The 119889-nt window shown below is 36.4% G+C and overlaps 1 protein-coding gene and 1 non-coding gene across 2 annotated transcripts; both read right to left on the bottom strand.

Moving 5' to 3' along the window:
- Window positions 1-15518: 15518 nt before the first annotated feature.
- On the bottom strand, window positions 15519-101033 carry TEX15 (testis expressed 15, meiosis and synapsis associated). The gene is made up of 11 exons (XM_045987441.1): window positions 100921-101033; window positions 89195-89270; window positions 72905-73055; window positions 61947-62112; window positions 46311-46548; window positions 41762-41908; window positions 39827-39989; window positions 24935-32298; window positions 22788-22846; window positions 18950-20193; window positions 15519-16019 (listed from the first exon to the last, which is right to left on the bottom strand). Exons 3-11 carry the CDS (start codon window positions 73041-73043, stop codon window positions 15982-15984), a joined length of 9558 nt encoding a protein of 3185 aa, XP_045843397.1. The 5' UTR covers window positions 73044-73055; window positions 89195-89270; window positions 100921-101033; the 3' UTR covers window positions 15519-15981.
- A 4943-nt stretch (window positions 101034-105976) lies between these two features.
- TRNAQ-CUG lies at window positions 105977-106049 on the bottom strand. The gene has a single exon. It is a non-coding gene; the product is annotated as a tRNA-Gln (tRNA).
- Window positions 106050-119889: the final 13840 nt, after the last annotated feature.

The raw sequence follows: 119889 nt of genomic DNA, 5'->3' as shown, positions 1-119889 counted from the left end.
TCCAATAGGACAGCACGCCTATGCCTTTGGGCAATAGATGCAGAAAGTTTTCGAAGGTGGGATTTGAACTGACTTTTGAAACTTCTTCCCAGGCAAAATCTTGAAGTTGACTGAAAAAGAGGAGAAGTTGCAAGGAGGTTTTTTGGTGCTGCTTTTGTTTGTTTGTTTGTTTTGGTAGAGAACATATGTGTGAAATATTATGGTCTGGAAAGCTACTTCTATCAACAGAAGTAGGTCATGTGGTGGGAAATGAGGTTGGAAGACATCTTGATAGCAAGTGACTTGTAAATAGTACCAAACCAAGTGAAGGACAAAACAGGGGCAACAGTAGAGGGAGAGGAAGAAGCAGGCTGCCCGCTGAGCAGAGAGCCTGATGTGGGGCTGGATCCCAGGATGCAGGGCTTGATCCCAGGTTGTGGGGCTCAATCCCAGGTTTTGGGGCTGGATCCCAGGACCCTGGGATCATGACCTGAGCCAAAGGCAAATGCTTAACTATCTGAACTACCCAGGTGCCCTTGGTCAAAGAATTTTAAAACCACTGACTTCAGCAGATCTTTTGCCTTGAAATTACATGTTAGATTTTGTTCTTACACAACTGACTAGGTTCTTTTAAAATATATAAATGTTGATAATTAAATGGCTTTGTGCCATTAAATAATATGAAATAGGAATCATTTTAATTTTGTAATGTATTCAGAAAGTTATATGCTGCATTTAAAATTATACATTGTATTGTTCTAAAAAAGATTCTTCTATACCACCATACTTCTCAAAAAAATAAATAAATACCTTTACTTCTAGTTTAAAAACTTTCTGATAATTGGAAGGTGAAGTTAGTACTATTGAAATTGACAAAGGGAATTCTGTGTCAGAATCTCCATTAGTAATGATGAAATTAAAACGACAGAGTCGGGGGCACCTGGGTGGTTCAGTTCGTTAAGCACCAGACTCTTGATCTCAGCTTAAGTCTTGATCCCACGGTTGTGAGTTCTAGCCCTCTGTTGGGCTGCACACTGGGTATGGAGCTAAGAAAGAAAGAAAGAAGAGAATGGGAGAAAGAGAAAGAAAGAAGAGAGAGAGAGAGAAAGTCAAATTGGAAATGCTTTATTTGAATTTAAAACTACAAATCACTACAAATAAGCTATTAATAAAAAGATCATAGTTCTTATTTATTTTTTTTTAAAGATTTTATTTATTTATTTGACAGAGAGAAATCACAACAAGGCAGAGAGGCAGGCAGAGAGAGAGAGAGAGAGGGAAGCAGGCTCCCTGCTGAGCAGAGAGCCGGATGCGGGACTCGATCCCAGGACCCTGAGATCATGACCTGAGCCGAAGGCAGCGGCTTAACCCACTGAGCCACCCAGGTGCCCCAAGATCATAGTTCTTATCATTTTGATTTTGACACCATAGTTTTCATTCCAGGCAACACTGGTTCAGTAGAGATTGCTAGTAATCTAGCTAATATTCACTATACAATTCTGTTTGGAGTAAAAAACAAAAATGCCCTGCTTAAAAAATTACGTAAGAGTGGTCAGGTGGTATAATTCTGGCAAAAGAGATGTAAATAGAAGTAGCTAAGGGTCTGAACCAGAAAGGTTGTTAAAGGAGTAAACTTAAAATCCTCTTGCCTGGAACTCATTGCAGGAGATGGAACAGCCGTTTTGAAGCCACTAGAAAAAAGCAAGAGTCTGAAGACCACATGTTAAGGATAGCTAAGAAGAAAGAGAAAAAGAACTTGGGTTCCTTATGGCAATGCAAAACCAGAATAGCAGCTCTGGACCACCTACCTGCAGGCTTATTATGAAAGGAAAAGCCCCTCTTTGAGATTCATTTGGGGGTTTTGTTACATCTACACACAAACCTGACTGATAGATTCAGATACTATTCATTGTTTGCTTTGACTAAATGATAGGTGGAAAATAAACCGATTTTTTTTTTTTACAATTAGTGAGGTTGAGCAATTTTTCATATTTTTTGACATTTATATCATGTATGTGAATTGAGTGCTCATTATTTCTTGGGTTTTTCACTTCCTCAGTACCGATTTATAGGCTGCCTGAGATACCCGTTTCAAATATTTAACACAGTGTGTAACTTGGATACAAAAGTGTTTAATTTTATTTTTAAGAAAGAAATGTTTTATTTTTAAGACTTTATTTTATTTTATTTTAAAGATTTATTTATTTAGTTGAGAGAGAGAGTGAGAGAGACAGAGAGAGGAGAGAGAGGGAGCACATCGGGGAGAGGGAGAGAGTCTTGGGGCTCAATCCCACAACCCTGAGATCATGACCTGAGTGGAAATCAAGAGTCAGATATTAAGTTGACTGCACCACCCAGGTGCCCCTTTTATTTATTTATTTTAATTTAAAAAAATGTAATCTCTCCACCCAACATGGGCCTTGACCTTACAACCCTGAGACCCAGAGTCACATGCTCCAATGACTGAGCCATCCAGGTGGTCTCATTATAACCATTTTTAAGCATACAGTTCCATGGCACTAAGTACATTCACAATGTTAAGCAACTCTCCGCACTATCATCTTCAGAACTTTTTTACCACCCCAAGCAGAAACTCTGTAACAGTTAAACAATACTCTCATTCCTCCTAATATACCTATACCTTTAAAAAAAAATATTTAGTTAGTTATTTCAGGAAGAGTGTGTGTGTGCACATGGAGGAGGGGCAGAGGGAGAGAGAGAGGGGGGAAGCCGACTCCTCCTGAAAGTGGAGTCTGCCAGGAGGCTCTATCTCATGACCCTGAGATTAGGACCTGAGCTGACACCAAGAGTCTTCCGCTTAACAGACTGAGACACCGAGGTGCCCCTACATATACCTTTATGTATTATTTATCATAAGTCTCAGGAGAGCCCTTCCGCTGACAGCTTAGGAACATTTGGTGCTTATTCTAATACTTTTGAGTTATCTGGATTCTTCATTTAACTTTAATTTCCACTGATTCTAAGATACTGTGTTTTATTATTTTTTTAAAGATTTATTTATTTATTTGAGAGAGACAGGGACCCCGACATAGGACTCAATCCCAGGACCCCGTGATCATGACCTGAGCTGAAGGCAAATGCCGAGTGAACTGAGACACCCAGGTGCGCTCCCTCCCCATTTTTTTTCATAGTGTAACATCTCTGAAATTGAGTCCCATATTAATATCAGTAACATCTTAGATTCAGTCAAATCCCTTTCAGAATGAGGGTTTGTAGCCAAAGTGCTGTGTTCAAGTCATTTTAGTCTGGTCTCTCCCTACTCTTTATTTCAGTGTAGTTACTGTATTCATTTAACAATTAATTTTGTTTCTGTTTACATACAGTTTAAATTACTTCCATCCTTATTGATTTAACTTTCTTTTTGATATGTAGAACATTATATAAGCTTCTGAAAGTAACATTTATCAAAAAATGTTTATCCAAAAATTTATCCAAAAATATCCAAAATGAAGGACAGAAAAATGTCCTTCTTTCTCTTATCCCTTTCACCCTGTTCTCTATGTAATAACCAGCTTCATTGTTTTCTGCTTTTTCCGGTATTCTTTTATGCAAAAATATGCATGTATATTTCCCTTTCTTATGCAAAAGGAAATATATTACATATACTCTCTTGTACTCTGCTTTTTTCCATGTAATATTTCATAGAAGACATTCCTTTTTGGTTCATATAGATTGTCCTTATTCTGTTTACAACTGCATAGTTCTCTATTGGTGTATGTAACATAGTTTGTTCAAACTATGCCTAAATGTTTGGGCGTTTAGGTAATTGCCAAGATTTTGCAATTACAAATAATATATTTACATTTTGTATTATTGAGGATTTATCATCTAGATAAGTTCTTGAAAGTAGGGTTACTGGGCCAGAGAGTAAATGCATATGTAGGTCTCATAAATATTGACAACTTCTGCTCTGTAGACATTGTGCAACTTAACACTCCCACAAACAGTGTAGGAGAGTGCCTATTTCCCCACAACTTCTCCAACAGAGTACATGGTCAATCTTTTAAAATTGGGCCAGTATGATAGGTGAGAAATGGTATCTCGATGTATTTTTAATTTGCATGTCCTTGTTTCATTTTTCTCCCAAACTAGGTTACTATGACTGTCATAATTATGAATAATTCCCTGGTCTGGAGCAGGGATGTATCTTCTGCTGTTTCAAGGGCTCTCCACGCAGTATCTGAACAAAATCGGGGTTTGGTTAACAGCAAAGAAATACATTTCTAACTAGGGATGACTGTTGAGTAGGCAAAGAACAGTCTGTTCGCTTATGCAAAGTTCACTTATGCATGTTTTCTCACATAAGCCTTCAAGGAAACTAAGATGCAAAAATCTAGTAAGTAATTAAGAAACATGCTAGTACATATATTAGCTTGGATGCTGACAGAAAATGTAGGGAATAAATGTCAAGAATTGGATGGGTTAAGGGTGCTGGGGTGGCTCAGTCAGTTAAGTGTCTGCCTTCGGCTCCCATCATGATCCCAGGATCCTGGGATGGAGCCCCACGTCCTCTCCTCTCTGCTCATGCTCTCTCTTGCTATCTGTCTTTCTCAAATAAATTAGTAAATAAAATCTTTAAAAAGAGAGAGAGAGAGAGAATTGGGTGGGTTATTATTTGCTTTAAAAATAATAAATTTAAAAATTAGTATTGAGGGGGGCTCGGTTGGCTCAGTCGGTTAAGTGTCTTCCTTTGGCTCAGGTCATGATCTCAGGGTCCTGGGATCGAGTGCCACATCGGGATCCCTGCTCCGTGGAGAGCTTGCTTCTCCATCTCCCTCTGCCTGCTGCTCCCCTTGCTTGTGTTCTCTCATACTCTGTCAAATAAATTAATAAAATCTTTAAAAAAAATGTTGAGGTAAACTGTGAGTCAAGATCTGAAAGCTATGAAAAATTGGAAATTGGAGGCTGGAGGGGCCTCAAGTAATCAAAAACCAGGAGTACTTGGTACAAATAACCAAACACGGCCTCAAGTGGAGACAGTGTTGTGAAGGACCCTGCACTTCACTTGAGGGATCTGTGCTAACGCCACGTGGTGTCGGAATTGAAGTGAATTGCAACACACTCATTTAGTGTCATGAAATTAATGACAGAACAGTGCAACACATGAAGTTTTTATCTTAATACATCTTTTGACAGGTGAACTTATGACATTTACAGTCTTGGTTACAACTATATTTAGCTTATTGTCATCTTAACACTTTAAAAAAGTTAAAGTTGCCATAGTCACATAATTTTTTAAGTTCATGGATATAATTTATATCTTTTGATAGTTTGTTATGGAAATTAACTCCTCACTTTCTTTTGGTTCTCAGATGCACAGGTATACTTAATCCTCTTATTTCATGGTGTATTGTCAAGAAGTCTGTGCAAAATCCTTGGTTCCCTCTTTCATCCTGGATACAGAACCTCATTTCTCTCCCTTAAGGAGTATCCTTTAATGTATTTCATATATATCCTTAAATTATCCGTGTAAAATACACAGTATTATGTCTCAAATGCATATAAATATATTTGTATTGTGCTATGCATTTATTTCCAACTTCACTAAGTGGTGGCCATTATGGTATTAAGTATTTAGCTTTTTTTTTTTTTAAAAGATTTTGTTTGTCAGGGAGAGAGAGCACATGCAGGGGGACCAGCAACTGGAGGGAGAAGAAGGCTTACTCCTGAGCAAGGAACCCGATGCGGGACTCGATCCCAGGACCCTGGATCCTGACCTGAGCCAAAGGCAGATGCTTAACTGACTGAGCCACCCAAGTGTCCTTAGCTTCTAACTTTAATGTATACTAGTATTCCATTGTATGAATTCACAATAGTTTATCTATTTGCCTAATGACATTACCTACCTTTTTGACTTTTCTTTTAAAATTCTGAGGAGTACGCAACACCCAAAGAACAAACAATCCAATCAAGAAATGGGCAGAGGACATGAACAGACATTTCTGCAAAGAAGACATCCAGATGGCCAACAGACACATGAAAAAGTGCTCCACATCACTCGGCATCAGGGAAATACAAATCAAAACCACAATGAGATATCACCTCACACCAGTCAGAATGGCTAAAATTAACAAGTCAGGAAATGACAGATGCTGGAGAGGATGTGGAGAAAGGGGAACCCTCCTCCACTGTTGGTGGGAATGCAAGCTGGTGCAACCACTCTGGAAAACAGCATGGAGGTTCCTCAAAATGTTGAAAATAGAACTACCCTATGACCCAGCAATTGCACTACTGGGTATTTACCCTAAAGATACAAACATAGTGATCCGAAGGGGCACGTGTACCTGAATGTTTATAGCAGCAATGTCTACAATAGCCAGACTATGGAAAGAACCTAGATGTCCATCAACAGATGAATGGATAAAGAAGATGTGGTATATATACACAATGGAATACCATGCAGCCATCAAAAGAAATGAAATCTTGCCATTTGCGACGACGTGGATGGAACTAGAGCGTATCATGCTTAGTGAAATAAGTCAATCGCAGAAAGACAACTATCATATGATCTCCCTGATATGAGGACATGGAGAAGCAACATGGGGGGGTAGGGGGATAGGAGAAGAATAAATGAAACAAGATGGGATTGGGAGGGAGACAAACCATAAATGACTCTTAATCTCACAAAACAAACTGGGGGTTGCTGGGGGGAGGTGGGATTGGGAGAGGGGGAGCGGGCTATGGACATTGGGGAGGGGAGGCGAACCATAAGAGACTATGGACTCTGAAAAACAACCTGAGGGTTTTGAAGGGTCAGGGGTGGGAGGTTGGGGCAACCTGAGGGTTTTGAAGGGTCAGGGGTGGGAGGTTGGGGGAACAGGTGGTGGGTAATGGGGAGGGCACGTTTTGCATGGAGCACTGGGTGTTGTGCAAAAAGAATGAATACTGTTACGCTGAAAAAATAAATAAAATGGAAAAAAAAAGAATAAAATTCTGAGGAGTATGAAGTGGTATTTCATTATTTTGCATTTCCCCTCTACTGGTTAGTTTGAACATCTCATCGTACATTTGTTGGCATTTGGGCATCCTCTTCTGTGATTTGCCTATTCAAATAACAGGAGGCTCAGTATTCTTGTTTTGTTTAATTTCCAGGAGTATGTTCTATATGTTGATCTCTAGTTCTGTGTCAAGTAACTTTTCTCCGTCTTTTGAGAAATCCATTTTATTGTCAAATCCATTTTATTTTCCTTTTTGTGATTTTGGGTCTTAAATGATTTCCTACTCTTGGTCTACATTTTAGTTTATTTACTCTTCGAATAGGTTTGTTCACTATGAAAAACAGGGGTCCAGATGAAGAGGTAATAATAAGGAAATACCAAACTCAAACTGAGGGACATTGTACAAGTTAATTTATAAGTTTCAAATGTGTCGAGGTATAAAAATCAAGACTAATGAGACATTCTAAAGAGACCTAGCCATGAAATACAACATGTGGTTCTAACCTGGATCATTTTGCTATAAGGCCCACTCCTGGGACAAATGGTGAAGAGTACATGGGGGTCTAAGGATTAGCTGGTAGTAGGTATTGGTTTAATTTCCTGATTTTGATTATACTATTATGTAGGAGAATTTCCTTCTTTGTAGGAAACACACACTGAAGTATTCAGGAGTGGTGAGGTATCAACTCACAAACTGACCCTTAAATAGTTCAAGAGTAAACGTTTTTCCAACTTTTCTGTAAGTTTGTGACTGTTTAAAAAACTTTTGTTGTTTTTCATCAGAATCAAGTAGAGGTAAAACCAGTATCCCTTATCTGAAAACAAGGTCAATCTCCATCAGTTGGAGCCCATTTTCCAATTTTTTAAATGGGAAAAATGATAATGCACATGCTAACCCCAAATTTCTAGTTTCCTAAAATTAACAAAAACATGATAAATTATCCATGTACAAATAACAGGCTATCATGTTTGAATGTAAAATGCTTAAAACATAGATCTGACCACCAAACAATATGGTTTTTATAAACAGTAGCTTTGTATATTAGTTGTCTTCTTGTCTATCTGCAATTTTCTTCAATGTGCTCTCATCTGGGATGGTAACACACACCAGGAAAACTAAGGGCTACATATGAAAGATAAATGTGGAAAAAAGCCTTTAGGATAAACATGCAATCATTGAGAAAGTTTCACACTGAGAATTAGCTGTGCTATCGAGATACTTACCCTATTTTTGACACCTGGGTCACTTCTAAAAATTTGTCTAAATGGTCTATGCATTTGGAATGTCACAAGGCTTTCTATATATCATGTTGTTAAACATTACATCGAGTTTGTGGGGGGACATATTTTTTCCAATATTAATCTGGCTGAAAAAAACATATATTTATAAAATGTGAATCTTGGGTGTTAAAAGCCAAATAACAGAGTTGCGGAAATGACAATTAAAATTCAAAGATATATCATCTCATGTTCAATAGGATGACTACTACAAAAAAAAAAAAAAACCCAAAATAAAAACAAAAACAGTGGGGCACCTGGGTGACTCAGTCGGTTAAGCATCAGACTCTTGATTTTGGCTCAGGTCATGATCTCAGGGCCGTGAGATGGCGCGCCACTGGGCTCTGGGCTCAGCGGGGAGTCTGCTTGGGATTCTCTCCCTCTGCCCCCCACCCACCACACTCATCCTCTGTCTTAGGAAAAAAATCTTTAAAAAAATACAGCAATAGCAAGTGTTGGTGAAGATGTGGAAAAATTGAAATCCTCTTGCACTGTTGGTGGGAATGTAAAATAGTGGAGCCACTATGGAAAACATTATGGTAGTTCCTTGAAAAATTAAAAATCACAATGTGAGCATGGAGGTTGCCCAAAAAGTTGAAAATAGAGCTACCCTATGACCCAGCAATTGCACTACTGGGTATTTACCCTAAAGAAACAAACATAGTGATCCAAAGGGGCACATGCACCCAAATGTTTATAGTAGCAATGTCCACAATAGCCAAACTATAGAAAGAACCTAGATGTCCATCAACAGATGAATGGATAAAGATGTGGTGTATACACACACACACACACACACACACTGGAATACTATGCAGCCATCAAAAGAAATGAAATCTTGCCATTTGCAACGACTTGGATGGAACTAGAGGGTATTATGCTTAGCGAAATAAGTCAATCAGAGAAAGACAACTATCATATGATCTCCCTGATATGAGGAAGTGGAGATGCAACATGGGGGGTTTGGGAGGTAGGAAAAGAATAAATGAAACAAGATGGGATCGGGAGGGAGACAAACCATAAGAGACTCTTAATCTCACAAAACAAACTAAGGTTTGCTGGGGTGAGGGGGGTCGGGACATTGGGGAAGGTATGTGCTATGGTGAGTGCTGAGAAGTGTGTAAACCTGGTGATTCACAGACCTGTACCCCTGGGGCTAATAATACATTATATGTTTTTAAAAAATAAAATTAAAAAATTTCAGGAAAAAAAATCACAATGTGATTCAGCAGTAACACTTCTGGGTATACATCCAAAATAATGAAAAACAGTCTTGAAGAGTTATTTGTGGATCAATATCTATAGCAGTATTATTCATAATAGCCAAAAAGTGGAAGCAACACAAATGTTCATGGAATGAATGAATAAACAAATGAGGTATATACATATAGTGGAATACTATGCAGCCTTAAATATGAAATTGTGACACATGCTACAACATGAATGGACCATGAGGCCATTATGCTAAGTGAAATAAGTCAATCAAAAAAGACAGCTATTATAGGAATCTATTTATGAGATATCCAGAGGAGTCAAAATCAGAGGCAATAGAGTGGTGGTTGCCAGGGACTGGACAGAGGGAAAGGGGAGTTGTTTAATGGGTTTGGAGTTTCAGCTTTGTGCAATGTAGAAGTTCTGGAGATGGGTGGCACTTTCTTCAAAATTAATTCTGTCCCCACTTTTTCTCTTCAAATACTATGCTGAAGCTTATTCTGCTCCACATTCTTTATGAAGAGGCAGACTAACTTCCTTCCCTCTCTTATTATCTCAAGACCATTTACTTCTGTGGTAACTTCCTGGGCCTATACCCACCTTAACTTTCTCACAGATCAACTATATAAAATAAAAGTAATGTTTCAAATATGTCATCTATTGAAAATGCACATACAGCCTGCTGAACCAGCTGTGTTACTTTTGTTATCTTCCACTGATTTTTTAGGGCAAAATATTGAGACAGACTAAAAATGAAATTTTTCTCCCTGCTTTTTGGGTTCTTGATCTAGGAACCTACAATAATGAAAAAAGTTTCTCCTATAACGTCTTGTAAGCTCCCATCAAATGGCAAAGTAAGAACAATTTGTTAGTGAATATTTTATCCTGCCCCTTTTAGATGTCAGAGTAAAAACAAAAACAAACAAACAAAAGTCCAAAAAAGATTTGAGAGTGGGAATGATAATAGTTTATTTTCAAAAAGGCAAAATGAAAATGAATTCCACTCAGTAAAAATATACTCTAAGTTACAAAGAGCAAATGTTTGTAAGCATTAAGCATCTTCTATTGCTCAGCCCAGCAGTGGACATTTGGAATTGAAGCGTCAATGAGGTATTTCTGGCTTGAAAGCAGCTTACAATCTTTGTTAAGAGCAAGCAAGATATCTCACAAAGTGAGATAAATAATGTGAGAGATGCTCCCACTTGGTGTTAATAGGTTTTAAAAGAAGACTATATAATTCACCCCACTGGAATCTAGGAATACTTGTAAGAGTAATGCAACTCTAAGTTGAGTCATGAACAGTGAGTTATACGTGTTGAAAAGTTGAGAGGTCTTTAGCTAGAGGAGACACATGTGATCACAACCTAAAACATTCCACTGACATTATGTGTGTGGGTGTATGCATTATGGAGAAGTAAAATGAATATATATCACTCCCCATCTCCCATGGAATAATTTAAGTTGATGAAGAGAAACAATAGACTTTATATCCTAGGCAAGGCCTCAGTGTAGCATAGTAATTTGGCATTATCCCTTGGCCGAACACTTGGTTTAACACAGGAGTGAAAGGAAGTACCAGCACATCCCATAGAACATATCCCTGGTTGAAGGATTCCTGGTAGGATTCTTTTTTTTAAATTGTGAAATATACATAACAAAATTTACCACCCTATTTTTCAAGTTTACAGTTCAGTAGTTTAATACTTCATTAATATTCAGACATGGTTTCAAAACACTTGGTTGGGAATCTGTGGATTAGGAATCATTAACTACCTGATTTAGTAGAACTCCCAACATGAAAAATACATTTACTTCTCAATACAACTAAAATAATCCTAGCCAAAGGACTGGAATTATTGGTATGTACAGAGCAACTAACTTTTAATCAAACGTGCAAAACTATTAAATTATTTTTTTTTGCATATTCTATAATTCAAATTTTAAAAGATTATATATTAGGTACATAAATTGATGTCTGGAATTTAAAAAGCAAATGGCATGTCAAAGAAGAGAAACTTAAGACAAATCTTATATTCTTTTCAAACTAACAATACTGGAAACTATTAACTAATGTTCACAAAGATGACTTGAGGAATAAAAATCTTATATGGCCTTCTGAATGAATGCATTATAAAATAAGCAAAGAATGCTTCCCTTTATGGGGCTGATATAAAGATTAGTTTATGCACATGCAGAGAATAGCATACTTTTAGCACAAGTCAGATGTTCAATAATTGCTGCCTGAATGTAAGTGTAATCTTCAACCAAACAAGCTCAATTGACTGGACTAGCTTTCTTAAAACAAAGATGTTCACATTTAAAAAAAAATTGAATCTCTCAACAATCTAAGTTAGTCTTACCTAATAAAGGAAAATAGATTTAAAAAATGAAAGTAGTTATAAATCTCATGATATATGCAGTTTCCTGTGACAAATTAGAATGCAGTGTATTATGAGATTAAGGGTTCTGTAGACTATTTCAAAGGAGGTTTCCTGTAAACACCAGAGGGATTCTTAAATGGTTACAAGATTCAGAAATAAGAAGGTATTAATAAAGCAGGCAGCAGAACTTACTGCTCAAGAAACGAGGATTTTGGTCTTAGAAAATTTTCCTGTCTTAATCTCTGAGTTCTTTTAATCTTTATATTGCATTACTAAGCAACCTCTTACTTTCTCGGTTTCTTTTTATTAACTAGGAATCTGGAGTCACTGCTCTTACAACTGTACTCATCAGAATTTGAAAAATGTCTTATAAAAATAATTTAATTTTCTTCCTCCACAGTCTATTTTTCAAACTGTATAGACAACTGGAAGTTTATCATGGCACTCAAGCACTATCAAAATTGTACAAACTGAAGTCAAACTATGCCTGTAAAAAAACCCTTTAATAGTTTTAAAATATCACATATGCCTGGACATTTTTTCCTCATAAAATTATATCCATCAAAAAAAGTATGGAAACTTACTCTATTAAAACCTCAAATCATTATACAAAAAAGTTTTGGGGAAAGAAATTAGCCTGAAATGACCTCAGTTAAAAGAAATTTTGGATATATACAGAAATTTTAAAAAGCATATACCTCAAACAACTTATAAGGATGATATGCCTTGAAAAATTTTGTCATAGAATTAAAAAAGCCTCAACTGATGACAGATATTGATATCAAAGATGCATGACGGGATACAATCAATCATTCTACAAAATGAGTTAAAAATTTTTTTTTGAAAAAATTTTTTTTTTTTTAGGGCTCCTGGGTGGCTCAGTCAGTTAAGCATCTACCTTTGGCTCAGGTCATGATCCAGGGTCCTGAGATGGATATGCCAGGCTCCCTGCTCAGTGGGGAGTCTGCTTGTCCCTCCACCTCTCCCCCTCCCCCTGCTCATGCTCTCTCTCGTGCTGTCTCAAATAAATAAAATCTTAAAAAAAAATTTATTTACAGAGAGCATGCAAGCAGTGGGCAGTGGGGAGAAAGGCAGAGGGGGAGAGAGAATCCCAACCAGACCCTACGCTGAGAGCAGGGCCCAATGTGGGGCTCCATCTCATGACCCAGAGATCATGACCTGAGCCAAAACCAAGAGTCTGATGCTTAACCAACTGAGCCACCCAGACATCCCATTAAAAAAACAATTTTATAAGTCAGAGAAAGACAATTATCATATGATCTCTCTGATAGGAGGAATTTGAGAGGCAGGGCAGGGGGGTTGTAGGGAGTAGAGAGAGAAAAAAAAATGAAACAAGATGGGATCGGGAGGGAGACAAACCGTAAGAGACTCTGAATCTCAGGAAACAAACTGAGGGTTGCTGGGGGGTTGGGGGGGTAGGGATAGGGTGGCTGGGTTATGGACATTGGGGAGGGTTATGTGCTATGGTGAGTGCTGTCAATTGTGTAAGACTGATGATTCACAGACCTGTACCCCTGAAGCAAATAATACATATGTTAATAAAAAACAATTTTAAATATTTTTATATCACATACAGATGTATCTCCAAAAATTTATATATTTAAGTTCACTAAAAAATGGTTTTAGGAATCTCCTCATTGTGAAAATGAGGGGTATAACCTTGTATGTGGCTAGATCCAGAACTTAAGTTGCACAGGTACTTCTTAAATATATATATATATATATATATAAATGGAAGGCAGAGTGATATAATTAAAACATAGGAATACAGAAGTTAATTTGATTACCTCCCTGATCCTCTCAGATTCTGTATCATTCTGTCATTCTCTGTTCTAGTACTTTAGTTTTCCATATTACTTGCATGATGTGAAAGGAATTACTTACATATATATTACTTATCCTCTCGAATGACATGAGAACTGCATGAATGGTGGGACTCTGGCTTGTCCTGTGGAACTCCAGGAAGTAGGAAAGTTTGTAGAGTGGGGGGAAAGGAAGGAAGGAGGGATGGTGAAGGCAAAACCAAGCTGCAGTGGAAGGAGGGCTCCAACAGTTTATTTAGTTGTCTAATTAAGTCAGTTCTTTGTGGTTTGTTTTTCATGTAGTGGGTATGTGTAAACCAAGGATCAATCATATATTTGCTCATTAGTCAAGAAACACAAAAGGGAAAAAAAAAACAACACTGAAACTCGACGGAATTCAGTTTATTCAGGTAACTCTTTAATTCCAAAACAATAATATTCACAAATAACCAGGTTTAAAAAAAAAAAAAGTTTGCCCAAATTTTAATTTGTTCTATTTTTACTTTTGGAACCAAAACACATATTTGGAGGGGCAGGAAGAAAATGCCCTAGTTTTTCATGTGCTATTTCGTAGTGCAGATTTTAAAATGTAACTGAGTATTTAGATAAGGTGTTTTTTCCTTTTTTAAAAAGAAATCAAAACTCATGAAATAAAAGTATCACAAGATAATATTAACAGAACCTGAATGTTGTTTAAAGAAAACATTTTTTTAACATTTAACTTCTGGTTTATCTAATAGAGGCATTTTAATAATAAATTGACCAAATGACTGAGATAGTCATTTTTTGAGTAATAGTATTACTGTTTTAATATCTGTTCAGGAGTTCAGATTTTACAGACTAGTTTCAAATAAAACTATAAGGACAAAGTCCCCACTCCATCTTCCTCCCTTGTCCATGTTATTTTAATATTGCTTAAATTTCTATAATCTTCAAATTCCTTAGTTCTTTCTTAGAGTTCTCTGCTTGACTTTCCTCTTTTAAAGATCTGTTAGAGAAGAACCTTAAGTACTCTGAATTCCATTGTATTTGGTTGTGAGTAAATAGTCTTATCCTGGGGGCTCTTAGTGTTTTTCTAAATTGAAAAATTAGTTTCTACATAAATTTGGCTGAATTATACTCTTTTTGGAGGCCTATGTTAGGTAACATAAAAAGTCTGCTAACATTTCAGAAAGCTTGAGAAAACACTAAGGCTCTGCTATTTGGTTTGAGCCAAAGCAAATTTCTTGTCACATCTTTTGGCCTGCTAGTACTTGAGAAAGGTCCATCCAGTTGTATGGGATCTTTCCAGCTGTAATTTTACAGGGTTGGGTGTTGGTGGGCAGAGAGGGTGCTAAAGACCAGAGTTACACACTGTAACTCCTGTTGTTCTATGATGATTATTTCTGAGACACTTTTTGCTTTTGTGGAATGTTGGAAAAGGAAAAAAAAATCACATCATTAAAAAATTTCTATTTGTGCTGCATTATTTAAATTACTAAAATATGATTAAACTAATGGCATAAGCTAAAGAAATTATTCTTTATTATTTGCTACAAAAACAATTTTAAGAAAAGTTTGAATTATGAAATACAATACAAAAGAAATAATCTTGTGGAAGAGGGTCCTAGGAAAAGCTGCTAAATGTACTTTAATTTCAATACAATGACATTAAACTACTTCAAACATAAAAATTTTAAAAATCTCTACTCTAAGATAAACACTGAAAATATACAAACCAAACTCCCTATTAAAATGTATTTTGCAAGTAAAAATTAGGAAATACTGAAATTAAAGGAATTTGTCACATTAGGCAAAGAATTATATAAAATATCAAGAATTATAAAATTATTGGTCTCATTGACCAATCCAAGTAAAAAAAAAATCCTTTAAGTCAAATGGCACAATGCTACTATAAACAATATATCAAAAATATCAGAGAGAAAAATCTTAAAGATTTTACTACTATTGCTTAAGTTTACTCATATTAAATGGTACATTTACTCTCCTTATTCCATTAGGATAATCTGAAAAGAATTTTTATATAACTGTAACATTTGTGATGGAAACATTTCAAAATATAAATTTCAAAATATTGTTAATATTTCTGATGGATATTGAAAATAGCCTACTACCATTCACTAAAATATTGCATGGAAATAATTTTGGTATTTCAGATGTCAGAAATTGATTTCCAATTGCATTGTATGATACACTGTTGCATTTAAACATTTTATAAAGAGCTATATGGTTTATATTTCCTACCACATTTACATATATTTAAAAAATGTAAAAATAAAAAGTAAGTAAAAAAAATACTTGGAAAAACTTGTTAAAATTCCCTTTATTCCAGTAGACAGAAGACTTTTTTCAATGTCCTGGCTGAAAAGGTTCTTGTTGCCACGGAACTGAAAGAAAAAAACCACAAATTTTTGAGATAAGTTAATGATGCTGACTAAGCATAATACATAATAGTATAATGGAAGACCTGAGTTAAGTTAGAACTAAAAATATTAGAATTCAAACTGTACATCTGCCCTTTAATAGCCATGGGTTCTTAAAAGTTATTTAAGGATCTCCAAGGAGTACGTGCCTTATCTGTAAGAGAACAATAATCTCTACATGCCTCTCAGGTATTCTGGGAGAGTTAAATGGAGTAAAGGAGGTAATAATGTGCCCCTCACACAGGGCTCACCTAGCCCCTCTCTTAGTTCCATTTATGGCACTGAACACAAGCATCAAGAGCAAAACATCAAAAATGGGCCATAGGGATTTTCATATGTTTAGAAAGATATAGCTCCTGAAAAGCATGAGAGGTGATCTCTATAGATTATTTGTACTCATAAAAACTAAATGAAGTGCTTATTGCCTCATAACACTTTTAGTGCTACTTTTGAATAATACAGTAAGTAATTATTTCTTTTCCTTTTATTTTCACTTGACTAATATAACCAAGGTTAACAATTAAAATCAAGAATTCTTGATTCTCAAGAATCAAATCAAGCCAGATTTGATTCGAGATATCTTTTTGAGCATCACCAACAGCTTAATTATTAAGAATACAAAAATCTCAAACTCTGAGAACCTTTATGAAACAATTACATTCAAGATTTCCTATTTCAGAAATGAAAATTTCTAGTTTAATTCATAGGCTTGCCACATCTACTATGTTTGGTGTGTTTATTATTACAGCAACAGCAGTGTGCCAAATTAATCACAAAGGAAAATCACTTCCCCACTTCCACTATTTCTTTCTCCTTTCCTTTACTGTTTTTCTTTTGTTTTAGGTGAACCATTTCCAGTCCTGTTTAAACTCAGGGTCAGGATGGGAAGGGAAAAATGCAGAGATAATTACAATACCAGATAATACTCATATAACTTATCATGTGAGAAAGGCACACAAAAAGTTCTATGGAAGTACGAGAGGAATTGTACGAGAGAACAGTAACTTCAATGTGGCTTGAATACAAAGGTGGAAGTGGTGGGAGATGAGGCTACATAAACTGTAAAGGACCCTGTGTTTCAAGCTAAAGTATTTGAATCTTATCCTATAGGTCATAAAGTGTCAAGTGGCAACTCCAACATAGAGGTCCTGTGATCAGATTTTTTTTTTTAAAGAGATTAAGGATTTATTTTTTTTTAAGATTTTATTTATTTGACAGACAGTGATCACAAGTAGGCAGAGAGGCAGGCAGAGAGAGAGGAGGAAGCAGGCTCCCTGCTGAGCAGAGAGCCTGATGTGGGGCTTGATCCCAGGACCCTGAGATCATGACCCGAGCCAAAGGCAGAGGCTTTAACCCACTGAGACACCCAGACGCCCCTGTGATCAGATTTTTAAATTAGAGACAGAGCTATGCTAACAAGCTGCTTCTTATCCAATTCAGACCAAAGAATGAATAAATGAACTCAGTTTTTTTCTACTTACTAATTTATGAGAATCTAGAGTTGGGAAAAAACTTTTTATTATTTTTAAAAGTTTATTTACTTTTATTAATCTCAACACCCAATGTGGGGCTTGAACTTAGAACCCTGAGATCAAGAGTCACGTGCTCTTCTAAATGAGCCAACCAACCACATGTTCCAGGAAACAACTTTTTAATTTGAAAGAATTTCCCTTGCATTCCTCTAAGACCTTAAAAGATAGTTAAACTCACTTACAGTACATATTACCTATCATGGTAGAATACTGGAGTCTTAATGGATAACTGTAGTTTTTGTCAGATTAATAGTTGTTTTTAAATTTTGCTTTATATTGGTAAATATACATTTCAATTTAATTTAAAAAATCTATGTTCTAATCATATTTTACAAATAAAGTTGCATTTAAGAGAAAAAAATTTTAGCTTCTAGTGGCAAATTACCAAGCTGTTCTACTCACTTATGTTCAGATAGTATATTAGAATACCAAGAGAAAGTTTGCTTTATCTGATTGAAGTTTCTTTTTCCAACTTGGTTTTTTACTCTTTTTCTTCACTTATCAAAATAATGTTATTTTCATAGTAGGAAATCTAGAAAATATTAAGAACTCCCTCTACAATCCCCCAATTTTATTACCTGGAGGCAGACAAGTTAAAATGTTGCTGTATTTCATTTCAGTATTTCTAGGCATTCCTTTACTTACACAGGTAAATTTATATGACATAGTTTTAAAAATTATCATTAAGTGGCACCTGGGTGGCTCTGCCTTTGGCTCAGGTCATGATCCCAGGATCCTGGGATCAAGTCCTACATTGGACTCCCTGCTCAGTGGGGAGCCTGCTTCTCCCTCTCCCTGCTGTTCCACCTGCTTGCACTCTCTCCCTGTCAAATAAATAAATTTTAAAAATCTTTTAAAAAACCCACAAACTGGGGTGCCTGGATGGCTCAGTGGGTTAAGCCTCTGCCTTCGGCTCAGGTCATGATCCCAGGGTCCTGGGATCGAGCCCCACATCAGGCTCTCAGGGAGCCTGCTTCCTCCTCTCTCTCTGCCTGCCTCTCTGCCTACTTGTGGTCTCTGTCAAATAAATAAAATCTTTAAAAAAAAAACCCACAAAAAAATTTAAACCATGTAATTGTTGCATTGTATTTCGCGGTATGAATTAACTATAATTTACTTAACTAGTTCCCAAAGTTGGTTTTGCTGAAGGACGTACTAGTGATATTATCAATTCTTTTTGTTTCAGTCTCTGACAACCAGATTCCCAAGTGACAACATAATTCACAGATTTGAACAATTCTATGAGCCTGCACAAAAAAATGACTACTATAGATGACCTGCTGTAAATTTCATTTACATAAATGTACAAAGAGAGAAAAGTAAAAACTCAATAAAGCGAGCACTAAAACTTATAAAACTTACCATAAGTCCATGGAACCTCTGGAAGCACACCTGAATCAGGAGGATAAGGGTATACAGGTTGTGGGAATGGTTGATGGGGAGCATACTGTGAAAAAATTGGCTGCTGAAAATTGTAAGGAACAGGCATTTGAGATTGAAAATACCCATTCACTGGCACAAAGTCACTTGCTTGTTGCTCCCCAGCGAAGTAACCAAAATATTGAGAGTATAAAAGACTAGAATGTGAATTTTGAACTGTACTTGCAATTGCAGTCAACATCCCAGGAGGAGGTGGCTGTACTTCGTATGTTATCCCACGATATGTCTGGGTGAGGGAACTGCCGCCACTGCTGCTGTAATGGTAAACACACCAAGCGTAGTAAGGATAGGAAGTACTAAATGCATGCGCCGAAGAATTACATATTGGAGCACATGCAGACTGTGGAAGTTCATTCCAATATGCTGCAGCATTTTGAGTTAGGACTTTTGCATTTTCGTTATTTTGTTGTTCAGGAAAAGAGTATTCTGCTGTTTGATTTACATTGAGGGTTATGTCCTCAGATGCTCCTAGAGGTATAGAACTGGGACTCAAGGTATCCTTCATATATTTTTCTTTTAACTCAGTTTTTTCAGGCTGTGTCTTATTTACTTGCAGAATAGGAGATCTGTCCTGGTTAAATTTGGATTCTGAAGAATTGGTGCATGCAGAATTTTTAATAGATGAATTTAATATTTCATTATCTTGAAGTTCAAAGACAGTGTCATTCATTTCTAAATTGGCAGGGATGTCCCTAACAAAACGGAAAATAGGCTTTGAGAGCACTGATCCATCAGGCTCAGTTCCTGGTTTTATGTCTGAGGGACAAGACTTCTCTGCAGGATTAAGAAATCTCTGTGAAGGCATCTTGTAGTCTTTTGGAAATACGCCATCTACACTTCTTTGTTCACAAATTGCGAAAGAAGAACAATCTTTCTTATCAGTTTTTGTTTTAGTAGCACTAAAATTCGCATTGCTTTTCTTCATGTTACTTAAGTTTCCCTGTTGTCCAGTGAGGTCTTTCGAAGTATTAGATGAAATATTAGTTAAATCTATTCTGCCCTCTGGTTTTGATGTGCAAGTATCTTTTAAGTTCTTTGAAGGTAAGAGTGAGTCAGGTAGTGATCTTTCCACCTCAATCTTCTTTGGAGATAAATGGTTTCTTTTCAGATTGTCAGATGAAGTTGCTCCTATTTCGCTTGGACTTTCAGGAAGAGATCTCGTGGTCCTATTAAGTATAACATATACACAAAAACAACTTTAAATATACAGAGTCCCCCAAACTTATTATAAACATGTATTTGAAGTTTTTATTCAGGAGAATTCTTAAGATTTACATTTTCTCTATCAGCAGTATATGTATAACTTATTCCCCCAGTTTCATTCTTTGCTTTTTTTTTTTTTTTTACGATTTTATTTATTTGACAGAGAGGGAGAGATCACAAGTAGGCAGAGAGGCAGACAGAGAGAGAGGGGGAAGCAGGCTCCCTGCTGAGCAGAGAGTCCAATGTGAGGCTCAATCCCAGGACTCTGAGATCATGACCTGAGCCAAAGGTGGAGGCTTAACCCACTAAGCCACTCAGGCGCCCCCCCGCCTTTTTTAAAAAGACTTTTATTTATTTGACAGAGAAAGAGACAGAGAGAGAGAGAGGGAACACAAGCAGGGGGAGAGGGAGAAGTGGCTTCCTGCAAGACCCAAGGTGAAGGCAGACGCTTAAAAACTGAGCCACCCAGGCACCCCTACTTCCTTGCTTTGAATTAAGATACCTTTCCTGCAAAATATTACACACTCCACATTTCAAATGCATTTCCAATACATTTAGAAATATATGCAGTGTGGTCAATATTGTAATTATTTTATACACTGGATATTTCCTAACAGAGGCTTTTAGAAGTAGGAAACTACATCCAATTTTTTACTATAGTTTTGCATTCATACACTTCCAACTTGATGATCTTCTTTACTTTTAATGGCTATATATAACTGACAAAACTACCATCTGTGCCCTGCCCCTGCCAAAAGATCTTCTGTTATTGGGAACTACTAAGATAGTTTTTCCATTCAAGGTTAAGAAGAGGAAACACAGACCTCCAAAATATACCAATTTAATATCCTTGTCATCCTACCTAAATTTAGAGAGTCTCAACCAGGCTGAAGGAAGCATCCACTAGGGAAATGCCTAGAGCCAGACTGTTAATATAGGTCTCCAGGATGATGATATTTTTTGGTGTCTCATCAAATTCTCTGAATTACAAGTGGAAAAGAACATGTTGAAAAGAAAAAAGTAATCGTTCCTTCCCAGGCAAAAGAAATTAATCTTTGGCCTGGAATTTGTATATATTTAGTTTCAAACTAAATGCCCCATATTTTACTTAATCCAGCCTCTCTAAAAGGCATTTTAAGATTTTTTTTTAAATTAAAGATTTTATTTATTTGAGAGGGAGAATGAGAGAGAGAGAGAGAGATGAGAGAGCACACAGAGGGAGAAGCAGTTTCCCCAATGAGCAGGGACCCTGATGTAGGACTTGATCCCAGGATGCTGGGATCATGACCTGAGCCAAATACAGACGCTTAACTGACTGAACTATCCAGGTGCCCCTCTAAAAGGCATTTTATTGATGACCAACATCTTCATCCAATTCTGTACAATACTTTGACATTTTGCAGAAGGTACAATTTTTGCTTTATCACATTTCCAATGATGTTTCAGTGATATCTCAGCCCTATACCTTGACTGCTGCTTGTATGGTCGCTCTTCTACCCATTCTCTTGGAGAGTATTCTTCCATGAAAATATCACCCCTTATTAACCCTATATTTGGATTAATTCCCCTATGTGAGAAGGAAAGTCTGATTCTTTGACTATCAAATACTACCTATATTTAGTTACCAGAACTAAGATGATTGTAAAACTGGTTTATGTTATCCCTTTAAAAGCCTATTCATCTTTGTGCCACCACACAACTATTTAAAGAGTCTGGAAAAGGATTCTAGAAATATAAATAAAATGTATAAAGAAGGGGAACCAAGTACGACAGAAATTAGAATTCTCTTTTTTGCTCTGTATTACCCATTCTCTCATAAAATAGAAAAAATGAAGCTTGTCACAAATTGACAGCTGAGAGCTGAATGAAATAAGAGATGGTCAATATGTCCAGTGGCACCACTTCATGTCAGATTGAAAAAATATAAATCACGTAAGGAGTTTTTCATAAAAACAATTCAGTTTAAAGAACTAGCCTTTATTTTGAAATCATGCTCCTCCTATATCATGGTGTTAAACATCCTTTAACGAGACAGTAGTATAATACATGTATGTTGATGACTAAGTTTCCCCCTTAGTAATATAAATTAGCAATTTCTATTTTTTAACCAATTTTGAAATCTGACTGGTCTGTAGTATCCACAAGTTTAAAAAATTCAATCTAATCACTTGTCATATTATCTTTTTAGCAAACCAGTTAGTAATCCCCATGAATTCTTCAAACAATGTCTTTCAAATAGAATTTTACATTTTTATTCTATAAAACACCACTCTTCTCTTACTAGTACTTCTACCTCTACTCAGAATCTCCCTATCCTTTAAATTACTGAAAAAAACATTTCACAGGGTATACCTTCAATACTGAGAGAATGAACTTTAAATTCCTTAAACCTTAAAGTATTGCCTAATCTGAAACCTTATTCTCCCTCCTAACCTTACTCTTGTCTTCTAAATTACATGTATATCCAATAGAGGTATATAAAGAAATGTGTTAGCACTGTTCCTTAATATGTCTTAATTTTGTTTTTTCTTCAGATAGGGCTGATGGCAGCTGTTACCTTGGATGCTTGAATGTTGCCTCTTCTCTGTTGATTTTTGTTACATCTTTCATGTCAACCTATGTTTAAAAGTTACAAAGAAAACCTACATTGGTAATGGCATAAAATATAATATAAATATTATTTTCGCATCAGATACAATTGCTTGTTGTGTCATCATCTAAAATGCTCGGTCTAAAACCACATTCATTAATCTCCCCCCTTTCAAAAACCAGTGACTCTGCTGGACTTCCCATATGTCACAAATGTTTAGAGAGACTTTTCTAAAAAGACATTTTGCAGACTTATTTCTATCCCCATACTTATAACAAATCTTAGAGTCCATTTATAACTGCTCTTTTTGTATATGCTCTTTTTAGTAAGCCAGTCATTAAGTCCCATTTTTAAGTAATTGTCAAATAGGGACTTTCATTTCTTATTCTGTAAAATAGCACCCTCAACTAAGCCCTGGATGACATGTTACTTCTAACTGTACTCAAAATCTCTACTCTTTAAATCATTGAAAAAACACATTTCACAGGACATTACCTTCAATGCATACAGAATAAAGTTAAACTCCTTGGGCCTATATTTAAGACATCTTATAATCTGAAACAATATTCTTTCTGAAATATCCTTAGCTTACTGGTACTGTCCACTAAATTAAATTCTTTTCTAGACTTAGTTTTAAACTCATTTCTCAAATAATGTCAATAAACATAGTGCCTTTGCTCGTAATATTTTCCATAACTTAGATACCCCTCTTAATTTAACTTTTTCCCAATTTAAGACAAAGCTTTGGTCTCTGCTCTTCATTGAAATAAAAAAAAAACTTTAAAAACTTTTTTTCTAAATATTTATAACACCTTAATTATTATTCTCATTTTACTGTTGATGTGGCATACACAACTGTACTCTTATTAGAAGTATGCTTACAAACTGGTTGTTTAGTAAACATTTTCCTATAAACACAGTGAAATAAATGATTGGTTTCCTGGCCTCCAGAACTAGTTTAATTAACAAATACAATTTCAGTAACCCAAGACAAAATTCCTACTTTTCCTTTTGCATAAAGGATTCTCTTTACTTCTGAACTGAGAAATTCTCAAAAAATTTTAAGAGTAGCCTCTGAGTGTAGGTTGTTAGGTTAGTATGGGCTCTGGAGCTAGACTGTCTGGTTTTACATCTGGGCTTGTCCATTTACTAACTCTGTGACCCTGGGAAAGTTATTAACCTTTCTGTACTCTGTCTTATACCTTTAAATAAGACAATGATAGTACCTACATCATAAAGATTTTGTGAAAGATAAAGAAGTTAATATTTGTGCAATTGCTAGAATAGTGCCAGGCACAAAATAAATGTTTTCTATAATTTGTTAATGTTATATAAAATGTGTTTATGTAGGACTTCTTGTAACTCCTTTTTAATCACCTATTTAAAAAATCTGTCCTATTTTTTCCACGTGGATAATGGTCAAGAACACAGGCTCCATTAGCTAGCTTTTAATATTTACTACATTAAGTATAGCCTTGTTATATAGAAGCTACTTAATAAATTAATAACTTACATTCACACTGGACTATCCCTTAAGAAGTTATATATATTTTTCCAAGAAATATCTTCTAAATAATTTTTAGTTTAAAAGTAGACATTTGATGGGGCATCTGGGTGGCTCAGCAGGTTAGAGCCTCTGCCTTCAGCTCTTGTCAAATAGGGACTTTTTGGTCATGATCCCAGGATCCTGGGATCGAGCCCTGCATCAGGCTCCCTGCTTCCCCCACTCTCTCTGCCTCCCTCTCTGCCTACTTGTGATCTGTCTATCAAATAAATAAATAAATCTTTAAAAAAGGTAGACATTTGCAAGGTGTTTCTCATATACAGAATCATCATTTTGTAGCTAATAGGAATTATTTCTCCAAATTTTTTTTTAAAGTAAGCTCTACACCTATCGTGGGGCTTAAACTAATGACCTCTAAATCAAGAGTTGCATGCTTCACTGACTTAGCCAGCCAGATATCCCTAATACAATTCTTTACTTAGTAAATTCACATGCAAGGCAATATGCAAAGCATTCTCAATTTTTACCAATCTGCAAACTACCTGTTTCAAGAGTAGACTTGTTCTCAAAAGTAATACTTACATACGTTTTGTTTTGAAACATTTGTTACCTTTTGTTTTTTACAGCTGGAAACAGGACTGTTTTTCTCTTGTTCCTGAGAGTCTTCACATTTGTCTACAGTGATAGATCGTTTTTTAGAGGAATTTGAAACATTTTTCATTATGCACTCTGAAATTGAGGGCACTTTCATAAAAGTACTAGATTTATTGATACTCTTCCTAGGTTTTACATGCATATTCATTTTTTCTTTTCTGTTCAGTTGGAAAGTCTTCTTTCTGTTATGTAGCATTTGGCACAGAATAAAGGAAATGGTTAATTCAGCATTTTTAGCACATATTATCTTCATATCTTCAATAGTTTTCATGACTTTCATAATATGAGCCATTTTCCCTAAGTCTTTTTGAGGGGCAGCCATTATATTTTTGAGCAGTGTAGAAAACTGATTGTAGTTGTATTCTAACTCTGTCATAGTGCTTCCGTAATTTATGGATGCTATATATGGCACAAAGTCAATATATGTAGAAACGGAATACTTAGACATTTTTAGAAGTTTTTTTATTTCTGAAAGTTCTGCAAGTTCTCTTGAGAGCAAATGAAGAGCATATGAATAATTAATTCCTTCACTATATTTGTAAATAATATCCAGATCTTTTTTAAGTTCAGAAATAGCAGTCTCTATGACATTCCATAGGCAATCTGTTGAGTTATCGTTAAGAAACGAAAAAGATGCCATTTTTTCTTGGCAGCAAACCAACTCAGGAAGAAGTGACAAATCAAACCAAAGCATACCTCGAAACCTCTGTTTGTCTAGTTTCTTTGCCATTGTGTTTTTAAGAAAGTGAACAGTTTCTGAAAGCATGACAATTTCAATATAGGTTTCAATGGCTGCAGGTTTTAAAATTATGGCTCCATAGTTGTGGTTTTTCACCATGTCCAAAACATTTTCTTCTGTGATAAAAATATGATCTATGTTCTCTTCTTGCAGCATCTGAAAGTATTTTTTTAAAATTTCTAGGTGTCCAATACATCTCAAAATGAGTTCCTCCAATTTCTCAGAGTCTGCAAATTCAGCCTGAATCAATATTTCACTAACACAACAGATATCTGGGTGTGAAAGCAAAGTACTGTTAAACCTACAGTCTTCTATGTTAACTGTAGCTTTGTTTATTAGGTCATCTGACTTTCTGGAAGCAATCTCAGTATTCTCAAGCCCAATATTGGAAATTTGTTCACTGCTTAAATCTTTAGACAACATATCATATATATTTTTCAACTTAGAAAAAGCATACTGATTCATTTTGAGTAACATTTCTTTATCCTTCTTTCCTGAGTATTTTTTGCTGAAAAACTGTCTCCTTTCTTTCCAAACAAGACTTTTCGCAGCATCAAAAAAGATATGTTCCAGACCATAAAGAGATATCTTAATACTTACTGCCTCATTGTTCTTAATAAAATTAACTTTTGAGGAGATCATTTCTATGATAATCCACAAATGATCTTGTTTTCCCGGATAGGAATCAACTTTAGGAGAGTCCCCATACATACCAATCAGCTTTAAAGTACTTTTTCTTAAGGTTTCTAGGTCTCCTAAACTATCTCCAAAGTTAACTCCACAGGTAAATGGAACAGAAAGAGAAAAGTCAAAGCAATCAGAACAACGCTTCATTATTGCTTCACATTCATTAATCTGCCGTTTGTATTTTAAGAATGCATAGTATGAATTGTTTTCCCTTTTGGTTTCTTCAAACAATTCAATTAACTGATCGTGATAGTTTTGCAACTCACAGAATGCATTATATTTTAACCTTCCTTGAAAAGCAGGATAGAAATTGGATTGTTGTTGAAATCCACGTGGTCTACCAAGCAGCTCACCGTACAATGTTTCATCATACCAAAGCAAGCTTCGGAAAGTTGGTTCACCTCCTAAGAGCCTTTTTTTGTTTTCAATGAATTGAATAGTTTCCAGCATCATTTGGAGTTCCACCAAGGAGTCAACAGCACATGGTTTTAATTTGTGTTTGCAATTATTCCACAGGTTTTGTTCTACCAACAGTTCTCTTGAAATCAAGATTTGTTCATGAGAACATTCTTGTTTTCTTTCAAAAGCTTCAACAAATAATGGGAGAATACTTTGACAAGCCTTAGTTTCTTCCTGTAGAATCTGAAAAGATGATGTTTCATCTGCCCTTCTCAAAATTTGAGCTAGTCTCGGTATAAGAGCTGAAGAATCAGCTGAGCAATGTTTTTCTTTTAATCCATTCATGTTTGATGTAGGCTTCTTCTCAGTAGAGGATTCAGAGTTTTGAGAGTGCATATGTAAAACAGGCCCATGATTCATTCCTGTAATGCGTGGTTTGGAATTACAAGCTATTTCTGAATGCAACGCAGAGTCAGACTGAGAGTTATTACTAACCTTAACTCCCCCTTCTTTCCGTCTTTTGCTAAGATGATTAGAAACTGTGTTATTCAAAGAGACTACCTCAGTAATATCTTCAAAGATTGGATGAGAATCAATCACATTATTTTTAATTCTTTTCTCACGTAAGTAGGAGGAATCTTCTAAGATCTTACTCTTTTGGTTTTTGTACTTAGTAGCAGTGAATCCTTCAGTCATGGTTTTTATGTGAAGTGAATTTTTTGCTTTTTCTGCATGTTTAACTTTCCACATTTTTCTGTCCTGAATGTCTTTCTTTGCCATACATTTTTTTGAAGAGGAACACTTCATATTACCTTTTAAGAGCAAAGAACTATCATTGGAAAATAGTTTCTTCATTGTATTTTTCCTACAACTTTTACTTTCTTCAGTTACTAATTTGAGACCCAACTCAGAATTCTCAAGAACGTTTGATTCATTCTCATCTATATGGAAGCAATTACTTGAAGACCACTGTTCTGTTTTTAGATACTTCTTTCCACCACATCCTGGCTGACAGTGTGGTACATTAGTGAATGTTGCAAAAGGATCGACAGAAAAAGTTCTCTGTCTATCCAAAAAAGATTCTGAAGATTCTCCTTCACTAGCTGTCACTGGAGTGGTTGTTAACAATTGAGGAACACTGTTATACTTTTTGTGGGTTATCAGAGTTGGATTTAATGGGTCCATAAGCATGTCTCCAGTAATAATGCCTGGTTTGGAGCTCTGAGTGGGAGCTGTCCATTCTTCGATAGGAAAGGTTACTTCCAAGTTTCTTTTATAACCAGATAAAATAAGGTTATCTGGTTTATAGATATCAACATTTAAAAAGTGCTTCACATTTGATTCTAAAACTGAAATAACTATGTCAGTTTTTACCTTTGTGTGAGTTATACAAGTTGCATCATAATTTTTTTCTCTGCTAAAACTTACATTATTTTCTTTTGCGCAATTTAAAGATACTGAATTACTCTTATTTATTATTTTATTAGTCTCAGAATTACTTTCTTTCATTAGATCCTTAATTTTATTATTTGCTGAATGGTTCTCAGGCTTTTCATATTTACTGATGTTAGATAAAAATGTTGTGTCAATTTTATTTTCTTTTTTAGTTAGTTTATCTGGGCAGGATGGGGAAAACAAAAACTCAGTTTTTCCAGAAAATGGCTGAAGTTCTGATGATCTCAGACTTTTCATACTGCTCTTGTTATAAGCTGAATAATTTGTACTTTGGGGTGTAGAGCACAGGGCTAACTGTGATTCAGGATACTCCTGTTCACAAAATTCTCTCACATGAATAGTGGTGTGACTTCTGGAGACACTGCTAGCTACATTTTTCTTAGAAACGCACTCAGTGATTCTCTTTCTACTTGTTTTGAAAGACTTGTGCTTTGATACATGAGTTACTGATTTATCCACTTCAAATCCCAAAGCTCTTTTCTCTCCTGGCTTGTCATATTTTCTTTTTGACAAAAAATGTTTAGTGGAATAATATCTTCTTTCAGACACAGAGCTATAACCTTGAAGGTCACAACTTTCCCAGAAATTATTGCATATTATTGCATATGATTTTGGTAATGGGCCTTTTCTTTTTTCTCCTAGTTTAGCTATAAGTTGCAAAGATGTGTGAACTCTCCTATGAGCTTTTTTTAAGTGAAGAACGGCTCTGTCAAGTTTTCTGGAAAGACGTTTGCTTTTGCATAAAGATGCTTCACTATTTAGAATATCTAGGACACTCCTAATGTGTTTTTCTGACTTTGAAAATGTTTTAATTCGCCCTTGGGATAATGAAGAAAAACATTCAGATGAGTCTTGATCGGTTAGCTTCCTCTTCTTTCCATAAATTTCATGATGTCTTAAATCCTTATGTGTGTTCTCATCCCTGAAAGGTATATTTGGCTTTCTTTTACTAATTCTTGATCCTGTGTCCTTTTTACTCCTAGTATCATTACAATCAGTTTTTGACTTTGTCAAGGAACAACTTTTTTCATTATTTAATGCTGTGACATTAGAGGGTTCTGTAAGCAAAGGTCCACTGTTTTGTTTTTCAGAAGCATGATTCCCTTGTGTATTATGATTTGCATCAAGAGAAAGTGAGATTTCAGATTTACTCACTAGTCCTGATTCTTGGCTTATATTACCAGATTCATTTTCACATGGATGATGTGAATTTTCACCAGAACACTGGAAATAGATTTCAAATCCTGGCAATTTCTCCTCCTCATCCATTTCTGGTTCTTTGGTTTTAGTTATGTTTTTGCAAAAATTATCTTCCAATGCAGGGGATTCAAAAGCGGGAGTGAATCCTGGCACAAATATATTAGTAATTTTCACTTGTAAATCTGGAAGTAAAATTGGATTGAAGAGCTCTTTGTCTTTTTGTGTAGAGGAGTAGGAAGAATTACTTTCCTCAGAGTAATGTTGATCATTATTCTCCCTTCCTCTGGAGCTTTTCAAAACTTCCTTCTCCCCATTATTGCTTCCCAAAAGACCTTCCCAATCAATACGAGACTTTAGAGTCTCATATGAGGCCCCAAATTCTTCATACAGAGCATTTCTATGGCTAGGAGTATCTTGTTGAATTAGAAAAACATCATCACACAGTTCTGAACCCAATTCAATCTTATTTTCCAATTCACAACTCTGAAGAACGGGGCTGTCACTTACTGACTGATTAAATGAGTCATGAAATTTATTGTTATCCATATCCATTTCACAATCAGAAACCTTATGTTTTACTAACAAACCAACATCTAGACTCTCAGAAGAACAAGTTTCTTTAATCTGGTATCTTTGGTGATCTTCATGATTTGTGACTAATGTAGGTTCCATATCACCAGTTATCTGTACTGCAGCATTTGAGGCTACATGCACTGAAGATGCTGCAATTCTGGGAAGTGTTGTGGAAGCCAAATGCTCTACACTTCTGCTTGTATTTTGAGAATCTTTCTGTTTTATGGCAGTGATAGTATCTTCACTTTCTAAAAATGTAGTTTCTGTTGATACATGTCTTTTCCCCCAAGTCAAATTAAATGTACAAAATTCTTCAGAACTCAGAATTTCTACATTATTGTAATTTTCATTCTCCCTTCTTTCATCCAAATTGGCATAATTTTTGTCTGTACGAAAACCCCGCTTCTCATCTTCATATATACCTAGTCTGTCATTTTCTGTAGACAAAGCAGTGTTTTCCTCTTTAGCCTCATTTTCATTTTCTTTATCATTGTCTCCTTGTTCTTTAAAATCAGTATTCAGGTGTATATCACTGTACAGCTCTGCATTACAACACAGAGTATGACCTTGACCTTTATCAGCATTTTGAAAAGTTTCTCTGCAGTCTTTTTGCATGTTCTCCAGTGACACTGGATCATTTTCATGGACACATGTATGTTCACCAGCTATGCTGCAATCTGAATTGTCATGAGTTGTTTTAATGTTGTGACATGAAGTAATTCTATCAGTTGGCAATTCTTTGTCCTGAGGAATGTTTTTTGCTTCTTGAAAAGCATTAGTCATAATGTTAACACCATTTTGATTTGGTTTTTCCAATTTTAGTTCCATTAGTTTTTGAGAAATTGCAAAACTTGTATGAATGTCATCTTCATACTCCAAAGAGGGTTGAGAACATTTTTGTGAAAGGCTCTCCACTCTTGGAGTAAGATTACTTTCTAATTCCAAGGCTAGATGATCTAGGTCATATTTATCCTTTGTGGTAAATGCAGATGATTTTGGTATTTCTAATTCTTGAGTAATTGGTATTTGATCACAATTTTTTCCAAAAGAACAAAGACTCTCATTCTCTTTGTATTCTTGGTGCAAAGAAATGTAATTATCTACTGGACTGATTTTTGCTTCATTAGTAAAATCATTTTCTTTCCATAAAATTTGCTTTTCTCCATGTTCAGAATTATCCTCTGGATTAGTGAAGTCTCTCATTTTTCCAGTATTTTGAAGGTAGCCATGTATGCTTTCCTTCTTTTGGAGAGGAAAAACTGTAGACATTTGACCAGTCTGATATACAGTTTCTAAATTAGAAGACCATGATTCCTGAGAGATGTGACTACTGTACCCTTCTGTACAAGTATTCACTGATTCGTGAGAGTTACGTGGTTCACCTTCTTCTTCAATTAAAAGTGGGATGTTGCCTCTCTGCTGGGATCTCTGGACTTTTTCCTCATTGTGTTTTTGGTTCTCAACTTCTGAAACTATATTTGGCAAACACATTGGGAAGGAAAAATTGTCTTGGCCCTTACACTGTCTTGCCATGGTAATTTTATTGGGAGTTGTATAATCATAGTTCTTAGAGCCCAAGTTGTGAGCCTGTGACTGTGAATCATCAAAAGAAACTTTGAAGCAAGGGGCGTCCAAACAATTATTAACAATAGAACGATCACCAGGCACAACTTCAGATGAGAAGGCAGAATTATTTCGCATAGATGATAGGTGTACTTCTGAATTAAAATCTAAACTCTTCTCAAGTGGCAAAATCTTATTTAAACCTGTAATATTATTATGTTTTCCTATGCTTTCTTCTCTTTTCATCAGTCTTGGGTCTTTAATGAGTTTTGAAGTAATAACTGTGCTTGAGCCAATATTGTTATGAAGGGGAAAAGCAGCAGAAAGACCACTTAAAACATTTTTAAGCTGTGTCAAATTTAACATGAAGTCCCCATTAACACTTTCTCTGGTATCACTGGGAAAAAATGAAAGACCTGAATCATATATATGTACTTGAGAAGTGTCTCTACATTCTGCTAAATTGTGCTCCATCTGTCCACTGTATGTTTCATGTGTAGAAATGTTTCCATTTTGTACATTTCCATAGGAATTAGAAATATTTGCGTTGGAAGGATTTATCTCTGAATTTATGGCACTGCAAGAACAATTTTCCTGAACAAATGGATCTACAGGTTTCCTGAAATGCTCAAAGATGACAGTAGCATCTTTTCCTTTTCCAATTCTTTTGGCCACTGTACAGTTATTCAGAGAGCACGTTCTTTCTGTGGAAATAATTTTAAAAAAATAAGAAAAAATAGGAAGGAAAAGGGTTTCTACATTGAACTCAACACAGGTAAGCTATGTCACTTAACTGAAAGTTCACTATGATTATGATTAAAGTTGGTCTCATCAGAAAAAGCAAGCAGAGAAGAGTGATAAACCAATAAAATAGAAATGATACAACAAAGAACTCTGTCCTAGATTACCCCTACTAAAAAAAGTATTTACCATAGAAATTTGAATTCTGACAAATACAAGTAAAGAGAAAATTAAAAAAGAATAAAAATATGTTGCTCAAAGACTAGATATTTCTTATATTAATTTCCTATATTCAGATAACAGAATCTATATATTAATAGGCAAAAGTGTCTCCCTTTTATCTACTGTTAACCCCCTTCTCTCTCTGTCAGGAGACAACAGAAACAGAAAGAAAAGGGGAATGAAGGTGGAAACAGAGGAGAAAAGAGCAAAAATATTCCATAAAATCCTCCTCAGGAGCAAAAGCAAGGCACTACTCTTGCTCTATAGTGAAGTAAGGATTCCTGCAAATAATGTATATAATGTAAAGTAAGGATTCCTGCAAATAATGTAGAAAATGAAAACAAATTTTCTTTTATAATTATTGGAATTTATTCCTACAATTTCATAAAGAACTAAATATAACAACAAAGGAACCTATAAAAATGCATAGTTACCAAATAAAATGTTCACAAAACATTCATAGGTAATACCCAAAATTAATCTTTATTAAAACAGATAGTAATGATGAGAAATTGATGGTGAGATTTATGAATATATGAAACTATAATCATATTATTGGGATGTACCATGAGATTCTTTATCACAACATATTGATACTGAAGATAGCTTTGTTGAAGACTTCTAAATTTTACAACCAAGTATAATTATATTTTTTAATTATAGTAAGCTATAATGGAAATACAACCATAATAGAGATACAGTTCTTGAGAGCAGAAGATGCAGTGAACAGACAAAAAATGGTGGATCCCTATACAACTTATACCAAAATAAAATACAATTCATTGGAAAAAAACCCCATAAAAGTATTAGAAGAAAAGATGGAGAGATAGTTTTATCATCCTGAGATATAAACTAAGTACTTTTTTTTCTTTTAAAGATTTATTTAACACAGAGAGAGAGATCACAAGTAGGCAGAGAGGCAGGCAGAGAGAAAGGGGGAAGGAGGCTCCATGCCGAGCAGAGAGCCTGATGCAAGGCTCCATCCCAGGACCCCAAGATCACAACCCGAGCCAAAGGCAGAGGTCTAACCCACTGAACCACCCAGGTACCCCCAAACTAAGTATTTTTTAAGATAAATATCTGGATATCAGAAAACTAGAAATTAAAAAAAGATGACAATTACATGTAAATTAAATACTTTAACAGGTCAAAACTCATGATAAATAAAACTTGGACAAACTGGTGAAAAGTATTTTCTGAATTAGCAAGCTTAGTACATAATTACACATAGAGTACATAAAGTGTATACAGACATCTTCAAAAGATTAATAGAAAGACAATGCAATAGAAAAGTGGGCAAATATATGAACAAGAAAATCACAAAAATTATGAACACAAAAAAATGTCCAATGCCACTAAATAAATAACAAGAGTTATGGGGCACCGGGGTGGCTCAGTCGTTAAGTGTCTGCCTTTGGCTCAGGTCATAATCCCAGGATCCTGGGATCGAGCCCACATCAGGGTCCTTGCTCACTGAGGAGCCTGATTCTCCCTCTCCACTCCCCTTGCTTGTGCTACCTCTCTCACTGTCAAATAAATAAATCTTAAAAAAAAATAACAAGAGTCATATTAAAAAACTGCTTAGACTGGAAAGCCTTGAAAGGATAATTAATATCCTGCAGATGTAAAGCAGTCTTATACTGTTCATGGGAGTATAAACTGGTACTAATTTCTGAGAAAGTAAACCTAAAGTTTTCAGCAAAATGTAATGTATAATCATCTATACCCAATAAGTTTACTTTTATGTATTTATTATTCTAATTTACTTGCATAAATACTCAATATATGTACAAGAATTTTTAGAATAATAATCCAGGACAGCTGAAAGCTAGAAACCTAACTATCAATATGAGACTGGTTAAGGTTTCAAGATATACTACAATGATATAGTAATTAAAATAGTATGGTACTTGCATAAAGAGACAAATGATTCCAGTTATGAAATGAGTAAGTCATGGGAATAAAAGGCATAGCAAATGAAGTGCAGTCAATGATACTGTAATAGTGCTGTATAGTGACAGATGGTAGCTACAGTTGTAAAGAGCATAGTATACTATAGAGAAGTTGGATCACTATGTCGTACACTTGAAGCTAATGTAACATCATATGTCAACTATACTCAAATAGAACAATTTAATAAATGAAACTGGTTAAATAAATTTGTCATATCAATAATTATAAAAGTACTATACTTATGTGCTATAACAAATGCCCTAGAAACAATGTTATGCAGCTATTACAAATATTAACATAAATTAATACAAAGAAACATGGGAAAAGAAACCTAACTTGTTTAATGATCTGAATTTCATAAATGTATGGTAAATGCATATTAATATATCCATAATGTTTACTAATAAAGTACTTAATATGGATGACAGGTATGGTTTTTCTGAGTGCCTTATGCACACTAATTCATTTAATCTTCACAACATTCCCAGTTTATTGGTGAGGAAGTGAAGAGTAATTTGCCCAGGATCACAGTTTATAAGCAGCAGAACCTTAATCAGTAGGTTAAATTATTTGCTTAATCTTAATAAGGACACTTTAAGTTTATTTCCATTTTTGGCAGTCTCACCAAATAACAAAAGAAAAATGGAGAACAAACCCAACATCCTCAATAATGTAAGAAACTGTAAGAAAATGAAATTACAATTAACAAAGCAAACTACCAATTGTGGTGATGGCAATGTTCTTTATCTATGCTATCCAATACAGTACCCAATAGCCACATGTAGTTACTGATTTGATAAGGGATGATGTGAATGAGAAATTAAAATTTTAATTTAATTTTAATTAATTTAAGTTTAAATAGCCATATGTGACTAATGGCTACTGTACTGGAAAGCACAGGTCTGCAGTACTCTAGAGGGAGATGAATATGCTGATAGCCATCACATGTGGCCTTGACTTTGGGCATAATATAGGTATTCCTCAAAATTTATTACCCCAAAAGGCATCAATGTTTATTGCTTTTTAAAAAATGAGGTATAACTTGGGGCGCCTGGGTGGCTCAGTGGTTTGAGCCGCTGCCTTCAGCTCAGGTCATGATCTCGGGGTCCTGGGATCGAGTCCTGCATCGGGCTCTCTGCTCGGCGGGGAGCCTGCTTTCCTCTCACTCTCTCTGCCTGCCTCTCTGCCTAGTTGTGATCTCTCTCTGTCAAATAAATAAATAAAATCTTAAAAAAAAAAGAGGTATAACTGGGGCGCCTGGGTGGCTCAGTGGGTTAAGCTGCTGCCTTCGGCTCAGGTCATGATCTCAGGGTCCTGGGATCGAGTCCCACATCGGGCTCTCTGCTCAACGGGGAGCCTGCTTCTCCCTCTCTCTCTCTCTCTCTCTGCCTGCCTCTCTGCCTACTTGTGATCTCTCTCTGCCAAATAAATGAATAAAATCTTTAAAAAAAAAAAAAAAAAAAGAGGTATAACTGACATACAATATTATATTAGTTCCAGGTGTGCAACATAGTGATTCAACACTGAATACACTGCAAATAAGTCTATTATCCATCATTCTTTGATTAAAGTAATTAGCTATAAGTTTGTGGATATGTAGGAGTAGAAGTAAGGAAAATCCTTACTTTATGGTTTCCATTTTAAGCCTTCTGGGTGAAGGATAATGTGGAGAGAATAACTAGAGAGAGATCATCAAGAAAACAGAAAACTGAGCAAACTACACATCAACTAGACCTAGCAGACATTTATAAAACACTCTACCCAACAAAAACAAAATTTCTATTCTTCTCAAGTGCACACAGAACATTCAAGACAGACCACACGATAGGGTCAATAAATTTAAAAGGATAAAGATAGTACAAGTTATATTCTCCAACTACAATGGAATAAAATTTGAAATCAGTAACAGAAAAAAAAACATTGGGAAATTCACATACACGTAGAAGTAACATATTTCTAAAAAAAAAAAATGTGCCAAATAAGAAATCAAAAGGGAAACTGGAAAATACTTTGAGATGAATGAAAATGAAGACAAACATACCAAAACTTACAGGATACAGCTCAAACAGTACTTTCAGGGAAATTTATAGCTGTAAAGAAGCAAGATCTCAAATCGATACCCTAGCCTTCCACCTTAAGACACCAGAAAAAGAAGAGCAAACGAAGCCTGAAACAAAAAGGATGTAAATAAAGATCAGAGAAAAAATTAATAAAATAGAGAAGAGAAAAATAAAAAAAAATTAATGAAATAAAAAATTGGCTCCTTGAAAAGATCAACAAAACTGACAAACCTTCAGCCAGTCTGACCAAGAAAATAGAAGGAAGACTGAAATAAATAGAATGAGAACTGAAAGAGAAGATATTACTACTGGCTTTACGAAAGGAAAATGGACTACAAAAAAATACTATGAACAACATTACACCACTAAATTAGATAAGTTAGATGAAATGGACAAATTCCTACAAACACACAAACCACTAAAGCTGATTCAAGAAGAAACAGAAAACCTGAAGAGAGCTATAGTAAGTGAAGAAAATGAATTAGTTAAAAACAAAACAAAACAAAACCAAAAAAACTACTCACACATATAAAAAAAAAAACCGACTTTTTAAAAATTTTTTAAAAAGATTTTGAGTTAGAGTATGAGCGGTAGGATGGACAGAGGAAGAAGGTGAAGCAGGCTCCCTGCTAAGTGGGCAGCCTGACATGGGGCTCAATCCCAGTTCCCCAAGATCATCACCTGAGCTGAAGTCAGACACTTAACTGACTGAGCCACCCAGGTGCTTCTGAATGGCTTTAACAGTGAGGTCTCCCAAATGTTTAAAGTATTAATTATTCACAAACTCTTTATTAAAAAAAGGGAAAAGGAGGAAACCTTTTCAAACTTATTCTATAAGACCAGTATTGCTCTGATACCAAAACTAAAGACATCACAAGAAAGCTACAGATCAACGAAACTTACAAATATAGACCAAAAAAAATTTCCAAAAAAATTAGTAATAAACCAATTCCATTAACATGTAATAAAAATTACATACCATGACTAAATGGGATTTATCTCAGCAATGCAGTTTACTTAACATCTTAAAATCAGTTAGTGTAATACAGCACAGTAAACAGAGTGAGGACTAAAAATCACGCTATCACCCCGATAGATGCAGCAAAAGGATCTGACAAAATCCAATACCTTGTCATGATAAAAACACTCAACAAACTAGGAACAGAAGGGAACTTCGTCAGCATGACAAAGAACATCGATAAACCACATAGCTAACATCATACTAGTGAAGGATGAATGCTTGCCCCTAAGTTCAGGAACAAGATAGGATGTCTATCCACTTTTACCACTTCTATTAAACATTCAACTGGAGGTCCTAGCCGTGGCAATTAGACAAGAAAAAGAAAAAAAAAGCACCCAATTTGGGAAGGAAGAATTAAAACTAACTCTATTTGTAGGCGACCTGATCTTGTATATAGAAATCCTAGGGAAATCACTAAAAAACTAGAACTAATAATGAGATTAGTAAGGGTAACAGGATATAAGACCAATACACAAAAATCAACAATATTTCTATATACTTAAATGAAGAACACAGAAATGCGATTGAACAAACTCTACTTAAAAAAGTATCCATGAGTGCTGTGAAGTGTGTAAACCTGACGATTGACAGACCTGTACCCCTGGGGATAAAAATACATTATATGTTTGCTAAAAAAAAAAAAAAAGAATAGACTTGACACCAATCTGAAAAAAAAAAAAGTATCCAAAAACATAATACTTGGGAGTAAATTTTTAAAAAAAAAAAAGCATAAAACTTAACCTGAAAACCTTTACTTCATATCCACTTGGTTGGCTATAAACAAAAAGTCAGATAGTAATATAGGAAGTGGAAAATCCCAACAATCATACACTACTGGTGTGAATGTAAATGATGCAGCCATTCTGGAAAACAGTTTGGCATTTCCTCAAACGGTTAACACAGTGTCATCACAAGACCCAGAAATTCCACTCCTAGCTATCTACCCAAGAGAAATGAGAACACATGTCTACACAAAATTTGTTCAAGAATCACACCAGAATTATTCACAATTGCCGAAAGGTGAAAACAACACAAACATCCTTCAACTGATGAATAAATATAGTATATCTAATCAATGTAATATTATCCCATGAAAAAGAATGATTAATATGTTACAACATGAGAGAACCTTGAAAATACTGTTAAGTGGAAGTCATGAGTCATGAAAGGCCGTATCACTGAACATATTTATGATTTCCCTTATATGAAATGCCCAGAATAAGCAAATGCAGTTGATCCTTGAACAACAGGGGTTTGAAATGTATGGGTCCACATGGATTCTTTTTAAATTAATGTATTGGAAAATTATTTGGAGATTTGCCACAATTTTAAAAAACTCACAGATGACCCATGTAGCCTAGAGATGCCAATAAAGATTAAGAAAAAGTTGGATATTATTTTAAGAATACAATATATCAAATATATAAGATACAAAATAGATGTTAGTCTATGGTCTATGTTCTGGGTAAGGCTTCCACTCAATACAAGGCTATCAGCAGTTAGGTTTTCAGAGAGTCAAAAGTTACACATGGATTTTTTGACTGCAAGGGGGTTGGCACCTTTACTTCCATATTCAAGGCTCAGCTATACATAGAGACAGAACTAGATCAGTGACTGCTTAGGGGCAAGGACCTGAGAAGAAAGGGATATGATACCTTTTCAAGGGCACATAGTTTCTTTTTGAAGTTATAATGATAACACTCAGTAAGCTGGCACAAACAGACATTTTAAAAAAAATTTATGTGCTGGCAAGGACATAGAGTAATTATGTAACCTGTTGCAACTGCTTTTAAAAACTAATTGACATCCTCTTTGGATTAAGTTGCACATTTCTGATGTGGATATATAATATTCTATACAAAAACTCTTGCACGTATGCATTGAGACAGATAAAGGTTTAAAATAGCAGTATTTGTAATTAGAAGAAAACTGGCAACTATCCAAATATCCCCAGAGCAATACTGTATAATCAACAAATGGAATAACATGTAAATACATATATAAAAATGAAAAAAACTACAGGTATACTTATCAGTATAGAAGAATCACACAAACATTAATACTGACCAAAAGGAATCACAAAAATATTTGCATTGTAATTCTAGATACATAAAATAAAAAATAGGTGAAAGCACAACTATTATTCTTACAGATTCATATGTATAAGAAAATAATACTCGAAAGTTCCAAGACCAGGACAAATGCTACTGAAGCAGAGTAATGTATGTATCTTACCAGCCCTCTTAGGAAATCCAGTTGAGAGGAATCTCAAAGATGTCATAATGTGTCCATTATCTACTTTTTGGCCAATAAATTTTACTGTTAATATTGCATATGGAAGACACTGCCTAGGTTTATCTACTGGCTTTGAAAGAACATTGTATTCATAGAAGTATACCTGAAAGATAAAGAAGGGGATAAAAGAACATTTTTGAGCTCATTAGTGTTGGCAGAATTAAATAAGCTCACATTTAAATGTTTATAAAAAATAATAAATAAACAACATCATAAAAAGAGAAAAAAAAGCTATGTAACTGCATGATGTTATTTATTCACTGGCTTCATACACAAACCTCTTCTCCCCAACTTCAACCTTAGTTTCTGAAATTTATTCATTTTTTAAAAGATTATTTATTTATTTATTTGACAAAGAGACAGTGAGAGAGGGAACAAAAGAAGCAGGAGGAGAGGGAGAGGGAGAAGCAGGTTTCCTGCCGAGAAGGGAGCTCAACGCAGGGCTCGATATCAGGGCCCCGGGACCATGACCTGAGCTGAAGGCAGATGCTTAACAACTGAGCCACCAGGTACCCCTCTAGATTTTTTTTTTTTAAGATTTTATTTATTAATTTGACAGAGAGAGAGATCACAAGTAGACAGAGAGGCAAGCAGAGAGAGGGGTGGGGGAGAAGGAGGCTCCCTGCTGAGCAGAGAGACCGATGTGGGGTTCGATCCCAGGTCCCTGAGATCATGACCTGAGCTGAAGGCAGAGGCTTAAACCACTGAGCCACCCAAGCACCCGTAGATTTTTTTTAAGTATAAATTTTTCCTCCAACCACATATATTTTACTTGGTAGGGTATCAATGTGGGGAGCAGCAGAAACAGTCTGTTTTAAACAACAAAGTATTTTTCCACTAAAAGTTCAAAGTTTTGCATATGTTATGAACACCTATAGTGTTTTAGTTGGAAGAAAAAGTTAATTGCAAAAATAATAATAGCTCAGGGTGCCTGAGTGGCTCAGTGGGTTAAACCTCTGCCTTCAGCTCAGGTCATGATCTCCGGATCTGGGATCAAGCCCCACATCGGGCTCTCTGCTTGGTGGGGAGCCTGCTTCCTCCTCTCTCTCTGTCTGCCTCTCTGCCTACTTATGATCTCTCTCTCTGTCAAATAAATAAATAAATAAATAAAATCTTTGAAAAAATAGCTCAATACATTTTACATTTGGGAGCATAGATACACTTCTAGAAAATTTATCTTCATTTAATCATATATATGTTGATATTCAGTGTCTATTACATATAATTTAATCTTCTAAAGAAGATGAATTGTCTACTGTCTTGGGAATTTATGACAGAAAATTAGTGTTTCACATGTAATGATGAACACGTTAAGTCTTTCTCCTGTTTCAAAGTAGAGAAGATCAACAACATTATTTCAAAGTAGCTTGTTATAAAAAAGTTGGCATGTTTTGCAAGCTAGGAATCAATCTACGGAACAACTAAATAAAAGAAACCATCCACTGTATTCTGAACACTAACTAGTTAAATGTAAATTTGGAAACTACTAACATTCCTAGATCACAAATATTAAAGCAGCTTTCACTATTTACTTAAGGTCTTTTTAAAAATAAAGATTTTATTTACTTAGTTGACAGAGAGAGAACACAAGCAGGGGGACAGCAGGCAAAGGGAGAGGGAGAAGCAGGCTCCCGTGAGCAGGGAGCCTGATGCAGGGCTTTATCCCAGGACCCTGGGATCATGACCTGAGCCTAAGGCAGCCACTTAACCAACTGAGCTACCCAGGCGCCCCTACTTATTTTATTTAAGGTCTTACTATTTGAATAAATTAAGAGATTTTCATTTAATATTTTGAGAAGCTGTTTTTAGTCAGGTATCACACAGTGTGAAGCATGTCACTTCCAAGTAGTCAAATGATCTAAAAAGTTAGTATACCGCTGAATTGTAGGCTTGTAACTCAATGGTATCTTTCAGAGAAGGTGTGCTTCTGGACATATGGCAATCAAAGTTAGGAGAAGGATCCAAAGAAACTTTGTTTTTATCTACTGAAGGCTGAATTTTCTTCACTTTCCCAAAGAGAACCTAAAAAGAAAAAAAGCAAAAAGGTCCATAAAAAGACAAACACACCAGAACATTTTAAACTCCCATGCTAGAACATAAAGTAAGGCTAAATAAATCTTTTTTTAAAGACACAAATAAAAATGGAGAGATAATCCATGTCCCAGATGAATAGGATGACTTATTATTAATCATGCCAATCCCCTTTCTAAATTAAACTCTAAGGTTATAGAAATTGTAACTAAAATTTTAGAAAATCTATTTGTAGAAATGAATTTTAGTCTAAAAACTTATTTGGACAACTGAACAAAGAATAGCCCAGAAAATTTTGAAAAAAAATTTTTTTTAAGATTTTGAGAGAGAGAGAGAGACAGAGTGAGAGAGCATGAGAGAGGAGGTCAGAGGGAGAAGCAGACTCCCCATGGAGCTGGGAGCCTAATGTGGGATCCGATCCTAGGACTCCAGGATCATGATCTGAGCCGAAGGCAGTTGCTTAACCAACTGAGCAACCCAGGCACCAGAAAAAATTTTTTTTAGAAAAAAAAAATGTTGGGTCAGAGATAAGAGAATGATGGAAGAGGAGAGGTGACTTGAACTTCCAAGGTATTAAATGTTTTTGTTTTTTAATCTTTAGAGAGAAGGAGAGAGAGAAAGTGATATCAGGGAAAGGGCAGAGAGAGATGAGAGAATCCCAAGCAGGCTCTACGTCCAGCACAGAGCCTGAGGAAGGACTCCATATCTCAGGATACCAAGATCATTAACTGGGCCAGAATCAAGAGATGGACACTCAGTCAACTGAGCCACTCCGGACCCCCTAAGTGTTTTTTAAAAGGATGGTACTACCACAAAAAGGCAGAGGGAGAAAATGAACAAAATAAAAAGGCTCAGATAAGTACAAGAATCTTTAAAAATATAGTGTAATGTTAAAACTACCATTTGAAATAAGTGGAGCAAAAGCAATAAATGGTATGAGACAACAGAAAAAATTAAATTCCCTTCTCAATATATAGACCAAAATAAATGCCAAACAAGTTAAATATTTAAGTAATGCAAACACTGTAGAAAGAAATGTCACTAACCTCAAAGTGAGAATTCTTTTCTAAGCATATATGCCAAGAACCCATAAACCAAAAACATGAAACTATAAAATATTCCAAAACATTTATTTGTACATCAAAAACAAATGAGTATACTAAAAGACAACCTACTGATTGGGGGTGAGTGGATGAAATAGGTGAAGGGGATTAAGAGCACCCATCTTTTTTTCGGATGGGGAGAGGTGTGGTGTCCAAATGCAGTGCTGGAACTCATGACCAACTCATGATCAAGACCTAAGCTGAAATTAAGAATCAGATGCTTAACCAACTGAGCCACCCAGGTGCCCCCGAGTACACTTATCTTGATGAGCACTGAGTAATATATGGACCTTATGAATCACTGTATTGTACCTGAAACTAAAATAACACTGTATGTTAACTATACTATAATTAAAATAAAAAAAAATTTTTAATGAAATAAGACTAAGACATATCATATACATACAATATTAACATACTAATTTGGATCGGGGTGAAGATACTGCACGGAGTAGGATATACTGAGGAACACTTAGGTGGCTGTGTATGGAAAACAAAACAAGAGGAGCCTGGGTGGCTCAGTTGGTTAAGCATCTCCCTTTGGCTCAGGTCATGATCCCAGGGTCTTGGAATCCAGCCTCATGTTGGCTCTGTGCTCAACACGGAGTCTGCTTGTTATTCTTCTTCTGTTCCTATCACCCGCTGTTTGTACACTCACTCTCTCTCTCAAATAAATAAATAAATAAAATCTTGAAATAAAATAATGAACATAATTAACTGATAAAAGTAAGGTGGAAGAAAGTACAACAGGACAAGTACACACAGTAATTCTACTACTGCTATTTTTCAATATAATAATACATTCATTCAAAATACTAAATTACAATACTAAATATAATGTGGTATCCTGCATTTGGGTCCTGGAAGAGAAAAAAATATGTAGAGAAACAGGCAAAATCCAAATGAAGTCTGTAGTTTAGTTAATGGTACTGAACAAATGTTAGCCTTTTCATTTTATTATTTTTATTTTCTTACTGAAATAGAACTGACATATACAATGCTATTTTCTTAATTTTGATGAAAGTATTATAGCAATGTGAAATGCTAATATTAGGGGGACGGTAAGTGAAATGTATACAGGAACTTTCTGTACTATCTTTGTAAATTTTCTGTAAATTTAAATTTATTCCAATACAAAAAGTTTATTTTTTAAAAAAGGAATATTAAGTGATAAAATATAATTGAATGTATATTCGGAAAAAAGGATATAAATCAGTAACTATTTTTTTTTAAATTTTAAAAAAATATTTTATTTTAAAGTAAGCTCCATGTCCAATGTAGGCTTGGAACTCAAAAGCCTAAGATCAAGAATCGCACACTCCACCTGCTGAGCCATCCAAACACCCCTCACTAAATATTGTTAATAAATATACACAGAATGTTTAAACTCAGCAGTAACTATGAAAGAAAAAATTGAACCAACGATTACAAACTATTACATAACAAGACCGGCAAAGATTTAAAAGTATAATATATAAAGTGAAGGTTGTGAGATAACATCCTATCCACACTGTGGATAGAAATGTCAATTAAGGGGCGCCTGGATGCCCCAGTTGGTTAAGTGTCTGCCTTAAGCGTCTGCTCAAGTCATGATCCCAGCACCCTGCATCGAGCCCCACTTCAAGACCTGCATTGGGCTCCCTGCTTGGGGGAAGACTGCTTCTCCATCTCCACCCGGCTTGTGCGCTTGTGCTCTCTCACTATCTCTATCCCTATCTCTGACTCTCAAATAACTAAATAAAATCCTTTTAAAAAAAGATTAAAAAACATTTGAAAAAAATGTTAATTAACATAACCTTTCTCAGGATAGCTGGACGTTACATACTGAAAGCTGTGAAAGTATACATAGCTTTGGCTACTAATCTGATTTCCTGGTAGGAATTACGCAATTAGTTCTTAGCAAATAGGTGTGTAAAAATACACCTATAAGGATGATCAAAGTAATAATTAAAAGTACAAAACAAAAAACCAAATAATTTATATCCCCAAGTTAAAAAATTTGTTATGCAAATTTATGAGAGCTACATAGTAGAATACTATGTAGTCAGTTATTCAAAAGGCTATTAGAGGGGTGTCCGGCTGGCTCAGCTGGTAAAGCATGTGACTCTTGATCTTGGTGGTGGAAGTTCGAGCCCCATGTCGGGTGTAAAGATTATACCAAAAAAAAAAAAAAAAAAGAAAACCTTAAAAACAAAGCTATTAGAGAAGAATAATTATTTAATGCAACGAAAAATCTGTCTTATAATCAATGAGAAGAAGTTATATAGTACACAAAGAATATATTTTAATTACCTTTATACATGCATATCTGCATACATAAGCAAGACTATAGATATATAAAAAAACGAACTGTTGTTATTAATGGGCTTTCTGGAACTTCTTGGTATGCACCACATTTTCTAAAATCAGTTTGTATTACTATTTAATATAAAAATTGTGCCTTACAAATTTGATAATATTTGAAGCCTAAACACATAAGGAATTATTCCAAAGGAAGCACTGGTTTTGTATGTACCCATCCTATGTTACAAACCTGAGGATCCTGCCTACGTAATGTAATTTCAGTAGTCCTGGCAAAGCTAAAATTAACCGTAAAAGTGTATCTTAACCAGTTAGTTGATGCTTTAAGATTTGGTAAGACTTATTTCTTTTCAATTTTGAGTAATTTTAAACTTTCAGAAAAGTTGGGAAACTAGTGCAGAGGTCCGAGATACTTGTATCCAGTTTTCCCTAAAGTTAACACCTTATATAAGATGTTATGAGACTAAATTATGAGAACTAAGAAACATTGTTATGTTTTAACCTGAAACTCATGTGACATATAATGCATGTCAATTATACTTCAATAAAAATTTAAAACAAAAAGAAATTAACATTGTATAATACTATTAACTAAAATAAAGATTAAGAGTTTAGTAACTTTTGCTTAAGCCAGAATTACTATAATCAATGTTTTGGAGAAAAACACTTAAAACACTCTGGTATTAATTATGGTCTGAACAAAAAAAGAGAAAGAAGGGTTATTTAAGACAGAAAAAGATGTAAATTGGAAAGACAAAGATGATACAGCCTGTGTTTGCTTACTGGGAGTTTTGTTTTATGTCACATACCCAACTAAAGTCAGAAATAGGGGAAAATTTCAAATGATGATGATGAAAGTAATATGTATATACTATTTATTTTATATAATACAACTTAAAAACATAATAATTCATACTGAAAGGAGAATATGTTCAGGTCAATTTAAAGTAACTGAGTATAATATTTAGTAATTGTTTTCTGCTACCTACCTTAAAAATTATAATACTTTCTACAGTAATGCTTCTACTATGAGCATAATTCAAAGCAACATCAACATGTCTAAATACATAAATTCCAAGAAGAGGATTTCCTAATATCTTCAATGTAGATGTTCTGGTACTTATCCCATTTTGATATATTTCAGCCACATCATTCTGAGGAAGTGCTAAAAAGCAGAAATGTTCTTCAAGTTCTCTGCCATGTCTTCCATTCTCACGCATCTCTGACCTAAAGCAAAACAAACTGTGTGTAGTTAAATGAGAATACTGACAGAATTTTCAAGGTGAAGATAAATATTTCAGTTTGCTACAGTTAGAAAGCAAGACAATTACTGGTAACATTCAGAAACATCACCATTCTATAACAAGCTGGGCTGAAAATCATCTAAGGAAAGAATTCAAGACGTAGATAACTACTCTTCCAGAATTATGAACTACTTTCTGTATAGGGCAGTGATAATAAGGGCTAATATTTCTCAAATGCTACTAAAATACTCAGCATGCTAAGACTTACCCTTTCCAAGCACTTTTGTAAAATTTTTAATTTTCCAAGAATTGATTGCTATCATTATTTTATTGTTGTTTTTATAATCATTTTTTTCCCTCATCCTCCTTGCCTCAGTTATACTCATTTTTAAAATGAGGAATATGAAGTTCAGAGAGTATAACTTGCCAAAATAGCAAGGCGACAAGAGTTGGAATTATATATGTGAAGTTTTGTTTGCTAAGCTCCAGAGCTCAAGTTCTTACTTACTTGTCTATGGATGAAAAGAACGTGCGTTTCTTAAATAAATATATAGAAACAAATATGATAAATTATTAGGGACATTCTCCATTGTTCAGGGATCCAGATTGCAGCTGGAAGAAACAAACTAGGATTTGATTACAGAGCACTCCTATCACAGAAGTAAGAAAATTAAGAATCATCCTCAAAAAAGATTATAATCTGAAGTACATACACTCTTGAAATTTTGACTATACACCAACAAGAACCATTTAACTGGGGGTGCTGGAGTGGCTCAGTTGGTTGAGCGCCTGCCTTTGTTTCAGGTCATCATCCCAGGGTCCTGGGATCAAACCCCTGGATCAGGTTCCTTGCTCAGTGAGGAGTATGCCTCTCCCTTTCCATCTGCTCCTTCCCCAGCTCATGTTCTCTCTTGCTCTCAAATAAATTAATCTTTTTTTTTTTAAAGAACCACTTAACAGTACAGACAAGCAATCTAGAAGGCTTGCTCAGGTGTAGTAGCAGCAACAAGTGCCACACTAGGTGATACAGAAGAGAGGTCCAATCGCTAGGACAGAGGTGTGCTTCCAAATCATTATCAGCAGTGGAGAACCTCATAACTTAAAGTAAGGTGTATACCACAAAAGGAAAATTGTTCTTGAATACCACATTGCTACCAATATTTTTTATTTCCTGGAATACCACTCAGAGTTTGTATTAAGTATACTAAGCACATTAGCATATTAGTATTTACTTTATTTGCATGAATAACTTCCTGTTTACAGTACACAAGGCCACAAACCACATGGCAACAGTTACAAGCAAGAATAACTGATTAGATCATGACTACGTTGTCCCAGTTCCTGGAAATGTGAAACTTAACTTTCAACTCCACATATCATCATCTTCTGCTCCTGCTTGCAACTTGACATCAGCAGATTCCATGAACCACTAAGATCTCCATGTTGATAGGGTTTAAATATCACAGAAGAATTAAGAGTACTTTTTTCTGTTTTCCCAATTTCTCAACTTGTTTTTCCTAGACTCTGGAAAAGCATTAATTTTTTTTTTTAAATTTTATTTATTTATTTGACAGAAAGAGAGATCACAAGTAGGCAGAGAGGCAGGCAGAGAGAGAGGAGGAAGCAGGTTCCCTGCGGAGCAGAGAGCCTGATGCGGGGCTCGATCCCAGGACCCTGAGATCACGACCTGAGCCGAAGGCAGCGGCTTAATCCACTGAGCCACCCAGGCGCCCCAAAGCATTAATTTTCTGAGCGTGCCTAGAAGGAATTCCCATGTGGGAGTACTAACAACAATAGCACAAAGGATGGGAGGAAGGAAGGAAATGTTCACTGTTGTAAGGTTCTTACACTACACATGAATATAACATTATGTGAAGGTACACTGTGTAAACCCTAGAGCAGGGTTTCTCAACAGTGGCACATATCATTGACATTGTGGGCTAAGTAATTCTTCGTGTTACCTAGACATCTTACTGGCTTAACATTATATTCTCTTACAGGACTAACTAAAATGTAAAAATATAACTTAATAAAGATTTGACCCAGAGCTCTAAAAAGCTTTACAAATTAAAGTAGAAAGTATTCCTTGAGTTCAAATTAGTAATAATACTGAATATTTTGTTTTCAATCTATGTTTTCAGAGTAACATCTGAAAAACATTTAGGACTAAATATAATTTAGACAAAAACGAGCAATAAAAAATTACTCTTTAGAAGTTTTCAAAAAAATTTAATTCCACTGTAGTTAATATAGTGTTATATTAGTTTCTGGTATATAATATAATGATTCAAAATTCCATATATTACTCAGTGCTTGTCAAGTAAGTGTACTCTTGTTCCTCTTTGCCTATTTCACCCACCCCTCCCCACCTCCCCTATAGTAACCATCTTTGTTCTCTATAGTTTAGTCTGTCTTTTCTTCTCCTTTGTACTTTTGTTTTGTCTCTTAAATTTCACATAAGAGTGAAATTCTATGGTATTTGTCTTTCTCTGACTGGCTTAGTTCACTTAGCCTAGATCCATCTAGGATGGATCTTTTTTTTTTTTTTTTAAGATTTTATTTATTTATTTGACAGGCAGAGATCACAAGTAGGCAGAGAGGCAGGCAGAGAGAGAGAGGAGGAAGCAGGCTGTCCGCAGAGCAGAGAGCCCGATGCGGGGCTTGATCCCAGAACCCCGGGATCATGACCCAAGCCAAAGGCAGAGGCTTTAACCCACTGAGCCACCCAGGCGCCCCTAGGATGGATCTTCTTAATGGCTTATTTCACTTAACCTAGATCCATCCATGTTATTGCAAATGATAAGATTTCATTCTTTTTTATGGCTGAATAATATTCCACTGTGTATATACCATATCTTCTTTTCTATTTAGCTGTCAGTGGATACCTGGGCTGCTTTGATTATTTGGCTGTTGTAAATAATGCTGCAATAAATGGGGTACTTAGATTCCTTTGAATTAGTGTTTTTGTATTCTTTGGGTAAATACCTAATAGTGCAATGGCTAGATCATAGGGTAGTTCTATTTTTAACTTTCTGAGGAATGTACATACTGCTTTCCAGAGTGGCTACATCAGTTTGCATTCCCGCCAGCAGTGCAAGAGGGTTCCCCTCTTTCCACATCCTCAACCAATACCTGTTGTTTCTTGTGTTGATGATTTCAGCCCTTCTGACCCATGTGAGGTGATATCTCATTGTAGTTTTGATTTACATTTCCCTGATGATGAGTGATACTGAACATCCTTTCATCTGTCTGTTGGCATCTGTTGTCTTTGGAGAAATGTCTATTCATGTCTTCTGCCCATTTTTAAATTGGATTATTTTTTGGTGTCTTTAGAAGTTTTATTAAAAGTTTGGCTCTTCAGAGTTATCAGACACTAGGATCTATGTTAACTTATTAAAATGACTGAAGCTCTGAGTCTCAAGACTTCCATTTCAGATATCACAGGTAATATGAATTTGAATAGCCTTTTTTGTAGTGACATGTAAACAAATAAGAATATAAAGACCTAATACATACAAAGTGACCTATTAGTGAGAGAGGAAGCTGAAGAGACTCCATTTTTAGAAAGGTTCCATCTCTGCTGTTGTTCTGCTAGGCTCCATTTACTTTTGTTTGATATTCTGCATCTGAATAAACCAAAGAAGCTATGTTCCCATCCTAAGTGGGAAACAAGAAAGTTAATCATTCTTGGAGTTTTGTCCTAGGCCCCCAAACATGAGTTAACATCTAAGAGTTGGACCCCAAACACATTCCAGGCTATTAGCTGCAAACAAACCTCGGCCAGTGCTGGCATCAATAACCCCTACCTTCGGTGATTTATAAAATACACCTACTGTTCACTTGTTACTTGCCTCCGACTGGACCTTACCCTGGATTCTGAGAGAAAACATACCCTTAACCTCTTTCCAATATAATTGCCTAACCCTATGTGATGAGACTCATTCTCCTTTACTCTCTGAACTCCCACATATTCTGTCTGCTACTCTGCCTGCCACTTATGCTATTTAATAAACTCTGTTTTCACTTCCTGGCTTGCATTTATTTTCTCTCCGGCGCGAAGTCAAGGATCTTGCTGGATGGTCCTATGGGAACCCTCTCTGGGTCTGAGGAACCAGCCTGCCTGCATTATTACCAAGAAACATTAATTCCAATCAAATTCCGTGCTAACAGGATATTTATATTATCTTAAATATAAAAAATAAATAATAGTTAAGAATTTTCCAAAAATATTTACTCATGTTTTTATGCACTAATACTAATAAGGAGTAAGTGTCACAATCTGTCAGGCCCTGTATCTTATACATACTTTAAGCTCTGGAGTGGAAGTTCTAAATCAACCCAGCACTCAAGTATTAACCTGTAGATATACTCTTGGTTGTGGGTTGGTCATTTTTTTAACCACTATTTTATTAAATGTTAATAAACGTAAAAAACTTAGATAAGAAAATTCATATGGACAGAGAAGTCATGTATAAGTTAACACAGCACAACAAATGAGTGGATAGAATTCTGGATATATTTTGGAAGAACATGACCTTAGAACTGACTGTGTGTATGGAGCGCCTAGGTGGCTCAGTTGGTTAAGCCACTGCCTTCGGCTCAGGTCATGATGTCAGAGTCCTAGGATCGAGTCCCGCATCGGGCTCCCAGCTCTGTGGGGAGTCTGCTTCTCCCTCTGACCTTCTCCCCTCTCATGCTCTTTCTCTCAGATAAATAAATAAAATCTTAAAAAAAAAAAAAAAAGAATTGACTGTGTGCTACTATGAAGTTTATCTACCTACTGAAACCAACTACAACAAAGTATAAGGTATAAGTGCCTCAGATGGAATGCCCAGATCATAATTACATTATATAGAATAGATTTGTATATAATAGGTAGTAAATAATTTTTTGTTGAGTAAATGAAACACTTTCAGTATCATATCTCAAAGTTTAACGGCAAACAAAAGAACTCTACGTACTTGGGTGTGTGGAGGAGAGAATATAAGTATTCAGCTAAGTATGTCTTTTAGGAAATAGTTAAAGAAAATGAAGTAATTGGCTTTGGAGAGCTGGAAAAAGAATTTAATTGTTTTCAAATCCATGAGACGGCTGGTAAGTGATCAATCTCTACCTGGCATGAAGTACAATGTGTGAAAAGAAGCATAAACAAGGAAGAAAAATTGAGATTTAACTAAGTTCACAGAAGAAGTAAATTTCTATTTTTTCTTTTTAAAAGATTTTATTTATTTATTTGACAGAGAGACAGAGCACAAGCAGGTAGAGTGGCAGACAGAGGGAGAGAGAGAAGCAGACTCCCTGCTGAGTAGAGAGCTGGATTTTGAACTTGATCCCAGAACTCTGGGATAATGCCCTGAGCTGAAGGCAGATGTTTAACCAACTGAGCCACCCAGGCATCCGGTAAACATTTTTTTTTTTTAAGGAGTGGGGGAGAGAGAAAATGGGTATGGGAAGGGCCAGAGGGAGAGGGAGAGAGAGAATCCCAAGCCCAGAACAAAAGCCAACATGGGGCTTGACCCCACAACCCCAAGCTGAAATCAAGATGAATGTTTAACCAAGTGAGGCACCAGGGCACCCCAGAAGAAGTACATTTTTGATTCAAGGGTAGTGACGTCAAAAAGATGGTAGAGTAGCAGACCCCACCCTCCGGCCAGGGCAACAAAGATCAACCATTAGATAGCTACCTATAAACAAAAACAGCTTTGGGAGAGCTTTGGAGGTCACTTAAGAAACTTCAGCACATGGTGGCATAGAAAGCTAGACAATAACTGTGCAAAAAGGGAAGGATAAACATCTTCAATTTGCCTGTACCGTTCCACATATTGAACAGGCACTGCTCAGTGTCAAGAGGAATTCCCTAGATAGAGAGTTCTCCTCACCAGGAAAGTGAGAGTGAGGTAAGTAACCAGTTTCCCCAGACCTTTGGGGCATCACATAGAGAATCAAGGATCTGCTTTTGATCCTTTAATCCTTTGATCCAAATGGGGAATGGCAAAGCTGAGACACAAAGAGATGGCTAGGAACAACGAATAAAAGCAGAGGCTACCAACAGGAGCTATACAGCAGGAGCAACCACCTTCCCACTGACTGCTGAGCAAACATCAGTAGCTTTTACTACCGAAGAAACCAACAGCCACTGTTGTAGCGTACCCCTGCAAATATCACTAGCCTCAGACCCACAGGTGTTTATACTTGTTGACACCAGTCACCTGATGTCTTCCCCCCCGCCTTCCACCAGAAGCCCGCCAAAGACTCTGGCTTCAAGAGTGCAACACACCAACTTAGATTCTTGTAGCTGACACTCACTAGCATGCAGGTGCTCAGGGCTAGCTCCTCCAGCTGTGTACTTATATGCTGTTGGCTAAGCATCTGTCGCCAGCCTATACTGCTGTGTGCACACCATGGCAAGATCCTGCAGCCACATTAGACCACTTCCATACCCAAGACTCCTATAGCAGTATATGGGCCAGAGCAAGCTCAATCATATGTCACTCTCCTGTATCACTAGGTTCACCTGTACCTAGCCACTCCAGCTATGCACCTGAATACCCTCTGGCCCAATCCCCACCATTAACCTCCACACTGCTATGTGTCCAGGGCAAGATACTGCCAACACAGTAATGAACAACAGCTAGGATCCCCACAGCTGCCAGTGCACATGTTCTTGGCTGGCCCTTGCTGCCTACCCTGGCACTCACCACTACACATGTGTTAGCAACTGGACCTTGCCACAACACAGGCACCTGCAAATGAGTGTGTCCATATGACAGACTCTGGCCACTACCACTGCTTACTCTGGTCCCCAGCTGATGGACCAGGAGGAGATGCTGAGAACCCCAACAGACCTTGCAGCATATGTGAATGCCTAGGAGCACTGACCAAAGACCACACAACTGCTGATAATGTACAGGCCACGGCCTGATCCAATATTTGTCACCCACCCCCTAGACCTGAAGCAACTACATGTCCTACACTTGGCACCCTGCACCAGAGCACACTCTACCATGTCCCCACTTGCAGGTGAAGGTCTATACTTACCGAAGTTCAACATATAAATTCTGGAAGACATGACCACTTCTTCAAATTTATAGACACCTATGCAGAGCTTTAAAGATTATGAAGAATCAGTGAAATATGACTCCACCAAAGGCATAGAGTAAACCTCCGGTAACTTGCACAAGGAAATGGAGATATAGGATTTATATTGCTAAGAATTCAAACTTACTCTAAATATTCAACATAGTATTGAAATCCTAGCTAGACAAATTGGTAAGAAAAAGAGATAAAAGGGAGAAGCAAATGCAATCTCTGTTTGCAGATGAACTTGATATTATGTACAGAAAAATCTAAAGACTCCACCAAAAAACTCTTAGAACAAATGAATTTAGAAAAGCTGTAGCATACAAAATCAACATACAGAAAAATTTTACATGTCTATACACTAAAGAGAACTATCAGAAAGAGAAATTCAGAAACCATCCCATTTACAACTACATTGAAAAGAATAAAATACCTAGGAATAAATTTAACCAAGGAGGGGAAATACATGTACACTGAAAACTGACATTTGCTAAAGAAGACACAGATATAAAGAATGTCTGTGCTCATGAGCTGGAAAAATTAACATTTTTAAAAAGACCACACAACCCAAGGCAATCTACAATCTAATGCAATCCCTACTGAAGTTCCACTGGCATTTTCCATAAAAATGGAATAAATAATCCTAAACTTGTATGGAACCACGAATAGCCAAAGCAATCTTGAGAGAGAACAAAGCTGGAAGCACAATGCTCACTGATTTCAAATTACAGTTTAAAGCTATAAAAACTGGGACGCCTGAGTGACTCAGTGAGTTAAGCATCTGCCTTCAACTCAGGTCACAATCCTAGGGTCCTGAGATTGAGTCCCTCTTCTGGCTCCTTGCTGAAGTGGGGAGCCTGCTTCTCCCTCTGCCTGCCTCTCCCTCTGCTTATGTGCTCTCTGTCTCTTTTTCTCTGACAAATAAATAAAATCCTAAAAAAAATAAATCTATAAAAATCAAAACAGCATGGTACTAGCATAAAAACAGACACAGATCAATGGAACAGAACAAAGAGCCGGGAAATAAACCCAGGCATATGCAATCAGTTAATTTATAACAAAGAGGCCAAGAATATACAGTGGGAAAAGGACAGTCTCTTCAATAAATGATGTTGGGAAAACTGGACAGTCACATGCAAAAGAGTGAAATTATACCACTTTCTTACACCAGGCATAAAAATTAACTCAAAATGGATAAAAGACTTAAATGTAAGACCTGAAACAATGATCTCCTGGAAGTAAACAGGCAGTAAGCTCCTGTACATTGGTCTTGGCAATGATTTCTTTGGATTTGACCCTAAAAGCAAAGGCAACAAAAGCGAAAACAAGCACATAGGACTGTATCAAACTAAAATACTTCTGCACAGCAAAAAAGAATCAACAAAAGGAAAAGCTGACTTATGGAGTGGGAAAAAATATTTACAAATTGTGTATCTGATAAGGGGTTAATATCCAGAATACATAGGGAACATACAATTCAAAAGCAAAACACCAACAATCTCATTTAAAAATGACAGGGAACTTTAATTGACATTTTCCAAAGAAAATGCACAAATGGCCACAAAGTACATAACAAGGTGCTCAACATCACTAATCATCAGGGAAATGCAGATCAAAAACCATGATGAGATATCATCTCATACTCGCCAAAATGGCTATTCTCAAAAAGACAAGGTAAAGAGTGCTGGTAAGGCTGTAGAGAAAAGGGAACACTGGTGCACTGTTAAAAGAAATATAAACTGGTATGCCACTATGGAAAACAGTATGGAAATTTCTGAAAACACCAAAAATAGAACTACTCTATGATCAAGTACTCCCACTTCTGGATATGTATCTGAAGTAGATGAAACTGCTATCTCAAAGAGATACCTGCACCAACCATGTTCATTGCCAGCATTACTTGTAATAGCTAAGACATAGAAACAACCTAAGTATCCATCAACACATGAATCAATAAAGAAAATGTGGTACAGGGATGCTGAGTGGCTCAGTTGATAAGCAGTTGCCTTCGGCTCAGGTCATGATCCTAGGGTCCTGGGATTCAGTCCCACATTGGGCTCCCTGCTCAGTGGGGAGCCTGCTTTTCCCTCTGCCTGTTGCTCCCTCTGCTTGTACTCTTTCTCTCCCTGTCAAATAAATAAATAAAATCTTAAAAAAAAGAAAAGAAAATACACACATACACACAAACACCATGGAATATTATTCTGCAATAAAAACGAAGGAAATCCTTCAGTCTGTGACAAAATGAGTGGACCTTGAGGGCATTGCGTTAAGTCAGAGAGAGACTAATACCATATAATCTCACTTACATGTGGAATCTAAAAACATCAAAATCATAAAAACAGAAGATGATTGCCAGGCCTAGAGATGAGGGGAAATGGTGAGATGCTGGTCAAGGGTACGAACTTTACATCAGTTATAAGATGAGTAAGTTCAAAGGATCTATGGGACATAGCATGCTAACTGCAGTTAATAATACTGTATCATCTACTTGAAAGTTGTTCTAAGAATAGAGCTTTGGGACACCTGGGTGGCTCATTTGGTTAAGCCTCTCTCTGCCTTCAGCTCAGGTCATGATCTCAGGGTCAGGTCCCGCAGCTGGTTTCTTGCTTGGCGGGGAGCCTGCTTCTCCCTCTGCCTGCTGCTCCCCCTACCTGTGCTTGTGCTCTCAATAAAATCTTAAAAAAAAAAAAAAAAAGTTAGCTTAAAATAAATAAAATAGAGCTTTAATGTTCTCACCATAACAATGAAACAAAATGGCTAATTATGTGAAATAAAAGATGAATTAACTAACATTATCATAGTAAACATTTCATAATATATATGTGTATCATTTCAATAAAGCTGGAGGGAAAAAATTTTCTAATTCACACAAGAATTCTGGATAAGGCAGTGTAGTACTTTTCTACTGCTGCTGTAACAAATTCTTACAGACTTAGTGGATTGAAGAAAATCAAGCTTCTTTTTTTTAAAAAGATCCATTTATTTATTTTAAAGAGGGCAAACTAGGAGAGGGGAAGAGAAAGAGGGAGAATCCTGGAGCACACTTGTTGCTGAGGGGAGCCTGACAAGGGGCTTGATCCCATGACTCTGAGACCATGACCTGAACCGAAACCAAGAAGTTGGTCACTTAACCAACTGAGCCACCCAGATGTACCAACAAATCAAGTTTATTATCTTTCAGTTAAGTAGAACATAAATCCAATAAGTCTCAATGGGTTAAAATAAAGGTGTCATCTGGATTGTATTCCTGTCTCAGGGTCTGGGGGAGGATCTCTTGTTCACAAAATTTAATCATTTGCAGATGGAGGACTAACATCCATTTCCTTTCTAGCAGTTAACTGTAGGCTGCTCCCAAGTTCTAGAAGTCACCTGCATTCCTTGAATCATAACACCTCTTCTCCATCATTAAAGCCAGAAAAAGCAGGCTGAATCCCTCTGAAATTTTTCTTCTGTCTCCTATCTGACCCATTCTTCTGTTGTCCTCTTATATTTCTAAGAGCTCATATCATGAGCCCACTCATTCATATTGGGCCCACTCAGGTAACCCAAGATCATCACCATCTGCCAGTTTGTGATGTCAACCAGATCTGTGGAATCCTTTTTGTTATGTAAAGTAACATATTCACAGATTTTAAGAATCAGGATGTGGGCACACTATGGGCGTACACTATTCTACCTACAGAAGGCAGATTCTGAACTTACTCAGTTCCCCAACAATATTAAGAATTTAAGTTTCTCTGCCTTGATTCTCCACACTGCTGTCCACAGTTTTTATCTTTGTCTAGCTCCTTTAAGTCTTTAAAAGGCTGTCAAGCAGTAGCTAGATCTATAAGCTTCCTTGCGTGCAGTCCTTAATAGAGACACTGACTTCATCTCAGGATGTCCAGGCAAGTCTCATGCTGGGTTCTAATGAGCTATACAGACTAGGTTTGTACATCAGTAAACCAATAAAAAGAGTAAGACAAAGAATAGTTTAAATTATATAAGATGATTTAGAATTGTTAGAGATACTAACTTGGTTACCTTTTATACACGTCCTTCTTCCAACATATATACTTTAAAAAGTATTCATGGCCACACAAAACACCTTCAATCCACCTTGCAGAAAGGGAACCACCTGAAGTGTCATCCAGTCACTGCATCTAACTTCAGATCTATGCTGGGAGTAATATGTCTTCATTTCTAATAGCTCTGGATATAGATCTATATAGTTATCATCCAATCTGGCAATATATAGCTACAAGACTAAGTTATCTATACCCAGAAATACATTGGTGAAGGGAAAATAATAGGATAACTACAATTAAATTCAGAAAAGTGAAGAATGACACGTTAAGGGTGTTAAATGGCCCTTAGCAACAGTACATCTCTTTGAAAAGAAGCTAGGATTCTCTACCCTCAAAATTCCAAAGACTAGTAACCATAGCAAGATCATGTTTAGACAATGGTTGCAGTTAGAACTTTCAGTCTCCTGGCAGCAAACTTCTGAAACCTTTGCACCCTCCAAGGCTCTGAATTTGAAATGGCCTTTACTGCACTCCAATTTGAAACTATCCATTTCTTCCCCCCAATTGCATTTAAAATATATCTTTATTGTATAAACCTGAGTACTTCCCGTTTACCTGGTAGAAAATACTTAAAAGGAGGTATGGGAAAGCTGAAGGCAACAGAATTGTGCTTTGCAGCACTTATTTCCTGTTAAATCTTTTTAAACCCAAATTCAAACTAACTTTGGAAAAGATGAATTCTTTACTTCAAGCTAATCTTATGAAGCTGATCTGTGATACCAGATCATAAGAAGAAAGGCTCTTTCTTACCAAATCTGAATTTTAAAGGCCCTTTGCATCCAAGCAGGACAGGGCCAACACACCTTAACATCATGAATTTCTATATAATATCCCCCCAAAACAAAGTCTCATGAAGCAAATATTTGTGCACAAGGTATAAAGGATTATCACCAACTTCTCAAGTTGGCTCCCTTACTGCCCAGTCTTCAAGTTAAATCCATAGTGTAGAATCTCTTATTTGCCAGTACCCCTTTCCCAGTATGCAATTCATTACCAGCTGGAATGCTGTTGACTTCAAGCACAAAAACTTGCTCAATTGGCTAAATATAAGTTGACTACTTTTTCTTATTATTATTATTACTACAAGAAATTCAGAAATCAGGCAGCCTTTATCAGGGTTGATAGATTTTATGGCTCCAGATATCAGCAAGGATCCAGGTTTTTTCCATCTCTTTGTCCTGCTGTCTTCAGCCTTAGGGTCATACTAACACTAGTCTTTTTATTACCTCACAAAGGTGTTATCAGTCACTTAAACACGCTTCCTTGGTTCACAAATGGCTTCTCTTTCCTAGAGACCTCCCAAGCCAATCCATCTTGAGTGTGTTATTGACCCAAACTGATTTATTTCTGCCCATCCTTGGAATCAATCACTGATAAAGTAAATGAAATTAACCACAGATGCTCAGACTACATCTGGAGTGAGACATAAACTGAGATAGCAAGTATTAATTCAAACACAACATTAAGCCAGGTACTGACAATCTTTAAAATATCCTTTCATGTAATTTGAAAATTTTTTAAAACAAAAAGGGTCAAACCGATACAAATAAGGCAATGGACTTAAGAATAATTCAGTTTCTTTTTTACCCATTAAGACTAGCTCAATTTTCTTAACTCTTCAAAGCATCTCTCAAAACTCTTAAGAATAATCAGTCCCAGGGGAACCTGGGTGGCTCGGTTGTTAAGTGTCTGCCTTTGGCTTAGGTCATGATCCTGGAATAGAGTCCTGCATCTGGCTCCTTTCTCAGCAGGAAGCCTGCTTCTCCCTCTCCCTCTGCCTGCTGTTCCCCTTACTTGTACATACGCACTCTCTCTCTCTCTCAAGTAAATAAAATCTTAAAAAAAAAAAAAAAAAGTAAATATTTCCTTCAGCTCAGGTCATGATCCTGGAGTCCCAGGATCGAGTCCTGCATCGGGATACCTGCTCAGTGGGGAGTCTCCTTCTCCCTCTCTCTCCCCCTTCTCATGCTCTCTCTCTCATTCTCTCTCTCTCAAATAAATAAAATCTTTAAAAAAAAAAAAGAATAATCAGTCCCTCATCTGTGCACCTATATCTCTATTATTTTTTTAAAGATTTTATTTATTTATTTGATAAACAGAGAGCACAAGTAGTCAGAGAGGCAGGCAAAGAGAGAGCGGAGGAAGCAGGCTCCCCGCTGAGCAGAGAGCCCAATGTGGGGCTCAATCCCAGGACCCTGGGATCATGACCTGAGCCGAAGGCAGAGGCTTCAACCCACTGAGCCCCTAGGCGCCCCAGCCACCCAGGCGCCCCGACCTAAATCTCTATTATAACATTTTATTTTATATATACTTGTATGTCTTCTAAACTAGAATGTGAACTCTTTAAGACAGAAAAAAACATTCATTGTTCTTCAAGGGTTATCAAATATGGTGTCTGACACAGCAGGTACTGAAATGTTTAACAAGTGATGGAATACACAGATGTTTAGATTTTTTTTTAAAAGATTTTATTTATTTGACAGACAGAGATCACAAGGAAGCAGAGAGGCAGGCAGAAAGAGTGAGAGGAGGAAGCAGGCTCCCTGCTAAGCAGAGAGCCCGATGTGGGGCTCGATCCCAGGATCTTGGGATCATGACCTGAGCCAAAGGCACAGATTTTAACCCACTGAGCCACCCAGGCGCCCCAGATGTTTAGATTTTTAATGCTTTTGCTGTTTTCAGACTTAAGAAGTGGTAGATGGAATGCAGGTAAGAAGTGGAAATTGGTATCCTTTGGAGATACTTGTTTTGCTGAGCCCATAGATATAATAACTCCTCTAAAAAGAATGACAGAAAGAAAAGCCAAGGGGCATCTGGGCGGCTTACTCAGTTGAGCGTCCAGCTCTTGGTTTTGGCTCAGGTCATGATCTCAGTGTGGTGAGAGAGAGCCCGGCGCCAGGCTCTGTGCTCAGTGGGGAGTCTGCTTGAGATTCTCTTCCTCTCCCTTTGACCCTCCCACCACTCTCTTAAAAATAAATAAAATCTTGAAAAAAAGGAAGAAGAAACTCATGAAGCCAGTAAATCAGACAAAACCAGTATATGGTAGAAAGACCTATTAAATGAGTATAAAGTACTATGGGAAAAAATGAATTTGTCTAATTGGACAAATAACTAAGAAATCAGTATTTGCTGGGTGGTTGTTTATTTGCAATGTTCTAGCATATCGTGTATTTTTGGGTAATTTTTAAAATTTCTCTAACATTAACAGGTTGTAAATTAAGTGTTGGGCAGGGGAGCATTATGAAAAAGGACAAAATTTTAAAATGCCTAAAAGAACTGAAATCAAAGAATATCAGGAATTAATTCTTGATTAAACTCTTAATTCAAACTGGAAGTGGCAGGATATATCCAGTCCATTCCACTTTTGCTCAGAATTATTGTTTTCTAGATGACAGAAATGCTGTCAACTACATTTGTCACTACGAATTCAAAGTGATATCAGAGGGTAAGTATGTTTAAGTCAAGAGGAATTAATTCTAAAACAAAAAAAAGAAACCAAAAACATTCTAAAACAAATTCTAAGTGTGGGTCCTTGATGAAGCTACAGTTAGGTTTTAAGTTAAATGCCAATTAGTGAAGGAGAAACAAATCAGAAAATGAAAAAGGTAAAATTGTGTTACATAAGATCTAAATTAATAAATATAAAATGTTTACAATGAAAGCATGTGCTTTTCTTCTTTCTTATAAAAACAAAATAATGGATTATACCTTCCCCCAAAGTATAAGAAGAACCTTTTAAAAAAATTAAAATTAAACTAATTTAACACTCTGTTAACTATACTCAAATAAAAAAAAGAAGAAAAAGTGGCTCTAGTGGAAGAGCTGGAAATAGCCAGATACAATCCTGCCAAATTAAAACATCAGCTAGGGAAAAAGTTATTTTCTGAATACTTTATTTTATATTACACAGGAAGCACAGGGAATCTACAAAATGTGTGCTTAATAAATGTGCTGATGTAAGCTTCTGAAAAACTATCAAGATTAAAAAAATTACAAGTGTCTGAAATCTGTCTACATTAACCTGTAAAACTTATTAATCAAAATCTTACACTTAGCTCTTCACTATCACACAAGGCTACGAGAAGCCAACAAAATAATAATCTCTGTACTTATTTTCTTAGTAATACTTACCAAATTTCTACTCAAATGGTAGAAATTACTAATTCTTATAACTTCATAGTAAAAATAAAAAACCCAAAATCTCAACCTTCCTTAGGTCATAGTAACTTACCTCTTAGAAGTAAAGTTTTTTTCCAACTCCTCATTGTGAACCAGTTTTGTATCCCCGAACCGCCATGATGATTGTAGATCACAGCCTAGATCAAGCTGGCACTGGTTAAGAGTATCATGTATGAAACTATACTCTCTAGTATTGGTGCAACAAGATGACAAGTAAACTAAAGATAAAGAAAAGGGAAGTGGTTATTTGACTTTAAAACTACATCTTTGTACATCTACATAATGACATACATAACTATAATATCAAACCAGAAAAATGATGTTGGTAAAATCCACATCTTAAGATTTTACCAGTTTTACAGGCACCTGTGTGTGTACAGTTCTGTGAAATTTTGTCCTTTGTGTAGATTCATGGCAACCACCATAATCAAGATACACTAGTGTTCCATCCCACAAAGATCTTCCTTGAGGTGTTTTAGAAATAGAATCATACTGATAACTGTATTCCCTTTCTCTGCCTCTAAATCTTGAAAACTACTATTCTCCATCTCTATAATTTTGTCATTTCAAGAATGTGTTATAAGTAGGATGTTTTAGTTGTGACCTGTGGACACTGGCTTTTTTCATTCAGGATAATCCTTTTGAGAATCAACTAAGTTGTTAGTTACTTCAATAGATGTTTTCTTTTTATTGCTGAGTAAGTACTCTATGGTATCGATGTATCATAGTTTAACCGTTCACTGGTTATAAACCTAGGTGGTTGTCTATTTTTGGCTATTACAAATAAAGCTGCTATGAACATTTGTGTATAGTTTTTTTTGTGTGGATGTATGTTTTCATTTCTCTGGGATAAATGCTCCCAAAGTGTAACTGCTGGGTCATTTGGTAGTTCCATGTTTAGTTTTTTTTTTTTTTTAATTTTTTATTTCTTATTTTTTTTATAAACATATAATGTATTTTTATCCCCAGGGGTACAGGTCTGTGAATCGCCAAGTTTACACACTTCACAGCACTCACCATAGCACATACCCTCCCCAATGTCCATAACCCCACTCCCCCTCTCCCAACCCCCCTCCCCCCAGCAACCCTCAGTTTGTTTTGTGAGATTAAGAGTCACTTATGGTTTGTCTCCCACCCAATCCCATCTTGTTTCATTTATTCTTCTCCTACCCCCTTAACCACCACCCCCCATGTTGCATCTCCACTTCCTCATATCAGGGAGATCATATGATAGTTGTCTTTCTCTGACTGACTTATTTCGCTAAGCATGATACCCTCTAGTTCCATCCACATCATCGCAAATGGCAAGATTTCATTTCTTTTGATGGCTACATAGCATTCCATTGTGTATATATACCATATCTTCTTTATCCATTCATCTGTTGATGGACATCTAGGTTCTTTCCATAGTTTGGCTATTGTAGACATTGCTGCTATAAACATTCGGGTACATGTGCCCCTTCGGATCACTACGTTTGTATCTTTAGGGTATATACCCAGTAGTGCAATTGCTGGGTCATAGGGTAGTTCTATTTTCAACATTTTGAGGAACCTCCATGCTGTTTTCCAGAGTGGTTGCACCAGCTTGCATTCCCACCAACAGTGGAGGAGGGTTCCCCTTTCTCCGCATCCTTGCCAGCATCTGTCATTTCCTGACTTGTTAATTTTAGCCATTCTGACTGGTGTGAGGTGATATCTCATTGTGGTTTTGATTTGTATTTCCCTGATGCCGAGTGATGTGGAGCACTTTCTCCATGTTTAGTTTTTAAAGAAAACTATTGAACTGTTTTTCAAAGAGTGGCTGAGGTATCTGGTTTCTACTGGTTATATGACTTATTTTGTTTCTCCATATCTTTGCTAACATTTGGCATTGTTATTCTTTTAATTTCAGCTGTTTTAACAAATGGATAGTGATATCTCATTGTGGTTTCCATTTCCTTAACGGCTATGATGTTGAACATCTTTTTATGTTCTCATTTGCCATCTGTACACCCTCTTTGGTGAAATGTCTGTTCATGCCTTTTTCCTCACTAACTGGATTGTTTTACCACCTTTTTTAGCTTACTAATGAGTTTTGAAAGTACTTTATATGTTCTGGATATGAGTTCTTTTCATATATGTGATTTACAAATGTTGGCAAGGATGTAGAGAAAAAAGAACCCTTGTGCACTATTGGTGGAAATGAAGTGCTTCAAAAAATTAAAAATAGAAATACCATATGATTCAATAATTTCATTACTGGGTTTTCACACAAAGAAAATGAAAATACAAATGTGAAAAGGTACAAGCACCCCTATGTTTGCTATAGCATTATTTACAGTAGCCAAGATACAGAAGCAGCCCAGGTGTCCAAGAATAGATGAATGGGTAAAGAAGATGTGATACACACACACACACATGCACATGCATATCCACACACAAAATGGAATATTACTCAGCCATTAAAAAGATGAGATCAGGGTCACCTGAGTGGCTCAGTGGGTTAAAGCCTCTGCCTTCGGCTTTTTTTCCACATATTTTCCACATATAGGTGGAATCATATGGTATTTGTCTCTCTCTCTCTGACTTACTTAACATAATACCCTCTAGGTCCATCCATGTTGTTGCAAATGGGAGGATCTCATCTTTTTTTTTTTTTAAGATTTTATTTATTTATTTGACAGACAGAGATCACAAGTAGTCAGAGAGGCAGGCAGAGAGAGAGAGGAAGGGAAGCAGGCTCCCTGCCTAGCAGAGAGCCCGACGTGGGGCTCGATCCCAGGACCCTGGGATCATGACCTGAGCTGAATGCAGAGGCTTTAACCCACTGAGCCACCCAGGCGCCCCGAGAAAGAGAATCTTAAGCAGGCTCCATGCACAGGGAGGGGTGGCGGAGGGGAGAGGGGCAGAGGGAGAAGGAGAGCAATTTCCCTGATGAGCAGAGAGCCAGATGCAGAGCTCCATCTCAGGACCCTGGGATCATGACCTGAGCTGAAGGCAGTCGCTTAACCAACTGAGCCACCCAGGTGTCCCTTGGGAGTCTGATGTTTAACCAACTGAGCCACCTAGGTGCTCTAATATTTGCACTTAAAGCACAAAAACACTATACATGTTTTGTTAGATTTATAAAAATGTATTTCAAGTTTGGGGCTATTATAAATGGCATTATGTTTAATATTTTGATTTTCATGTATTCTTAGCTAATACGTATTCAATTCATCTTTCTTTTTTAAATTGAAACAGTTGATGTACAGTATTACATTACTTTAGATAACATAGTGATTCAACAATTATATACATTCAACATTTTATTCTTTTTTTACAGCTGAGTAATATTTGTGTGTGTGTGTGTGTGTGTGTGTACATACACATACCACACCTTCTCCATCCATCCATCCATCCATCCATCCATCCATCCATCCATCCATCATCGACACTCAGGTTGGTTCTACAGTTCTTCTATTTTGATCTTGCACCCAGGAAGCTTGCTGAACTTATTAGAGAGTTTTTTTTCTTTTTTTGTAGTTTCTTTGGGATTTCCTATGTTGATCATTATGTGACCTTCAAACAGAAACAATTTTATTTCTCCTTTTCCAATCTGTTTTTAAGTTAAATTTGTTCCTTTTTGCACTGACTACAATGTCCAGTACTATGTTGTTAAGAATGGCAAAAGAGAAGGTTCTTGCAGTCTTCTCTTATAAAGCTTCAGTTGTTCATCATTTAGTGATGTTAGCTACATGTATCTTTCCTCCAGTTAAGGAAACTCCCCTGTTGTTAGTTTGCTGGGTCTCTATCCTGAGTGTTGAATCTAGTTGAATGCTGAATTTAGTTGAGTGCTTTTTTTGCAGTAATTAATATGATCATGTAATTCTTCTTTATCCCTCAAATACAGATTCACTTTCAAATATAAAACCAGGCTTGCATCCATGAAATAAAACTCCTTTGGAGGTAGTGTAAAATCATTTTATATATAGTACTGTTGAATTCTTATATTTTGTAAAAGATTTCTGTGCCAATATTCATAATGGATATTGGTATGTGTTGTTCTTCTTTTTTTTTTTTTTGTATTACATTTGTCTGGTTTTAATACCAGGGTAATAGTGGCTTCATAAAATTATTTTCTGTGTTCTGGAAGAGGTTCTGTAGAATTTGTATCAACTCTTTCTGAATTTTTAGAATTCTCCAATAAAACCATCTGGGCCTGGAGATTTCTTTCCAACAGTGTTTTCAATTATGAATTCAATTTCTGCAATAGTTATAAATAAAGGTGTTTGAAAAATCTACTTGGTATTGTGTGAGTTTTACTACTTTGTACTTTTGACAAACTGGTCCATTTCATCTAAGGTGTCAAGTTTATGTAAGTAGATCTGTTCATAATATTTCCTTTTTAGGGGCGCCTGGGTGGCTCAGTGGATTAAGCCGCTGCCTTCGGCTCGGGTCATGATCTCAGGGTCCTGGGATCGAGCCCGCATCGGGCTCTCTGCTCCGCGCGGAGCCTGCTTCCTCCTCTCTCTCTGCCTGCCTCTCTGCCTACTTGTGATCTCTCTCTCTGTCAAATAAATAAATAAAATCTTAAAAAAAAAAAATAATATTTCCTTTTTAACCTCTAAATGCCATGGGTCAGAAATGCTATTTCATTTTATTCCTGATAATGGAATTTGTGGCATTTGTGTCTTCTGTCAGTCTTGCTAAAGATTTGTCAATTTTTCAATCTTTTCAACCAACCAGATTTTTTGTTTCATTGACTTTCCTTCTTCTGCTTGTTTTCGGTTTGTTATTTTTCTTCTATTTTCTTAAGGTGAAGCTGAGATTACTGTTATGAAATCCTTCCTATTTTGTAAATTTAATTCCAGTATAGATTATATACAGTGTTATATTAGTTTCAGGTATACAATATAGTGATCCAACAATTCTATACATTACTTAGTGTTTATAAGTGTACTTTTAATCCCCTTCACCTATTTTACCCATCCCCCTCCCCCCCTCTCCCACTGCTAATCATAAGCTTGTTCTGTATAGTAAGAGTTTGGTTTTGGTTTGTATCTTTGTTTTCTTAAATTCAACATTATGATTTTCTTAAATCATATTGTATTTGTCCTTCTCTGACTTGTTTTGCTTAGCATTATACTTTCTAGATCCATCCATGCTGTTGTAAATGGCAAGATTTCATTCTTTTTTATGTCTGATTAATATTCCATTGTGTGCGCATGTGCATATATACCATATCTTCTTATCCACTCATCTAACAGTGGACACTTGGGATTCTTACATAATTTGGCTACTGTGAATAATATTGCAGTAAACATAGAGGTGCATAGATCTTTCGAATTAGTGTTTTTGTATTCTTTGGGTAAATACCCAGTAGTGATATTACTTGATAACATGAAATCCTTCCTATTTTCTAATGTACTTAGTGCTATAAATTTGTTAGCAATCCTTTAGCTGTGTCCCTCAATTTGATATGTTACATTTTCCTTTTTATTTGATGTATATTTTTATTTCCCTTGAAATCTCATCAGTATTTGGAAATGTGTTATTTTTCATTTGCTCGGAGACTTACATATTACTTTCTGTTAATTTCTACTTTGCATATGGTCCAAGAACACATTCTGCAGGACTCCAATTCTTTTAAATATGTTGAGATGTGTTTTGTGGCCCAACATATGTCTATCTAGATAGGTGTCAAATCAGCACTTGAAAAGAATGTCTATTCTGCTGTTGGTGTCAAATCAGCACTTGAAAAGAATGTCTATTCTGCTATTGTTGGGTGACGTTATGCACAAATGTCAATTACATTCTGTGGCTGTACAAATGTCAGTTACATTCTGTGGCTTGACAGTATTAAGTTCTTCCATATTTTTGCTGATTTTTTGCCTTGATGTGGGGGTTGAACTCATGGGGCCTGAACTTCACGACCCTGACATAAAGACCTGAGTTGAGATCAAGAGTTGGATGCTGAATCTACTGAGCTACTCAAGTGCCCCAACTGCTGGCTTTCTGTCTCAATAGTTTTATTTTTTTTTAATTTAAATTCAAGTTGCTTAACATATACAGTAGTATTGGTTTCAAGAGTAGAATCTTGGGATTCATCACTTACTTAGAATACACCTAGTGCTCACCCCAACAAGTGCCCTCCTTAATGCCCATCACACATTGAGCCCATTCTCCCATCAGCCCACCCATCTTCAACCTAGTTTGTTCTCTATAGTTTAGAGTCTGTTATGGTTTGCCTACTTCCCTGTTTGTATCTTATTTTTCCTTCCCTTCCCCTATGTTCATCTGTCTTATTTCTTAAATTTCACATATAAATGAAATCATGTAATATTTTACTTTCTCTGATTTATTGTGCTTAGTATAATACACTCCATCTAGTTCCATTCACGTTGTTACAAATGACAAGATTTCATTTTTTTGACTGCTGAGTAATATTCCATTGGTGTGTGTGTGTGTGTGTGTGTGTGTGTGTGTGTGTGTGTACACATCACATCTTCTTTACCCATTCATCAGTCAATGGACATTTGGACTCTTTCCATAATTTGGGTATTGTTGATAATGTTGCTATAAATATTGGAATGCATGTGCCCCTTCAAATCAGCATTTTTGTATCCTTTGGATATATACCTAGTAGTGCAAGTGCTGGGTCATAGAGAAGTTCTATTTTTAACATTTTGAGGAACCTCCATACTGTTTTCCAGAGTGGCCATACCAATTTACATTTCCACCAACAGTGTAAGAGTGTTCCCCTTTCTCTACATCCTTGCCAACATTTGTTGTTTCCTGAGTTGTTCATTTTAGCCATTCTGACAGGTGGTATCTCATTGCCATTTTGATTTATATTTCCCTTATGATGAGTGGTGTTGAGCATCTTTTCATGTGTCTGTTAGCCATCTGGATGTCTTCTTTGGAAAAATGTCTATTCATGTTTTCTGCCCATTTCTTAACTGGATTATTTGGTTTTGGGGGGGTGTTGAATTTGGTAAGTTTGCTATAGATTATGAATACTAACCCTTTAACAGATATGTTGTTTGCAAATATCTTCTCCCATTCCAAAGGTTATCTTTTAGTTTTATTGACTGGTTCCTTCACTCTACAGACACTTTTTATCTTGATGACTGATAAGGCTAGGACTTCCAGTATTATAATGAACAACAGTGGTGAGAGCGAATATCCCTGTGTTCCTGACTCTAGAGGAAAAGCTCTCAGACTTTTTTTCCACTGAGGATATTAGCTGTGGGTCTGTCATATATGGCCTTTATGATGTTGAGGTATGTTCCTTCTATCCCAACTTTCTTGAGTTTATATAGAGAAAGGATACTGTATTTTGTCAAATGCTCTTTTGGCATCTATTGAGAGGATCATGTTCTTATACTTTATTAATTTGGTGTATCATGTTCATTGATTTGTGGATTTTGAACCACCTCCAGAGCCCAGGAATAAATCCCACTTAATCATGGTGAATAATCCTTTTAATGTACTGTGGGATTCAATTAGCTAGTGTCTTATGGAGAATTTTTTCATCCATGTTCATCAAGAATATTGGTCTGTAACTCTTTTTATTGGGGATTTTGTCTGGTTTTAGTTCTACCAATTTTTGAGAGAGGCACACTAAAGTCTCCAACTACATTTCTTCTTTCAGTTTTAACAATATTGCTTCATGCATATTAAAGCTCTGTTGTTTGGTGCATACTCACTGAAGTTTGCTATGTCTTGTTGGTAGACTGACCCTTCCATCATTATGCTTTATCTTTGTTCCTAGTAATTTTCTGTCCTCAGAAGTCTACTTTATTGAATATTAATAAAGCTACTCTCAATTTATTTTGATTGTTTGCATGGCCTATCTTTCTGCTTATCTTTATTTTCAAAAAATGTGTACCACTATATCTGAAGTGAATTTATCCACAGTATATATTTGAGTCATGTTTTTAATATATTGTGTCAACTTGTTTTTTAATTGGTATATTTAGATCATTGACACTTAATATAACAGATATATTGGGGCTTACGCCTGCCATCTATCTGTTTATTTTTCCCTTCATTGTTCAATTGTCTATTTCATTTTCCTGACCACCCTATGGGTTGCTTGAACATTTAAAAAATTCATTTTTATCTATATCATAAAAACTTTTAATTCTGAGGTTAACTGTAGATTCACATGTAATTGTAATACATAACATAGAGAGAGCCTGTACCCATTCACCCAGGTCCCTCCAAAGGTAGTATCTCACTTTATAATTATTTCCTCCAAATTCCTAGAGAATCACATCACGGAATGTTATAATTTTTCTCCAGTTGTCAGATACAATTAGAAAACTCAAGGGGGGGTGCCTAGGTGTCTCAGTTGGTTAGGCTTTGGCTCAGGTCATGATTTTGGGGTCCTGGGATTGACTGTTGCACTGGGCTCCCTGCTTGGTAGGGAGTCTGCTTCTCCCTTTCCATTTCATCCTGCTTGAGAGCTCTCTCTCTTTCTCTCTCAAATAAATAAGTGAAATCTTTAAAAAAAAGAAAAGAAAAGAAAAAGCAAACTCAAGAGAAGGATGGCCCCATTAAATTTCCCTATATTTTGACTCTCCCTATTGTTTGTTCTTCACTCCTAATGTTCCCAGATTTTTTATTTTGACCTTTTCTCTTTAGGGAACTTTGTTTAACCATTCTTTCAGGGTAGATCTGCTGATGTAAAATTTTTAGTTTACTTCATCTGACAATGTTTACTTCACTTCTGGTTCCCAAAGTGTATTTCTGCTAGGGACAGAACTCTGGGTTGACAGTTCTTTTCTTTCTACACTTGAAAATGTGTCACTTCCTTTGGACTCCATGATTTCTAATGAGAAATCTTCTGTCATTCAAAAAATTCTTCCCATATAGGGGTACCAGGCTGGCTCAGTCGATAGTGTGTGTGACTCTTGATCTTGGGGTCATGAACTCAAGCCCCTGCTAGAAGTAGAACTTACTTTAAAAACGTTTTTCTTTCCGCCAAGGAGCCTGGGTGGCTCAGTTGGTTGAATGGCTGACTCTGGGTTTTTGGCTCAGGTCATGACCTCAGGGTCCTGGGATTGACCCATGTCAGGTTCTGCACTCAAAGAGAAGTCTGCTTGGGGATTTTCTCCCTCTCCCTCTGCCCCTTCCTCTGAATGCTCTCTAAAAAAAATAAATCTTAAAAAAGTTGTTTTTCCCTACAGATATATAGTTGCTCTAGTTTTTTTGAGATTTTTCTGTCTTTAGTTTTTGGAAATTTGATTATGATATGCTGTAGCATGTACTTTTTTGGGTTTATCTTATTTATTAAAGCTTATTCGGCCCTTTGACTATATAGGTTTTATGCCATTTTCCAAATTTGGGAGATTTTTAGCCAATATTTCCTCAAATACTTTTCCACACTCTTTCTCTTTTACTTTGGGGACACAGAGGACAAAGATGTTTAATCTTTTATTATTATTCCACATGTCCCTGAAGCACTGCCAATTTTTTTCTATATTGTTCAGACTGAGTAATGTTTATTGTTATTATCTTCAAATTCACTGACTCTTCCCAGTAGCTTCTCAATTCATCTATGGAACCCATCCACTGAGTTATTTCAATTATTGTATTTTTCAGTTCCAAAATTTCTACTTGGTTCTTCGTTACATTTTCCATTTCTTTGCTGAGATTTTCTAGTCTTCTTTTGTTTCAAGAGTGTTCATAATTGCTTACTGAAACATTATAGTGGCTGCTTTAAAAGCCTTGTCAGATAATTCCAACTTCTGTTTCATCTGCCTGTTGGCATTTGTGGATTATCTTGTCTCATTTAAGTTGAGATTTTCCTGGTTGGTGGTAAATGAATGATTTCAAAAAATTATATCCTGGTCATTTTGGATGTCAAGAGTAAGATACTCTGGATCATATTTAATCTTGGGTTTTAGCAAACTTCTACTGAAACTGAGCCAGCAGGGGAATCTGCCAGTAGGGGAAGGTGGGGGGTAATCAATTCTTTAGTACCAGGTGGGACTGACATCCTGGCTCTCCACACGGTCTCCAGTGACACTGTGGGGGATGCTTTATTACGTAGAAGTCAATGTTCCTGACTCAGCCTCCCCTAACAGAGTGGGAGAGGGATGGGTGCTTTCTAATTGGCAGGTGTGACAGAAGTCCAGGCTCCTTAGTTGGTCTTTATTGGCTCTACTCCAAGTGAGAAGGGGTGGCTTATTATCACAGAGGAGGGGTGGAAAACCATGGACACTGCAGGGGCAGGGGATGGCAGGGAGAGGAACTTGTTACTGCCATGAAGGGGAAAGGCATAAGTGGAAGTCTAAGTCCTCCACTTAAGCCCGTGCTAACAAAGGTGTGCAGGTTATATTCCACCTCCCTAGTTTTTTGTAGAAGTAAGGTATTTATTGTCAACCAGGTTTCTATTTCTCTAGGATATGCCTTTCCCAGTTCTTGGCAAGGGAGAAGAGACTTTTCTTGGGGCTTTCTATGTCTGTTTCAGCTGGCATTCCTGGACTGTTGGCATCGAATCTAAGACATGGAGGAAACAAAAAAATAAAATCTAGAAAACTTACTGCAATGACATTCTTGATTTCCAGGGTTCTCAGCTGGTCCATTTTCTTCTCTAAACTTTTCAAAGTCTTCTAATATTTGTTTTATGCATGATATCCAGAATTTTTTTTTTTTAAAGATTTTATTTATTTATCTGACAGAGAGATCACAAGTAGGCAGAGAGGCAGGCAGAGAGAGAGGAGGAAGCAGGCTCCCTGCAGAGCAGAGAGCCCGATGCGGGACTCGATCCCAGGACCCCGAGATCATGACCTGAGCCGAAGGCAGCGGCTTAATCCACTGAGCCATCCAGGCGCCCCGATATCCAGAATTTTTAAGTGTACTTATGAGATATGTCTGTTCCATGAACATTTGTGTGTATACATGTGTGTTTAAGGAATTAAAGGAATGACTTAACCAAATTTTATATAGTCAAAACAAGACAAACATAAACTAAGAATCAGAGAAATGCAGTAATAGTTATGAAATAAACCTATTTCCCATAGAGACAGTATATATTACCTTTCCCAGCTGTCCTTCTGATCTTGGGAATAGTGAATTTTTTCAGAGGATTTACTTCTACACCAGTCACTAATAAAGGTTCACTTGTTGAGTTCATTTTCCATAGTGTTTTGTGTTTAGCAATCTCTTTCATTTCCATTTTGTTGGTGACCTAAAATCGAACCCAAATTATTAAACAAAAGGTCAATAAATACACACGAGGCAATGGCAGTAAAAAGTTTAAAAATTCTTACATGTAATTAAATATATATTATTGGTCACATTCACAACCGATTCCAATCTCAATTTGCCAGGTTACCTAAAATAAAAAATGAACTAACAACTTTAGCTTTTCTGTAATTTTTTGAATATTTATTTTATAGTTTCTAATAGTTCTTTTCTATGTAATTTATGTAACTATAATTGGGTAAACCAAAAGTCTGTGTTCCTAAAAAGCTGAATAACTTCCAAACAATTTTTGTTCACATTTGGTAAAATTCTTGGCAAACAGTCTATTTTTTAAAGTATTTTGCTGACACATTTCTGTGAATAGAATGATATTCTCTAAATCAGAATCTCTGCCTCTGGAAGAAACTTACTAAAGTTATAAACTAACTACTGCATGACTATCCCACGACTGCCTAAGCAATCACCCATCAACCCCACTGGCTATTGTTCCATGGCATCACTCTAAATGGATTAAGACCTCATATATTATCATACTAGTAACAGATTTCTTTTCTTCCCTCCTTCTTTCTTTCTCCAACCCTCCCTCCCCCACCACCCAACACAATAATTCTTAACCTTTTAAGTAGAACTCATACTAGGTATTGAAGGACAGTTATGGAGCCTACACACAGAGAAATATATGTAGACATGGATCTTTCATACCATTTCATAATATGGTTCACAGGCCTCCTGATAGCTATCAACTGCTTGGTTCAAACATAGATCATAATCTACATTAACAGCTGCCAAAATTCTATAGACGGATCATAAAGGAGAAGATTCTACAGAAAGTTCACAAAAGATCTTGCCCTCAATCTCCACTTCACCATTTATGAAAGACAATCTTACAACCTCCCAATCAAACATGGATCAGAATAGGAAATGGAAAAAGAGGACAGACCTCTAGAAATAGAAGAAAATAAGACTTTTTCTCATCCAGTGTCAATAATAGACACTAGTAGTGTTGCCTCCTAACAAGAATACCCTTCAGATACTCTAGCTTGAGCCAACGTGCCTGGCTGGCTCAGTTGGTAGAGCACCTGACTCTTGATCTCTGGGTTGTGAGTTTGAGCCCTGTGTTGGAAGGGAAGAATAGCTTATTTAATAACTTAAATTACAAAAAAAAAAATCCTCTTCAGTTAATCATGATCTATACCTATTGCAACAAAGGTATACTATCATCAGTTGAATAAGAGCCAAGTACTGCAATAATATTCAATATTGCCTTAAGCTACAGTTAAATTCTATTTTCAGTAAGGATGAATAATATCTCAGCTCTATGGTTTCTTATAAACTATTCCTCTAATAGAATTTATTAATAAAGTAGATCTCTGAAATTCACTGATTTTGTTCCTTAGTGCTTAGGATAATACTTAGCCACAAAGTAGCTAAGTTAGAAAGGTTTTGCTTTTTTTTAAAGTAAGCCCTATTCCCACCATGGGACTTGAACTCATAACCCTGAGCTCAACAGTCACATACTCTACTGAGTGAGATAGACAGATGCCCCTCAAAGTCGTTAAGTTAAAAACTATGAAGAAAGATGAATATTCAGGGCACAATGGTATTCAATGTTTTTCATTAAATAAGTTGCACCCAGCAATTTTTCAAGTAGGACTAATACCTTTATACTTCAGCCAAACAAATCAGCCATGTTAAAGTAGTAACAAATCCATACAGATCTTTACATTCATATATCACAATTCCATAACCATTATATTTATACTATCTTTATATACATATGAAAAATTTTTTCCATTACATACTGCATAATATATACAACAGTCCTATAACCACTGTCCATGTATTTACATATATCACTTTTTTTATATATGTAAAAATAAAATCAGGAAGTCTGAATTCTGAGTATTCATGCTGAGCCTGTCCTATTAGGTCCTGGGTTATTCTAGGTGAGCAGTAGAAAGAGAAGAATCATTAGCGATCAAGGAAATCAAAATCAAAACCACACTGAGATACCACCTTACACCAGTTAGAATGGCAAAAATTAACAAGGCAAGGAAACAACAAATGTTGGAGAGCATGTGGAGAAAGGAGAACTCTTTAACACTGTTGGTGGGAATGCAAGTTGGTACAGCACTTTGGAAGACAGTATGGCGTTTCCTCAGAAAGTTAAAAATAGAGCTACCCTCATGACCTGGCAAGTGCACTACTGGGTTATTTACCCTAAGGATACAGATACAGGGAAAAGAAGGGACACATGCACCCCAATGTTCATAGCAGGAATGTCCACAATAGCTAAACTGTGGAAGGAGCAGAGATGCCCTTCAACAGATGAACAGATCAAGAAGATGTGGTTCATACGTACAAATGGAATATTACTCAGCCGTCTGAAAGGATGAATACCCACTATTAGCATCAACATGGGTGAAACTGGAGGGAATTATGCTAAGTGAAATAAGTCAAGCAGAGAAAGGCAATTAGCATATGGTTTCACTCATATGTGGAACATAAGGAATAGCATGGAGGACATTAGGGGAAGAAAAGGAAAACTGAATGGGGGGAAATCAGAAGGGGATACAAACCATGAGAGACTATGGACTCCAGGAAACAAGCTGAGGATTTCAGAGGGGAGGAGAGTGGGGGAATGGGTTAGCCTGGTGATGGGTATTAAGGAGGGCACGTGTTGAAATGAGCATAGGGTGTTATACGCAAATAATGAATCATGGAACACATCAAAAACTAATGATGTGCTGTACGGTGACTAATACAGCATACTAAAAAAAAAGAAAGAGAAAGAGAAAAATCAATTTTAAAAACTTCAGGAATAATTAATGCACAGGGCACAGCACATATTAGGTTCTTAACAGATACCTGAATGAATGAATGAAAAATCAAACAAACCAAAAGCAGAAAGGTTTCCCAACAACTAAAACATCTTTCATATAGGACTTGTATATTATGAGCAGACTTAAGCTAATACATTTAAGGATTATACAAGGGGCACCTGGATGGCTTAGTCAGTTAAGCATCTGACTCTTGATTTCAGCTCTGGTCATAATCTCAGGATTGTGAGTCATAATCTCAGGATTGTGAGATCCAGGCCTCAGTTAAGCTCCATTGCTCAGCACAATGTCTGCCTGAAATTCTCTCTCCCTCTGTCCTCGCCCCTGCTTGTGCTCACTTTCTCTCTCTAAATGAATAAAAAATCTTAAAAAAAAAAGTATTATACAAAATAATTCTAAGAAAAACTTACTAAAAGTGTTTCAAGAAGGAATTAAAAGAATTCATCTTAATACTATTAAGAAGAAATTAAATTAGTAGTTACAAATGGATTATAAAAATAAAAATGATATTAATGTATCATAAATAAGCAGAGTACATCCTAGAAACACAAGGGAGATTTAGCAATAGAAATATGTACATTTCACTTACTACATAAATCTTCTAAAAAAGAAAAATCAAGTGATTATCTCAATAGATGCAGAAAAGCATCTAATCAAATTCAAAATTCACTTATTTTTTTAAAAAGTTTAGTGAAGAGGAATTGACAGAAACATTTATAATTTGATGAGTATCTACCAAAAATTTATAGCAAATTGCTAAATATCAGAAGCACTACCTTTTAAATCAAGAATAAAACAAGAATGGCTTTGTTTCCCTTATTTCTGCTTCCTTTTTGTCTAAGTAAAATTCATTCTTCATTTGTCTAAAACTTCATCCAAGTTTTCTCCTTCAAGCTGAGATTCACATTCTTTCACTCCCAGAAATTCCCAAATCTTTTTCCTTTCCTCTTTAGCTTGTCTTTATACCTTTTATTTCACAGGGGCAGATGGCAAGAAAGGCAAAAACCATGTTTCTAATTTTGGTTCTACCATTAACTAATAATATTATGACAGGCAAAATGCCTAACTTCTTTGACACTAATAATAGTATCAATACCTCACACAGAGGTCTATTTTATTTATTTTTTTTAATTTATTTATTTGACAGAGAGAGATCACAAGTAGTCAGAGAGGTAGACAGAGAGAGGAGGAAGCAGGCTCCCTGCTGAGCAGAGAGCCGGATGCGGGACTCAATCCCAGGACCCTGAGATCATGACCCGAGCCGAAGGCAGCGGCTTAAACCACTGAGCCACCCAGGCGCCCCCAGAGGTCTATTTTAAAAGAATATTTGGGGAAGCCTGGGTGGCTCAGTCAGTTAAGTGCCTGCCTTCAGCTCAGGATTTGATCCCAGGACCTTGGGATCTAGCCCTGCATCGGGTTCCCTGCTCAGTGAGGAGCCTGCTTTTTCCTTTCTTTCGGCCTGTTGCTCCCCTGCTTGTACTCTCTATAATATTTGTACTGGGTTTCCTAAGACCATCACCAAACACTGAGGAAATGCTTGGAAGATTAGAGATTACTGAATAAACCCCAAAATCTTTTATCTGATTACTATCAGAGTCTTAATAAGAGAATTAGGTATTTCAACTGAAAAACTTCGAGCCCCAGAGTTTCTTTAATAAGTTTCAACTGCTATCACTTATGAAAATGGTTCTTAACATAAATTAACTGAGAATAACTCCAGATACACAAAGCATTAATGAGGAAGTTTTTTTCAGTTCTCCTTCAAACTTTTATATGAGTCAGCTTGTTAAAACCTCTGAAAGTTTGTTGATCTCTCTTTAACAACAAAAAATGCCTTAGTTTCAGAATTTTCTGGCAAATAATACTGCTCTATTTTAACTTATTTTTACAATTACCTTTTATTTGTGCCAAATATTGATTTTCTATTCATTTTCCATCCCAAAATATACTTGAAAAAAGTCTATTTTAGAATATTACACTAATTACTGTAATGACGATATGTAATGATGATCAGCAAAGATTGTTCATTCCTCTTCTAGTAATCTCAGGACAGAGTTCCTAATGAATAAATAAATGATGAATAAGCAATATTCTCAGAACTTTAGTGACAAAAGTAAATTCTGAGTTCTTCTGTAGAGTGCTAAAGGGTTCAGACTAAGAATTATTTCTGATAAACAAAAGGTTTAATCAGATCATACATATGATAAACTACATATACACTTAGTGGAATTAAGCCAAGAATCCCTCAGTTAAAACTATACAGTGCAGAGATGAAATATATTTTTGCCCTATTTTTCATTTTACAGATCAGGGATTGGCAAATTATAGCCTACTCTTAGTTTTCATAGGGACTACAAGCTAAATGACAAAAAATCAAGAATAATGTTTCATGTCACTTAAAAATTACATGAAATTCAAATGTAAGGGTCCCACACTAAGTTTTACCGGGACACAGCCTCAATCTATCGTCTACAGCTGCTTTACTATTAAAAAGCATAGCTGAGTAAATGTGACAAGAGACCCTATCACCTACAAAGACTAAAATGTTTACTACCTAACCCTTTACAGAAAAGCTTGCCAACCCATTAGAGATGAAGTAATACAACTAAATATCAAAGATTTGGGACAAAAACTAAGTCTCATGATTTCTGTTTCAAGGCTCTTTCTCCTATTATCTCTCCAATGATTTCTGAATTTCATCCCAACTCACTTTGCTTCTCTGTCCAAAAGCATTTAAACAAGTTCAAACCTGATCATTTTTAAAACAAAGGAGAAGGGGCATCTGGGTGGCTGAGTCGGTTAAGTGTCCATCTTCAGCTATGTCATGATCCCAGGGTCCGGGGATAAAGCCCCCACTGGGCTGCTTGCTCAGTGGGGAGTCTGCTTCTCCCTCTCCCTCTGCCCCTCATCCCACTTGTGTGCGCGCGCTCTCTCTTTCTCTCTCTCTCTCTCTCTCTTAAATAAATAAATAAAATCTTTAAAAATAAAAATAAAAACAAAGGAGAATCTGCTAGGTCATATTTGTCCTTATTTAGATCAACTCCCACTCCCTCCTCAATCTATTTCAATTTCCGACTCCACCTCAATAGCGATCTTCAGTCACCAGTGATTGTTCACATCAGTATCTCACTCATTTAAGTACACTTCTTACTCATAACTTACTTGGTCTTTCTACCTTCAATACTGTTGACTAATCTGTTCCTGAAATAATACTCTTCCCCTGACTTTTGTGACTTCATAGTCCTGACTTCAGGTGGTGTTTTCTCAGTCTTTTAATAATTCATCCTTATTTGGCTTTTATTATTGTTTTAATTAATTTTTACTTATATAAAGGAAATTACAGATTATTATCTTCAAATTTTTTTTAGTATTTTATCAAGCTAATTTTAGTCAACAACAAAAACAGAATCTTGTGGTTTTAATTTGCATTTCTTTCATTACTAGCGAGGTTGACACATTTTATTTTTTTCCTATCACTTGTTGCCATATTTTTCTCCATTTTTTCTTTTTATAGGTTTTTAAATGATTTGTAAGGACTCTGTATACAGAGAAATTAGTTTTTGTCATAATAAGTGTTGCAATATTTTTGTCTTAATTTTGGTTATGGCATTTGTTTCCCATAGCAAAATTTTAGTTTTTGTGTAGTTTAATTTCTCATTCTATTATTATACTGGATTTTTATCCTATTACCAGCAGTGTGTGAAGAGTTCTAGTTGTACCATATCCTCACCTCATTTGACATTAGCAGACTAATTTCTGCCAACCTGGTATCTGTCAATGCTATCTCACTATGGTTAGTTTGCATTTGTTTGATTTTTGATGAGACTGAGTATATTTATTGGTCATTTGTTTTCTCAAACTTGTGATATGCCTGTTCAAGCTTCTTACCCACTTTTCTATGAGGTTATTTATTCTATAGATTTGCAAAAAATTTTTTTCAGATACAAGCTCTTCACCAATCATACTTGTTGCAAATAATTTTCCCTCACTTTTTAAACTTATTTTTTCACTTTTTTGAACAAAAATATTTAATGTAGTTGAAATTATGAACTTTTCCTTTAGATTTGTTTTGGTTTTGATCAAATTTAAGAAATTATTTTCCCCAAGGTTTAGATAATCTCCTCTATTCTCTTCTAAAAGTTGTGTAGTTTTGCCTTTTACTTTTAAGTCTTTAAATCACCTGAAATTCATTTTGGTCTGAGGTAAGTAAGAAGGGCTCAATTTTTCCATATCAATATCAAATCATGCTAGCATTTACTTGAAAATTTTTTCCTGTTTATCTATGATATCTTTAACATAAATCAACTTTCAATATAGGCATGAATTCTAGGCTCTCCAATTTGTTTTACTGGTTGATGTTTTTCTGTATTCCTGCACCAACACCATACCACAGAGTAATTGATATATGTTTGGAGAAAACCAAAAGAAAAGAAAAAGCAAATCTTGTTCTTCTGAATCCATCTTTGCTTTTACATACATATTTTAAAATGTTTGTCTAATAAGAAATCTTGCTTAGGCTTTAATTGAAAATTCACTGAATCTACCACTGATCAAGGACATCGTTTTACTAGTCTTCCTGTCTTAAACATGGGCTATCTCCCCACTTATTCATGTCTTTAATATTTTTCAGTAAAGCCTTATTTTTTCCATGAGGGTCTAACATGTTTTAAAGAGTTTATTCTAAGTTCTTCATAATTTTAGAATTACTATACGTTATCTTTTTTTAAAGTTTTATTTATTCACTGCTAATGTTTAAAATGGCATTCAGGATGATAGTAATTACTAACATTAATCTGGTAACACTTATTAGGAATCACTTATCTAAGTGCTTTAGATATATATTGATCCATTTAATCATCATATCCCTATAAGATACCTTTATTATAAATTATGGGAAAAGGTTTAAGTTAAATAATGTGCTCAAAGACACACAGCTAGGAAGTGTTTGTTGAATCTGAAATTCAAAGCAAGGCAGTCTGGCATCAGAGTGAATGCCCTTAACTACTTAACCTTCAGTGAAACTTGTTTCTATGCACTGACTACATAGTAACCTTGTTAAGCTCCTATTAATTCTAATAATTTGTCTTCATAAACAACTACAAACTCTCTGATTGATGAAGGGCATATAATAATAATGATTTTCTGTTTATTTCTTTTTTTTCCAATTACTACACCATATAATTCTTATGCCTGCCATGCTGGGAAGGCTGCGAGTTCTAACCTATGTCAAATATAAATGATAATGTCAGGTGCCTTGGTCTTTTCCCTGGACTTAGAGGGAATGTTTTAAATCTTTACAACTTAATGACAAATTCTATTTTTTTTTTGAAAGACCTGCTTTATCAGGTTAAATTTTCCTGGGTATAAAATTCTAGACTGACTGCCATTTTCTCTCAGCATTCTTAAGATATTATCCTACTACTTACTACCATCCACTGCTCCTATTAAGAAATCACCTCCAATCTAATTGTCACTCATAAGTAAAGCTTTTTTCTCTGACAACTTTTAAAAATCTTTGTCTCTGGTGTTCTGCATTTTCATTATAACATCCTAGTATAAGTATATCAGGGACTTCTTGTATTTAAGGTTTGGTAATTGTAACATTTATGTGAAATTCTCTGCAAATTTATCTTTGAATATTGTTGTGGCATTGTTCTATTTCCTTAGAACTTCTAGTTATCTACGTTCAAACTTCTACCTTTATTCATGTTTCTTAACCCCTTATTGATATATCTTATCGCTTTTTCCTAGGTTGCATTCTCAATAAAGTTGATTTAAAATCACTAGTTGATTTAACACACATATACACACACATTAAAAAAAGATATAATATCTGAGTTGTCTGCTTTAAAATTACCCAGTTTATAACTGCTGAACCTTGAAAATGGGCTTCATTATAGTATTCTATTTTCATATATGTTAGAATTTTCCATAATAAAATAGAAGAATAAGAGTGTTTTGCTAAATGTGAACAAATTATCTTTAAAAGATAATATTAGCTGTCTATGGAGAAAGGAACCCTAGGGGATTTAGGAATGGGGAAGAGAGAGATTTTTCAGTTTATATCTTTATGACCTTAATTTTTATCTTCACAAATTTATAAACTCTTAAAAATGAAAATAATCTGCTCACTATTTTAACAGAAAGTATAAAATATATAAGAATAAATTTAAGAAATGACGTGGCTGATAGGAAGACTTCTAAAATACTGAGGGACATAAAGGATTTGCTTAAGGATGGAATATGCATAATTTATTCTTGAGAAGGAGTTCTTATTATTGTGAATATGCAAAATCTTTCTACGTTAAGTCCCTAAAGCTGATTCAATCCTTAAGTTGACAAAAATAATACTAAAGGATATATGGAAAAAGAAACAATCAAGGAAATTTGAGACAGTAACTAGAGGACGGAAACTGGCACTATTAAATATTATAATTTATTTAATAATTATAGCAATTTTAATTAGCTGGGTATACAATCACTCAATTAAATTTAGTTTTCATTATTAAGAAAGAGGATAGTAAGTAATAGGCAACTTAAAACTATGGTTATTGAGACAAAAAAAAAAAAGGAACATCACCAAAAATATTTAAAGAGTACCTAGCCACATGGAAAACAAAAACACAAAAGTTAAAACTCAATGAAGTATATTTTTTCCCTACCTTGCAGATCAGAAAATATTAAAGTTTGACAATATCAAATGCTGCAAAAGGTGCAGAGCAACTAGAATTCTCACATATTTCTGGTGATTGTGTAAGCTGGTACAGTCACTTTAGAATACAATTAGGCATTATCTTGTAAGCTTGAAGATTTGCATTACCTTCTGACCTAGCAACTCCATTCTGTAGATATCAATCATCAATTCACAAAGTGTGATCCAAAAACTTGTGAGGATCCCCAAGAATATTTCAAGGTGTCAACAAGGTCCTCTTTCCAACTATCTATCTGTGAGGTCATATTTCTTCATATTCTCCAACCAAAACAACAAAAACTCCAGAAGACTAAATGCAGAAGCAGGTATGAGAATTCACCTGACTTCTATTAAGCCTGATTTGCAATAATGGAAAACAACAGCACTCTACTTTGGGAAATAGTTATTCTTCATTGAAATATTATTTATATCAACATGTGATGAATGTGTTATTTCTAAATGAAACATTAGTATGTTTAAAATGTCTTGATTTTAATATGGTACAGTAAACATTAATAGATGTAATCCTCATTAACAAAAGTTCTTTAGGTATTAAATTTGAAGGGTAAAGAAAGGGACCCTGTATAAAGAATACATTTGGTTTTGTCCTGTGCAAAGAGCTTCAAAAACCTTGGAATTTCCTGAAAAACAGAACTGATTTTGTTATGCTAAAAGGTGACTCGTGGTGGGCCCCTACATAGCTTCAGAATGGGGGCTGATCACCAGAAAGACCATGTATGTGATTAGAGGGTTGGGACTTTCAGTTGCTCCACCTGGGAAAAGGGCAGCAGAATGAGTTCAGTTATATGTCCAATGATTTAATTAATTGTGCCTCTTAATGGAACCCCAATAAACACTATACACTAAAGCTCAAGGATGCTTATTGATTGGTGAACACACTGATGTGCTGTAAGGGTGATGCTTCCAGACTCCATGGAGAGAGGACATGGAAGATCTGTGTTCAGGAACATCCCAGACCCCACTCTATGTATGTCCCTGTAATTAAACGTAATTTTAAGTACAGTGCTTTCTTGAGTTCTGTGTGTTGTTCTAGTGAATTATTGAAACTGAAGGGTTTGTGGGAACTCTTGAATTTTTAACTTGGTCACAGGTGTGTAAGGTTTGGGGAACCCACTTGTGACTGGCATCTGAAGGGCAGTTTTGTGGAACACTAAGCTCCTAACTTGTGACATTTGCCACTAAGCCCAGGTGATTAGGGTTTTCTGTGTGTATGTGTGTTTAGAGAAGGAGTTAGAGACAGTGAATGAGAAAGACAATGAGAGAAAGAAGGGAGGTAGGAGCAGAGGGGGAGAGAGAGAGAGAATCCCAAGCAGGCTCCAGGCCCTGGGCAGAGCCCGACATGGGGCACAATCTCACTACCCTGAGATCATGACCTAGCCAAAATCAAGACTCAGATGCTTAACTAACTAAGCTAGCCAGGCTCTAGTGGTTAGTATTTGAACTGGATTGCATACACAGCAGTTAGGGTGGAAACAGCAAATTTTAAAACCCACATCTCTGAGAACCATTACCCCAGAGAAGCTCTTGCATATGTATACCTAAAAGCAAGTAGACACATACTGCATGGAGCACTGGGTGTGGTGCATAAACAATGAATTTTGGAACACACACACACAAAATTAAATTAAACTTAAAAAAAGAGAGAAATTATAACGAAGCTAAAAAACACAATAGCAAAGATGGAATGGAAACATATCAAGAGACTGCAGTCAAAAAGGTAAAAAGGGGCGCCTGGGTGGCTCAGTCAATTAAGCCTGATCTCAGCACAGTTCTTGATCTCAGGGTTGTAAGTTTAAGCCCAGTGCTGGGCTCCACACTGGGCATTTAGGGAAAAAAAAAGGGGGGCTAAAGAGTGTGTCCGCAACACTAACACAGTGGCCAGTATTGCTTTCTGGTAATGAAGAGTTTTCAAGTGGAAATGAAGCATTAAACTGAGGAGACCAAGAGCAGAAAGGTCCAGACCCATGCAAAGGAATGGGGTGGTGACAAAAAACTGGAAGGTGTTATTCCTTCTGATGCCATAATAAACAAACAGAACACTCAGAGGGAAAATATGAATACTGGAGAATTTTCAAAGCTCTCCAATAGATGAGGCTGAACTCACATAAAGAGCAAGGTCATAATCAAAAAGATAGTGATCTGTGTCTTGAGAAGAAAAAAAGCTCATGCCAAAAAAAAAAAAAAACATACAGCATAATGAACACCTACTACACACAGAGTTCAATAAATGTCTGTTAAATGGGGGGGGAGGGGTACTGAAGAGGTAAAGTTAAACAATACATTGATTTTCATGGACTAGAAGCTTATAACCCCTTGAAGGAACAGAGAATGCCCCCAAATTGCTGTCAGTAAATTCTATTAAGTAATTCTTTTGTTTCACTTACAGAATGTTGTTAACTTTTGTCTATCAATTTGGGTAGCAGCATCTGACTGAGCATCAGATCATTTCTTCTGATTTCAGATTCAACATCTATGTAGCCTTATTTACAACACATATCCCATTAGATAAATTTACAAGTATCCAAAAGTTTATATGTTAACATTTTGTGAACAAATAATTTATTTTTTATTGTTTTATTTTATGTTTTGAGAGAGAAAAAGAGCAGGCATGAGTTGGGGGTGGGGAGACAGGGAGAGAGAGAATCCCAAGCAGGCTCCACAATCATCATGGAGCCTTATGTAGGGCTTGATCCCACAACCCCAAGATGATGGCCTGAGCCTAAACCAAGAGTTGGATACCCCACTGACTGAGCCACACAGGTGCTCCTACACTTCATGAACACATACATTTAAAGAAAGTTCAATTTCATCACTGTAGCGACTCAGGAAATTCTGTAACTGTTTTTCAAGTTCTTGAGGTTTGGCTTAGCAGGAGAGAAAGATGTTGGGAATGCCTAAATGCAGAAAAATGATAATCACAAGTTGCTTTTTTAAAAAAACTGCCCCTCAGGAGCACCTTAGTGGGTAGAACATGCAGCTCTTGATCTCAGGGTAGTGAGTTTGAGCCCAGTGTTGGGTATAGAGATTGCTTATGTAAAACAAACAAACAAACAAAAACCCTGCCCCTTAGTCTTACACACAAAAGACAGAAATCATTAAATAAAAGATGTTTCTAGAACATCTCCATCTTCTTCATATAAGATTAATGGGAAACTTAAAATAAAGGAAGGTGGAGTAGTTTTATTATACTTTAAATTTTATTTAAGATGGACATCAAGACTATCATTTCTTTTCTGGTCCTCTTGTTTATTCTGCCACATCCAAATTTCAGAATCTTTTAGAAAGAGTACCATGTGAATATTAGCAAATCCTTTTGGAAAAGATGAGCCATCTGTTGAGTCCTACCTTCCCTTGGAGCCATTACTATGAATCAGACACAAGGGTTTATAATAACTACATAGTAATTCCAGTAGCTACCTGGACTCACTACAGCAAATAATGAGGAAGATTAAAAAAAAGAAAGAAAAGAAAAAAGCCAACACAATTCCCAAGAGAATAGCTCTACTCTGTTGATACTTGTTTTACTGAGGTGTAGAAGATTTAGACAAGTAGAACACGTGTGCTTCTGAAAACCAGTGCCCATATCAAACACTTCTCTAGAAAGATGTGCTGTATCAAAAGAAAAATGTCATACATTAGAATGCACTATTTATCTAAACTCCCAGAGATTTATAGTAAAATTATACCAATTTGGACTACTAGGGAAGAATAAAATCTTACTACCTGGGGGTGAATGTAATAAATGTATTATGAAATGTTGACCAAAAAATCTGAGAATTATTGAATAAAAATTAAGAAAAGCTCTAGACCATTTCCTCATACCACACATGAAAATAGACTCAAAATGGATGAAGGACCTCAATGTGAGAAAGGAATCCATCAAAATCCTTGAGGAGAACACAGGCAGCAACCTCTTTGACCTCAGCCACAGCAACTTCTTCCTAGGAACATCGCCAAAGGCAAGGGAAGCAAGGGCAAAAATGACCTGTTGAGACTTCATCAAGATCAAAAGTTTTTGCACAGCAAAGGAAACAGTTAACAAAACCAAAAGACAACTGACAGAATGGGAGAAGATATTTGCAAATGACATATCAGATAAAGGGCTAGTATCCAAGATCTATAAAGAACTTAATCAAACTCAACACTGAAAGAACAAATAATCTAATCAAGAAATGGACAGAGGACATAAACAGACATTTCTGCAAAGAAGACATCCAGATGGCCAACAGACACATGAAAAAATGCTCCACATCACTCGGCATCAGGGAAATACAAATCAAAACCACAATGAGATACCACCTCACACCAGTCAGAATGGCTAAAATTAACAAGTCAGGAAATGACAGACACTGGCGAGGATGCGGAGAAAGGGGAACCCTCCTCCACTGTTGGTGGGAATGCAAGCTGGTGCAACCACTCTGGAAAACAGCATGGAAGTTCCTCAAAAAGTTGAAAATAGAGCTACTCTATGACCTAGCAATTGCACTACAGGGTATTTACCCTATAGATACAAACGTAGTGATCTGAAGGGGCACATGCACCTGAATGTTTATAGCAGCAATGTCCACAATAGCCAAACTATGGGAAGAACCTAGATGTCCATCAACAGATGAACGGATAAAGAAGATGTGGTGTATATATATACAATGGAATACTATGCAGCCATCAAAAGAAATGAAATCTTGCCACTTGCAATGACGTGGATGGAACTAGAGGGTATTATGCTTAGCGAAATAAGTCAGTCAGAGAAAGACAACTATCATATGATCTCCCTGATATGAGGAAGTAGAGATGCAATGTGGGGGTTTGGGGGGTAGGAAAAGAATAAATGAAACAAGATGGGATCGGGAGGGAGACAAACCATAAGAGACTCTTACTGTCACAAAACAAACTGAGGGTGACCGGGGGAGGGGGAGTAGGGAGAGGGTGGTGGGGCTATGGACATTGGGGAGGGTATGTGCTACGGTGAATGCTGTGAAGTGTGTAAATCTGGCAATTCACAGACCTGTACCCCTGGGGCTAATAATACATTATATGTTTATAAAAAAAAATTAAAAAAAAAAGAAAAAAAATTAAGAAAAGCTCTCAGTTTGCTTTGAAGACTTTGCTAAGATTGAACAAGCAATTTTTTTCCCCAAATGCAAAAAAGTTGGGAACTGATCACAGCAATTAGTTAAAACATTCACAGAAAAACACCTTAAATTCTCAGGCCCAGTTACAAGTAGCTGAGGCTCACCCAGCTACAGTTAAAACTCCTGCGACTTAACAATCCAACTTCTCACTTTCCTTCCAAATTGTCTTTATGAAATCAGCTTGAAAAAGAATGTTTTTGAAGTATTTATGATATAATAAAGAAAGCACTGTATATAAGAAATCAGCAGACATGGGTTTCTTGTCCTGATTCTGTCATTCCCTAATTGTGTGCTCCTAATGTTACTCTTCTCATCTGTGTTTCAGTAAGACCTAAAGCTGTATTGTAAAGTATAAAATGTTTTGCTTCCTCCTATACTTATCCCTCTTTCCTCTTTCTACCACTTTCAGGTTCTATTTGTTTACATTCTTTCTGTGGTTCCACATAGAGGCCTATGCAAGAAATAGTACCATGTATGCAAGTTGATGTCATAAAAGTTTGACAGCTTCATAAGTCAAAAAGCCTTATTAGAAAACTTATTTCCTTAGAGTACTTCTGTCTACGATAATGGCACTTTTATTTTTTAAATGTCAACAGTTAATCTAATTTCCATCCTCTGAGATTTTTTTTTTAGAATCAAGCAAATATAATTTAAAACCCATCTGATTAACAGGTGGGTGACCAAATGTAACAATTCCATTTTTTGGCAGTTTTATGGTTTTATTAACACAAATATGACATGTACACAATACCACTTCTGATTAAAAATAGAGCAATGAAAAAAATCTGGCTACAAAATATCTAAGTTTCTTATTGTTTAAGTACTAGTTCAAAGGTAATTTCAAACCTCAAATAACATAAATGTTCTAAGCAATATCTGCATATTGGCTTGACTTTCCAATTTAGTTATTCAAAAATTGAATACTTATGCTAAATTAAGGTCAATTTTGTATGGGTCAATTCTCTACTGGACTATAATTTACCAATCTTTTGATCTCCAGTACCAATCAGAGATCCTCATAAAATAAGTACCCAATAAATATTTACTGCAAAAGATACTTTAAAAGTATTCCTCCAGGGGCGCCTGGGTGGCTCAGTGGGTTAAGCCGCTGCCTTCGGCTCAGGTCATGATCTCGGGGTCCTGGGATCGAGTCCCGCATCGGGCTCTCTGCTCAGCAGGGAGCCTGCTTCCCTCTCTCTCTCTGCCTGCCTCTCTGCCTACTTGTGATCTGTGTCTGTCAAATAAATAAATAAAATCTTTAAAAAAAAAAAAAAAGTATTCCTCCAATGTGTGAAAAAAATACATATTTTTCACATATCTTTTTTATTGCCCAATTATTTATAAGTCAATTACAAAGTAAATTATCAGTAGTGGGTTGAAAAAAGTCAATACAGTATTGTAAGTAACAGCAGTAGCAAAATCATTATTTGATACTTACCACTCCTCAATGGTATCTACCATCATACAGTTATGATCAGGATTCAGTCTATACATGAAAAATGACAAAGGAATACCTACAAAAAAAAGAAAAAGGAAGACATGAAGAGAATTATGGTTAGAAGATCCCTCCAGAATAAGCACTTTATTGTCCCCTTCATCTTTTTTCTCCTGATTTCTGCTTTCCTTTTAGTCCTGTTTCATTTGAGGGGAGGAAGGAGTCTGTTTGCCACAAGTCTCAGTGCCTTCTCTATCACACCGTTGCACTTTTTCTCCTTCTCCTCTCTCTTCTTTTCTCCACTGCTCATTTTCTCTCTCAAATAAATAAAATCTTTAAACATAATTTAAAATGCTATACATTCTTTAAGAAAAAGTATTTTTTAATTAGTGAAATATCCGACAAAACTTTGGACTGACTCCAAATTCTAGAATTTTTCTTTTCTCCAAGTTAAGCATTCAAGAAAATAAAAAATATATTATCTTTAAAATATTTTATTTATTTATTTACTTAAGAAAGAGAGAGAGAGCGAGCGCAAGTGCACAAGTGGGAGGGCAGAGGGAGAAGCAGACTCCCCACTGAGTAGGGAGCCCAATGCAGGGCTCAATTCCACAACTCTGAGATGATGACTTGAGCCGAAGGCAGACATTTTAACCAATTGAGCCCGTAGGTGCCCTGAAAAAGGTATTTAAGATAGACATAGCAGATTTACTTTTGAAAAGAAAATGTTACTACTACCCATTTTAAAACTCTGTAAAAACAAAAGAACATGTTACCCTTCACTGTTCTGCCTACATTTAGTCAAACGCTTTAATGAAGTGTCATCACCTAAGAGACCCAAAGAAATAAAAGCAGAGAATATAAAGAAACAATGAGGAGTAAGTATAATCAAAGTTAATAAAGACAAGAGACTGATACATGAAAATAAAATGCCAAATAATTTGGAAACTAAAAATTCTTTTTTAAAAAAGATTTTATTTATTTATTTGACAGAAAGCATGATCACAAACAAGGGGAGCAGTAGGCAGAGGGAGAAGCAGGCGTCCAGAGCAGAGCGCCTGAATTGGGGCTTGATCCCAGGACCCTGGAATCGACCTAAGCCAAAGGAAGATACTTAATCTGCTGAGCTACCCAGGCACTTTAGAAAGTAAAAATTCTGAGAAATTAATAGTGATGGTGTATCCAGGTAAACATATCAATAACAGCATGAAATATTCAGTAATAATTACATGGATAATATGTACATTTGGAAATTGATGATTAGTGGCATTTCCATGTCTACTGTTTAATTGTAGTAAGTTAAAAGATATTTTTAAAGTCAGTATATTAATAATAATCTGAAACAAACTTCAGAAATTAACACAACCAGGGTGTATAAAAAATATGCATAAGGAAGTAAAAGTTACCAATACTCTTAATTCGATCACGAAAGTTGCTCAAGAAAGAATATAACACAAAACACTTGAACAGAGCCTTTCCAGACTTTCTGAAATGACAAACAGTGGCAAACCCCTGAATATAGGGGGAAACAGTGGCTATGGGAACACTGAAATTATAGAGCAACACCAACTACAGTTTTAACAAAAAAGGTACGGATTTGGTAAGCCTTTCCATAAATTCATGTGAGACATTCCATTAAAAGAAAAAAACATGTCTTCTAGACCTTTCTCTATAAGAACCTATTGAGTACAGTAATTCTGAATTTAATCTGCAGAGGGATGTATGTGTTTGTATGGGTATGGCTGAAAATATGCAAGTAAAGTTTCTATTAATTATGAAAATTCTATCTTCACTGATATATTTTTCATATTTTCTTCTTTAGAACTACCCATTTAGCCAGGAAAAAAAGACTTATAAAAGAGGTGAGGGGAAAGTCTCAGTTTCACCTCATTTTAATCTGTTTCAGGAGATGTTAAGAATGGGTACATGTGTAAGAATCAAAGTGACAAGAAGTCAAATCTACAAAGCTGTTGAGTTGTGAGAAAAAATCCACAAGAAATGTCATTTTTCCCATTCTTTCTTAACTTGTATTTAAGTACAGAAAATACAGAAACAGATCAGCTTCAGAGGATAAACAAGCAACATGTGTTTGGGTATAAAATCATACTGGAAATTAAGTAAACTTGCTATGAATTTGTTAAATTAACACTTACTAAGTGCAGCATGTGATGTTGGAATAGTGAGCCAAGGTTCAACAGACCACAAGAGGACAGGACCTGGAGATAGCACCACACATGCCTAAAGGGACCACAGGGGGAGATCAAGGCAGAGTGCAAACAGAAAGGCAAGACTTGGGCACATGCCTTTATTAGGGTCTGTGGGTGGAGTGTTTTGTGGTTTCTGGCCCAAGCTGGGTTCATCAACTCAAACCAAAAAAACAAAGAGTTTTGCTAAACTACGCTGGGGGCTTATTAAGTGTGCTTAAGGGAAAAGCAATGGGAGACAGGAGAGATGCTACTGATCAGAAGGGCTGCTGGGGAAGTCATTTCAGAAACTTCCATATGCTTGTGACTCTGAGGGTTAGTATATACGGCATGCATTTGCATGAGGGGGCTAGTGTCAGTTTAAGGCCACCAAAAGCTGCCTGGCCAAACAAAATGATTGCTGGGGCAGCAATACCTTGGAGTAGCCTAGTTAAAATCAATAAAGATTGAGATGAAAAGAAGCAGAGAAGCAGAGAAATGATCAGTGTAGCAAGTTTTGGGTAAAGAATCTATTCCTCTCAAATTCTATTATTTAGGTGGCTGAGTTTTGAATCAGTTTTTAAAGCCTGAAAAAAGTTTTGTGTTGAAAAAGATTTTAACAGATACCTCTAAAAAATATTATTCAGTAAGTTTGTTATCCAGTTATATATTATACTTTCCAATTATAGATCACTGTCTGCACAAGCACCAGGAGCTAACATTCACATTCAGGCAATTACCTATATTTCTGGTCTCAGTGAACCAAAGGCAGTGTTTCTCAAATTGTGGTCCCTAGACAGCAGCATCCATATCACTTGGGAACTTGTTGGCTATGCAAATCTGGCCCAATCTACACTTAGTGAATCAGAAACTCTAGGGGTACCTGGGTGGCTTAGTTGGTTAAGTGTCTGCCTTCAGCTTGGGTCATGATCTCAAGGTCCTGGGATGGAGCACGGGATTGGGCTCCCGGCTCGGGGTGGAGTCTGCTTGACCCTCTCCCTATGCCCCTCCTCTGTTCATGCATGCGCACGCAAATAAATAAAATCTTAAAAAAAAAAAAGAAAAAGAAACTCTAGGAATTAGGCCCAGTAATCTGTGATCTGATAAATTCTGAAGGAAGCTAGGATTGAGAACTACTGGTAGATAAGAGGAAAGTATGCAATCAGCTACATAAGAACTGTTTCTTTTTTTCTCTTCTTTTTCATTTTTAGTATTACCAATCTCTTTCAAACAGTGAGAAAGAAGTGTTCTTAACTGGAAGCCATTTTCAGTCTTAATGCTCCTGCAAAGGAAGAATTCAAGAGAAATGAAAAAAAAACAAAAAACAAAAAACAAAAAACGTGGTTTTCCTCTTTTAGGGTCGGAAAGAAGGCAGGCAACCGATTCATTTAATGTTTTCATCAAGCAGCTATGCTGTTCTAGGTACTCACCAAAAAGGAAAGATAAGGAAGTAAAAAGAACTCCAATAATTTTAATTTGGGTACCATTCAACATATTAACCCAATGTAATTAACAACGTCACTGCCTATTCCTGGTGTGCATATAAACAATAATACAACATAAGCAATAAGTAGTAATTGTATGTACACTGAAGCAATGGACTAGCAAAGCAAAAAAATATGGTCCCATTCTTCATGATCTAGGATTAGTGGTTCTCAAACTTTGACATGTATCAGAATCACCTGGAGAGTTTATTAAAACACAAATTACTGGGTCCCACTTCCAGAATTTCTAATTCAGTGTGTCTGAACTGAGGCCAAAGAATTTTTTTTCTAATAAATTCCCAGGTGATGCTGATGGTCCAGGGACCATACTTTGATAACCACCAATCCAGAAAATCAGGCATCATAAAATTTGGGGCTGGGCATTCCGGGAAAGGAAAATCTAAGAATTACCAGTTCATTTCTCAAGCTCTTTTCATGTACATTTATTGCTGAGATTTTGTCTGTTGTTTTGAAAGCAAAAGAATAGGGAACAGATGAGCTATCTTTTAAACTACGTGGTTTAATTATTTTATCACAACCCATGTTCACTTGTCTGTTGCCTCAGCCAACTTCTAACAAGGAGGAGTCTCCTAAACTAGAAGCAAAAGCTAGTACTCAGACCCTTCCATGATTTTGCTGTAACTAAGAACTTCTGAATTTTTTTTTAATGTCCTATACCATATGAATGGATTTCTCTAAAGATTTGGGGAAGACTCTTCCTTCAGGCCAAGGCAGATCCTGTATCTATTTAATTACACATGGTCAAATGAGAGTAAAGTTAAAAGTAATTTATATGCTTTAAAAGACTATCCCAAGAGTCTAGGCTATGGGAAAGAATATTCTAGTCCAGCTGCTTTCCATCAGGGGAATAATTAAAGTTAAGGGGCCCCCAAGGGTTAGGACTCCCCTGGTTTCTTTCCCTTTGGAGTCTAGGAACTTTGGTAAAAATAGATCAGGTTCCACAAAGAGGCCAGGGTCATCCTAGCCACACAGAAAGGTAAGAAAATCTTATTAAGTCTTCCTAACTCAATCCTCCAGTCCTAGCTCTTCTTTCAACCTTCTCAAGTGCCCAAATTCTGACTGGCTTAAGCAAAACAGAATCACTCTACCATACAGTAAACTAGCAAAGGATCATTTGCATCCTATCATACAACATGGTAGAAAACCTGGATTACCTATCCTTCTCCTATGTATCAACCTGTTCTATAATTTATAGATGAACACAATGAAAGGTTAATTGTTACTACTTATTCAGCCCAATTATTAAATACAAAGAATGCCTTCCTCCAAGTTAATGTACTGAAAACTACTGAAAAGCAAATGAAATATCAAGAAAGTCAGCACCTTGCCAGCCTAAAGCCACTTCTTTCCTCCCTATGCAGATATAAACAGAGACAATTGCCTGGAAATTAGATGTAATGCCAGAAAGGTGTAAAATATGGATATTAATTATGCTACCGGGCTGTGAAAGATGAAGAGTAGATCAACTGAACTCCAAACTGAGCATATTCTCTGTGTAGAAGAAAATTACATATAAAAGGAGTTAGGGAATTGTTGTAAAAGCAAAGGCATAAGATTAGTACCTAATCTATTACCACTATGAGACTTCTAAAAAGACGTTAGGGAAATACAAAGGAATAATCAGAGGATTAAAGATAATGACATACAATTTTCAAGGGAATTAAACACATGAACTCTTGAAGGAGAAAGAATAATAATAAAGAGCTCCTTACTTAATCCTTGTAGGAAATTTTTCAGTTATTTTCTCCAACAACAAAGTAATCTCTAAAATTGGTCTTATCTAAGAACCCACAATATTCATTCTTATTAATGTATACAGGTAATACAGGAAACATTGATACATTTCTAACTAGAACTAACCAACACTAAATCAACTTTTCCTCTTGCACTGGATTGTTTTCTAATTAAAAACCAACAGTATTCCTCAGATTGCCCTTTATCTTCAATGAATGGTGCACTGAATCATTCTTGCTATTCAAGGTGTTCTTTTCATTTTAAAATATTAAATTATCTCTCTGTTAGTCCAAAGAATTCAACAGCAATTTCCTTTCTACACAACTTGTATAGAAAATGTAGCCACCAATCATTAGTCACCTATCCAGGATCTGTGAGCCTAAAAAACGGCATGGCTGAGGCCATGTTAAAGTAAAATAATTTTTACTTTATATAATAAAGTTAAATAAATAAATAAAAAGTTAAATAAATAAAGTTAAAGTAAAATAATTTTTTTAAGATAACTATTTAATATTGGATCATGTATATCTGTAATGGAGTCATACCCAGCACTAATATGCAGTTATAATCCTAAATAAATTTATCTAATTGTATATCCTTCTAATAAAAGAATCAGGGTGTTCTTTTAAAAATTACTTTTTTCATATTTAAGTTAAATTTGAGAAGATAACAACTAAAAATAATATCAAGAATGGACTTTAATATAATTTGTCTATTTCTAACATCTTATTCATTTTAAGATTCTACCTGACAAGCAGACTTCTCAAAAATTCCACAGAAGCAGTTTAATAATGCAATGTCTAATGGGCACCTGGGTGGTTCAGTGGGTTAAGCATCTGACTCTTGAAATCTGCTCAGGTCATGATCTCAGGGTCTTGAGATTGAGCCCTGCTTCAAGAGCTCCGGTCACGCTCCACACTGGGCACAGAGCCTGCTTAGGATACTCTCTCCCTCTGCACTCCTCCCCTCCCAGCCCCCTCTCTTTCTCATTCTGCCTCCCTCTCTTAAAAAAAGATACTGAAATAAACCTGGTGGGGATTATACCCAAGCAGACACACTGGAGACTTCAAAGAAACTTATAGGCAAGTATTATCGAGTCTCTAGAAGCAAACTAGAGCATCACTGATTACAGCACCCTAAGCAGAGAAATGAACTTAGATCATTTTTCTTGGCTTTTCTTATGCTAGTCTTCTGTTAGACTAAAAATTTTCAGTAGTCCATAAATATAAGGTGAACAAAACAGAACAATTTGCCATTAGCTTTTTTTTCAGACTCAGAAAATTTTCAGTTATTAATTTTCCAAAAAAAAGAAAATTAAGCATAAGTGGTTCAGATAAACTGTTTTTAAAGGAAAATTATTTGACTTGTTCATGTCATAGATCAGAGATATATTTTTTTAAGATTTTATTTATTTGACAGAGGGAGAGAGAGAGAGAGATCACAAGTAGGCAGAGAAGCAGGCAGAGAGAGAAGTGGGTAGCAGGCTCCCCGCTGAGCAGGGAGCCCGATGCGATGTGGGGCTCGATCCCAGGACCCTGGGATCATGACCTGAGCAGAAGGCAGTGACCTAACCCACTGAGCCACCCAGGTGCCCCCAGAGATAAATATTTTTAATGGCAGTTTGGTAAAGCCAAATCACCTAGTTCCAAATCCTGTTTTGCCCCTTTTTTAACTGGGCAACTCCAGACCAGTTAGTTACCTAATCTCTCTATGCTTCGGTTTCTTCGTATATTAAACTTTGGAAAATTAACAAATATCTACTCAAGTTAATTCAGTTAATCAGTACTCTCCTGCTGTATGATGAACTAAATTAATAAGTACAATACATACAACACTAACTTACAGAACACAGTGCTACTGAGTGTTCGCCACTATTATTCGTGTATGTTTAATTACATAAAGAGATATAATTTTTAAATTCTTATAGTTTGAAGCAACTGGGTGGCTCAGTGGGTTAAATTCTTATAGTTTAATGTTAATCATCTAACATTCATCCTCTTTTTTTCAAATAGTTATTTTATTGACCTATGAAACCCTATACTCTCTTTAGCTTTAAGAGAGAACAAAAATATATAAAGTGCATGTATTTGTATGTACTAAATGCCTCAGATGAGCAGGCACATAATAAATCTGGAAAAACTACAATACTAAGTTTAGTTGATTGAAATGGGCTTGAAAGACATGCAAAAATAAAAGGTTAGGTTTTTGAGAGAGGAAGATGGATTTGTGGAACTTATCTTTAAAATTTGTCTTTTGCTATTTGTTGAAGTTGCCTCCTATTCCTTGCCTTAATATGTCATCATATGCAATATACCTCACAGAATATAAAAGGTATATAAACCTGGAGGGAGTTCTGCTGGGCAGGGTGGGTCAGCTGGAGAGGGACAGTGCTGTGTGGTTTCATACACATGTGGAAATTAGGAGAGAGAACAGACAAGCAAACAGGTCAGGGGAGAGAGTGGCAGACCAAGAGACAGACTCTTGGGTGTGTAGAGGAATTTGGTGTGGAGGGGGGAATGGGTGATGGGGATTGCTGTGGGGGGCACCAGGTGTTGTGTGGAGTTTTAACACTATGTTATACACCTGAAACTGGTGTTGCACTGTGTGTTAGTTAACTGGAATTTGAATAGAAACTTAAAAAAAGTATTAACCCAAGATCAAAGGGCTTACAGACTTTCCTGACCACTATTACAGTATGTAATTCTAACAAAGAATTTGTTGATTTTACAAAACCTCTGTCCCTTTTGGATTTGTTCTTTTATATTAATGGCACAGAACTGTGGTAATGCTTTCATCTATTTATATTATGAAATATTTGTTCCTATCTTTATGTATGATAATTCACTTTTTGCTCAGATCTGTCATTAAAATGCTTACATGAACTTGAAATGTCTCCAATAGCTTTTACTTGTAAGCCACAGAGTACAGAACACTGGCCTATCAAAAAAGAGGTTATAACAAGGTGTAGTAACTGTGGACTAATGAAAGCAGCAAAGGATAGGTGTCAAAAACGTAAGTTTGAGTCCTAGTTCTGCTAATATCTAGCTATTTCAGTTTATAAAGTTGCTAATGTGTTCCTGTAAAACAACCTCAAGTTTATTACTACTATATCTGTTTTGGGGGAGAGGGGCTCACATCTTTCAGAATCTGATGAAGCCATATGTGTTTACCTCAGCAAAACTTAACACAATCCACGAATTTTTTGCAAACACTCAGAGGCTTCAAGTAACCACTGAAGTCCATGTATCCTCAGTTAAGAACCTCTAGACAAGAGGATTACAATGGTTCCTGCTGATTTAATATAAAAAATGCCATTCACTCATTCCCCTCCTTTCTCTCTCTCTCTCTCTCACACACACGCACACCCTTCATAGTTTTGCTGCTCTACCTATAAACATACCAGTGCTAACAAGCTTATGCTTATAAAAGTGAAAAAGAAACTTTTACTTTCACTGGAAAAAAGTATTTCCCCTCTTGAGTTGTGGGTGCAGGTTTCACAACCTGTCATTAAAATGACAACTCACCTGTCATTAAAATGCTTACATGAACTTGAAATATCTCTCTAAAAACTTTTACTTGTAAGTCACACAATACAGAACACTGGCCTATCAAAAAAGAGGTCACAACAAGGTGTAGTAACTGTGGACTAATGAAAGCAGCAAAGGATTGGCCTTTTTTTTGGTATCCTGACAAGCTAGATACAAGAGTGATTTTTCTCTATCATAATATTGTCCTCCAAATCCTCAATTTGAGTTATAGTAGGTTAAAAAACTTGTCAGAGAAAATTAATATTTTTATATATCTAGGGTCTAATAAACACTACCTGAACCATCCAATATGAGAATTATGTTCTGTTAAGGATTTAATTGTTCACATACATCCACCGCCACACTAGTGAAAGCAGTAACTGCAGCTTTGCCAAAGTCTCAGCTGCTGTAATTAGACACAGACTCTCAGAAGCAACTATCATTAATTTCAAAGAGCGTAATTAGAAAGGCTTTGCATTATGTGGATTATACATTCCAAGGATATAGAGTTGCTACCAGACTTCAGGGACCATCTTAACAGTTCCCATTAAAGCAAACATCAAATTTATTCTATATATGAGTTTAAAATTTTCTGGTTTGCTCAGCTTACTATGCAACTTCACTTCACCTTGTAAAATAGAGCTATTCCTAAAAAGTCAATTTCTGACCATCTAAGTCTACACCTGGACTAATTTAATAAAACTGAAAGTATTACAAAGTAAAAACAAATCAGCCTAAGAATATCACTTATAAACAACAAGAAAAAAATCAATGAATAAAACACTGGTATTCTGAAAAATTTCTTAAACAACAAAAAAAGTTCCTTTCTGATAATAAAAACAAGTAACAAATATTAATTTTAAAAGGTAAGAGTTAAAGGAAAACTAATCCCAACTCTACAACACATTCACTGTTTGCAGTTAATCAGATTCCAACACATCTAACAGCATAACATGCAGGCGCTTCAAATCCTCTAAATCCTTTATGAAAGCAAAAATATTTAGAAATAAATGGGAGAAAAAACAGGAACACAGTAAAAACAGACCAAAGACGACATCTATCAAAAAAATAATTGCCGATTTTTTAAAATTAATCTTCAGGTATTGTGGAAATGATTTTTTTCTTTAATTTAAAAATTCTGCAATCCAGGTACAGTATATCATCCTTCAGTATAATAGAAAATAACTTTATAAAAGTGCCCTAGTAAGTGATGTACTGAGAGAAAAAGTGATCCTCAAGTTACCTGCAATTGAGTAAAGAACCATAATGATGTATTTTATTAATAAAAATACTATAATTATAGTATAATATATTTTGCTGGTTGTATAAAACATTTACAAAATTCAAAGATAAATGACATTTAACATTTTACTAGTTTCAGGTGTACAACATAATGATTTCATATGTATATACTTCAAAATGACAAAACATTTTTAATGTATTTAACTATAAAAATATGACTAAAATACATATTAAAATTAAAATTACCACTAGCCACCAGAATTAAAATTTCAGAAAATGTAAATAAAAGTTATCATGCTATTTTTCCTGCTGGTTAACAACTAAACTCTACAGAGAATTCCAATTTTTCCCTAGTCATATGATTTCTTTAATTTTTTGAAGTTTTAAGTAATCTCTGCATCCAACGTGGGACTCAAATGCATGATACTGAGATCAATAGTTGGATGCTTATCTGACTGAGCCAGTCAGGAACCCCGAATTTTTCAATAAAATTTTAGGAAAATGCGCATGACTATTAAAGACACTTAGGCATTGTCTCCAAAATTTTGACATCTTTTATATTAGGTTCAGATTTTGAAATACCTGGACAGTAAGATTAAGGACAGTTTTGGTGTCTGCTTAAATTAGAAGCTTTTAAGAAAATGAGCAATGACAGAACATTAAAAATATCTATAAATAACGATTTCACTCCTTCAGTCCCTTTGGCCTCTAATGTTAAAATGTAACCTCCTTTCCAATGAACGACGTATTTTGAATGAAGCCTAAAACCTTTTTATAGACTATCTAATAAATAAAATTAACTACTTTTAAAACGTGAATTCAATCACGCTCTTCTTAAAGCTTGTACCATTTCTATTCCCTCTACACACTTAACACATAATTGTCAAAAAGCAAATTCAAAAACTTAAATAAGTGAATTATAATTTTGTGTTACTTCCGCCTTCTACTTCCAAATAGTCCCACATCCAGCTGTCACCCCAAAAGGCAAACAATGCACTTACGGTGCTGGGGTGCTTTACATTGCATTTGGACCCCACAATTTTTAAAACTTAAGGGGAACTGCACTCTCTTTTAAAGCCCTGGAGTTACATATAACCTTCGACCTTTCCGCTTTCTGTTACGTTACTAAGCAGTAGTTTTCCCAGCCACCAGAGCGGCCCTGTACCTACCTCAAGATGAGCATTCCAAATAAATTCAATCATCAGTGGAAATGATGGAAACTGCCTTAAGAGATCTGAGTAGGAATGGGCTTAGGTAGTGGCTCATACTCAACTACCTGACCGTCAGGAGACTTTTTCTGCACCCACACCACTGTGGGACCCGAAAAGTTTCAATCTGTTCAGAGGTGAACCAAGAAGTCAAGAACTATCAAGGCGAGGCAGCCTCGCAAAACTTCCATTCAGCCCTTACAACGGCCAAAGCGCCACGGACACGCGGAGGGCGCGTAGGTCCGCCCGCCCGCCAGCCCTGTCGGCCGTCGGGGGATGCTCACCTCGGGCTCACCCTGCACGCCCGCCTCCCGAGCCGCCCTCGCCTACCCGAGCGCCCCGACGTCCACCGGCTCCTGCAGCGAGACAGCGGGCGGCCGGCGCCGGCGGCATCGCCCGAGCGCGGGCTCTGCTCCGCCGCGACACGGCGCGCGGAGAGCCCCGGTGGCCCGGGTGGCTCAGCGCCTCGCGACGCCGCGAGAGCAGCAGTCACCGGGCGGCGTTCGGTTATCCCCGTCGACACGCTAGTGAGTGGCTGGATCTAGCGCGTGTCCGAAGTTGCGGCCGGAGTGGGCGGCGCCCCCGACGAAGCCCGCCTCCAAGATCAGCCCCGCCCCGCCCCCAGCGAAAGCCCTCCCGGGGGCGCCTGAACGAAAGTCCTGAACGATGGCTAAGCGAACACTTGACGTGTCTGGCTCCCCGCTGAGGCACGCAGCATTCGCACTGCCCCCCTCGGTCTTCTGGAGACCGAGAACCAAGGGGGCCGGAATCCTGGCCACGTCCAAGCTATAGAGTTCCTCCCTGCCACTACGCTGAGTGTAGATATTACTTAAAAAAAAAAAAAAGAACTTTTAGAAGAAAAATCCCTGAGCTTAGTGATCATTAACTTTCTTTCCCTAATTCACCAAGAACCTTGCCAGCTTCTAAACAGCCTCACCACATTCCCCACAAACCTTAGGCATCCTTGTTCGTGCAGTCAGTTCCTCAAAATCTAAATCTTCACCGTGAAACAAAACTGCTCGCACCTCCTCCCTAGGAAACTTCAGGAACAAAGTCCGCAGCCACGTGCGCACATGCGCACGCGCAGAGGCTTCTGGGCAGGCGAGGAGTAGGTAGCTTCTGCGCCTGCGCAGTGGGCGGAGCATGAGGTCTTTTCTGGGGAGTTCTGAAGAGATGGGGACTGAGGGCTGCTGGGTAGGGATGGACTTCCTAGACCAGTTCCGTGTCCTACTGTGAAATGTGTGTTCAGTGTGTACTCAATCTGCACATAGTAGGCTCTCAATGAACGTTTGCTGAATGACTACGTGAATGGAATATGCCTGTTACTGGCATTCTTTAGATTCCTTGCTTAAGGAAGCCTCCTGTTCTCTTCAGTTCTTATGAAGGGGCCATTCTGATATATTTTTAGTTGACTTTATAATTTAAAAAATTTTGGAAAAACTTTTTATGTTCCACGGGTCATAGCCAACTGTCTTACCTAAGGCTTACAAACTTATCAAAACTAGCTAAACTTATCACAAGTTTGGGGGATCTAAAATAGCAAGATTTTTAAGACGCCTTTCATCCAGAAAATTCTTTTGTAACGTGGGTGTTACAGCACTTTTCAAGGATTCCGTAGACCATAGAACCCAGGTACTCTAGTACAGTAACTTGGATTTAATTCTGCAGTTGAACACCTGAAGCATCCTGCAGTATTTATGGGTAAAGATGTTGGGGCAACGAATCCAAATGATACAACATCTCATTTTCCAATAGTCGCTTATTGTAAGGCAAATTTTAAATGTACTTTAAAACCTGATTGTAGCATATCATGAGATAGATATTTTTAAAAAACCGGTACACAGCAAAGTTTTTGTTCCTTCATTTTAATTTGGATGAAAAGGGAGCTTCAGGAATCTGTGAATACACTAAAGCAATATGAAAATGTTTAAATTCAATTTAGTGGGAAAAGGTTCTGTAATTTTTATCAGACTCTCAGATATGTGACTCTACCCAAAGTGGTGAGAACTGCTCTTTGATTATGTGCCTATAAAGTGTATTTTTTGAAAAGATTTTATTTATTTATTTGACAGAGAGAGAGAAAGGGAACACAAGCAGTGGAAAGGCAGAGGGAGAAGCAGTCTCTCTGCTGAGCAGGGAGCCTGATGCAGGGCTTGATCCCAGGACACCGTTATCATATGCTCTCACTGATGTGAGGAATTTGAGAAAGAAGACAGAGAATCATAGGGGACGGGAGGGAAAGATGAAACAAGATGAAACCAGAGAAGGAGACAAACCATAAGAGACTTTTAATCTCGGAAAACAAACTGAGGGTTGGTGGAAGGGGGAGGAGGGATGGAGTAGCTGGGTGATGGACACTGGGGAGGGTATGTGCTATGGGGAGTGCTGTGAATTGTGTAAGACTGATGAATCACTGACCTGTACCCCTAGGGCAAATATATATGTTAATTTTTTAAAAAGATTTTATTTATCTATTTGACAGATGGAGAAGACAAGCAGGCACAGAAGCAGGCACAGAGAGAAAGAAGGAAGCAGGCTCCCTGCCGAGCAGGGAAGCCAATGCGGGGCTCCATCCCAGGACCCTGGGATCACAACCCAAGCCAAAGGCAGAGGCTCCAATCCACTGAGCCACCCAGGCACACATTGTATGTTAATTTTTAAAAAAAGAAGGAAGAAAATTAACATAACCCATAATTATACCATATATTCTTCTGGACTATTTTCTCTGTATATAAATTTTTTTCTCAAAGTAAAAAAAATGGTGGCATATTCATCGGCTGCCATTTTTAACAACATTGAAAACAACAAACTACTTACATGCAATGACATGGAAGAAAAACACAATGGTGAGGGAAAGAGATCAGGCAGAAAAGAATACATATTGTGAGTTGCCATTTATATACTGTTCAAAAATAGGCAAAACTAAGTGCATATTTAGGGATGCATCCTTGCATAGTTAAAGTGTACAGAAAATCAAAAAGTGATTTCCAAGAAAGTCAGTGTGTTGCAGGCTTATAGGTGATTTTTATTTTCTTCTTTGTGTTTTTCTGTAACTTTAAAATTTCTTACAATGGACATATGTCATCAGTAGGAAAAAAATAGATTTTAAAAAATTGATGTATAGTTGACATATATTAGTTTCAGATGTACAACATACTGATTTATCAATTATACGTATTGTGAAATGCTTGCCATGGTAAAAGTAGTCATCACCTGTTACCATACAAAGTTATTACAGTATTATTATTATTTTTTTAAAGATTTTATTTGTCTATTTGACAGATGGAGATCACAAGTAGGCAGAGAAACAGGCAGAGAGAGAGGAAGAAGCAGGCTTCCTGCTGAGCAGAGAGCCCCGATGGGGGGCTTAATCCCAGAACCCTGGGATCATGACCTGAGCGGAAAGCAGAGGCTTTAACCCACTGCCACCCAGGCACCCCTATTACAATATTATTGATTATATTTTCTATGCTGTACTTTGCATCATTGTGATTTATTTTATAAGCAGAATTTTATACCTCTTAATCAACTTCAACTATTTCACCTATCACCCTCTCCCCTCCCCTCTGGCAACCACTAGTTTGCTCTCTGTATAGAAAAGTCAAAGGTAAAATGTCATGATAAAACCAAGCAAAAGAGTGGTCCCTGGGTGGCTCAGCTGATTGTCATTCTTCCACTCAGGTCATGATCCCAGGGTTCCCTGCTCAGTGGGGAACCCGCTTCTTCCTCTCCCTCTACTGTTCCCCCTGCTTGTGCTTTCTCTTGCTCTTTCTTCTGTTGTTAAATAAATAAATGAAATATTAAAAAAAAACAACAACCGAGCAAAAGAATTATCTTGTGAGCAGCACTATATAACTACACCAAACCTATGACATCAGTATCTATTTCCTCTATTCTCATTTTTGTTTCCTTTTGAAATTCTGAAAAAAAAATCCACCATTTATTTTCCATTATCTAAAAAATTAATTTTTGTTTTATTCTTTATTATTTTCTTAGATATACTTCATTTTTTATTAACTTTTTGGTTTGGTTACTTTATTTTCATCTTTTTCATATTAAGAAATCATTTGTAAGACTATGAGTCTGCCTTTGAGGTCATACATTGGCATCATATGATGAGTTTTTATATTTAGTGTTTTCATTATTGTTATTTTCTAAAGAATTTGTGTTTACATTTTTAGTTTCCTCTTTCTGTCAAGAGTTATTTTGGAATTTAGCTGTTGTATTTTCTGTTCTTATTTCCCAGTTTAATTACAATGTAATCAGAAAATGTGATCTGTGCAATTTTGCTTTATTTCTATGTAGCCTGAAATGTGTTGATATTTATAAAATTCCCATTGTTGTTTTCTGTAATGCATAAAATTTAATATACACACATTATATCTGTCTTACTACTCACATTATTCAGACTACTCAAATCTTTGTTTTTTCCCTACTTTTAATGTTTTGCCTTCTGATCTTTCCAAGAAATCAGAGAAACGTGCACTCAGAGAAATGTGTTTCTATCAAATTCTCCTCAGATTTATGCTTTTTCCTTATATATGTAGAGCTATATTATTTAGTACATAAAGCTTTATGAAGATTATATTTTTGTGTATATTAGACTTTTTATCAATGTAGGATGAATCTATAATTTTTTAAGTTTTTTTTCAGATTTTATTTGAGAGAGAGCGAGTGAGAGAGAGCATGAGCAGGGGGGCAGAGGGAGAAGCAGACTCCCCATTGAGCAGGGAGCCCTGATATCATGACCTGAGCCAAAGGCAGATGCTAAACCTACTGAGCCACCCAGGTGCCCCATTTTTTAAAGTTTTTATTTTAATTCGTTAGTTAGCATACAGTGTTATATTAGTTTCAGGTGTACAATATATTGATTGAACACTCCATACAGCACCCGGTGCTCATCACAACTGCACTCCTTAATCCTCATCACCTATTTCACCCATCCCCTGACCCTCTTTATCAGATTTAATGTTTTTGTTTTTTTTTCCCTCCTTCGAATTCTCCTTTAACTGGTACTATTATTGCTTTTTCTTTTCTTTTTTTGTAATAGATTTTATATATTTATTTGACAGAGATAGAGATCACAAGTAGACAGGCGGGCAGAGAGAGAGGGGGAAGCAGGCTCCCCGCCAAGCAGAAAGCTCGATGAGGGGCTCGATCCCAGGACCCTGAGATCATGACCTGAGCCAAAGGCAGAGGCTTTAACCCACCGAGCCACGCAGGAGCCCCTGCTACTCCTTCTTTCTGTTTGCATTTGCATCCTCTTTCTTGATCCAACCTTTTACTCTTCTGTGCCGCTTGGTTTACCTGCATTTTAATAAACAATGTGTAATTAGATTTTATTCCTTTTTAATTTCATTTTATTTTTTTAAGTAATCTATACATACACCCAGTGTGAGGCTTGAACTCACAACCCCGAGATCCAGAGTCCCATGCTCTACCAACTAAGCCAGCCAGGCACCCCTGCTTTTTTATTTCTTTTTTAAAATGAGGTGCAAACCCTTTCCAGGTATAACTGCTGAAACACATGAGAATAATTACATGTCATGACTCTTTAGCTTCTATCAACTCAAAGCAAAGAAATTTTCTTACATAACCCATTTAACATTGTTATAGTACTATTATCTGACAATATAGTCTGTATTCAAAGTTCGTTCATTCCAGTAATGCTTACATTTTTTTCTAATAAAGGAGCCAATCTAAAACCACACATTCTGTTTAGTTATCGTGGCTCTTTAATGTCCTTAAATGTAGAATGCTTTCTCAGCTTTGGTTTGTATTTCATGACTGACATTTTTGAGGAGTGTAGTGGCCAGGTGTTTTGCAGTGTGTCTCTTAATTTGGGTTGGCTATAATTAGAATCAGGTTATTCAGTTTTGGCAGGAACGCAGCATACCTGATGTTGGTCCTTCTCAGTCTATCACATCAGGAAGAATGTTATGTCCAATTGTCCTATGACTGGTGATTTTAATTTTGATCACTCATTTAAGGTGGTTTCCACCTGATCTCTCCACTATAAAGTTACTTATTTCCTTACAATTAGTATCATTTGAGACTGTATATACCTTAAGGCTGTATACATTTCCTATTCCCCATCAAACTTTCACTTGTGTAATTTTGGTATCCATTGATTTTTTTTTTCTGGTCTGAATCAATTTTTATTGTGATGATCACAAAATGATGATTTTTCTAACTCTGCCATTCCTTCCACTTGGCACCTAATTCAATTTCTGTTTCTACCTGCTTCCTTTTAATCACAGTCCACTGATTTATAATCTCATCCTTCATCCCTGGGCTTATCTACATTCTCTGAGTTTTCTAAGTACAAAGATTTTTTTTAATTATTTGTTTCTTCTATTCTTTTTTCTTTTTAAAAGGATTTTATCCTTAAGAAATCTCTACACCCAGCGTGGGACTCAAACTTACAACCCTGAAATCAAGAGTCAAATGCTCTACCAATTGAGCCAGCCAGGTGCCCCTTAGTTTTTCTTTCAGATGTATACACTTCCTTTGAATCTAAAACATTACTTTTTCCTTCTCCTTTTATACTACAGGATCTGGGTTCCAAATAGAAATTCTCAGCTATTTCATTTGTAGAAGGACTTTCCCTTCCTTCTACCCATTGATTGTTGTCTGCTTACTTGGACTAAATACAAATTCCCATATCCTCTCAAACACAATGCTTTATCCACAAAACTGAGCCCATTCCTATTTCGTTTGTTAACTGCTGTCTCTTCAGACCCCATACTGTGTGCTGTGTGTTTGACACATAGTAAATGCTCTATAAATATTTATCAAATGAACGACTGGTTTCAATATATGTATTTGGAATCCTTGAGGATTGCTTTTATGCCCAGAAAAGGTTATTCTAGTGTTCCTAGCTTTTGTAAAATGAATGTGCTTTTTCTTAAGGTTAAACATTTTAAAGCTTGGTCCTTCCTAAAGATTTTAAATCCATCTTACAAATCCTATTATTTGATTTATAAATGTATTAAAGTATAATAATTTCTTTAAAGGCATTTGCAGGGCACCTGGGTGGCTCAGTCAGTTAAGGGTTTGACTCTTGATTTCGGCTCAGGTCATGATCTCATGGTTGTGAGATTGAGCCCTGAGTTGGGCTCCATGCTGGGTGTGGAGCCTGCTTAAGATTCTCTCTCCTCCTCTCCCTCTGCCCCTCCCCCACATCTCCCTCTCTGAAAAAATTTTAGAAAGGCATTTTCTAAATATTTGTTCCTTTTTATAAATTTAGATTATTGAATTTATTTTTGATTTCCACTTATAAATTTAATATAGTCAATGTTTTATTTGTATGCATTAGTTGTCCAACTGACAAATTTTCTCAAATATTAAATGATTTATAATGCTAAAAGGTTAAGCATGACTATGGTTATATTTGAGATCTTTTAAGTGTTCCAACAGTGTAAGCTTAAGATTTAAGCTTAAAATTATAGTGTAAATAGATTTAGTTATACAATTTCAACTAGATTCCAAAGATTACTCAGACATATTAAAATGCCAAAATTTTCTTAAATATATTTTTTAATGATTTTATTTATTTATTTGTCAGATAGAGTGCGCACAAGACTGGGAGCCGCTAGCAGAGGGAGAAGCAGGCTCCCTGATTGAGCGAGGAGCCCGATGCAGGACTCCATCTCAGGACCCTAGAATCATGAACTGAGCTGAAGACAGACTGAGTCACTCAGGCATCCTTGTAAATATTTTCATACTTAATTATAAATCTTTTGGTTCTGAGAGATGCTTTCCTGCAAAAGAAACAATGCTATAAGTATTTTGTATGTCATCTCTTAACTGTGTGCCTGTTTTTATCTGTCAACTCCAACCCTAAGGTAAAAATTACAGAATATCTGTATAGTTTTGTCAGGTGAGGTCTCAAACAGGTGTCATACCAGTTAATAAACCAAAGTAGACTATAAGTAGTATTTTCTCTGTAATCTAATAGTATTTATGCCTTACACTATTACAGCACTTACCGCTGTATTGCAATCACTGATTTTCTTTTAAATCTCCCCCAATTTTCTGTGAGCCATTTGAGGAAAGGCACTGTTTTCCCCATGTCTGTATCCCTGAAGCTCAACACAATACTTAAGTCATATTTGCTAAATGCTTAGCGAACACTTGAGTAAAAGAATTCGGTTTCAATGAACTTGGGCAAATTGTCATTCCATCCAGCAGAGGGCAGCTGTGCACACATTACTGTACAGAGGAATCCCTCCATCAGGACTGAACAAACCAGCCTTCTGAACTTGAAAAATTCTATTCCTCCCACTCTCTAATTAGAGCAGTGCAGGCTACTCCCCCACTCCCACCCGACCTCCGGACTGTGCCAATACACACAGAATCCAGATCAAAGTTAGTCTGAACAATTTTTCTTGTTCTATTGAAAAATCTCAATTAGGGGCGCCTGGGTGGCTCAGTGGATTAAGCCGCTGCCTTCGGCTCAGGTCATGATCTCAGGGTCCTGGGATCGAGCCCCGCATCGGGCTCTCTGCTCCGCGGGGAGCCTGCTTCCTCCTCTCTCTCTGCCTGACTCTCTGCCTACTTGTGATCTCTCTCTCTGTCAAATAAATAAATAAAATCTTTAAAAAAAAAAAAAAAAGAAAAATCTCAATTAATCTGTCTTTTCTTTAGAAATGCAGAATCTCTTACCTGAAAAAATTTGATGAAAAAAACCACGTGGGAGATCTCTTTTTTTAAAACAATAGTGCTTTGATATATTTATACAGAATTCTAGATATTCTAGGTGTTGTCATTACCCTTTAATATGTTACATAAATAAGACCATTAAAGAAATTGTTTCCATATGACTTTTTGGCTCATATCATATACTAAGTTGCCTATTAGAGAGAAAAAGAGAAGTAATCATGTTCATAAAGGGCATTCTGTTTCTAGTATAGCTTTATATAGTATGCGGGTTGTGGGGGAGAATGATTCCTCTTGTTTTTTCAAAAGGAAAAGATGTACCCACTGAGATGCACTGATTTTATGACAAAAAATGGACTATTCTGGTGATATTGGAACTGTGTAAAGGTCGGTACAAAACTAAAGTGAATAGTTAGCATGTTGTTTCATTCACCCTCCGCTGTTCTATGAAATACATATGGACAGGTTTACCAGGAAGCTAAAGAAATGTAAGTTTCATGATCCTCATTTGCATGACCCCTCTCAAGATCTGGAAAGGAGCTGCTGAAGTTTGCGTGGCTGTATGCTTTGGTTAAAATTTACAAAAATTCTTTTTTTTTTTTTAAAGATTTATTTGAGGGAGGCAGAGGGAGAGAGTCTCAAGCAGATTCCACATTTGAGCGGTCATGACCTGAGCTGAAATCAAGAGCCAGATGCTTAACTGACTGAGCCACCCAGGTGCCCTCAAAAGATCTTTAAATAACAGTTTTTAAGACCACAGATTCAACTTCATTTCCTTTTTTCTACTTCTGTTCTCCTTTGGGGTAGCATTAAAAGGGCTGTGGGCAAGTTAGGGATGTGACTGTGGGGATCTTGAATTAGGGATACATTTGAGTCTATGTCATATGATTTTGTATTTCACTGCCACTTCTGTGTCTAGCATCTATGTTGAGGAGTTGCATCACTACTTAAATGTATCCTATTGTACCCAGCCAATATTTATCAGAATTCCTGTTTGTAGGACAAAAACCTGTAATAGAGTTTCAAACAGCAAGTATATATGTAGGAATGCGTATGTCTTTAATATCCCAACTATCAGTTGTAAAACTAAAAAATCATCCAACCAAGGTGGAAGACTAAATTTTTTCCCTAGTCTCACCTTTGAAAATGGTACTACAACCTTACATAACAGAAAGAGGTATTCAGGGAAAATGAAGACAAAATGGGGAGAGAAAGTATATTAGAGGTGTGTCAGATAGTTAATGAAATACATTATTTTCCTGGATTTTGTGATGTTCTGATGCTTGTGAACCACTTAAATCTATACTTTGTTATGATATCTTTTCTTACTCATACCCAATTTTGTGTTCATAATTTTTTATTCTTGTCCTTAAACTTGGGTCCTCAAAACTGTTTAAGGTTCAGGACCCCAAATCCTGGCTCCCATACTGGAAATAGGAATTATCATAATAGGGAAGTAAAATTGAGGTTCAGAAGATTAACAACTTATCTGAAGCCACAGAATTTGTGGGGTTCAAACTCAGACCTGAAATCCCAAGATCAGTTTGAAGATCAGTTTGTTTTATCTCTTTGAACTAGCTTGGGTTCATTATGAACAACATGGTATCAAGTCTGAAGAATATTTGCATGCACACATTTTGAGATTTCACCTTAAATTCATATCCAACAGGTTTAAATTTATATTTCTTTGTCAAAAAAAAAAAAGAAAGGAAATAACAAGTGATGGTAAGGATGTAGAGAACTCAATCCTCATCCATGCTGGTGGTAATGTAACATGGTGCAGGTGCTATGGAAAGCAGTCTGGCAATTCCTCAAAAAGTTAAATACAGAGTTACCATTTGGTCCAGCAATTTCACTGCTAGGTATACACACAAGAGAAGGGAAAACTATTTTTACACAAAAATGTGTACACAAATGTTCATAGCAGCATTATTCACAATAGCCCAAAAGTAGAAAACCAAATATCCATTAACTAATAAATACTAAACAAAATGCAGTATATCCAAACAATCGAATAGTCCTCAGGCATCAAAAAAAGTGAAGTTCTGTTTCCTGCTACAGCAAGGATGAGCCTGGAAAACATCACACTAAACGAAAGAAGCCATATACAAAAGGTCACATATTGTATAACCCTATTTCTATGAAATGTCCAGAATAGGCAAATGCATGGAGACAGAAAGTAGATTAGTGTTTGCAGGGGATATGGGGGATGGTGAGTGATTGGTACCAGATATGGATTTCTTTTGGGGGTGATGACAAATATTCTGGAATTACCCATTGGGTCTAGTTGCACAACAGAGTAAATATACTAGAGACCACTGTAGTGTACAGTTTAAAAGGGTGAATTTTATGATGCTTGAACAGGATTAATTTAAAAAATAGACAGAAGAAGTTAAATTTCTAGTTAAATGTCTTTTCTGAGGCACATTATCCTTTTACCTACCAAACCATGATAAAGTAATACAAGAGATTTATTAAAATTTTAGCACAGGATTTCTTTTTCCACAGGGTTGTTTTTTTGGAAAGAGGCCTCTTGCATAGGAGCTGCTAGCTGAGTGATGTTTCTTACCCAGAGTACTAAGCATTTACTTGGCATTCAGTAAACATTTTGCTTTCTTGACTGATTCTCTAATTCCTCCTCTAACCTGTAGGTCACTGGAAATATATTAGACCTGGGGCACCTGAGTGGCTCAATCGTGAAGCATCTGCCTTCAGCTCAGGTCATGATCCCAGGGTCCTGGGTCCTGGGTTCACATCCGGCTCCCTGCTCAGTGGGAACCTGCTTTTTCCTCTCCCTCTGCCTGCTGCTCCCCCTGCTTGTGCTTTCTCTCTGTCAAATAAATCAATACAATATTTTTTAAAAAGAAATGAATGTATCAGACCTTATATCTAGGAAGGAAGAGACTAGAGAAATAAATACGAGTCTAAGAGAAGGTAACATATGCACTTAGTGGTGTATCCTCTGGTTGGCTCTTCAGGAAAGCATCACCTAGCTCAGCTGTGGTACAAACTCTTTAAGTTAAAGGGAAAACTCAAAGGTGATCTCACATTGAAACTCTTCAGAAAACAAGTCACTCACAAAATGCCACAGTCATATTTTCTCAGGAGCTATTTCTAATCCTCTCCTAAAGTGCTATTTTGTTTGGGGTGCTTGGTTGAGCGACCAATTCTTGGTTTTGTCTCCGGTCACCATCTTGTTGTGACCTCCAGCCCCCTGTCCGGCTCTTTGCACACAGAGTCAGCTTCTCCCTCTGCCCCTCTGGGTCGTGCTCACTCTCTCTCTAGTAAATAAATAAATCTTAAAATGAATGAATGAATGAATGAATGTACATAAATAAATAAAAAAAATGTAATTCAGTTTGACCAGGTCCAGTTTCTCTCATCTGGAATTTGGATTTTTACCCTTAAACTCAGAATAGCATATTCAGATAATTCAGATTTCATTTAATCCCTGTCTTTATTGAATGAGTACAAAATGGTGTGTCTCATCCTTTTATCTCCTCAGAATATTTTTAGTGATAGTAATAATGACTGCTATGACATGGGCACCCATATGTGAATATATACCATATATTCAAATAATATATCAGAGGTCAAACTCTCTAATTCCATACCATAAAGAACATCGTTAAGATGATATGGATAGGGCCATGCTCATCTCTACATCTGGACTTGTGGTTCTCAATCCAGGGCAATTTTGCCTTCTACAGGACATGTGGCACCTCACTCTGAACTTGGGAGTTCTTTCTAGAAAGCACTGGTGAAAGTCCTGCACAACTGGGTATTAGACTTTTATTACGGGTTTCAGGTTTCTTAGTTTACAATTACATCAGGCAAAGAATGTCCTTTTTTTTTTTTAAGATTTTATTTTTAAGTAATCTCTACACCCAATGTGAGGCTCAAACTCACGACTCTGAGATCAGGAGTCACACGCTCCACTGATGGAACCAGCCAAGCACTCCAAGAACTTCCTTTGATGTATTTTTCTATCGCTTCAGTGAGATTTTGGCAAGGGTGAGAGATAAACACATTTGCTTAGGCCATCAAGTTAATATGGAAATTTTAAATTTCAAAAACATATTGTCAAAATCAATCTTTCAAAATAAAATTTGTACCAGTTTACATTTCTATCAATAGTAGACAAGAGTGCCAATTTCCAATTCCCATGCCAGCTCTGGGCTAAATTGCTCCTTTAGATTTTTCTCAGCTTCATAGATTCAAAATAGCTTCTTTTTCTTCAATTTGTATTTCTCTGATTTTCAGTGAATTTATTATCTTTTCATCTGTGTAATACCATCTTAGCTTCTGCTTCTGTGAATTTTGTTAAATCCACATTCATTGTTCTACTGAAGTGTTTGGTGATTTTTATTGATTTGAAAGGTATCCTAATCCTTGATGAATTAATAACATTTCTGCCGTATGTTGCATGTCTTTTTCCCAGTTTGTCATTTGTATTTTATTATTATTTATGGTCTATTTTGCTCTAGAAGTTTAAAAATAAGTTTTGCAGTTAAACATGTTAATATTTTCCTTCATGGTTTCCAATTTTAGTGTAATACTTTAAACATTCCCTTGTTTTACTTTTTTTTGTTGTTTCTTTTATTTTTTAAGTAATCTCTATGCCTAGTGTGGGACCTGAACTCATGACCTTGAGTCATATGCTCTACTGACTGAGGCAGCCAGGTTTCCCCCCCCCCTTTTTTTTCTTGAGGTAAATGCATAATTGATCAATTTTTTGGTTTATTAATTATAATATTTATTATTTGGTTTATTAATATAAATATTAAACAGCATGGAATTTTCCCTGAATAGGAAATCCTAAAGATTTTATTTATTTGACACAGAGAGAGACAGCTAGAGAGCGAACACAGCAGGGGGACTGGAAGAGAGAGAAGCAGGCCTTCCACATAGCGGGGAGCCCAATATGGGGCTCTATCCCAGGACCCTGGGATCATGACCTGAACTGAAGGCAGACACTTAACGACTGAGCTACCCAGGCACTCCTCCATGAACAGGATTTTTAACTATATTCTAAAAGTTTTTATAACTAGTGTGACATAGTTTCTATATTCTAGTCTGTAATTTCAGAGTTTTTTCAGTTTTATTATATAATTTGTTTTCATTTCTTCTTTACCTAAGAGTTAGTTAGAGGTGTCATTTAACATTTCCAGGCAATTGATTTTTTAAAAAGTTTTCATTTTATTGATAGCTTCTATTTTTAGTATTATTTTAGTCAGAGATTTCTAGTTTGTAGAATTTATTATTTATTGACAATGCAATCCCTTAATCTCTATGCAATTTCATTTATTCCGAAAAACTATATTTAACCAGTCTCATGAAACCATTTCCACCATCATCTCTATTCATAGAGAGGGTCTTTCCCAGTTTCACCTGAACTATTATAATTTGATCCTTCCTGGCCTCTCTCTTTTAGAATGACTCTTCCTTTACACTTTCTTTACATTTCTAGAAATGTACGAACTTTTTTGAGGTATATTGAGAATGGTCTTTTTTGCATTTGAAGACTCTTATAGGTCCAGACCACAGCTAGATGGGAGATTATGAAGACTTTGAACTAGACCTACAAGGTGGAATGGGCCCTGCAACATGAGGTACAACATGTCCTGCGAGGTGAAGGGGAAGTCCAGACCAACAGGCAGAACAAAGTTTTTGAGAGATCTGGAAAAGCAACAAGACTGATCTCAAGGTGGTCCAAAATAAGGTAGGGAGTGCTAGAAGTGTCTTGTGGAATAAATAAAAGTCAGTTCTTGAGGCAATGGAAATCAAAGAGTCAAACAGTTAGCAAGAGGGCGGCCTGCCTGGCTCAGTTGGTAGAGCATGCAACTCTTGATCTTGGGGCTGTGAGTTTGAGCCCCACGTTGGGCACAGAGCCTGCTTAAAAAAAAAAAAAAGAAAGAAAGAAAAGGAAAAAAAAAAAAAAAAAGTAGCCAGAGAGATCAACTCCTGGAATCAACAACTGAGAAGAATTCAGGTCTCCAATCCTAAAAAGATGGCTGACCTAGAAAGGTGGCCAAGATTAGAATTAAGGAATGTGGAACAAGATAGAAGAATGGTGGTCACGGTAATTCAGGTTAAGTGTCAGAAGTGTGAAAGTGTAGATGTGATGGTATCAAGTCCAGTATTTGGGGATTAGCACTCCTTCAGTGCCTTCCAAAGATTAGAACTGACCCTACTGATAAAGTATCTCCTAGTTTACGGTAGGGAGTTGGTGGCAGAAAGGAGAGAGATTAGGCATCATTTGACATAACATATGGAAAACCCAATTACTCCGTTAGAAGTCTCCTTCTGTAAATAATGTTATTCAGTGGAACATTATTTTTTTTAAGTTTTAGCTATAATTGACATACAACACCGTGTAAGTTTAAGGTATACTGTATACTGACTTGACTTACTATGAAATGATTACCACAATAAATTCAGTAAATATCTGTCATCTCATATAGATACAAAAAAAAGAAAGAAAATGTTTTTTCCCCTTGTGATGATAAATCTTCAAATTTACTTTCTTAGCTTTCAAATATACCATATGACAGTGTTAACTGTAGTCATTATATTGTACATGACATCCCCAGTACTAATTTATCTTCTATCTGAAAGTTTGTACCTTTTCAATAACTTCATCCAATTCTTCTATCCTCTACCCCTTGCCTCTGTAAATCTGATTTTTCTTTTATGAGGTTTTTTTTTTGTTGGTTGGTTCTGGGTTTTTTTGTTTTTTTGGTTTTTTTTGTACTCACATTGATGGAAGTTTGTCATTTTTTTTTAGCCCAGAAATAAAGAGAATAATGTAACTCCATGTATTCATTATCCAGATTCAACAATTATAAGCATTTTGCTATTTTCATTTCATCTCTTTCTTGTTCATGACATATTTAAGGAGTGAAATGCACAAATACATAAAGTATCATCCAATTTTTATTCTAGAAGTAACATACACAGAGAGGAAGGGTGCATTTCTGCATGCATGCGTGTATGAATGTGCATACTTGTGTGTGTTTGTGTATTTAGTAAAAGATCTAGAAAAAAACACATCAGGCTTACGTGATTATTCTAGTGTGGGGAGTGAGATGGGTAAGAGTAAAGGCAGGTAGATTTTCTTTTAAAATTTTTTTCTGTGAGGGACAGCATGAGCTAGGGGGTGGGGAGAGGGGAGAAAGGGAAGAGAGAGAGGGAATGGGAGAATCCCAAGCAGGCTCCATGCCCAGTTCAATTTTGGGGCTCAATCCCACAACCCTGAGCCAAAATCAAGAGTCAGATGCCCAACTGGCTGAGCCATCCAGGTGTCCCTGGTAGGTGAGATTTTAATTTTTTACTCTATGCTCCTAATTTTCTTTTTTTAAACAACATCATGTATTGCTTTTACAACTAAAATAAGCAGGAAAAAATTTAACAAAATCAATCGATATTACTGTCACCATTAACTTCAGGGTTCACAGGAGAAATTTAGTCCTGCATGTATCCATGGCCTTTGTAATATTTTCCTTTTTTACCATATCAGATATCAACAATGTATTGAACCAATTTTAATATATATGCTGTCAATGTAGCCATATGTAGAAAACTTGCAGCAGTATTTCCAGAAAAGAAAAAATTCAGCTATCCTGTGACAGCAAAGGCCTGAACAAAATTATGAAGATGGCGAGGAGTTGTTAATAATTGATTTGATCAGTGCAGAATGAGTTGTCACCGGAAGATGAAGAGTGACCAAATCCTCTGCATTCCATTTACATCAGCTAGGAGGTGAATTCAGGTATGGCATGCACTCTGGAGACTGTTAAGCCCATTACTCCCACAATAAACACTGTATCACCGTGGCAAAGCTGCTACCTTGGCAGACATTAATTCTTTCTTGGGTCTCTTCTGTGAACACATGAGGTAACTTTCAAGAAAAGGAGCGAGTGCATAATATTGAGAAAAACTTGAGGAAGTACCAGTTATGGACTGAATCGTGTCCTTTCCCAATTCAGCTGAAGCCCTAACTTCTAATGTGGCTTCATTGGAGGTAGAGCCTCTAAGGAAGTGGTAAAGGTTAAATGAGGTCATAAGGGTGGGGACCTAATTTCATAGGACTGGTTTCCTCTTTAGAAGGGGGAGAGACCCCAGAGATCTCCCTCTCTCTGTGTGTGAAAGCACAAAGGAGAGGCCTTGCGAGGACACAGAGAGAAGGAGTCTTGTCTACAAGCCAGGAAGAAAGGCCTCAGCAGAAACCAATCTTGCCAGCACCTTGACCTTGGACTTCCAATCTCCAGGACTATCAAAAAATAAAATTCTATTGTTTAAACCATTCAGGCTATATTTTATTATGGCAGCTCTGACAGGCTTAATACAGTGCCCTAGCATCTTTCTTTAAGACTCTTTCATTTAACCAAGATCCCCTGCTGACTTTTTTCAAAGGATTCAAACTTGCAATCTCATCTTTTTTTATTGTCCTCAATCTTTTTCTCTCAATTGTCCCTTATCATTTTCATATTGCTCAGATTTTATTAAAATAGTCTTGTTTTCTTTAGATAAGAAACTGAGGAAAATGCAGTACAATGTGATTTTGTTCTTTGAACTGACTAGTTAAGAGAAATATAACTCGTAACTCTGCTTTAGAATTAAATTTCCAAAATACTTAATTTCCCTACACATTTTATTATCTCCTTTATGCCCTACATATTAACTTTATTCATCTGAATCCATTTGAAAAATGGTGACCCTCCCTATCAGGCTATCAGGATTTCCATTTCTATTTAAGCAGAGTTGGCAAACTATTATGTTTTTGTGGACGTCAGAAGTAAAGAAGTCTCTCTTATCTCACCATAAGGACAACAGCAGCAACAACAAAATGGCAATTACATGAGCTAAAATATTGTGTTGTTCTTATTGTAGTAAATATCTCTTACTATATACATGCATCAAGTCATCACATTGTACACCTTAACTTACACAATGCAATGTCAGTTCTATCGCCATGAAGTTGGGAAATTTTTTTAAAAAAGAATTCCACCTTAAGTATTAATGTTTTCAGGATTTCCGCAGGATCCCTGATTTAGATCAATTTAGTTAATTTGAACTGTGCACACACTAATCCTGAAAATTCTTGTAGGTTGGTAATAAACCCAAGTTAGCAGAAAAAAGATCCAAACGAACACGACTCTTAATGATACATAAATGCTGAATACTACCTTTCAGGTAATTACTTCTTAATCATTACTTGTTGTAAGACCTTTGGTGAGGCACTTAGCTTCTAGGTTTGTTTTTTTGTCTGTAGAGAGAAGGTATTCACTGCTTTATTTGTGTTTTTTTCCTGAGATGTGTGGTTTAGAGAGAAGTTTGAGAGGCACTGGACAAGATGATGTGTAAGATTCCTTCAAGTTCTAACATTCTTTCTGTCATATGTCATAATTCACAGTCCCAGCTGCATGGCATGCTGGGATGTTCTAACAAGCAGGATCAGGGAGCTAGGACCGGAAAGTGACAGAGCTGTGGAGAAACCCCGGGGGCATTAGCTCAGCCTGAGGGAAAGGTATGCAGTCAAACCAGCAAGTTCATGGGGATGTGGCAAATGCCAGGTGACTCTAAGTCAGCATCACTCTCCAAGGGGAAAGTTCGATTCTGACAGCAATGGGCATAGGGCTGTGCGGATGGGTTTCCAGAGCTGTAAGTCAGGGAAGACTCAAGGGCAAGCAAGAGTTCTGGAACAAAGACAGTGGAATAAACTCAGCAAAGGAAATCTGGGTTATGGTTTACCATGTTGGGATTCAGGGCCAAGCTTCACTTCCAGCGAGAAAGCTGCTTACGGGTAGAGAACCCTAGTAGACAAACCAGACACTCTGGCTATCTTTGGAAGCCATGAGCAGGGGAGTGTATCTGTTTACTTCCTGGAGGTGAAAATTGTAAGTAGGCTGTGACTTTGTGCTCACACAGACTTCCAGGACTCTCTTCATCTTTGGAATAGCCATTATGTCCATACCCCCACTACTTAACTATTGAGGGGAGCTTCTTATTTTTATAAGAAGCTAAGTTTATGAAAACCTAGCTTTTCATGGGTTTGAAAAGTAAGGGAGGGTTTTCATGGGTTTGAAAAAAAGGGAGGGCTGATCCTGCCAAGCGTAGGACGTGAGTAAGTAGTGGCTGATATTTGGCAAATTGAAAGAGGGAGCAGGGTTCTCTGGGACCATTTCAGAGACTGGGTGTTTGTGCCGAGCTCAGCCTGTTGGTAGTGATGCTATTGGCTAGGAATGCCTGGGGCCCTCACCTAGGCCCAAGGTGAGACCCCACAGTGAAGGCCAATGTTGTGGCCGGAATAGATTTTGTGGTTCTTGTTCGCATTAAAAGAAACACCTCAGCATCAACTATCAGGGAACTTTGGAAAGAAAAGGTTTATTTCCCACAGGCCCTGCAGGGACCATGGCAGGCCTGGGGACACACCGAGAGGTCTCAGGTAGAGAGTGCACGTGGGCCTGCAGTTCTGCTTTTATTGGGGTTGAGGGCCTCTGGTTTTGCTCTTAATTGGTCAATTTCACACATAAGAATGGGAATTAAAGAGTGGAAAAGGGGAAACAAGTAGTCAAATGGGTAGCTGAGTCAGAGATCTCTAAAACAAAGAAGACTTCAGAGGCAGGTCTGCCTAGC

The sequence above is a fragment of the Meles meles genome, chromosome 2 (assembly GCF_922984935.1).
Source record: "Meles meles chromosome 2, mMelMel3.1 paternal haplotype, whole genome shotgun sequence".
NCBI lineage: Eukaryota > Metazoa > Chordata > Mammalia > Carnivora > Mustelidae > Meles > Meles meles.
This window is presented reverse-complemented; position numbering and strand designations above follow the sequence as displayed.

Excerpts from the sequence above, each read along its gene's own strand:
- TEX15 (XM_045987441.1), bottom strand. The coding sequence starts at position 73,043 with ATGGAAATGAAAGAGATTGCTAAACACAAAACACTATGGAAAATGAAC. Across the intron at positions 62,113-72,904 it reads CAGAAGGACAGCTGGGAAAG|TTTACTTGTCATCTTGTTGC; the intron begins GTAATATATACT and ends CTTTATCTTTAG. Across the intron at positions 16,020-18,949 it reads AGAGGTTCCATGGACTTATG|TTCCGTGGCAACAAGAACCT; the intron begins GTAAGTTTTATA and ends TTTTTCTTTCAG.